The sequence below is a fragment of the Cryptomeria japonica genome, chromosome 6, assembly GCF_030272615.1.
Source record: "Cryptomeria japonica chromosome 6, Sugi_1.0, whole genome shotgun sequence".
Taxonomy (NCBI): Eukaryota; Viridiplantae; Streptophyta; class Pinopsida; order Cupressales; family Cupressaceae; genus Cryptomeria; species Cryptomeria japonica.
Window position 1 is genome coordinate 391,846,745 of NC_081410.1, and position 144,179 is coordinate 391,990,923.

Consider the following 144,179-nt stretch of genomic DNA (forward strand, 5'->3'; position numbering starts at 1 on the left):
CTTCCTGCTTACTGTGCATGCAATACCCAACTTGCCGTAGCGCTTGACTTTTTTGTTGTTAGATCTCCTTTGCACAAATTTAATGAATAGGTGTAAAAATGAAATAAGTTTTAGGAAAGGTAGCCTCCCCTATAAAGATAACAATTTTCTTATCCAAAGAGATCTAGTAGTGCCTATACGAGAAAAATTGGCAGTGGGTAGGACCCACGAGGAATAGGTTAATTTGCTTTAGTTTTGATTTGTTAAATTTCAAATAATACACAACTTTGGGTAAATAATACGTGAAGTTATGAGATTAGCAATTGAATAATTAAATGCTGTCCTATGGGTTTGACCAAATCTGAGGCACTATTAAATTGATTGATTGCAAAACATTAATAATTTTATTTTAATATTATTTCTGTTGTCTTGAATAAAATAAAATTATACAATTTAAATTAATTTGAAAAATAAAATAAAATAGAAAACTAAATCAACAAACTTTAACTCTTGATATTCATTGATCTATTCTTTCACATTTAAAAAACAAAAATTAGATGAATGCATTAGGTAGTATTATGCTCTAAAGGACCAAAACAGGGGCATGCCATAAAAAAACAAAATTAAATCTTAAAAAATACAACTAAAAAAATGAAAAATTAAGAAAGCTATGATTCTGCATGAATTCATATGTTAGGCTGGGGTCCCATGGGAGGGGCTTGGGCTCTATTTTATGAAAAATGAGATCTCATGGAATTTTTTTTTTTGGCTATAAGACTATTTGGAATCTTCTCCTTAAAAGGTAGAAGCTCCTACTTTTCAGATTTTTATTTTTTGAGCAGGTGCAAATAGGGTGGGGCTGAAATTAGCCTCCATTAGGGATAATTTATGCCACTTGTCAATTATAATTCAATAAAAAATTATTATTAAAATCACACAATACAAAAATAGACACAATTAGTCCAAAAAATTTAAGAGCTAGAATTTTTTAGGATGCCCCTCCATATCTTCAAATTGTGTAATTGCTAGTTAAAAATGAAATGAAATCGAATGCTTGGAAACTCAGAAACTCTGCGACCAGGGTATAAAGCCAGTGATTTCAAAATTTCTGGGGTCAAAGCAGAGCATGACATTCTATTATGTCGAAAAACTTTAGCCGGATCATGAAAAAAATACCCAGTTTCTCATATTCAACGCAGTTTTTGGTTTTTGCAAACGCACTAATTGCAGAGACATCCAAAATTACAGGAGAAGGCTTTCTGAGTTACAGCAACAGATCACATAGAGGCAGGTACCACCGATTTTTATATTTATTTGTTGTTTCCTCTGCATTTTGCGAACTATCCTTAATTTACTACTCTTAACTATAGGAAAGCCAGGCGAATTGTTCAGTTGTTAAGTGGAGTAAAACTATAGTTCAACAATTCCAGTTTTTTGGTTCTACTGTCGTCTAGGGATAAATTGGTGGACGTTTACTGCAACTGGCCCAGGTGAGGATTGTTTGGGATTCTTTGGACTGGGAATGCCCATAGTGACACCATCCACTTATTTGGCTTACTGAAACATAAAAAGGGGTTTCGCCCAACAAAACATAAATAAAGGAAAAATGCCATTTTTTTTGGGTGAATTGTGTACTGTAAGAACTAATGCCAACTTAAATGGGTGAATTATACTAATCAGAGCGTGAAGGTTTATTAGAAAGAGCTAATGCCACGATCCATTTTGGTGATGAGTAACTCCACTGACTATGCTTCCTGGCTTTCCTAGCTTATACCCAACTTCTACTCACTTCCACCTTCTACTGCTGCTGCCCTGTATGAGTTTCTCTCTAAAGCCTTTGGGAGGTAGTTTATGACTCCTTTCCCCATACGATCTGTCACTCAATTGGACCCATCTTCATGGTTTTTTCCCTATGAATTGCTATTTAGATGCATGCAAAATAATGCATCACAGAGACTGTTTTTCCTTTCCCACGACTCTCTTTCCATTTTCACCACCATAGACATGTAATGTCCTAGGTAGGATGGTTAGCTCAAATCCACCAAATTTTTAACAAACAACATGAACTCCACTTCTTTTAGTTAGTAAGTTCTTGATGGGCAAGATGAGAGCATATGTGGATTAAAATGAGGATATTAAATATAACGAACAACTTATTGGTGTCTAGCTGACCATATTACAACATCATCAAACTGATATAATCGATCAATGTTAAACTGACAGATAATGATACATAAATTTCGATCAATATCAAATTAGTAGATAACAAGCAAACATGTGTCGATGCCAAAATGACAAACTATATCATCTGATTCTAGATCAACACCAAATTAGTGCATATTACAATTTATCAACGCTCTTTCTAACTGGTGGTAAATTATCTAGTTTATTACAATTTTGAAAGGAAAACATTTATTCCTCTATAATAACCAAAACCAAGTATTTTGTCAAACAATTATCTAACATTCAAAAAGAAAACATTTTGTCAAACAGTTGGGTATCAAATTGTTGAAATTGAAAGATTACTCGGTTAATACTTAAACCAAGATGACTTAATGAAATTGCTGTTCTGATTTTCCTGAACACTTAAAATAGAATTTTATGGCCCTATTCAACTGTATGATACTTTTGGAAATATAAGTACGGATTGTTATTTCTATAGTAGCAGATTGTACAGTTGAAATGATTGCTGAGATTAGCCTAATTGCAGGCAGCGAATTCTTTCTCACTCAAAGATCCCTTCAAATTGGTGTTTGGACAGTTCTATGAAGGTATTAAACAAACGACCCTGAATGTTCAGCAAATACACTTGTATGTTATGATTAGGTTTTGTACAAAATCGATCCTGCCATAGAAGGTACAACCAGCATGTAAAATGAAATGGCCAAAATTTAAAATGAATGGTCAACTCAACTCCCTGAAGAATCAGCAAATTACTTCACAATGATTTAGTTGGCTCCCCTAGTCCCACAAATCTGCTTGTAAAATAAATGTTAAATTATTATGTACTTGTAAGGCTTGTCTGATTTGTATGGCCTACCTTAAACAGAAAATGTTACAACTTACGGCTGGTAAGAGGAATGGTATTGCTAGCCATAGAAACAAATAAACCCTAAAATATTGATATATTATGCTTGCAAACAAATAACTCCCCTCAATTGCATTAATCTGGAATTCCCATCATACTAATAATTGGAAAAACTGGAAACTTTCACACACAGAAATATGAAAACCACAACACCAAAATCTACTCATGAATTGAAAACCATCAAACTGTTATGTTAATATATTCTGAAAATTGCATCATATTAATAATTGGAAAAACTGGAAACTTTCTCACACAGATATGAAAACCACAACACCAAAATTTGGAACCTAAACAACAAATACCAAACACCAAGAAACTATATAGTATATACATTCAACACACTTTGGTGATCTTTGGATAAAATTACTCATATGGTTAGGAGGGTTTTTGTCTTTGAAACCATCTTGCCCAAAGGATTTTCATCTTAGACAATAGAAGAACTCATGTTCATCTCTAGAGAAGAAATTCATAAAATAAGCAAGAAGTCTCTTCTTTGTATCCAACCCACCTTTTATCTCTTTTTGAGGGAACATAATATTTTATTTTATTTTTCTCTCAAATTTATAAAATATAAAGGTGTCTTTTAATCACTCACTTTTAGGGCCTTGGGCCTAACAACACTTTCAAAACTCACTCACAATAACTTTTTTTTAAATAATTAAATATAATTCATCGATTTAAATAAAATATAACACGAAGTTACTTTTTGACAACTTAAAACTTAATTATCTAATTATTTCTCTTCTTACCACCCCATTAGTCTATGAATTTCTTTTTGGAAATAGATTAACGGTTTTCATTTAAATTTTCACTAGAGAAAGGGACATGGCATTGTTCCCGCCTTAAAATCGCTTGTCCTCAAGCATGTAGAGACAACCCATCTGATTAATCCTAGATGAAATTCACTGTGATTCTAGAATCTTAAATCAACCTTGGTGGTTTGTGTGCCTATTTGCCCGATGTACTAAGTTGAAAGACACCTTCAAATCGCCTCCTCAAATTTCCTTGTTAGCTGTTCCCTAATCTTCTGTAGAGTCCTTCAAAACTTGCTTAGCTCTATCTTGTTTTCGTTGTACCACTTTGATGTGAATTGAAATATCTTTGCTGGGAATCTTTGTTTTCACTTCTTGAATCTTGGAATGATGGCAATATCTGTGCAGAGTTCTTCTATCTTGTGTTAGTCCTAGAGACAAACAACTAGAAACCGCAGTATAAAATCATCTTTGGTACTTTTAACATGAGCAGTAGCTTGCTTATTTATGATTTGACTTCTAATGATGGAAATCACATTCTTTTTGCTGAAATTTGGTAGGGTGGCAAATTTGGAAGACCCTTTAGTATATCACTTCCTTCCCTTCAGACTGAAATTTAAGTTTCAAGGTTTAATAATTTTGGGTAAATTCCCCAAGGAAAAATAGTCACTGAACACCCAAAACTATGTTAGTCTCCCCTAAGTCTACAAGATAAAAATCATTACAAATCTTATGTTCCATCTATGAGTATGCTGAGTTGATTGATTTTCTTTTTGCAAGGGATGATAAATTTGTCAGCTGCTATGGTATCAAATCCTTCAAACTCTTGAGCTTGAAATCCTCTCTTGACCACTAAACTCTAATCAATGATTTTTTTTCTTGCGTTTCTTGCTGTATTGTTTTAACTTCAATTCTAGGGACCCCTTTTGACCTAGTTCTTGGCCATTGTAACTGTTGCATGTTCTATTCCCTTTCACCTATTCATGGTCATTTGTGGACATTAATAGTTTTTTTCCCTCTTTGTCTATGTTACACGAACTGCTTGAGTATCATATCTCTGGGTAATCTAACAGTGGTGGCCTTAATCAAGCTCAGTCATAACCATCAAGCAAACATGCAACAATGTCAAAAGAGAAATTAAAATAAAATCAAGTGATTAAAATTAAAGATCATCTTGCTTCGGCCTCAATATTCAATGTTTGTGAAATATTAGTCATGGAAGTTATTGGAAAGCAAACAAAGGAGCGGTTGACACAACTCTAAAAGGAAGCCAATGGGGACTATGGACTGATTACAAACCATCGGCTTTACTGCAAATCAACAATGAAATAGTGAATTTTTTTACAAAATATAGGACTTATAAAAAAACATCCTTCAAGTCTCTAATACTACGAATTGATTAGCCTCATTATTTGTAGAAAAAAGTATATTAAACCCTGAACTAGAGACATATTGTCCCCAATAATTTTAAATTAACCAAGGTCCTGTCATGGGTCATGCATTGCTTTGACTTCTTCCATCAATTGACCATGGTGGGATCTCAAAGAAAGGGAACTCAAGCAAAAATTATTTGTTGTAGGACCACTGCTTGGAGACACAAGGGAGTGAGGTAAGTGTTGATGTGTTTTTTATGCACCATGCAACATAGAATAAAATACTAAGTATTCTATCCTCTCTTGAACAAAATCTCCTCTTCTGCTAAACTTCGTGATCATAGGAGGTGACTCCAAGGTTTCGAATGTCAGGTCTTGACGTGCTCTTTGTTAATTTTTGTATCAGACTGTAGCAAAATAATCAGAAATAATAGAACCAAAGCAATGTGCACAATATTTACCAATATACCCTGGGAAAACTCTCTCTTGGAGGTGAAAAACCCAGCAACTAATCTCAGATCTTTATTAAGCAATAACCAAATTTATATTTACAATGAGTTTCAACACTTGAAGCAATCAGTAAACTATGCATTGTAATATCTTCAATCTAGGGCAAACTGCAATGATGAACTTTTATGCAATACAGATATTGCTGCCACAAAGATGAAGTTCGCTGATCTTAGGATAATGTTTGCAGCCTTCAAGGATAGTTCGCTGACCTGCAAATGATGACTACTGTCAGAAATAACAGTTGCTGCACCTAGGGTGAAGTTCGCTGCCCTCAATGGATGGTTCACTGTCCTTCAAATGGTGTTCGCTGTGCTTCCAATGATGTTCACTGTGCTTCCAATGATGTTTGCTGTCTTTTGTATATGATTCACTGATCACAGAGGTAATTCGCTGAAGGATACCAAATATGGATGTAATTGCTGAATGTGTGTCATTACAATGAGGTTGACATTACATATATATGAGACTCTAGCCTTCCAATTTACCTTAGGTCGGCTTTACAATTTAGGCAAATTAATTGCAATGCAAAACTTAAGGTTGGCACCAAACTGAAATAGCCCCACACGTTATACAACCAAGATAGGACATGACTAATCCAAACGTGCTAGGTGTGCTAGGTCGGCCCTAGAAGGGCTCCGACCTAGCTACATACATCAACACTCCCTCTTAGCTAGGGAGGAGACCTTCTCAAGATCCAAGATACATGGCTGCTCCCATGAGAAAATGCAAATGAATACAACCACCATGGCTACTCCCATGGATGATGTTCACCATAGCTACTTCCAGAGGGTGAACAAACACAAGTGCTAAATCATCCACCATGCCTACTCGCAGAGGGTGGGTCCACCATACCTACTCGCAGAGGGTGGAAAAACACAAGTACATCATGGAATTTCTTCCATGACATCCATCATGCCTACTCACAGAGGATGGATCCACCATGCCTACTCGTAGAGGGTGGAGGAGGGCTTTCACCTCAAACTTCTCCCAGAGAATTGTGCATTACCACCGTGCCTACTCGCAGAGGGTGAGGGTGGAAGATACATCTCAATGTATCACTGATGCTGAGACTCCTTCTCAGCAAGGGCTTCATTCTCCACGACTCCAAGCTTGTCCCGAAAGTGCACAAACTTCACTTTGGCAAGGGGCTTGGTGAGAATGTCGACCGTCTGCTCCTCAGTGCAGATGTATCTTAGCTGAACAACATTCCTCTGTACCATACCCTTGATGTAGTGGTACTGAATTTCAACATGTTTTGATCTGTCAGGGAACACTGGATTAACCGAAAACTTCACACAACTTTGGTTATCACAATGAATGATAGTAGGCTCTAATGATTGACCGAACAATCCTGCAAGGAGCTTCCGAAGCCACACTGCTTCGCGAGATGCCACAGAAGATGCAATGTATTCTGTTTCTGCAGTACTCAATGCCACTGAAGACTGTTTCCTTCTACACCAGGAAATCATGGTAGATCCCAAGTTGAAGCAAACTCCAGAAGTGCTCTTGCGATCAGTGACACTTCTTGCCCAATCAGAATCTGAGTAACCCTCCAAGTTCAGAGAAATGTTGGAGGAGTACTTCAGTCCATAGCCAACTGTGCCACACAAGTACCTTAAGATATGCTTGGCTGCAACTAGATGTATCTGTTTCGGTTCACTCATGAACTAGCTAAGTGCATTCACTGCATAGCAAATATCCGGTCTATTGTTAATTAGATACATCAAGGATCCAATCAACTGCCTGTACATGGTAGGATCCACAAGATCTGAACTAGCTGCAACTTCCCCCAATTTCTTCAAGTTAGCTTCCATTAGAGTAGGCATGGGCTTGCAGTCTATCAATCCAAACCTCTTCAAGATGTCAATGGTATATTTGCCTCGACTTAGGATGATCTCATTAGGCCTCTGCCATACTTCTAACCCTAGAAAGAAGTGCATGAGCCCTAAGTCCTTCATCTCAAATTTTGAAGTCAACTCCTTCTTGCACCTATGAATGAGACAATCTTCCCCTGTGACAAATAGGTCATCAACATATAATACTAGGATCAACATTTCACCATTAAATACCTTGAAGTAGAGGTTCAAATCAACATCATTCTTGCAGAAGCCCAAACCTGTTAAGTATCTATCAATCCTCTCATACCATGCACGAGGAGCCTGCTTAAGGCCATATAAAGCTTTCTTTAGCTTGCATACATGAGACTCCTTCCCATGAATCACGAAACCCTCAGGTTGCTCAATGTAGACCTCTTCCTCAATCACACCATTGAGAAAGGTTGTCTTGACATCCATTTGATGTAGCTTCCACCCCTTAGCTGCTGCAATCGCAATAATGGTCTTGATGGAAGTATATTGAGCAACTGGAGCAAAAGTTTCTTCTTAATCTATCCCTTCTTTTTGAGAGAAACCACGAGCCACGAATCTAGCCTTAAATTTCTCAATGCTACCATCAGCTGCATGCTTGATCTTGAATAGCCCCTTGGAAGATACAACTGACTTGCCCTTAGGTCTCGACACAATATCCCAAACAGTATTCTTAAGTATGGATTGATATTCTTCGTCCATGGCATTTTTCCATACTTGTTGATTTGTGGCTTCCTCAACATTGGTAGGCTCAGTCTCAATGAGATTACACATCGAAGCAACATAACAAGAGAATTTCCAAGGTCTCTTACTTTCTCGAAATGTACCTCTAGGAGCCGCGAACTGTTCTGCCTCCTGCATAGTGTTCCTTGCCCAAAGAGGTCTCTTCCGAGTTATAAGAATATCTCTAGGCCCATCAGTAGGATCCATAGGCTCAATTGGATCATTGTGCATCTCAGGTTCTGAAGGCTCCCTCTGGATCTCAGGATCTGAAGGCTCCCTCTGAATCTCAGGATCATGATCAATATACATGTCTTGAGGATGAGCTTCATCTTCCAAGCATGAACCCTTGGATTTCTTGAATGCAACATCTTCCTCAAAAGTAACATCTCTGCTGACCTCAATGTACCTCTGTCCTGGAATGTAGATTCTCTAGGCCTTGGAAGATTCGTTGTAGCCCACAAATATTCCTCTCTTGCCAGAAGGTTCCAACTTGGTTCTCTTGTCTTTAGGCACATGTACATATACTGGACATCCAAAGATCCTCAAGTGACTGATATCAGGCTTGATCCTTGAAAAGGCTTCTTCTGGAGTCATATTCTGCAATATCTGACGAGGGCATCTATTCTGAATGTATACAACTGTTCTAGAAGATTCTGCCCATAGAAAAATCTGAAGATCCTGATCAAGAATCATGACTTTTGTAGCTTCAACTATAGATCTGTTCTTTCTTTCTGCAACCTCGTTTTGCTAAGGGTTGTAGGGAACACAAAACTTCCTCTTGATCCTTGCTTCAATACAAAAATCACGAAAGCTACCCGAGGTGTATTCACCTCCATTGTCAGACCTTAACACTTTAATTCTTTTCCTAGATAAGTTTTCTACTAAGGCCTTGAACTCTTTGAATCTTCCTAGGACTTCATCAAACTCTTTAGACTTTAAGAAATAAATCCAAGTCTTCCTAGAGTAGTCATCTATGAAGGTTACATAATACAAGAATCCACTAGGAGATGCTACTGACATAGTGTTGATGTGTTTTTTATGCACATGTGAACATAGAATAAAATACCAAGGTATCCTATCCTCTCTTGAACAAAGTTTCCCCGAATGCTGAAGATTTCGCCTAAGGGGCAATCGAGGCAACTCCAAAGTTTTGGTATGTAGGGTCTCTACATGTGGATAAACTCTTGTGGTATGATGTGATTATGCTGGAATCACAAGGGGACTTACGTTTGATTGCCTGAGTGTTTAATCTGTTGGAACTTGAGTCCTATCTACTCATTGGAAAGAATAAAGAAATAGCAAAAGGTGAAGGGCTTAGAAAGTCTACTCTAAGACCTAGAATGCGAGAAGATAGATGAACAACTAGGTGGAGTCCTACTGGGTTGGGTCTCACCATCAGGTTGAACAATCTGACACCAACTTAGTGCGATCTTCTAAGGGATGCTTTGAATATATTCAAATCGTTACACCATCAGACACTGATCACCATTCAAGTTAATGCATGAACAATAGACACGTAACAACTCGAGATTAAGCTCAGTGGTTTGGACTAGGCGACTTCCATGCGCGTGCATTCAGTAACTTCTTTCATTCAATCTAATGGTTTACCATCTAAAACGAAGATTCAACAAGAAACCATGCATATTGCAAAGAAACAACACACTTCACCATAACTTCAATGAAAATGGAGTTCATTTACAATTTAGGCAACAATTTCTTGCCTTCTCTTCCTACTCTATTTTAATAGCTATCTATTCAGTATTAGCTATTAACTATTCTACTGACTATTCATCAACTATTAACCCACTATTAACCTTTACAAATGAAGAGCCAGAGCTTTATATAGAGAGCTCTTTAGATTTTTATGGCTCTGATTGATTTACAATCAATGGCTAGGATTACAAGATGAAAACCCTAATTACGGTTTGTTACAACAAACTCTCTTAGCCAATGAGAAAATTACATTTCATGAGTGTGGACCAATAGAAAATCGGGGTAGGTGCCTTGAAGTTTGTGCCATCACTGGTGAGTCAGGTACATTGAATCTGGACATGCTGATGTGGATCTATCTGACTGGAGGAACAGTGACTGGGATGCCACCTTGTCCCACACTTGCCTAGTCAAGGAACGTCGTATCTCTTTTGATATTCAATGTGGTGATGATGAGAAGCTAACTTTGATTAACTCTTCTGGGACTATCTGCTTCTTCAACGTACCCTTGCACTGACCTTGGTTGATCCTCTTTCGTCCTTATACTTGATGAATGGGGTATCTCTCCTTGACTCTCTTGTGTTTGATGAGGCTTCTTCAGGATCAATTGATTCCTTCTTCTCTGTCATCTTGTGATTTCTCCATGTGATAGAATGAGGTCCTTGAGGATGGTTAGCTCCATTGCTTGCAATTACTTGAACACTTGAAGTCTTTAACACTTTTAGTCTTCTTCCTTGCACTTAAGGTGTCCTTGATGATGATGAGGTTTGAAGAGGTCGTCCTTGTCCTTGCCTGATCTCCTTCCAACTTGGTCTTGTAGACCTGCAAAACAAACAAAAGATGGTGTCTAGCACATATGATATATTCATCCTAACATGGTATTTCTCACTTCAAACCATTAACAAGAAGGCATTAGGATCAATTTGCTCTGGACCCTCTGGAAGGATAGGCCCTATAATGAAATTCGCTTTGGATCCTCTCCAAGGACAGGCCCTATAATGAAATTTGCTCTAGATCCTCTGGAAAGGTCAGGAGCGAAATAACTATTTTGCTCAATTTTCTCATCAAAAACAAGTCTTTTGCCCTAAAAAATGTTTAGGAATAGGTTAGTTCAAAGGCTTAGCCAAGGTACAAGACTTCCTGAAGAAATTCGCTCTGGACCCTTTGGAAGGGTCAGGAGCGAAATTTGTCATTTAGCCTCAAATTCATCATCTCTTTCCCTTGAATCACTTCTCAAGGCAAGTATACATCAATCTTCTCTCAACCATGCCTTAGGAACCAAGATTTTGACCCCAATCAAGGAGCAAATAGAGGTTTTCGGAAATTTCGCTCTGGACCCTTTGGAAGGGTCAGGAGGGAAATTTGTCTTTTGACGCCATTCATCTTCCATTCATCATTTCTTTGCCTTGAACCTAACTTATGAAACCTCCTCTTACCATGATCAAGTGAATTTGCCACCAATTTAGTTTAAAACAAGGTTCTTTTAGTGCATTAGGCAAAATAGAGTCTTTCTAGGAATTTCGCTCTGGACCCTTTGGAAGGGTTAGGAGCGAAATTTGCTTCTCTAGACTCTATTCACACTCAACTTGCCTAGGACTTGCCTTTTCCACCCTTACTTTATCATACTCAAGCCAAATCGCTCTCAAAGTGATGTCCATTCAATGCTTTTGGTGAGGAATTATGTCTTTTGGAGGATTTCTCTCTGGACCCTTTGGAAGGGTCAGGAGCGAATTTTGCATTTTAGGCTTAATTCACATCCCTTTTCACTTGGCTTATCTTAAACTTGAATTTTGAATCCTTTCTTTGCCATGCATGACCACCATTCAATGCTTCTAGTGAGGAACTAGGTCATTTGGGGAATTTCGCTCTGGACCCTTTGGAAGGGTCAGAAGCGAAATTTGCAATTATACTCAAATCCCTCACATTTTCATCACTTCACTTTGTTATACACATCAATTCTCTCTCAATAACGCCATAGGGACAAGGTTTATGATGCAAATTAGGGCCAAGAAGGGAGATCTAAGGAAATTCGCTCTGGACCCTTTGGAAGGGTCAGGAGCGAATTTGAGGAATTAGTCTTATATATCATTCAAACATCCAAACTTCACCCTCATTCACATTGTCCTGGCCTTAGAACATGCTAATAAATCACCTTAAGGAGGCACCTAGTTCAAAATGTTGGATCAAAAGCACCTGACAATTTCGCTTAGGTACCTTTGGAAGGACAGGACCTATAATGAAATTCGCTGTGGACCCTCTGAGAGGGTCAGGAGCGAATTTGGCATTTTTGGACAAATTCTTCACATTTGTTCATCCCACTTGCTTGCAACTCACTTCCAAAGGCATGGATAGATCATTTTTCATTCACTCAAGGAGTGGAATCAAGGATTTTAACCCATGTTAGAAGTAGGAGAGGTTTTTAGAGAAATTCGCTCTGGACCCTTTGGAAGGGTCAGGAGCAAAATTCTTCTTTAAGCTCAAATTCCAAATTTTCCCATCAACTTTGCTCTTAGACTTGGCTTTTGGGTCCTCCTTCCATCTCAATCAAGTCTATTCACCCTCAAATCTACTTGAAATAGGACTCATTCAACTGTTTGAGTGAGATAAGAGGTCCCTTGAAGGATTTCGCTTTGGACCCTTTGGAAGGGTTAGGAGCGAAATTGATGTTTTAGGCTCAATTTCCTCATCCCATCTCGTTCCAATTTGCTCACAAGGCATAGATAGGTCATTCCTCACTCAGTCAAGGTGTAGGAGCAAGCTTTGAGGTCTAAACTGGGAGCAAGAAAAGAGTCTAAGGAAATTCGCTCTGGACCCTTTGGAAGGGTCAGGAAGGAATTTTGCAATAATGTTCAAATTCTTGACCTTTTTCTCCAAATTTTCAAGTCTAAGTTTGTCCAAGACGCTTCCAAGGGTGAATTCAAGCTAGTTTCCTCCCAATCCATGCCTTAAAGTGAAGTTTTTATCCAAAATAAGAGGGCAAAGAGAGCTAAGGAAGATTTCGCTCCCGTCCCTTTGGAAGGGTTTGGAGTGAATTTGACACTATCACTCAAATTCCTCATTCAACTCTCAAATTTTCATGCTCAATCTTCATATTCTTTGCTCCTCGAAGGGTAAATGAGTGGAATTGGTATCAAACAAGGCTCTAGACATAATGCAAAGACTCTCCCAAACTTAATCAAGGCATAACCCCAAGACTAGAGCAAGGCCTGACCTATAATAAGGCTTTCAAAGAGACCCTGACTTGTACCGCCTACTGACCCATTTCAATTCAAGCAGACCTTGCTATCCTAATGAGCCCTCTGGCAACTCTCCAATGCAAAGATTAATGGGCAAAACTCAAACGACAAAGCCAAGAAAACCAACCCTAGAAAGCAAAAAGCTGGGGTCCCCATTTGCAATGGGGCGATGTGTGAATATGTCACAACACATAGGTTTGCATAAATCAGAATGCACAAGAGCTAATATTTCTTTTGATCTACTCTCCCTACTATGAAATGGACTCTTAGTGTTTTTACCCATAGCACAACCTTTACAAGTATCATTATGAACATGGCTGAGTTTAGGCATACCTTTAACCATCTTCTCTAAAGTTAGAAGAGCCTGGAAATGAAGATGTCCAAGTCTTCTATGCCACAACTCGCTTGAACTGGAGGAGTCATGAAGGAGAGCCTGGACTGGACGAGTGGAAAGCTTGTACAAGCTCTCAATACTGGTTCCCAATCACACGAGCAGATTTGATGTTGGATTTCTTTGGCCATGCGAGGACTCTTCCTTCTGAGAATGTCACTTGATAACCTTTATCCTCCAAGGCTAAGATGGAGATAAGGTTCCTTCTAATTCTTGGCACGAAGAAGACATCACTAAGATGAAGAGAGATTTCCGAATCAAGGTTGAGGGAAGTAGCACCGAACCTCTCACAGAATAGCGCGCATCATCTCCAATGATGACTTGGAGATTAGACTCCCTCTCAACCAAATCTAAAAGATGCTCCCGATAGCCAGTAATGTGTCTAGAAACTCCACTGTCAATCAGCCAGGTATCACTATCCGTGGGAATGTTGCTTGACATGGCTGAAATGAAGAGGAATTCATTGGAGTTATCTTCCGCTTCCTTCTGATTTGAAACTTCATTGATGTTGACCCCTTGTTGCATTGGTCTTGACTGATAGTCTCTTGCATAGTGACCAAACTTGTCACATTTGAAACATTGAATGTGAGAGAGGTCTTTCTTCTTCTTCTTGGAATCAGGTGCAAATGATGACCCTTGATCTCTGTTCCTCTGGAAGTTGCCTTTCTTCCAATTCCCTCCTTTCTTCTTGACGGATTTGGTAGTAAGAACATGAGAGTCTTCACCATGAGAGCCTTCACCATGAGAGCTCTTGATGATACCTCTTGCAGCCACCCTGGATTCCTCTTGAATGCAATCAGCACGGAGGTGGTCAAACTTGGGAAATTTGGATCTCCCACTTATGCCTTGGATAAATGACTCCCATGAGTGAGGAAGACCATTCAATGCAAGCATGACTAGGTCCTTGTCCACAACTTCATCTCCAATGGCGCTGAGTTGATCTCTCAATTCTGAAATCTCCATGAAGTAGGTGATGACTGAATCTTCCTTTGCCATCTTGACTTGATGAAGTTGTTGATGCAATGCAAGTGCTCTACTTGTGTTGTTAATCTTATACATCCCCTCCAATGTCTTGAACATGTCTCTAGCTGAAGACATCTTGGAGATGATGGGAACAAGATGATCTTTCACGGAGTCAATGAGAATCTTCTTGGCTTTGATTGCATTCTTCTTGAACTAAAGCTTCTCATCTTGATCTTCAAGTTCAGATTGCTCCCTTCCTTGAACGAACTCCAAAAGATCATTTTCTTCTAGGGTAACAAGGATTCTGAATTTCCATGAGGTGAAATTTGATGCTCCTTCAAGTCTGTCCTCAACTTTCAGACCATACACCATCTTGAATGGTGGAAGTGGTGTGAACAATATGAAGAAGAAGCACTGCTACAAGGTTTGGTCACAACTGAGACAACCTTAGCTCTGATACCATGTTAATTTTGTATCAGACTGTAGCAAAATAATCAGAAATAATAGAACCAAAGCAATGTGCACAATGAACACCAATATACCCTGGGAAAACCTCCCTCCTGGAAGTGAAAAACCCAGCAACTAATCTCAGATCTTTATTAAGCAATAACCAAATGTATCTTTACAATGAGCTTCAACACTTGAAGCAATCAATAAACTATGCACAATAATATCTTCAAGCTAGGGCAAACTTCAATGATGAACTTATCTGCAATACAGATATTGCTGCCACAAAGGTGAAGTTCGCTGATCTTAGGATGATGTTTGCAGCCTTCAAGGATAGTTCGCTGACCTTCAAATGATGACTACTGTCAGAAAGAACAGTTGCTGCACCTAGGGTGAAGTTCGCTGCCCTCAATGGATGGTTTACTGTCCTTCAAATGGTGTTCGCTGTGCTTCCAATGATGTTCTCTGTGCTTGCAATGATGTTTGCTGTCTTTTGTATATGATTCACTGATCACAGAGGTAATTCGATGAAGGATACCGAATAGGGATGTAATTGCTGAATGTGTGTCATTACAATGAGGTTGACATTACATTTATATGAGACTCTAGCCTTCCAATTTACCTTAGGTCGGCTTTACAATTTAGGCAAATTAATTACAATGCAAAACTTAAGGTTGGCGCCAAACTGAAATAGCCCCACATGTTATACAACCAAGATAGGACATGACTAGTCCAAACGTGCTAGGTGTGCTAGGTCGGCCCTAGAAGGGCTCCGACCTAGCTACATACATCAACACTCCCTCTTAGCTAGGGAGGAGACCTTCTCAATAGAGGACTTATATTACTGCAAATCAACAATGAAATAGTGAATTTTTTAACAAAATATAGGACTTGTAAAAAAAAATCCTTCAAGTCTCTAATACTACAAATTGATTAGCCTCATTATTTGTAGAATTTTTTTTATAAAACCCTGAACTAGAGACATATTGCCCCTAATAATTGTAAATTAATCAAGGTCCCGTCATGGGTCATGTATTGCTTTGACTTCTTCCATTATGGGTCATGAGGACAACAATTGGCCCTGACTGGGGAACTTCCTTTGATTAGTGGAACGATTGAAGGGAGTAGAATCCAAAACTCTAAGTGCCTTAGTATCCATTGGGTTACAGAGTCAAGCAACAAAGACATAGACGACAAGAAGGATGATATGATTGACGCAAAACAAACTAACTAAGAACAAGACGCTAACTTGTGCAACTGCACTTATTGAAAATGGAAACCTACCTATCCTAAAATAGCCACAATAAAAACCTTTCAAATGAAACCATTCACTGTCTCAGTAAAATAGTTGCCTTTCTTCAACAACTTATGGTACTTTGCATGATCATTAGCAGCCACAACTAATTGAAGCACAAACAATTGTACCCTAGCTTGATGCAATGCTTCTTGAAAAAGATGAACAAATTTAGCTTCCTCTTGAAATGAATCATATGTATTGCTGCTCCAAAGTAGATTTTTGAAATCAAACTGCTCTTGCTTAGCTGAAAATGCATGTTTGGCCTCTTCCTCAAGTGTATCTTCAAATTCATGTACAAGTGGAACCTTTGGTTTCCATTAGCCTCCAACCAAGCAAGATGTCTGATTGGACATCCTCTTGATGGGACAAAAACAAAATTCTTCTTGCTGATTACATCTTTATCAGCTTCTTCTTCGACCATAACCTTATGCTGAACGGAAAGATCTTCATGTGATTCAAATGAAAACATGACTGCATTGCATTCCTCAGTATGCTCTTTACAAACTTCCGATTGGAGAGAATTATCAACAAGACTTGAACAAGACTTTTCTATAGAACTTTCTTGAGGACTTGAACAAATATCAAAACCTCCACCTTGGAAAATAGGCTCTTGATTTTCGTCTTTCTCAAGCTTCTCATGATCTTCTAACTTATGGGATACTGGTTTGGCATTAAAGCTTGAACAAAACAGTTCCATCTCATCCTAAAATGTATCCTCTTCAATATCTTCTTCGCTCTTTTGAATAGGAGAGCTGAAATTTGCTTCATGACAACTCTCATCAAACTTTCCAAACTTTAAAATAGAATTGTCTTTATGTTCTAAAACTGTCTTTTCACATCTCATGACGTGATTTTCCTCCTTCATCAGCACCTTGCAAAGGTGGCCTTCAACCTTTTGTCGTGTATTCTTCATGGTATTCGATATGGTCTTTTCTTTTCGTTCATCAACTTTTTGGAACTGCATAAACCAGATTTGAGAGTCGCCAGCTATGTCTGCTTCCTTCTCTTCTTGGAAGAGACCAGCAAGATCACTTTGTTCAAATTCAGAATCCTCCACTGCTGCATTTGTTGGTGGTGCCTCAAAAGCAAGCCCTTCTGTTGTTGAAGGAAGCTTGTCTTGATTTCTAGTTACATAACTAGGAGCATTATTTTGATATGGCCTCCTTGGAATGTCTTCATCATAAGGGGAAGAGAATACACCTGGAGTTATTCGCCTTTTAAGGGCAACCAGCTCATTAGCCAACCTCTGCACCGTGGGATCTGTTCTCTTAGTAGCCCATGATCCCAATGAAGAGATTTCTTTGGACCCATTTGATTCTATCTTTATCTTACTAGCAAGGATAAGATCATTTTTAATATCAATTGCCAAGGCTTGCGCTGCTGCAAGGTTTCTTGGAATAGCCCTTCTCAACAAGAAACACACCTCATGCTCTTGAGCATTGATGAAGAAGCACTTCAAATTTGCAGCGGTAGGCTGAGCAACAACTGGAATTCTATTACACAACTTATTGAATTTAGCCACAAACTCCCGCATGGGTTCATGTGACTCCTTTTTCATTTGAGCCAAATGAGTTGTCATGCCCAAACTTTTGGGCACGAATGGGATAAATTTTTTTTTTTAAATCACAACTAAATAACATTAAAGTGCTAATATGAAATGCACTAGCAAGTTTTGTCTGAACTATGTTTGGGTTAACTTAAACCACTAACTCAAGTAAATGAAAATAATTTAAAATTAAATGCGGAATACTAAATGAATAGTTTTATTATATCATCAAAACTTGTCAATAGATTGATTAAATCACAACTCTCTAAAATATTAATCTTCAATAAACATTAATTGCTGTAAGGATCTAGTCCTAGCACTTTGTTTATAAATATCTGTTATTAATTTAAATATGATTAATTTTAACCGACTAAAGGGTTAATTAAATTCATAATGATATTCGTCTTTTAAGGTTTAATCTCATAAACCTATATCAGATTAAACTATAAAATAATAATAAAATATTAAACACCATTTTAAAATATATCCTTATGTTTATCAAAACACATATATTTTCCCATATGTTTATTAAAAGCATATATGATTTATAACCACTTAATAAAATACTTATCTTACAATTATCCTTTCATTTATTTAAACTCTATTTATAAAATATATATATATTATATTTTCATATATATATATATATATATAAATGTGCTGTCACATTATGAAAACCCTAATTTTATTAATATAAAAAGAATCCTTTTATATTCTTTTTTTTTCATTCTTTATTACTTTGTTCATATTACCCTAGCCCTAACCGGCTAGGGTTTTATTTTCTTTTCTTTGGATTGTGCAGGGCGAATTTATCATGCGGCGGCCATGGCGAACTCGACAAAGGGGAGGGGAGGCGGAGGTACTGGGCGGCGCCACTGTGTGTCCACATAGTGGAAGCCGCGGGGCTGACCGCTGTGTGTCCACACAGTGGAGGCCGCGGGTCGTCCACTGTGTGTCCACACAGTGGCTTCGACCCTTCGGCCTCCCCCTCCATGTTAATAATTTTTTTTTTTTTTTTAATATATATTTTTCTTTTAAATTTATTTAATATATTAATATATATATTACATGCATAATATTACATGCAAAATATTGCATGAACTTTCTAACAGATCCATTAAAAAAAGAATTCCAGAATTAAAACAATGTATTTTTTTTATATACTGTTTAGCTAGGATTGAGATAAACTAATTAGCTTAGGTTTAATTTCTGCAAATAATTTACTGTCAGAGTTAAATAAATTATTCCAGCAACTATATAATAGGTTATTATTAAAAATAGGTAGACATTTAACTTTAGATTTTAAGTTTCTGCTACAAGTGTAAATAACAGAATTAAGTGAACTTAAAACAACAACTATATAAATCTAGAATTCATTAAAATAATTCTTTAGAGATGGCTATAATAACTTTTAGATTTTATTTTCTGCAAATAAATGAAAAGACAGATTGAAATAACTAACTTTTGCACTACCATGTATAGATCTAAATGTTTTATTTCCAGCCTACTGCATGCATGCAAATCTAATTCATTTCTTTTCTAATATTTTGTTTTAAATGCATAAAGGGAATAAATAAATTACTTTCTTTTCAAATATCCTAAACACAACAAAAGTTATTTTTTAGAAATATAGAAAACTAAAACCAGAGTTACTCATTTCTTTTCTGCAGTATAGCATAAATAAATATTACATATCTTTAAAACATATTTCCAAGACTTTATTGTCACTTTACAAATAGATCTCTGATTACAAATAGATTTCTGACTTTCAAAGAATAATAGTTACATTTACAAATATTTTTCTGCAACAAATAACTCCAGCCACATCTACATGTCCTATTCTTTTCTTCTAACAACCTGCAATAAATCAAAAGTTATGACCATGGAGTGCTCACCTTCCAGCCTAGGCTATCTAGTAGCCACCCCCGAGCTTGGAGAACCAAGCCCTAGATAGGTAACACACATGCAAACAAAATAAACAAGGGAAAACAATCACAAACATATTCCCATCCCAGGGCTACACTGCACCACAAAATGTGATGTCTATACACGGGTGGTAGTGGACCAAATACCCTGAGGAGACTGCAAGTATGGTAAAACTCAAGGCCACCTCATGGCAAACAATGTTGAATCATAAGTATAACAACCCCACAACCTTATGCCCCCCAAGGCATTCATGCCTTATTTCCCTCCTTATGACCCCCAAATGCATAAACAAGCCATGCAACAAGGGTTACATAGGAATCCCTTGAGATAACTTTCTTAACGAGAGCCTCTCACTCGAGGGCTATCAAACTTCTACCACCCACAAGACCATCCTCTCTTCCAAGAGTAGGAGGTCTTGGTTACTCCCAAAACACAGGATATACGTAGAGTAAAATGTAGAACACAAAATAAATTTTCATAAGGGAAAAATACAAGAAACAAGCCTTCTCACACATGCAATTCTTTTCAACATAACATGCAATATAAAAACATAACAAAGAGAATTTTAACCAACCTTCAACTGCCCAAAGGTATGCTAGATAAGTTGAGGATGAGCAGCCCAAATCCACAATCCCTTGCTTCTCTACACTTAGCCAAATTCCTAAAACCAAATCTATCTTTTCTTTCAAAAATTCTTGTTTCCAAAAATGGAGAGTGGGTGATTACTCGCAAAATCTCTCATTCTTGCCTAAAAAGGCCTCAGTGACAGTTCTCACAGGTTTCTAAAATTGAAAAAAGGAAAAGTTGGAAAAAGATCCAAAAGGATCTCTCATAAAAAAGGAAAGTTAACAACTTAGGTGATGCCTTCTAATTTTCAATTTTCGCTCAACTTAGGAAATCCACTTTTTAGGGTGTCTAAATGGTCACATGGGAGTTGAAACATGCCTAAAATTACTCCTAACCCTTAGGTATACCTTATGGGCTTTAGGAAACACTCTTAAACTACCCCTAGGTGTCCATTTAACCCCTTTTAAACCCCTCTGAAGTTAATTTTCGGGTCAAACTTAAGTTGACCACCCCAAAGATTCTCTTCCCAAGGCAATTATGGAATCACATTAAATTAATTGAAAAAGCTATGGTTAAACAACTCCCTCCAAGAGACAATTTAAAAAACCAAAACATAAATCAACACGTGTCAAGTGACACAATAAAAATACTTTTACAAAATTATACATGAAATCTTGTCTCTTGTTGGATTTACACAAATAAATAAATTCAATCTAACATACATGCACCATCCACTTTTACAAATAAAATACTATACAAACGGGGTGTTGTCTCTCCAAATAGACAAACCCTGGTTTTACGAACGTACATAGGTCTAGGTTTGGTTCTCCATAATATTTCCATGGTCACATGGATAATTTTCCTGCGCATCTCAATTACACATAGTAATTTCAAATAACCTCATATAATATAAAACACATGAATAAGAATACACATCAAACACTCTACATACAATATACACTTAAACAAATCAATACACCTTATATCCAAATAAATCCACATAAGCAATTATCATAATTCTCATAATTTTGATCCACACATAAAACATGCATCCTATTTCTATCATCATAGTAAAGTCCTGCAAATCCAATAATGACATATATCATCTCAAATTCATCCTATTCTAGAATCATGTAGAGTTCTATATCATAAAGCATATAAATGAAGCATCAACATATAGCAATGTTATCCAAATCATGGAATCATATAAGTTCTAAATCCATAATGCATAAAAATAAAGCATCCATAATAGTTTCAACATAAAAATCATTGAAATGCTAGACTGAGTCGGGGTAGGGCCTCACATGAGCTAACAATGCATGCACGTCTTCTACAGGCTTGAACCTCTCTTGAAACTTTTCTTTAAGCGTGTTCCAAGATATAATCTAACCAGCATAAAGGTTATAAAACCATTCAGCTGCAATACCTTGGAGAGTCTCCACAAATAGCCTTACAGATACATCTTCGTGTTCAACACCATGAACACCACATGCAATGTAGAAAGCAACAATGTGTTCGTCAGGGTGTTGTCCATCTCCAAAGAACTTGGGAAAATTATTCCTTGAACCATCAGGAAGAGCATGCAAAGGCAGAGTCAAATTCAACGGACCAAAAGCATTCCCCAAGGACCTTGAGCAGCCATCTTACATGCCCTTGGTGAAAGCTTGAGAAATTACAAGAACAAAAATTACAATGAATAGGATACCGGTATACTTCAAACAAAAGTGCGAGGCTTTTGGATGCGTATTGTTTCTTAGCAGAGTCACCAATGGTGACTCGGATGGGTCAATCTGCTATGTAATGATTCAACAAATTTATATCAGAGATTCTAAGATAGATTTAACAAAATATTTCAAATCTCTAGTTCAGCAAAAACCCAAGAAAAGTTTTTCTAAAAACAACCAGACACTAGACTTGAAATGAAAGCGTGAGGCTTTTGAATGCATTCGTGTCCCCAACAGAGTCGCCAAAAACTGTTGGTTGAAAATTTTGTACACTTGGGGGATGTGCAAAATTGTGGTTTCAGCCACAGTGTGTGAGTATGATACTCTCTTAATTTAGGAAAGGTTCCTTCTATCTACAAACTAAACTAATCTAATATGGGTGAGACAACAGTCTTTCTTCTTCTTTCAAGAAAAAACAATACTCTTTTCTCTTCACAGAAAAGCAATAGCAATTGGAAATAAATAACAGCAAATACAAAAATGAGACTTTTTGTAGAATTTTTGGAACATAAAGGGAAGCAAAGTTTCCATGAAGGCACAAAGAGCTCCGTCACTTCCCCGTGATGGGAAAACAGAAAGAAAGCTCAAAGTCTTCAACTATCTATTCTCCTATCAACCTTTTTAGACGATTTTCTGCTAACTAAGCACAATATGTAGCAGCTCAAAGTCTAACTACATGATGCACTACACCTTACATGCACAAGTCTCAAAAATAGAAGTAACACAAAGTCTACAAGCAATCTTCCCACCTGAGCTTTCCACACTAGTTTCAAATATGATAAGCAGCTCAAAGTCTGCAAGACCAAATCTGAAAACCAAACATATAACTCTAAATACAATTAGCAACTCAAAGTCTGCAAGATTGAATTTAAATCCCTCTTGAATAACTGAACAAAACTCACAATCAACTCCAGAAAATGTCGTCACATAACAACTTGAATTGGCAGAAAGTCTCAACACAACTTGCCTCTTTTATTGAAAGCAATTTGATTTACATCCAAGCTCAAAGTCTTAGAGTGCACATACAATCTGACAGAATTTTGTTGCATTGCCAAAAGATATCAATTACAATAGACCCCCTCAAGTATTTATAGAAGAGGAACCTTGAGAAAAAGGTGGGAGGATCCTAACTAACTTGAGAAATTCTCTCAACCACCATGACTTATTCCAACTACAGTCCTAATTGAACTCAACTTGTAGTTGCCTTACGTGTAATTACATTTTGCAAAATGCAACTAAAAGTGACACTTGTATTTACAATTTTTGATATTACATGTAACTTGTCAAAACAAAATTACAAATGCATAATTAATATTATTCTATGTGTTCGAAGACACAACTCTAACTACATCATCCTTTGTCTATGATGACCTTCATGCTGCTTCAGGATGCTAGAACTTGAAGTATTCTGGATCGGTGAAGACATCTTGAACTGGAAACGGGAATTTGCATCCTTAATGATCTTTGTGTCCTTGGCCAACGAACTTCAACCTTATCTTCTTGCTTGGGGTAGTGTTGACGTGTATTTTATACACCATCATACACAGAATAAAATACCAATAGGCATCTTATCCTCTCTTGAAAAAAAGCCTCTAACTGCTAAAGATTCGCATGAACGATCAGTTAGGATGACTCCAAGGTTCTGGTTAGTAGGGTCTCTACGTGTGGACAAGCTTCCAGCGGTATGATGTGATTTGCTGTTTCCTTCAAGGGGTCTTACACATTCAGAAAGCTAAAGGTTTGCTAAACTAAGAAACTATTCAAAAATAACAAAAGAGTAGGGTTTGAAAGAGGTCTAATCTAGCCTAACCCTAAGAATGACTTCGTATGGACAAGACTTGGCAAGATTCAACCAACTTCAATTTTGCCATAAGATAACAACTCAATTGAAATTAGTGCGATCTTCTAAGGTAACAAAATGATATTCAATACATCAAAGATCAAAGATACTACCACGAAGGTACATATCTAAGATACAATAATGATTGAAGATTAAGGGATTCAAGGTATTCTCTAGTCGACCAAGCAAGGCGTTCCTACAATCAGCAAGAAGCTAGTGGTTTGGATTACGAATCCTACCAAAGATCAAGTCTCACACTATGTCCTTCAAACTAACACACTACTTTGATTGAGCATGATTCAAGTAGATTAAACAACCATGAAGATAACCAAGAAAGTTGCAACAAAACACCATAACTTCAATATTTCATTGATTTCCAAGTCATCATATACAACAATTGCTTGAATTCCTTTCCTCAAAACTCAATCTTGCTACAAAATAAAATTGCTTCTAGCTCTAATCTCTTTAATACAACAAACTCTTTGATATCTAACTATTACAAATGAAATGAAAAATGAGGGTATAAATAGCATCCTCAATTACAATGAAAGGTCCAGATTGAAAGTAGATCAACGGTCAAGATCATGACACCTAAACCCTAATTAGGGTTTGTTACAAATGGCCTCCTTTTTACTGAACAATATTAAATACATAGCCAAATATTAAATTTGGCACAAAAACCTAGGAGACATAAACCAATGACAAATAAGATGCCATGTCATCTATAACAACCTTTCATCTAGAATCTTATTCCCTTTCCAATGTTCTTTTTTGGCATATGCAATGAATCTTGTCACGATTCCTTCGATTTCTGCAATTGGAATCTCGGGAAGATTCTTCATACTCTCTTCCAAGTGGATGACCTAATCGAATGCATCTAGAAGAGCTGCGTCCCATGAAGATTCAAGTTCCTTTGTTCTTTCAATCAGGAGCATGGTGGCAAACATCTGATCATATTGCTCATCTGTAACATTTGCGTCCTTGCAAAAGATGACCTTGACTCTATCCTCTAATTCCTGCATATCCACATCTGTCTCGACCTCGATCCTTCTGCCAAGAATGGTACGAAGTACCTCAAATACCCTGTCCTGGATCGGATTGATCACCTCCTCAACTTGGCTACATCTAGTACTGATGTCCTCAAAGAAAACACTCTTCATATGGAGTAAGGTTGACCACTGAAGCAAACTGTGAGGCCCTCCATCCATGATCTTCTCTTGTGTTGAGACCTTCCTTGATGTGTGTCTAATTACTTTCAAGACAGGAATGATAACATCTTTGGTATGGGCAAATGCGGCTACTGTTATCATCAAATTGTGGATTATCTCAAGAACCTGGATAGCTTGATGAATAATCTTCATCATCCTTGTTACAAACTCTATGGCCACTGTATGAGATCTATCCATCCAATTACTTGTACACTGGACCATATTCCTGAATCTTTCTGCCTCATTGATTGATTGAAGTGGAAGTGCCTGCACTGGTGATCTAGCTGGATCCTGACGTCCCAAAGGTTCATTGATGTGACTGAAATATGTCCTCCATGCACCGACCTCTCTCTCAAGCTTTCTATTCTTCTCCATTTCTTCTCTAAGCTTGTCCTTCAATGCTTCAAATGAATCGGTGGCATCATCCAACGTCTGCTCTGCTGTGGATGGTCCTAGCTCAAAAGTCTGTATATCATATTCCTCTGCTAGGATCTCACCTTCATATTTGTCTACTGCCGGTGTAGCTATCTGCAGTTTTCTAGATCCAGTCTCATCTCAAATCATCTTGGACATCTTGGTAGCCTTTCTCTTCTCTGTTACTTCGTGAGAACGTCCAACAAGGCTCTCTAAATCAATTGCATTGTCCTCGTCCTCTACTACGATCACCTTGGTTAATCTTTCCTTCAACCAATCTGGGATAGCCGATCTTGTCTCTTGAACTTGAATTTCCTTATGTACTATTTCCTCTTGTCTGGGAGGAGATGTCATTTCATTGTCTTCTTTATCTTCATCAAATTCATAATCTTGGAGAGATCCATCTGGTGACCCTTGCTGTGCCTGTCCTTCTTCCTGCCTGTCGTTCTGTACCATCGACTCCATGGATTCTTCCACTTGAAGTGTCCTCTTCTCTGGTCTAGAAGAAGTACCGGATGATTGATCTCTGTTGGCCTCTGGTTTCTTCTTGGAAGATTCTCTCTTTCCAGGTCTCTCTTTCCTCTTCGAACCTCTTGGATGGAGATTGCCCTCACTGGCACATCGAAGGTTACCTTCACCTGAATTTCTAGGATTAGGATTGCCTTCACTCACACTAGCTCCACCTTCGGTTGGTTTCTCTTCCAAAGTGAAAGTCATAGCTATACCTTGTTCTCTCAACTTCTGATGCTGTACGTCAACCCATCTGCGAGTACAAGACAAGACTGGTGCCATCAAAGTATCTAAATCCACGACCTCGGGCTCATTCCAATCTAACCTTATTGATTTGCTTTCTCGATCATAGGATGACTGGATATGCCTGCCACTGTCCTGAGCTTGGTCGGCCACTCTATAAATCCTGCATTTCCTGATGAAATCCAAAGGCAATCTAGAATGCATTTTCCGTTTCACTTCAAGATCATCTAAGAGATTCATCATAAAATCTTCTATTTGGTACTCATGCCTAAACTTTCTGCCGACCGTCTCCTCTAAATGTCCATGTGGATCAAAGCTTTCTCTCAAAGCAAAAGATGAAAAAGAATACAAGGCTAACTCCTTCTCTGCGTCATCCATGGCTAAAGCATTAGGACATACCTCAACTGAATTGCCCAAAATGATAGGTACTGGAACTCCATTCTGATGTCTGTGTCTGAATGCCTTCGCATATGCTGCCAACTGCCTTGTTACTTCAAGTAACACAATTCTGTCTGTCGGATATCTCGGCAACATGTATGGAGGTAAAGGACATCCATGCACTCTAATATAAGTAAACTTCGGAAATTGGATAAACCAAGTACCGTACCTCTTGATTAATTCCTGTGCATCTTGAGATAATCTGTTGTGAATCCCACCTTGCAACGTCCTTGTGATGTTCATCGTGAAGGTATCATTAACTAGCTTGTAGTTGCTTCCTGGCGGATGATGCAAGTAGGCATAGGAATCACAAGCTCTGACCTCGCCGGGTCCTCTTCCAATCACTCCTCTGTGAGGTAGTCCTGCGTACTCAACACTCCTAATCAAGGCATAGATGACGTATGAACTCATGTGGAAGGACTTAGTAGCCTTGAGTCTCTTCAACTGTACGTCTAAGCAATGGCTAATCATTTTAGCCCAATGTATCGTACCTTTCCCTTGAACGATCACCTGGATGAAGTAGAACATCCACTTCTCAAAATAGAAGGCGTGAGGGGCTCCTGTAACTCGGTTGAGCATTGTAATCAAATCTCTGTACTCCTCCTGGAAATCAATCCTGTGCGGTGTGTTCGAGATCTTGCTTAGACGGGGACGGCTCTTGAGTAACCAGTTCTTATTAATTATGCTTAGACAAGCATCTGGATCATCTTCGTACATCGACCTGGCTCCTTCTATGCTCTTGTATATCATGTCCCTGTGCTCTGGAAAATGGAAAGCTTCACTTATAGCTTCCTCTGAAAGGTACGCCAAAGTGTTTCCCTCATTGGACACGATCGTTCTGGACTGTGGATCATAGTGACGAGCACACTCGATCATCAACTCATGGCACTGAACAGCTGGAGGAAAGCCGGCCGCCTTAATGATGCCACTCTCGATTATTCTCCGGGCGGCAGGTGATGGCTTGCCAATGTAAGGGACCTCTCGAAACTTCTTCGTGCTAAAGTTGCCTAAGTTTGTATCTCCAATGTTGCTCCACTTCGACACGATCTTAGTCTCCACTTCTTCGGTCTTCTGATCTTCTTTCATGAGAGCTGAACGACTGGTGGATGCTCCCGCCTTCGGGGTTGCCATACCTACACAACATTTCATAATGAGAAACTAGATCTTGCAATAAATAACATAGATTAGAGAGATAAATTTTTTTAGGAAACATCATGATAAGTCTTAGAGTTATCATTTCCTAAAAAAAATCGAGCTAGGAATTCAAAATTCAAAATTTCAAAATTTAAGCTATGACGATCTAAAACTTAAAACAATAAAACCAAATCGCCATACCTCACGAGAGGGCTAACTCTAGAATGCAAATGAATAAAATCGCCTAGGCAAAATTGAAGTTAGATAGCTTTGATGTGATCTTCAAACAACGTTCCTCTTATCAACTTCGCCGCCCTTCAAGTCTTTGACGTACTCTCTAATGCCTTGGCAAATTCGCCACCTTTGGTATGTCCTTGACGTGATCTCCTTTAAATGATCGATCCTTTATCAATTCGCTCAAGTGAAAACCAAGTTCGCACCCCTCAAACACAATTCGCACTTTCTCCTTCAAGATCGCATGCAAGAGATGATAAATGATGATATGAAAATGACAATTTGCACCCCTCCTTTATAGCGCTCACACCTTTCACCTCCATATAGGCCGACTTTCATAATATTAGGTAATTAAAACGATTTTTTAATAAATAACAAGGCCGACTCTCACAAACCAAGCGCTCCTTTTGATTTTTTATTAAATTAATAATTAATTATTAAATGCCTTTATTATTTAAATTGTCAAATTCGATTTTTATAAAGGCAAAATAATTAATAAATATTAAGCGCAAATTTTAAATGCCATTTTTAATTAAATTTTCAATCCATCGATTTTAGCATTTAAAATAAATTTAAAGAAATGTGTTTGAGCGCCAAATTTTGAAGATGAAAATTACGTACCTCATCGCCCTGGTCCCTGACTGAGGGACAGGAGTGATCCATCAACCTTGTCTCGATACTTGCACTTTTAATGTTCAAAGTCTTGATCTCCACGTTGATTTTGTCATTTTCGCTAGGTCCTTCGAACTTGAATGTCTTGCTTGTGCGAATGAATGCATCTCATGACCATTATCGCCCTGGTCCCTTGGAGAGGGACAGGAGCGATCCCTATTCTTTACGTGAGATTCTTCATTCTTGGTTTTGATTCCTTGTTCATTACCTTTCAAAAGACGTTTCAAACCCTTTGCAACTTATTTTGTCATGATCTTCGAAGGATAACGAGTGCTTGAGCAAATATCGCCTTGGTCCCTTGGAGAGGGACAGGAGCGATCCTGGTATTTTCTCCTTGACCTTGCATCTTTGATCTCAAATCTTCATTGTAAGGCGAAAAACAACATTGTTTCTTTACCCCACGCTTGTTTTTCTTGAATTCTATAAGGCATTTAGGAGTTTGGAAGGATCATCGCCCTTGTCCCTTGGAGAAGGACAGGAGCGATCCATGTGTTCTAGCCAAAATGCGTCATCTTTCATCCTTGGCTCCTCGTTCATTGCCTCTTAAAGGACGTCCTTGATCTTGTATAAACTTGCCTTGACATGCATTTGAAGGAAAATGAAGGATCCTATGCAAATCGCTCTGGTCCCTGCCTGAGGGACAGGAGCGATATAGTCTCTTTGTTCAATTTGATGATCATTTAACGTTTAACCCTTTTGCATATCACCTTGTTATGATGCCTTAGACCTTGTGTGATCCGCAAAAACCTTGACCTCACGTGATTTTTGAGAGATTTAGCCAATATGATTAATATCGCTCTGGTCCCTTCCTGAGGGACAGGAGCGAACTTAGGTATTTTGAGCTTGTGTTTACTTTGTTCAACTTGCCATCGCCTTCATCGCATAAAATAAAGTCCTTTTGATTCCCTTGGACATTTGGAACGTGATCAATTTTCAAAATTTAGAGCCTTTATGCAAATTTCGCTCTGGTCCCTTCCTGAGGGACAGGAGCGAACTGGGATATTATAGTGCAAATCTTTCAATGTTGGCGACCTTTGATGTTTTGTGCTTGATGAAGATGCTTCGAAACGTCCTTGCCACCTTGTTCTTCGTCTTGGAGTATCTTGAACTTGGAGGAAAAGGCATCATAGTCATTATATCGCCCTGGTCCCTTGGAGAGGGACAGGAGCGATCTTGCTCTTGTGGGCTTCATCTCACTTTATCATCTTCGAAAATTATCTTCAACGGATCCGTTGTACCTCCTTTCATTCATCCATGCCTTGGGATTGATTGTAACTTAGCAAGAAATTTGTCTAAAACAAAAATCGCTCTGGTCCCTGCCTGAGGGACAGGAGCGAACTTAGGCATTTAAGTCCCTTGTTGACTTTTCATAATCTTCAATTTACCTTCAACGGGTTCAACTCACCTCCTTTCTTGCCTTCAAACTTATAACTTGCTTGATTTTTGCCCGAATTTTGCCTTATGAAGAATTTCGCTCTGGTCCCTGGGAGAGGGACGGGAGCTACAAAGAATTTCGCCCTGGTCCCTGACTGAGGGACAGGAGCGATTTTGGCATCTTGGGTCATTCTCCTTCACGACGGCATTTCAAATTATATTCATTTGGCAAAACACATCTCCTTGGATCTCTTCAAATCTTCAAGTCGTCAAAACCCTGCAAGGACGAAGCAATATTTGATTTGTAGCTCTGGTCCTTCACTGAGGGACAGGAGCGATTTTGCTCCTACAGGCATTTCCGTGTTCGTGAAATTCTTCAATTTATATTCAACGGAAAGATCACACCCTTCTTCATCACTTGCAATTCGAAATTCATCTTGATCCTGCAGAGACAGTAAGATATTTGAAAACGAGCTCCGGTCCTTCACTGAGGGACAGGAGCGATTTTGCTCCTACAGGCCAAAATGTTAAGATTTTATACATTTAATCACTTCACAAGGCAAAAAACAAATCATTCCAAATGCCTAGGATCAAAATCAAAAAAGTCAAAATTTGGTCAAAATTCCTCAATTAGACAAAAATTCACATTTCATCTTCAACACTTAGACAAATTTAAGCTCTGCACTCAAAATTTCCAATTGAAAATAGACCATTCTGGCGAATTCATTGCATTCAAAATTGCATCCTACGAGAGGAAGCTCAAAAAGCTCTCAAAACTGACTGGATTCTGGCCTGAAAAGACGGCAATTAAAACCCTAAGGCTTGACCCTAAGTCCAGACAATTGACTGACTAACAAAACCCTAAAAAAACGAAGCGAAAGGCGAGCAAAAAGAGGGGGTCCCCATTTGAAATGGGGCGATGTGTGAAATGGTCACAACAGGTAGTACTAGCTTTTTAGGAGGGAAGTCTTTTGCAAGGCTGAAGTAAGAAGCCTATCTCTTTCTTGAAAGCATTCTATAATTTGCATCCACAAATTGTTGTTGTATCTCTTCTTTGTATCATCCTCCAATCTTGAAATCTGCTTGCAAAATAAGGCCCATGCCTTAATTTACTGATTTGGTAGGTCATGTGTGCAAACAAGATTGACATGGGAAGGGATAAATCAATGTAAAAAAGGGCTCACAAGTGAATTTCGGGTTCTGGAAGCTGCATTACATGTGTGGAAAAACAAGAGCATTGACTTGTAATTGCGGAGAACAAACATGCAACTATAATATGTGTAATGGATAACTACAAGTTTGTACTTTTAATTGGACCTTTAAGACTCATTTTCAAGTGTTTTTGAGTGCATTTTGGATCAATTTCGGGTTCTGGAAGGTTAACTGCAAGTGAAGACACAATTGCAATCGAGTTTTGACATTAGGGGAAAATGGAAAGAATGATACCAACCGGTAATGGCAAACTTGGAAAATGGGAAAAACTCTTGTTTGCAATCAGATTTGTAAAACCCAAAATCAAATGAATGAATCTCATGGCAATTCTTCAACATTTGTAAATTTTGTAAAAAGAAGTTAACTCTTTTTACCAAGGGGGGGAAAATCTTGCACATTTACAACTTGCATTCAAATAACTTATCCATTTGGGAAGATCACTTAGAAACCCGAATTTTTGCTTGGGCAAATGCCCTAGACCAAAACAAATGAGCTTGGGAAGAACTGAAATGCTCCATAAATAGACATGCTGAAAACCCTTGGCTACCCAAACAAACTCGGCTTCAAACTTCTTGCACCAAAAACGACATGAAAGGAGGAAGAAAAACGCCTTCAATCATATTGCAAATCCACGTTGGGGATGAAGAAGGAAAAACGCCTTGCAATGGAGGATCAAAGTGCAGCAACACGTGATTGAAAAATGCCCATAATGGGGCAAAAACATGGCTCCAAATTAGTAAAAACGCCTCCCAAATAGCAAGGAAACATGGCCCATAAACCAGCAAATGAGGAACAAAATGTCCCACCTCCTTCATTCAATGCATTCCTCCATGAAAATCGGATTCAAACCATGAAAAATGGGTTTTTTGGGAGCAAAAATGCATTTCGGTTCTTGAGCTGCAAATACAAGTAGCGAAATGCACTTGGAAGTTGTAATCGGTTTTAGAAACCCCTCTACAAGTTTTAAATATTTCACTTTTTTCACTTCAAAGGCAAATTCGGGTTTTAGGGAAGAAATGACAAAAAGAAGGAGCAAAACAACTTGTAATAGGGAAATAAAATCCCCATTACAAGTTTAAAAAAAAACACAACTTTAAAGAAATAAAAACTTAAAAACTTGTAATAGGAAAATAAAATTCCCATTACAAGTAAAAATAAAACATAAAAGACTTAAAAACTCAAAAAGACTTGTAATAGGGAAATAAAATCTCTATTACAACTAAAAATCACTTAAGTAGGAATTTTTAAAAGAAATTACAAGTTCTTATTAAACTTATAATTTTAAAGTCACTTGTAATTTGTCCAAAAAGTTCCTACAATGACTTAAAAGACATAAAAAGCAAGGGGGAAATAAAAAGTAAGTTACAAGTGACAAGTTTTAAATAAAGTGCACTTGTAATTGTTTTAAAATTTCCCTACAACACTAAAACAAGAGAAAAATAAAACTTGCAATCAAAAGAAAATTTCCCACCTATAGTTAGCTAGAAAAAACCCGAAATTGAAGAAAAAACATAGCAAACGAACTCAAAACGCGATGAAATTTGAAGCGTGAATCGAGGATGGACCGAAGATCAGTCCAGTTCACCAAGGAGCAAACATTTTTCCTCGGGAAGCGTGCCTTAAAAGTAAAATCTTCAACCTGCAACGACTGATTTGAAACCCGAAATTGCACAAAAGGCTAGGAAAAAGAAGACCAAAACTCACCAAAATTTGGACAATGATGGAAAAGACACCCCCCAATGATTTGACACTAACAAATGTGAGTTTTGCACCTCGTAAAACGTACCCTGGAGACAAAAATGACACATTTTGTGCAAATTTTTTGTAAGGATTGTCACATTTTTGAAAATTCAAAAATGAGGACAACAAGTATGAACATAAGAATTCCACCATCAATCATTCACGAAGATCTTTCATCCATCTAATCAGCACAAAAATAAACGAGAATTAGAGACCATGTAAATTGCTGAATGAACATATGAAGTTCACCATATCTTCAATGAAATTTACATGCTTCTTGCACCAATGTCTTGACAACAATCTCCTTTTCTCCTACTCTACTCTAGCTGGTATCTAACTATTGACTATTCTCTATTGCTGAACTATTAACCTTTACAAATGAGAAAACTGAGCCTTATTTAAGTAGCTCTTTACAATGAGTGGCTCAAATTGATTCACAATCAATGGCCAAGATTGGAAGATAGAAACCCTAATTAGGGTTTGTTACACCCATTACAAAGCATTTAATGCTTGACTAGTGATATAATTACATTTTTTGGTACACATGTCCTTTGAATTTTTGACCAATAGATGGTGAGGGTAGGCACATCGGATTTTGTGTCTCTATGTGGTAGTTATTTGCCTTGTTAGACGAGTCAGGTGCATTGAACTTGGACGTCTTATCTGGAAGTGATGTGTGAAGGTGAATTGGTGATGACTGGGCGCCACCTCAACTAGCTGCCTCTTGTAACTCATCACAAGTTGTAGGTGATTGATGCATATCTCTTGATACTCAACATTTCCAAGCTCCTACAGTGATGATGGAGGAAATGAGATGAAGGTAGGAGATATTCCCAAATTGCATCATCCTTGGGGATTAGTCTTTCTAATTTTGATCAACTCTTCTGAAACTATCCCCTTGATGTACTGGCAATGATTCTTGGATTTCTCGAGGAAATTCAAGATTGTGAAAATTTTCTTCTTTTAGCGCGTGCACTCTCATGCTGAATCTTGTGCTTCCTTGAACTTGGAACACCTTCTTTCATTCAACGACACTCTTGAGGGTGTTAATCATTGCATATGCATGGGATGAGGTTATGATGCCTCCCTCTAGCAAGGTTACAATGTTCCTTGTCTTTGCTTTGAGCATGCTGATGTTGGTTCATGAGTACCACACCTTGGCAAATTTGATGTCGTGAAACAACTTATCTTGGATACTTAATCTTCCTTATGTTGCAAAGCTTCTTTGTCTTCTCATGTCCTTAGGTTTGAACACCATGAGCTGATCCCTTGCACGCCCCTATCTCTTGATGAAGTTCCTTCCTCTTTGCTTCCAAAACCTGAAAAACAAACACACCTTGATCAAGACATAGAAGAGAACAATTTTGATCTTTAAATCAGAAATGTATGCCCTTTGTTTAGTCTTTGATTTTCACATTTCAAGGTCCAATTCACTGATGTTCTAAAATCTGATTTGTCATATTTTCAGTCCGAGATTCCACTTTTATGTCTGATTTTGATTGACTTTAGGTCTGATACATGTCTTAATTTTCTTTGGTTCCAGGTCTGGGACTTGCTGCTACTCACTACCTTCCCAAGGCGTGGATTGGAAGTGACTCCTTAAGGAGTTCGGGCTTTCAGGGGGGCATTGACAGTGGCAGGTCAGGGTTTTCGTAGGGCATTGACAGTGATATCTTCCTCCCTTTCTCCTTTGCATCTCCTTCAACATTGGATCACTTGCATGATATGCTTGATTTTCGAAATCATTCATCTCCTTACAACATGGAAGAGATTTTAAGTGTTCACTGGAAGTCTCCAAAGAAGTTTGGGGTTTTCAGGGGTCAATGACAGTGATGCAAGCTCATCGGGGATTTCATGGGTCATTGACAGTAAGTGCAAGCTGATTGGGGATTTGCGAGGTCATTGACAATGCTTGGAGTATGAATATAACCTGTTCATTTAGCACTTCGAGGACTTTCCACTCATTCTCAACAACTTCACCAACCTCAAGACAACAATAACTTTCAGAACCTTGAGCACTTTCTTCAACCGGCATTCACCAAAATAAGGACATATCCTGCCTGATTGGACTTTTAGAGGGGCATTGACAATGCCTTCAAATTTCTTGATGATCTACCTTTTCTTCATCATACTTGACATATGGAATTGATCTTTCCTTCACCACTAACATGATCATTGACTTAAATATCTTCTTCTATCCTTGGGCGGAGATTTCACCAAGCAGGTCGTGGTTTTGAGAAGGCACTGACTGTGAGAGGTTGGGCTTTTGATAGGGCACTGGCTGAGAACAAAAGATGTTAGCTATGCTTGCTCAATTACCTCATTCACATCAAACATTAAGAATTCACCCTTAGAAATGTTTACTTGTTAGCAAAAGGGATTCCTCATCTAGATTGGACTTTCAAGGGGTCACTGACTATGCAAGAAGGAGATCGGACTTTTCCTACCTCACTGACTGAGAGAGGTCGGACTTTTGAGGGGGTACTGACTGTGAGCTAAGGTAAGGCGGGGTTTTGGGGGTGACTCAACTTTGTTTAATTTTATGAGTAGTAACACTTACCTCACCAACTCAAAGGGTCCCTTTTATCATTAATGTCCTCTCATGTGGTTTAAGTCTTCATCTTGCATATGTCATCTCGATTCCCATGATTGATCTATACACTTGCACTCTTTGGTTCCATTTCTAGTGATGATGATCAAATGAAATGATCATCAAATCGTTCATTGCCAAGCCCTGAGAGCTAGCTGACTCAGCTACACCCTAAAGAGAGAGAGAATCTGATCACTTCCTGGCCACCTAAGACATTGCACTCCCTCGAATGAAAAGGTTAATAGCTAAAGACCGTACAACTAACCTAGAAAGCATTAAAAAAAATTGGGGGTCCCCATTTGCAATGGGGCGATGTGTGAAATGGTCACAACAGTAAGTATATTGGATTTATGTTGGGAATATAATATATATTTATCGTTTGCTTATTTCTATCTAGATTCCCTAGAGATCAGTTCAATGAATTACTATTTCTATAGGGGTACAATACTCATAGAGGGTGATTTTGATTTCCTTTCAACAGATTTTTTTTATTCTCTTTTTTTCACGACAAGCTAGAGGTGCTTATACCTTTCCTTTATTTATTCTTGATCCTAGAATCTAATCACTCTTTTACTATGCACCCCTGAAATCTGACCTCACACAACCAGTAATATGCAAGGGCTCATCACTGAAGGCCAAGCCATGCAAGTAACTCCATCGTATGATCTAGGAGGAAAAGAACCACAAATTGGGAACAGTTACCAAGATTCAGAAACGTTTTCTAAAGCTTGGCAAGAGTTTCTGTATGTCTATTGGTTGTGGAAAATGTACACCTGGACAATGTTCTAGTCAATTTTCTCCTTGTAAATGGATGAACATCTTTTACTTTTTACAATTTACAATGAACTTCTATTAGTGAAGCTAAAGGCAGTTATACAAATTCTTAAATTAAGTCATGTAGAAACCCAAACAGTTAAGAAAACAAATGATATGAGAGCATATAATTACATCATTCAATTGCTAAACATGAACTATGTTGCAAAAAAGCAAAATTATAGCACTCAACGCAATTACCTTATTGTACCACAACTTATTTCTAGTCTCTGCAACCACAAAAGTTGTTATCATCTGTTGTGAGAGATATTTACTTAGCATGCATCTGTTTTCAGAATCTCAGATAAATCTTAAAAATTATGACACTTTTTGAAGAAAAGTAATTAGTCAAAAATAATAATAGATATGGTTTTTCTTTTCATATAGAAGCCTTTCGTCTCTTTTTCCCATAGTTGGTCACAGTCTTCTCTCAACTTACTTTTGAATACTTTGATTGCTTCTCTTCCACATTCTCTAAATCTTCTGACTCAAGTTTCCGTACTGACAACAAAGATTCAAGAGGATAGACAGGCGCTTTTCTTTGGCTTTCTTTTTTCTAGGTTTGGATTCTTACACCCTTTGGATTGGTGTTCCTTCTCTTGAGGAAGTAAGTTTTTAGGGTTTCATTCTAAATAATTTGTAAAGGATACAAAATTTGTAGAAGGTTGGCTACTAATCATAGCCCATATGAAGGATCTTGTGGATGTTGACCTAGGGACCGAAGGGTTTGGCACAAGTTACACTTTTGGATTTTTGCAAAATTTCATTGGCTTGGTATTGATTGAGATATCAAAGGAGGGTATTGTAAAAAAATCTCTTATGAAAAGGGTCATCCTTGATTACATTGTTTACAATAATTTGGTTCTCTATTTGTCATTCTTTGAATGACATTTGGGAAAGTTTAAGCAGTTAGGAAGTGGAAAACGTTTCAGTTTTTATATCACTTATAACTTGTAAGAGGTTGTAAATTTGTAATAATTTGCTCAACTTGTATAAGCTATCTATTGGAGAATTTGTTGGTTGCCTCATCAATAATATCAAACAAGGGGGAAGTTGTTATTTTCTCAATGACAGTTATTCCTTTATATTGTTGTTCACAATCTATCTGGAAACTTACTCATTTATATCACCACTTTCTTTGGCTTATGTTTTAACATGACAAAGTCAAATTTCTACAATACTTATACTCACTTAACCACATGTCTTGTGAGAATAGGCATATTTGACAAAGATTTGAAAGGGTTGGATTAACATCTATGACTCGTCTATGCAGCATTTAGTGTTTCACAAGATTATAGTTCAACTTTTACTTGACAAAAAATAAACTTATAAAGGCAACGGTCCGCTCTTGTTAATTATTACCTTCTTGAGTCAAAATCCTACCTAGTGATTTCTCTATTAGGGAGACTATATAAGATCAAGTATCGGTGATAATTTGGAGGTTCTAGGTATGGAGCGCAAGCTAGTGAATTCTTTAAATCCTCAAACACATTTTGGTGTCCATAAGACTCTACAAGAGGAACTTCATTTTAAGAAAGTCATTTAAATGTTTTGGTTTTAAATTTGAAGTTGGCTATAAAACATCTCAACAACAATTCTTAATAGAAGACTTTTATTTGCTTTTTTGGGCTTGGATGTGACATATTCAAGTTTACTCTGAGTCGTCGATTTTGGTACCGGTGCGGGTATGGTGGTATGACAATTTTTTTTCCTTGGGTATGGGTGTGAAAAACTTTAAAATCATAAATCATAAGAAGAGTGATACTCATAAATCCATAATTGCCAATAAATGTAATTTTAAATACCTCAATATCATACTCATAATTTGCAAAAATGATAATACTAAGTTTCAAAATGTCATTACACAATGAAGATTTAAATTATAATCAATATTTAATATTCATATTCTTTCTCATTAGAAGCATTGAGGTGAACATTTGGTTCAACTTTATTTGAAGCACAATCCATTAGATTGCCACTCCCACTAGCTGTGTCAGGTGCAAGAGCTGCCTCATCTATAGAGACTTGGGCAAGTTGTGCAACTGTAGCATCTAAATCAGCACACTTAGGGGCTATCCCAATTATTTGTCACACCCTCTTGTATTTAAGTTTCTTAGATGACAATAGATGAAGGTTGGTGTGTACGTAAACCAAACCTTCTGTTTTTTTTGCATCTAAACTGTTGCGCTCGACTAAGTGGATGAAGGAGTATGTGCTCCAATTCTGCTTAGATGAAGAACTTGCAACCAGTTGAGTTTGCATAAACATTTAGTATTTAATTCAGTAATTCAAGAATTAAAACTTAAATTATAAAATAAAAATATTTTAATATAATGTAAGGCATGATAGCATTGAATGAAAATTAATAAAAAAAAAAAATAAAAAATACATACTTGGGAGAGATTTAATTGCAAGAGTCTGCAAGAAAATGGAGCCTTGACCATGTAGATAGCACCGCCCATCAACACTTATTCTATATTTGTCATGAAGAGCGGAAACATTATGATTTTTTGAAGAAATGAATTGGTCAAACTCGCTCAAGACAATACTTCAAATTTCTTCATTTGTATATATCTTTCTAAATGCAGCCTTATAGATAGAAACAACCTCCCCATCTCTATATGGTGCCACCCTCCTTGGCAATGAAAGTATCGCTTTGCTATAATACTTTGGCAACAAAGCAAATGCTAAGAGATGTAAGGGGTGGTCATCATGTTCCAACAGTCACTAATAATTTGTTGCACAATTTTGAAAAATGTTTCTATTGGGTCATGTTCCTTGGCCTCTATTATTGTTCTTATTTTCTCCACCATGGAGTCCAGGCCATCAAAACATATTCAAAACATATTCCACATGAGCCCACCACTCATCATCTAGGATCAATGCTTTTACTTTTTGGGCTCTTTCTGTGCTTGACTGCCTCCATACACTCTACAAGTTGTTAATGACCATAGAACTCAAGGCCTCTTGCACCTTCACAAGTTGTTTTAAGACAATTGTGTGAGATGCAAATCGTGTTTCGACAACCTAACATGGTATAAAACATTACGCTACATATCAACTATAAAAAAGTAAAAATTAAAAAATGAAATCTAAATTACCTTCAACAACTCCAAGTTGGAGAAGGAGGTCCTAAATATGGCTTGTGACATATGATGATTAGTCACAGACATTTGAAACTCCTTGGCCTCCATGTAGACTTGTTTGACCCATTCAATTTGTGTGCCAACTTTTGCAATATTAAATTGAGTGAGTGGATTGCACATGGTGTTTAAAATATGACTATATGTAGCCTCCACTATAGACCTAGCTAGCCTACAATTTTTAGCGTTGTTTGTTATGATGGACAACAATTTCAGTTCCACCATGTCAATGGATTCTATGAGGATATTTGTAACGAGACTTCCATCTTTGCCTTGCCCCTTACAATCCATTTCCTTTAAAAACATCACCCCTTTAGTGACATTGCTATAACATTGATTAATGGTCTATTTTTGTAATCTTTCCATCCATCATAAATGGACACACCTGTTTCAGACAATGTATCCTTGGTCACTCTCAATGATATGTCACTATTGAAGCTTTCTCATTCACCAATAAGGTGGTTCACACCTTTTCGTACCTGAAACTAACATGATTAGGTATATTGCAAAGGGTATTCACCATTTCCCGCCATTAAGATGATCTAATTGTAACGTCCTAAATTGTACTCCCTTACAATTTTGACTGCGTTTGGGTCCTCACCTTAGCATTTGTGCCCCTAGGCTTGATGAGGACCTCATTTTGCTCATATCATGCAAATATGACTTCATAATGAGCCCATGCATCATCCAAGATCCTTGTCCTGGCCCCAAAACTGGGTAGGACCAGGGAATGGCACCTTGGTCCTCCCAATTGGGGCCTTGCTTTGGGTCCCTTGGCCATTTCAAAAATTGAGCAAGAAACTTAGCTTCATGTTGGCTCATGTCGGAAAATTAGTATGTTTTTCAACTGACAAGTATAAAAGGAGGCTTTGCCCTCTCATTTTGATAACACACATTCGATTTGGCAATCATATTTGTCAATTAATTCAAGCAATCAAGCATTCAAGTCAAGTGAGCAAGCAATCAGTCTTCCTTCAAGCATAGGAGCAGCAATAATGTCAAGATTCAAGCATTGGAGTTGACCTTTATGTTCCATGTTATTGAAGACTTCATGAAACCCTAATTCCGTGTGGAGACAAATAAAACTTCACAAGGAGGTATATCATTTGCATTTTCAGTCATTATTCATCATCTCCCTCAAAAGGAGAACATTTCCATTACTGTAATTCAATTATCTTTCATTTCTATTTCATGGTTAATTCCAAAACCGTGGTTTGACTTAGGCAAACCCCTATTCCCAACCTATTTCCCCTTTTTTCTGTGTGCAGGAAATAGGTATGGAGCTGTGATCTTCAGAATGAGCATTATTTACAGTGACGAATCGATCCCCCATTGGAGTGCGAAAAGTTTGGAGGACTAGGGCGACGAGCACCATGGTCTCGACATTTTAGGAGCTCTTTCTAGGAATAGGTCCGAATCTGCTTACATTGCTCAGATCCAGGTTCGTGGCTCAATCTCACGACTGTAGCTTACTGTTTATGCATTTTAAGCTTCATTTCCAACACTTTTACCCTAATTTCAACAATTCAACTCACAAAAGAGGGTTTATTAATTCATATCAACACCTCCCCTCACCCAATCCAATCAGAATTCTCAGTCCTATTCCTTGCTAGTTTGTGACTAGATATATTGGATTGGAATCCTCTTTTGAATGTAATGCTCACCCAATTTTTCACCATTACACTAACAATGTTGAAAGGAAGCCCATTGCCATAAATGTAACGAGCAATGCTTTGATCCGCAACCTCTATGATTTCATTGTTTAAAGGCTGGGCCTCTTTTTTGTGAAATCAAAACGTTCTCTTTGTAAATGTTATTGCAATTTCCAATTTAATGAACAAGTTATATGCTAGATGGTGTATTTCAGATTTTGGTATTATTACTATGACAATAATATTATCGTCTTTCTTATCTGCAGGTATGGAGGATGAACATGTATCGATTTCAATGTCATCCCTTTTCTTTTGAATGATGTATATATAGCAAGGCAGTCACGATCAAGTGGCACCTTGATCGGACATGTCTTTTGGACATGTCCGACCAAGATGTCACTTGGTCGTGACTGTCTACCGATTCACTTGGTGTTTATGCTAACTAATCGGTGCCAATGCAAATGATAACAGATCGATATAAACACACCCGATAATGAATCAGTGTCAAAGCAAACAAGCCCAATAACAAATAACATTAATATGCTATCGGGTTACTAGCCCGATAGCATTTAGATCGACGCTCAATTATGTTAAGCAGGTTGTCGATCTAATCCATCTTTATCCAATATCAATATCATAATCAAGATCAATGTTACAGTCTGATAAACATATTCAGTTCGGAAAGCATAAATCAGATAATCTAATAGCATAGATGAGTAAACCAAAACATAATAGAGGAGATTAATGAGTTAGGAAAGTCTTATCTTGTAGAAGCTACTAATGCATTAACACTCCCTCTTAGCTTTGGAAGATAGATAAAGTAACCTGCATCATATTTCTTTTTCCATAATGTCAGTCTCCAAGAATATATATCATCTATACATATGATATGAAGTATCACCAGGACATAATATACAAATATAAAACATCACTCATAGAGTATCACCTAACCATGTGATATAAAAGATTCATCATTTCATTATGACAAGATATCACCTAAACACATGATATCAGTATTGCCTAAACACGCAATACTAAGGATAAACATATGAGAATGGTTAGATTCTCATCTTATCCTGGTTGTGATATGTGCACAGACATTTTATACAAATCTTTTATCACAACACCATCATGGCACATCCATGACATACCAGAGATCCAACATGATAACTGGTTTAGAGAATCATAAGATCGTCACCTTATGATGTCTACATACAAGTGTTCATAATCTGAGAGATCATCACCTCTTAGATATGAACACAGGGGGTGAAACCCAGAATGTCTCAACATGACAAAAGAAGTTTACACATTAAACATCTTATTTACAAAGCAGATTACCTTTCTATCATACCTAAACCTTTTCTGAAGTGATCAACCTTCACTCTGGAAAGTGGTTTGGTCAGAATATCTGCAATCTGATCTCCTGTACTAACATATTCCAATTTGATCACATTTTTTGTCTACCATGTCTCTTACATAATGATATGGAATCCCAATATGCTTAGATCTGTCATGAAATACTGGATTTATAGAAAGCTTTATGCAGCTCTGGTTGTCACAGTGGATGACAGTGGGTTTCATGGGTTCACCAAATAGTCCCACAAGCAACTTCCTAAGCCACATTGCCTCTCGAGCAGCCATGGAAGCTGCAATGTACTCGGCCTCAGTGGAACTCTGTGCTACAGAAGATTGTTTTCTGCTGATCCAAGAAATCATAGCTGATCCTAAACTGAAGCAACACCCCGAAGTGCTTTTCCTGTCAGTCACACTCCCAGCCCAATCTGAGTCTGTAAATCCGTGTAGGTCTAGATCGACTTTCTCATATTTGAGATCAAGGTTTAGAGTACCTTGTAAGTATCTCATAATGTGTTTCACCGCAATCAAGTGGATTTCCTCAAGCTCACACTTAAACTGACGTAAGGCATTGACTGCATAACAGATATCTGGCCTTTTATTCACCAGATACATCAGAGACCCAATCATCTGTCTGTAGAGAGTAGGGTCAGTGGATTGTGACTCTGCTGATGCTTCCTTAAGTTTATGTAAATTTGTTTCCATGGGAGAGGTCATAGGTCTGCAGTTATGCATTCCGAATCTCTTCAAGATGTCCAAGGTATACTTTCGCTGGTTTAGTATAATATTTTCAAAATTTTGCCATATTTCGAAACCTAGGAAGTAATGAAGGAGTCCCAAGTCCTTCATAGCAAATTCTTTAGATAAATCTTTCTTACATTGATTTATGAGGTGATCTTCTCCTGTGATTAGTAAGTCATCAACATATAGAATCAATATTACATATCACCTTTATTTTGTTTGTAGTAGAGATTTGGATCTGCATCATTTTTAGAGAAGCCTAGTTTAGAGAGATAGGTGTCAATTCTTTCATACCAGGCCTTGGGAGCCTGTTTAAGCCTATAGAGAGCTTTCTTGAGTCTGCACACATGAGACTCTGCACCCTGAATTTCAAATCCTTCAGGTTGCTCTAGGTAGACTTCTTCTGAGATCTCACCATTAAGAAATGCTGTTTTAACATCCATCTGGTGCACCTTCCACCTTTGCTGCTGCAATGGCTAGTACTATTCTTACTGAGGTATATCTGGCCATAGGTGCAAAGGTTTCTTCATAGTCTATTCCTTCCCTTTGAGAGAACCCTCTAGCTACAAATCTGGCCTTGTGCTTTTCAATACTGCCATCTGCAGCATGTTTGATTTTAAAAAACCATTTTGATGAAACAACTGATTTCTTAGTAGGCCTAGGAACGATCTCCCAAACATCATTCTTCATAATGGACTGATACTCTTCAGACATGGCATCCTTCCATACTTGATGTTTAAGTGCATCCGATACATTGTTTGGTTCAGCTTTAGAGAGATCATTCATAAGAGTAACATAGCTAGTGAATTTATTAGGTCTTTTGCTTTCCCTGAAGGTTCCCAAAGGAGCAGCAAACTTCTGAGCTTCTGCTACAGTCTTGGTGGCCCATAGAGGTCTTTTCTTGAGGTTTTCTCTAGGTAGGATTGGAGTTTCACCTATAGTTTCCTCAAGATTCTCCCTCTGAAGCTAAGGAGTAGGATCTTCTTCTATGTTAGGAGTGGGGATATAGATTTCAGGCTCTATTGTACTTAGGGCTCTTTTGAAGGCTAAATCTTCTTCAAAGATTACATCCCTACTAAGTTTAATATTTCTCTGACCATGTATATATATTCTATAGGCCTTGGATTTTTCACTATATCCTAAAAGTATTCCTCTTTTTTCAGAAGGTTCTAGTTTTAGTCTTTTCTCTTTAGGTACATGTATATAGACAGGACACCCAAATATCCTAAGGTGGTTGATATCTGGCTTTAGTTTGGTAAATACTTCTTCAGGAGTTTTATCTTCAAGATGTGAGTGAGGACATATGTTTTGTATATACACATCAGTGTTAGTTGCTTCTGCCTAAAGATTGATGTTTAGATTCTGATCAAGAATCATGGCTTTGGCAGCTTCTACAATTGTCCTATTTTTCCTCTCAGCTACCCCATTTTGTTGAGGATTATAAGGTATTGTTAGCTCCCTCTTAATCCCTGAGTTTTTACAAAAATCTTTAAATAGTTCTGATGTGTATTCCCCCCCATTATCAGTCCTTAGGATTTTAATTTTATTTCCTGAGTAGTTCTTCGTCAGTGATTTAAACTCTTTAAACCTACTAAGGATCTCTTCTGATTCTTTACACTTCAGAAAGTAGATCCATGTTTTCCTAGAGTAGTCATGAACAAATACTACATAATACAAACATCCTCCTAGAGAGGGAACAAACATTGGTCCACATACATTAGAATGGACTAACTCTAAAACTTTGCTTGTCTTCCTAGTACTATTATGGAAGGCACCCTTGATATTCTTACCTAGGGCACATCCCTTGCATGCCTCTGAATGATATTGCTGCAACTTAGGTAAACCTGTGACAAGGTTTCCCATAGATGATAAAGCTCTATAATTCAAGTGGCCTAGTCTTCTATGCCAGACCTCATTTGCATTTGTTGCTTCATGAATTAGGGCTAGGTTGGGCTCTGTGCACAGCTTATACAAATAGCCTTGTCTTTGACCAATGACTTTAGCTTTCTTGATGGAAGAATTTCTTGGCCAAGCCAACACCTTGTTCTCCATGAAGGTTACTCTGTATCCGTTATCTTCTAGGGCTGATATGGAGACTAGATTTCTCTTGATGTCGGGGACATATAGTACTCCTTCGAGTTGCAATGATGTGCCTATCTTCAGTTTGATGGTGCAGGAACCAATTCCTCTAACTGGATGTGAGGAATCATCTCCGATGGTTACTTCCTCATCATTATCCTCTGTCATGGAGTCTAGCACTTCTCTAAACCCTGTAATGTGTCTGGATGAGCCACTGTCGATCACCCAAGAATTAGATTTATTTGATGCGTGGCTTGTAAGTGCTGAGTAGAGGACATAGTTCTGGGAGTCATCTTCTCTTTTGAATTTTCCTGCTCTGGCAAATGTGGCTTGTTTGGCTCTCTCTAGACATTTTGCAACAAAGTGTCCGAACTTATCGCACCTATAGCATTGAATATGTGATAGGTCTCTCTTTGAAGTGTTCTTGCCTTGATGACCCTTCCTCTTCCTAAATTGCTTCTTCTTGGTTGTCTTATTTGTATTAGTATTTAGAACTTGAAGGTCTTCGTCTATGTTCTTTTGTTTTATTCCCATCTTGTTCAATCTTGATTCTTCTTGGAGACAATCGTCCCTTAATCTTTCAAACTTAGGATACTTGGACTTTGCACTGATGCCTTGGACGAATGTACTCCATCCACTAGGCAACCCATCTAGAGCAATGAGTGTTAACTCTTTGCTTTGGATCTCGTAATCCAGAGTTGCTAGTTCGTCTCTTAGAATTGATATCCGCATAAAGTAGGCGTTGATTGTCTCCCCCTTGTTCATGGTGATATGATTTATTTCTCGTTTTAATGCCAGAGTTCGACTTGCATTTGATATCTCAAATGTGCTTTCAAGTGCTTTGAACATTTTATAGGCTGTCTGATGTTTTCTTATGATGGGCATTATGTTGTTTCTTACCCCATCAACTATTATTTTTATGGCCTTTTCATTTCCCTCAATCCATGCTGTTTTGTCAGGTTCATTTTCAGGTTGGTCATTTTTAGTTTGAACAAATGAATCCACTTTGTTCTCTTTTAAGATCATCTGGATTCTGAACTTCTAGGCTGAAAAATCATCGCCACCTCCGAGTTTGTCTTCGAATCTGATAGCGCTGGCCATTGGAGAAATGTGATGTAGTATATAACCTTGTTCTTAAATTATTCACAAAATTGAATAGCCTCAAGTTCGATCAACGTGGCTCTGATACCATGTAAATGTTATTGCAATTTCCAATTTAATGAACAAGTTATATGCTAGATGGTGTATTTCAGGTCTTGGTATTATTACTATGACAATAATATTATCGTCTTTCTTATCTGCAGGTATGGAGGATGAACATGTATTGATTTCAATGTCATCCTTTTTCTTTTGAATGATGTATATATAGCAAGGCAGTCACGATCAAGTGGCACCTTGATCGGACATGTCTTTTGGACATGTCCGACCAAGATGTCACTTGGTCGTGACTGTCTACCGATTCACTTGGTGTTTATGCTAACTAATCGGTGCCAATGCAAATGATAACAGATCGATATAAACACACCCGATAATGAATCGGTGTCAAAGCAAACAAGCCCGATAACAAATAACATTAATATGCTATCGGGTTACTAGCTCGATATCATTTAGATCGACGCTTAACTTGTGAAGTTATTTCAATTTCAATTAAAGAACAAGTTATGAACTATGTATGCTATAAATGGATATGAGGAATTATGTCAATGTCTAATAACTCTGATTTTTATCTGCAGGTCTAAAGGAGAGAGATCATTTAATATTTTCTATGTCTTCTCCAAATGAATTCAATTGGCATATATATCATTTAGGCAACCGGTCAATTGGTGTATTGACCGGTCATGCCTTTTAGGCATGACCGATCAATGCACCCATTGATCGGTGCCTTTGTAATTATACCATTAACACAATGCTGATTATCGGTTCAAAACCCCGATAGCATATTGTAATATCATAATATAATGGCTGATCAATATAATGAATCGGTTCATATAAACACCGATGATTCAAAGTGCACGATGTATGTAATCCAACCGGTGTAGTTGTTAACCAATGTTAATTCCAAATGAAGCGGTGTATTCATTAAACCCGATAACAAATATGCCCGATATAATTAAGCCTGATAACAGATGTGAATCGGTGCCAATGGTTATGCACCCGATAGCAAGTATGTATCGGTGAATTTAACCTGATAACTTATAGCATTTAATATGCTATCGGGTTGTTAGCCCGATAGCATAATGATAAGCAATGTTTGTACAATCCGATAATCATATGCAATATAAATCAGACATGAAGTATGTAGATAACAGAACAAGGAAGGTTAGGAAGATCTTATCTTGCATAAGCTACCATGCATCAACACTCCCTCTTAGCTTTGGAAGATAGATAAGGCAACTTGCATCACATTTCCTTTTCATAACTAAGATAATGTCAGTCAGCAAAAAATCATTTATACATGAGAAGTACCATCAAGACATATGATACAAAATAGAAGAACATCACCTGATCATGTGACATAAAGTATTATATTAACATGTGATAAAAGTAAGAGAATCATCACCTGATCATGTGAGAAATCACCAAAACATGTGATCTGTAAGATTCATCGAGATATCACCTACACGTGATATCAGTATTGCCTAACACGCAATACAAGGATAACCATATGAGAAGTGCTTAAGTTCTCATTATATCCAAGTTGTGATAATGCAATAACATTTGTACAAATGTTGTATCACAACATAGTCATGACACATCCATGACTTACCAGTGATCCAACATGATTACTGGTTTGACTATCATAAGATCGTCACCTTATGATGTCTACATACAAGTGTTCAGTATCTGAGAGATCGTCACCTCTTAGATATGAACACAGGTGGCAAGAAGCCAAGAGATAGTCCAGACATGACAAAGAAGTTTACACATTAAACATCTTAAATATATGTAAGTATAGATTACAAAGCAGATTACCTTTCTATCATACCTAAACCCTTTCTGAAGTGATCAACCTTCACTTTGGAAAGTGGTTTGGTCAGAATATCTGCAGTCTGATCTCCTGTACACACATATTCTAACTTTATCACATTCCTGTCAACCATATCTCGTACATAGTGATATGGAATCTCAATATGTTTGGACCTGTCATGAAATACTGGATTTACAGAAAGTTTTATACAGCTTTGATTATCACACTGAATGACTGTAGGTTTCATAGGTTCTCCAAATAATCCCACGAGCAATTTCCTTAGCCATACTGCTTCTCGGGCAGCCATTGAAGCTGCAATATATTCAGCCTCTGTGGAACTCTGAGCTACTGAAGATTGTTTTCTGCTGATCCAGGATATCATGGCTGACCCTAAACTGAAGCAGCACCCTGAAGTGCTCTTTCTGTCAGTCACACTGCCAGCCCAATCTGAATCTGTAAATCCATGTAGATCTATGTCAACCTTTTCATATTTAAGACCAAGCTTTAGGGTACCTTGTAGATATCTCATTATATGCTTTACTGCAACCAGGTGTATCTCCTTAGGTTCACACATGAACTGACTTAAGGCATTAACAGCATAGTAGATATCTGGCCTTGTATTTAATAGATACATCAGGGACCCAATCATCTGCCTGTATTGAGTGGGGTCAGTAGGTCTTGATTCTGCTGCTGCTTCTTTAAGTTTATGGAAGTTGGTTTAGCATTCCAAATCTTGTCAATATGTCCAAGGTGTACTTCCCTTGGTTCAGTACAATATTATCAGAATTCTGCCATACTTCCAATCCTAGGAAGTAATGAAGAAGCCCCAAGTCTTTCATATCAAATTCTGTGGATAGATCTTTCTTGCATTGATCTATTAGGTGATCATCTCCTGTAATTAATAAGTCATCAACATATAAAATTAATATTAACATATCACCTTTATTTCTTTTGAGGTAGAGATTAGGATCTGCATCATTCTTAGAGAAACCCAGCTTTGAGAGATAGGTGTCAATTCTTTCATACCAAACTCTGGGAGCCTGTTTGAGCCCATAAAGAGCTTTCTTGAGTCTACACACATGAGACTTTGCATCATGAATTTCAAACCCTTCAGGTTGCTCTAAGTAGACTTCTTACACGATCTCGCCATTTAGGAATGCTGTCTTAACATCCATCTGATGTACCTTCCACCCCTTTGCTGCTGCAATGGCTAGGACAGCTCTTACTGATGTGTACCTGGCAACAGGTGCAAATGTTTCTTCGTAATCTATTCCTTCCTTCTGTGAGAACCCTCTAGCTACAAATCTGGCCTTGTGTTTTTCAATACTGCCATCTGCAGCATGCTTGATTTTAAACAACCATTTAGAAGACACGACAGACTTCTTGGTTGGCCTAGGAACAATCTCCCAAACATCATTCTTCATAATGGACTGATATTCTTCAGTCATGGCATCTATCCATACTTGATGTTTGAGTGCATCTGAAACATTGTTAGGTTCAGCTTTAGAGAGATCATTCATAAGTGCAACATAGTTGATGAATTTATTAGGCCTCTTGCTTTCCCTGAAGGTTCCTGAAGGAGCAGCGAACTTCTGAGCTTCTGCTATAGTTTTGGTGGCCCATAGTGGTCTTTTCTTGCGATTATCTATAGGTGGGTCTTGTGTTTCACTTATAGTTTCCTCAAGATACTCCCTCTGAAGTTCAGGAGTAGGTTCTTCTTCTAGGTTAGGAGTAGGATTATGAATTTCAGGTTCTATTGTATTTTGGGCCCTTTTGAAGGCTAAATCTTCTTCGAAGATTACATCCCTACTGAGTTCAATATTTCTCGGCCCTTGTACATAGATTATGTAGGCTTTAGAAGTTTCACTGTATCCTACAAGTATTCCCCTTTTTCCAGAGGGTTCTAGTTTTAGTCTTTTCTCTTTAGGTACATGAATATAGACCGGACACCCAAATATCCTAAGATGGCTGATATCTGGTTTTGTCTTGGTAAAAAATTCCTCAGGAGTTTTATCTTCAAGGTGTGAATGAGGACATCTATTTTGTATGTACACAGCAGTGTTAGTTGCTTCTGCCCAAAGGTTCAAGTTTAGATTTTGATCTAGTATCATGGCTTTGGCAGCTTCTACTATGGTCCTATTTTTCCTTTCAGCTACTCCATTTTGTTGTGGATTATAAGGTATTGTCAACTCCCTCTTAATCCCAGAATTTCTACAAAAGTCTTTAAATAGTTCTGATGTGTATTCCCCCCCATTGTCAGTTCTTAAGGTTTTAATTTTGTTTTCAGAGAGATTTTTTGTTAATGTTTTAAACTCTTTGAACCTACTTAGGATCTCTTCTAATTCTTTACATTTCAGAAAGTAGATCCACGTCTTCCTAGAGTAGTCGTCAACAAAAATTACATAGTACAAAAATCCCCCTAGTGAGGGTACGGACATAGGTCCACATACATCAGAATGAATTAACTCCAAAACTTTGCTAGTTTTCTTAGTACTATTTTGAAATGCATTTTTGGTATTTTTACCTAAGGCACACCCTTTGCATGCCTCTGAATGATATTGCTTCAACTTAGGTAGACCTGTGACAAGGTTTCCCATGGTTGACAAAGCTCTATAATTCAGATGGCCTAATCTCCTGTGCCATACTTCATTTGCATTAGTTGCTTCATGGATCAATGCTAGATTGGGCTCTGTACATAGCTCATACAAATAGCCTTGTCTTCGACCAATGACCTTAGCGTCTTTGATGGAGGATCTCTTTGGCCAAGCCAACACCTTGTTTTCCATGAAGGTCACTCTGTATCCTTGATCTTCTAGTGCTGATATGGAGATTAGATTTCTTTTGATGCCTGGAACATATAGTACTTCTTCAAGTCGTAGTGACATGCCTGACTTCAGTTTGATGGTGCAGGTTCCAATTCCTCTAACTGGATGTGAAGAATCGTCTTCGATGGTTACTTCCTCATCATCTTTCTCTATCATGGAGTCTAGTATTTCTCTAAAGCCGGTGATGTGTCTGGATGAACCACTGTCGATCACCCATGAGTTAGATTTGTTTGAAGTATGGCTTGTAAGTGCTGAGTAGAGGACATAGTTCTCGGAGTCATTTTCTTTTCTAGATTTCTTCACTTTTGCAAATGTGGCTTGCTTCCCTTTCTCCGGACAGTTTGCAACATAGTGTCCGAATTTGTCACACCTATAACATTGAACATGTGATAGGTCTTTCTTAGAAGTGTTCTTGCCTTGTTTAGCTTTTCTTTTCCTGAATTGCTTCTTTTTGTACTTTTTATTGATGTTTGTATTTAGGACTTGCAAGTCTTCATCTATACTCTTCTGTTTTATTCCTACCTTATTCAATCGGGATTCTTCTTGTAGACAGTCATCTCTTAGTCTTTCAAACTTAGGATATTTGGACCTTGCACTGATGCCTTGGACGAATGTGCTCCATCCACTAGGCAACCCATCTAAAGCAATGAGTGTTAGTTCTTTGCCTCGGATCTCGTAGTCCAGAGTTGCGAGTTCATCTTTTAGAACTGATATCCGCATGAAGTAGGCGTTGATTGTCTCCCCTTTGTTCATGGTGATATGATTTATTTCTCGTTTTAGTGCTAGAGTACGACTTGCATTTGATATCTCAAATGTCTTTTCAAGTGCCTTGAACATTTTATAAGCCGTCTCCTGCTTTCTAATGATGGGCATTATATTATTTCTTACCCCATCCACTATTATTTTAATAGCCTTATCATTTCCCTCGATCCATGTGGATTTCTCGGTTTCATCTTCTGGTTGTGCACTTTCAGTTTGGACATATGAGTCAACTTTGTTTTCTCTTAAAATCATTTTGATTCTAAACTTCCAAGCTGAAAAATCTTCACTACCTCCGAGTCTATCTTCAAATCTGATAGCGTTGGCCATTATGGAAATGTGATGTAGTTTGTAACTTAGTCCTTGAATTTTATCAAAATTGAATAGCCTTAGGTTCGATTACCTTGGCTCTGATACCATGTGAAGTTATTTCAATTTCAATTAAAGAACAAGTTATGAACTATGTATGCTATAAATGGATATGAGGAATTATGTCAATGTCTAATAACTCTGATTTTTATCTGCAGGTCTGAAGGAGAGAGATCATTTAATATTTTCTATGTCTTCTCCAAATGAATTCAATTGGCATATATATCATTTAGGCAACCGGTCAATTGGTGTATTGACCGGTCATGCCTTTTAGGCATGACCGATCAATGCACCCATTGATCGGTGCCTTTGTAATTATACCATTAACACAATGCTGATTATCGGTTCAAAACCCCGATAGCATATTGTAATATCATAATATAATGGCTGATCAATATAATGAATCGGTTCATATAAACACCGATGATTCAAAGTGCACGATGTATGTAATCCAACCGGTGTAGTTGTTAACAAATATGCCCGATATAATTAAGCCCGATAACAGATGTGAATTGGTGCCAATGGTTATGCACCCGATAGCAAGTATGTATCGGTGAATTTAACCCGATAACTTATAGCATGTAATATGCTATCAGGTTGTTAGCCCGATAGCATAATGATAAGCAATGTTTGTACAATCTGATAATCATATGCAATATAAATCAGACATGAAGTATGTAGATAACAGAACAAGGAAGGTTAGGAAGATCTTATCTTGCATAAGCTACCATGCATCAACATAACTATGTTAAGCAGGTCGTCGATCTAATCCATCTTTATCCAATATCAATATCATAATCAAGATCAATGTTACAGTCTGATAAACATATTCAGTTCGGAAAGCATAAATCAGATAATCTAATAGCATAGATGAGTAAACCAAAACAAAATAGAGGAGATTAACGAGTTAGGAAAGTCTTATCTTGCAGAAGCTACTAATGCATTAACACTCTTGTTCAAAATATGGTGGTATTGGCATGAAAGGATGTAGGCCAGCTGGTTGTGTGAAGCCATTAGGAGGTTTCTTAGAGCTTTTTTTGGCAAGAGGATGTGCAATACTCTTTGATTTGTTTCTTCTCATGTCGACATCCTCTTGTTCTTCAATATAAGACATTATTAGATCATGTGGCAGCCTTTTTTTATTTGGCCCCTAACAAGCTTCTATTCCTTGTGAAGGGATGGCGCATAAGTGAGCTTTCGCTCAGAAAAAAGTGCTTGTATACCTATGTTGCAATCGTTACACTAACAAAGAAAATTCCCACCTCCAGACATTTGTTTAATCATTGTTGTATATCACCAAAGAGGCGATGTTGAATCAATTCTAAAAGGACTCTTTTCATTTCAGCCTCAGACAACTGAATTAGAATTTCCATTTCCATTTCTAGCCATTATGTATGAACCTAAATGTCTAACATTATTGAAAAAATTAAAAAAGCATCGGCATTATAACCCCTTCTTATGTATTTAAAAAAAAATCAAAACTTTGTAATTTTTTTTGAAGAACATGAAATTTTAAAAAAAACTTGAAAAATGTTGAAAAAAATGTAAGATTTAGTCAACTTTGTTAGCTAAATCTTCCTTGTCCGATGATTTTTAAGCTTTTGGTGTGCATCTTACTCCTCCATATCCTTCACCTTCGGAAAAAAATGAAGCAACCTTCAAAACCCAACAATGGCAGCTTGGAGGGAAGAAATGGTGTTCTTGGTGGAAGAAATGGTGTTCTTGGGAAGAAATGAGTTGCAAATACCAAATAGGGGTAAATTAGGGCGAAGTCATGCATTAGGGGGTGTTTAAGAAATATTAAATGTTTTTTCCAAAAAAAATCACCTTTTCTTGGTGTTTTGGGACGTGGGTACCCTTGGGTTCACTTTGGTATGTCAATGGTATATTTCCATCATTCAGTGACTTCGAAAATCAAATTCGCAAAGCACAGTAATGCTCTAGATTCATATGTTGGCTTGCATTCATCCAAAGCATGCTAATCCCTTTATATTCTAATTGGAAATATCCGTTGAAATACTTGACACCTAGCTCATGATATTTAAAGTAGATGACAATTTCAGCTGGGTTTCTGCAGTGCTTTAATATACTTTTTAATGAACTTGAGCTCTTATTATTCAAAGAGAGGAGATATTTAGCTATTCAATATAAATTCATATATATTAGATATTTATCTACGAAATGGGGTTTATCTTTTGAAAATTTTAGTTCCTAATCATGGTGAAAATAAGATGCCATTCTCTTCTGATGACTAAGTTTAGGATTCTTATTTTTTGTTTTTTGCTAGAATGTGGTTCGAAATGGATCAGATAAATATGTTGGACTTAATTCAATTGATGTAACTTAAGCATGCTTGCAATTTTATGATTAAGTTAAATGACTTAAAGGCACTCACGGTCACTAAAAGACACAATTCATCAAGAATAGAGTTGTCAGCATAGGGATATATTTGTAGATATGGGTAGGCTTAAGGGTGATCCTGGTACCCTATGGTCCATAGGCATATGAGAATCAGCTACTCTTGATTCGTTTGGCTGTAGTTGAATTTGCTAAGCCTGTCTGGACATAGTTGAGCATGTCTTGTACAAAATACATGCTATGTAGGTGAGTTAGGATCCATCTGAATCCATCTCATATGAGACAAAATAAAGATTCACATGGTTCCCTAATAATTCAAACATTTGTAATTCCATCTTTTCAAGATCCTTAGTTATTTGGGATCTCAGTTTGGTCTAGTTGTTGGTATGTCAAGCATAAACATACCTTGGGGGTCATGTAAATTAATCTAGTTCTGAATTTTGGAGTTGTAGCATGTATGTGCAACTAATAGAGTAGTAGAGTGAGAAGTAGAAGAAAGTTACAAAGCTAGGAAAGTATAGGAGAGCATTGTAGCAGTGTTGTGATGCTCCTACAATGCTCTTGGAGGTTGAACCAAATTGGCTTGTAAATAATGAGGGTTGATTTAGTAGAGCCGATGAGAAGAAAATGCTTTGCAGTTGGTTCATCCTAAATGAGTTTCGTGTAGATCAAATTGATCAACACAAGTCACTAGCACTATGCAATATGGTGTACAAAATGATCTCTGAGTTGATAGCTTCAAGACTAAAGTATTCTCCCAAAAACTATTTCAAAAGCTAAGTTTTCTTTTGTACTTCTTGGAAGGAAAATCTTGGATAACATGATTTTGAGAAATAGAGCATTTCCTTATATTGCATAAATGGCTAGGGTTTCTCATTTAACTTGATCCATAGCTTTTGACTGCTGTAGCTGGCAATTAATCACTCACACTTGTTGAGCTTTTGGATTTTGTGAGTGACCAGTCAAATAAATCAACAGTTGCATTTGTACTCCAATAGTTTTCTTCTATATCAACGAAGATCTAGGACAACCCTTCCTTTCTTTTTGTTAGGAAATTTGCAGCCATACATGACAATTTCCACACAACCTGAATAGAGAAATCAATGCAAACAAACTTGCAAAAGAAAAGACAACACACCATCAAAGATGTTACAAGATATACCTTAGGAAATTCTTCAAGAGGGAAAAACCCAGCCTCCAAAAGCATCCATGACTCATGTATTATTCAGCAATGAAATCATTGCAATACATCTTTAGAATTTGCATGAACACTTCTAAAACAACAAGCTCTCTAGATGCACTGCATGTGAACAAGCTTGTAACCGCACATCCTATGTCATGCTTCAAACCCTCAAAAATGCAACCAAGAGATGCTCTCACAAGTCCTTATTCAAAATAGCCCACCTTAGACAACTACCCATGTGTTTTCTTTTATAGAAATAAGTTTTCACAAAACCACCAAGTGGTATTACATAATGTCATGTCCCCACCATTACAGGCTAGATCACAGCCTTTGCCCCAACCTGAAACCATGATTTTTATAAAATCAGGTTGCAAATTTAATAGTAAGGGCAATTAAATGGTGGTTAATTTAAGAAGGCTGACTAGAATAGATAATGATTAAAATAATAAATGGCAACAAACATTTAATGCAGGGCCGACTTGGTCAACATTCCACACAGGTCGACCTCGTGAAAGGAATTAAAATTAAATTATACTTCCTAAGTGGTCGACCTCCCTTCCAAAAAGGCAGTGCTTGTATATAAGACAAATTGTCTTAGTTTTCACAAATGGAGCATGGTGCGATTTGTTATGATAACAAAGGGCAGCGATCAACATACGAAATAGTGCGATCTGTATGAATCAAGGGACAGTTTAATATGAAAAGGTGCGATTAGGAAAAGGGTGTACATAAGGAAAAGACATGACCCTTCATTACAATAGAAGGGGTATATATAAGCAGATCCACATTTGCATCAAGAATTAATTAACAAAGTACAACATCAGGAAGTTCATCAATCCTCAATCACTGGAAATTATAAATTAGTAGGAAACAAATCAGATTCTCCAAACATCAGCAGAACTCCTCCAAGTCACAGCAGACTGACTGTTATAATAATATTACTGTGTAGGCAGAATTGAATATAATATTTATCCATATTCATAGATAAGAACATGAGTATATGATGCATGATTGTACGAAGTGTATGCAAATCTAGTTATCTGATCTAAATATCTCTGCATTTAATATGTTTACAACAATCCATCATGTAGGGTAAGGAAGGAAGAAATTTGCAATTAGGGAGAGAATAGCTTAGGGCACCCTCTTACAGTGACCAGTAGGGAAAGACCGACTATTAGAGCACCATATGGCACTATGAAAGGGAGAGAACGACTAAGGGAACCCTATGGCCATTTCCCTTCCAAACCTTGCGTTGAGGTATTGTTAATGAATTGTAAGGATCTCTAGCTATGGATGTGTGGAGGAGGATTGCATGGAGGGAGAACAGCTGTCTTAGGGCACCCTACCATGCCTCCTTATTCCATGTTTTCCATGATTGAGATTTCCATACAAATCAGACTTGCTGTGTAATGATGAATATACAATTTTCATGCTTTAATCTTAGATTTATTCATGAATGGTGCCTGCAATATCATCTAACGATTCTAACCTTAAGGTTTATCATATATACATATATATAGTTCATGTGGTGATTGCAGGATTATATATTTATACCAATGTGCAATCCCACATTAAATATTTAACGCAATGTTACATACAACACAAAGTGTCCTCAATAAGGTCAACCCCATGTGTTGTGCACATCCCTAGACCCCCTAGGTGCACCAAAAATAATATCAAATTACATTATAACACTATGCAAAGTGTACAACACCTTTTCCTAACACTTTCTAGACATTCCGTCAAGGTGATCCACTCAACTCATACAAATAATGGTTTTGAGTTTGTATGGAAATTGCTATGATTGGCTGAGAGTGCTTTGGATAATAATTGTGTAGTTGTGTCTGGATCAACATTTTGGATCATACTCCATGATTCATCACTAGGATGAGGAAAACATAATAAGTTAGGATTGAAGACATTGTGTTGGTAGGATCATTGGAAGACATGCACAGTCACCATAGATCATACTGCACTTCACCATAAAGAGCTTGCAGAGCACCAAACTAAAGAGTCGTCATGTAAATTAGTAGTAGTATGAATGGGTCACATCCCATTTGTAAATTTGAATATCATTTACATGGTATCAGAGCCATGTTGATCGAACCTGAGGCATTCAAATTTGAGAAGTTCAAACCGAAGATATAAACATCATATTTCCCATGGCTAACGCTATCAGATTTGGGGACAGACTTGAAGGAGGCGACAATTTCTCAGCATGGAAGTTCAGAATTAAAATGATTCTAAAAGAAAACAAGGTTGAATCATTTATTAAAGTTGAATCTGAAGAACCAGAGGATGAACCTGACAAATCAACATGGGTCGAGGGAAATGAAAAAGCTATGAAGATCATAGTCAATGGAGTAAGAAATCACATCATGCCAATAATAACAAAACATGAAACTGCCTATCATATGTTCAAATCACTCGAAAGTGCATTTGAAATAAATAATGCAAGTAGAACCCTGGCTCTAAAAAGAGAAATAAATCATATAAGTATGAACAAAGGGGAGTCAATCAATGCATACTTTATGCGGATATCAGCCCTAAGGGATGAACTGGCAACGCTTGGATATGAGATCCAGAGCAAAGAGCTAACGCTCATTGCTCTAGATGGGTTGCCTAGTACATGGGAGACATTCATCCAAGGCATCAGTGCAAGAGATAAATATCCAAAATTTGATAGGCTAAGAGCAGATTGTCTTGAAGAAGAGTCAAGGCTAAATAAGAAGGGGATCAAACAAAAGAATATAGATGAAGATCTCCATGTTTTAAATACCATCTCCAACAAGAAAAACAAGAAGAAACACTTCAAGAAGAGAAAGAACCGACATGACAAAAGGTCATCTAAAAGAGACAACTCTCACATTCAGTGCTTTAGGTGTGATCAATATGGACACTATGCATCAAGATGTCCAGATAGAATCAAACAACAAGCTACATTTGCAAAAGTTAAAGGGGAAGAATATGACTCCGAGAAGCATGTATTCTACTTTGCTCTCTCTAGTCAAGTGTCCAATAAATCTAACACTTGGATCATTGACAGTGGGTCTTCAAGACACATCACTGGGTATAGAGAATTATTGGATTCCATGGCAGAAGAAACTGATGAGGAAGTAACCATTGGTGATGACTCTGCACATCCAGTGAAAAGCGTCGGTACCTGCACCATTAAGCTGAAGACAGGCATGTCTCTTCAACTCACTGGAGTCCTATATGTTCCTGGCATCAAGAGGAACTTAATCTCCATATCCGCACTTGAAGATGATGGGTACAAAATAACATTCATGAATGGTAAAGTTCTAGTATGGCCACAAAACACTTCCATCAAGAAGGCTACAACCCTAGGACATAGAAAAGGCTATTTATATGGGGTCTGTACTGAATCTAACCTAGCCCTACTTCATGAGATTACAGATTCAAATGAAATTTGGCATAGAAGATTAGGTCATTTAAACTTTCCTGCTTTATGTTGAATGGAAAAATTAGTAACTGGTTTGCCTAAGTTAAAACAATACCATTCTGGTACATGTAAGGGGTGTGCCCTAGGCAAAAATACTAAGAGTTCCTTTCAGAATAGTTCTAGGAAAACAAGCAATGTTTTAGAGCTAGTTCACTCTGACCTATGTGGGCCAATGTCTGTACCATCATTAGGGGGGTTCCTTTACTATGTAATATTCATTGATGACTTCTCCAGGAAGACCTGGATCTATTTTCTTAAACGTAAAGAATCGGAAGAGATTCTCAAGAGATTTAAGGAATTCAAATTCCTCTCTGAAAACTCTTCCGAAAGGAAAATAAAAAACCTTAAGGACTGATAATGGGAGAGAATACACCTCAGACATCTTTAGAGAATTTTGTAAAGATGCTGGGATTAAGAGGGAGCTCACTGTCCCCTACAACCCTCAACAAAATGGGGTTGCTGAGAGAAAAAATAGAACCATTGTAGAGGCAGCCAAAGCCATGCTTCTTGACCAAAACTTAGAAACTCATCTTTGGGCAGAAGCCTCCAACACTGTTGTATACATACAAAATAGATGCACTCACTTCCACATTGAAGATAAAACCCCTGAAGAAGTTTTCACAGGTATAAAATCTGATATCACTCACTTTAGGATATTTGGATGCCCTGTTTATATTCATATACCTAAAGAGAAAAGAGCAAAACTATAACCTTCTGGAAGAAAAGGAATCTTTGTTGGGTATAGTGAAACTTCTAAAGCCTATTGAATATTTGTACCTGGACATAGTAATATTGAACTCAGTAGAGATGTAATATTTGAAGAAGATATAGCCTTCAAAAGGGCTAGATACTCTATTGAGTCAGAGACTTATGTTCCATCTTCAGACCTAGAAAAGGATCCCGTTCTTGAGGTTCAGAGGGAGTATTCGAAGAGAATGAGAATGAAGTTCAGATTCCACACCAAGAAAACCCTAAGAAAAGACCACTATGGGTTCACAAAACAATGGAAGATGCAAGGAATTTTGTAGCTCCTTTAGGGACCTTTAGAGAAAGTAAGAGGCCCCAAAGATTCACTAGCTATGTAGCCCTAATGAATGATCTCTCCAAATTAGAACCTTCTAATGTATTAGAAGCACTCAAACACCAAGTATGGAAAGATGCCATGTCAGAGGAATATCAATCCATCTTAAACAATGATGTTTCGGAAATTGTTCCTAGACCAAAAAGAAAATCTGTTGTTTCATCCAAGTGGTTATTCAAAATCAAACATGCTGCAGATGGTAGCATAGAGAAACATAAAGCCAGATTTGTAGCCAGAGGGTTCTCACAAAATGATGGAATTGACTAAGATGAGACTTTTGCTCCAGTTGCTAGATACACGTCAGTTAGAGCAGTACTAGCCATTGCAGCAAGCAAAGGATGGAAAGTCCATCAGATGGATGTAAAAACTGCTTTCCTGAATGGGAAAATTGAGGAGGAAGTCTACTTAGAGCAGCCAGAAGGGTTTGAGATTCACAATGCAGAATCACATGTGTGCAGATTAAAGAAAGCCCTATATGGACTAAAACAAGCCCCCAGGGCCTAGTATGAAAGAATTGACAAGTACCTCATGGGATTAGGATTCTCAAAGAATGACGTAGATCCAAATCTATACTTCAAACAAATCAAAGGTGAGATGTTGATATTGATCTTGTATGTTGATGATCTTTTGATTACGGGAGAAAGTCACCTTATTGATCAATGTAAGAAAGACCTTGAGAAGGAGTTTGATATGAAGGATTTAGGCCTTCTACATTACTTCCTTGGATTGGAAGTTTGGCAAAACTCTGATCATATTGTGCTTAATCAAGGGAAGTACACCTTAGACATATTGAAGAGATTTGGCATGATGAATTGTAGACCAATGACTTCTCCCATGGAAACTAATCTTCACAAACTGAAGGAGGCAGCAACAGATTCCCCATTAGTAGATCCTACACTCTACAGACAGATGATTGGATCATTAATGTATCTAGTCAATACTAGACCTGATATCTGTTATCCAGTAAATGCCTTGAGTCAATTCATGTGTGAACCTAAGGAGATTCATCTTATGGTAGTAAAACATATAATGAGATACCTTCAAGGCACTCTCAACTATGGACTATAGTATGAGAATATTGATTTGAATCTACACGGGTTCACTGATTCAGATTGGGCTGGAAGTGTGACTGACAGGAAAAGCACCTCAGGGTGCTGCTTCAGCTTGGGTTCAACCACGATATCTTGGATTAGCAGAAAATAGTCTTCAGTAGCTCAGAGCTCTACAGAGGCTGAATATATCGCAGCTTCCATGGCTGCACGAGAAGCTGTATGGCTACGAAAGTTACTTGTGGGATTATTTGGAGGACCAATGAAGCCTACTATAATTCATTGTGACAATCAGAGTTGTATAAAACTCTCCGTAAACCCTGTATTTCATGATAGATCCAAACACATTGAGATCCCTTATCACTAGGCGAGAGATGTGGTGGATAGAAATGTGATTTAGTTACAATACATCAGTACAAGAGACCAGACAACAAACATATTGTCCAAACCTCTAGCTAGACTAAAAGCTGAACAGTTCAAAAAAGGTCTTGGTATGATTGAGTTATAATCAGTTTTTGTAATTTGTACTAATATATGAGATGTTTAATGTGTAAACTTCTTTTGTCGTGTTATGACCTTATGGGCTCCACCCCCTTTGTACAATTCTAAAAGGCGACGATCTTTTAGACTATGAACACTTGTATTAAACATTATGAGGTGACGATCTTGTAATGTTGATATCATGCTGACTTGATATCACTCTGACTCATGGATGTGCCATGATATGTTATGGTAGACATTATGCGACGTAATGTCAGTGCACATGCCATAACCTGGATATAAGGGAATTCAACATTCTTAAGTATTTTATATCCAAGGTATCACGTGTTATGTGATACTGATATCACGTGTTATGTGATATCTATATCACGAGATGATGTGATATATTCTTGTGTCACTCATTATGTGATGCTTCATGTTACGAGCATATGTGATATGATCCTTTGTATTATGTAGTCGTATAATACATTTTATTATGAGAAATATGATGCTTATTTCATGGGTCTATAATTATCGTCCCTAGCTAAGAGGGAGTGTTGAAACTTAGTAGCTTAGGTAAGATAAATGATTGAATGAGAGACTTTATTTATCTCTCATTCAATCATCTACCTTATCGATATAACTACAATTTAAGTATAGACCTCATGATTAAATAAATGAACTTGTTATAACCATCTTATATGCATAATCGATAATATTACTCATGCTGTGATCAGACCAGAATTATAACTACCATAGCTATCATATGATAACTATAATAGTTATCATTCTAGTCTGATCACAGCATGAGTAATATTATCGATTATGCATATAAGATGGTTATAACAAGTTCATTTATTTAATCATGAGGTCTATACTTAAATTGTAGTTATATCGATAAGGTAGATGATTGAATGAGAGATAAATGAAGTCTCTCATTCAATCATTTATCTTACCGAAGCTACTAAGTTTCAACACCATTAGACAAATATTTGTATATGTAAAGATGTAATAATATAGGATGGGAAGGGATAGAAAAGAAGGGAAAAGGGGATGTATGTAATACGATATGATATAATGATAATGGAAGAAGATATATGGATATAAAAAAGGTGGAAAGAACTACATAACTCTACATGAATGATCATTGATAATACAAATTTACCAGAGTTCCATAAGTATTGTGTTATAACGCATGAATGTTTTATGTCTCAATATTCTATTAACTAGTTAAGGTATAGTTCGGATTAACTCCTTGCTTCCTTTATACGACTAAGTTTGGGGTGTAAATACAACATACAAAAATTACTCGGAGCTCAGAACTTTGGTTTATGTTCCTCTTTTTTCTTGCTAGTATTGGTTCTGTTGTGGGGACCTTGGTTAGGTTGTATAGTGACAACGAGGATATACTCAATAAAAAAATTTAAATTGGACAAAAGAAGTAGAAAAAGGGATGGAATTTTTTGGATAAACAACGACACTATCTCTTTGATGTCTACCTTGTGAGAGGAGGTTAGGCATCGAGGGGATGGAGAATGGAAAGGGAGGGAGGGGATCTCTAAAAATAATCCGTGAAAGGATGTGATTGATAGAAAGGAGATAGCAAATAACTACCATGGGAAAAGATAAAGGAGTAATGCGATCCCAAATCAAACACACCCATGGCAAAAGGAGATAAGAATTCAAGAGAGATTAGAGAGCAAATTGAATCAACAAGGAAAGTGAACATGGTAAGTTCAACTGTTGAAGAAAGAAGACAAACAAAATGTGGAGAGGGAAGAAAGATACCGTAGACGATTGAAGAGTGTGGAAAAGGGAGATGTTGAGTGCACTAATGAGGGTGTTGTTGAGCATGCCAATGAGGGTGTTGTTGAGCACGCCAAGGTGGGTGCTACCAGAAAAGAGAAAATAGAGAAGAAGAATGGAAGACCCCAAAAAAATGAATTCGTAGTCGGAAAATAGCATGACAACCCATAACAAGTTTAGAGAAGAGCATTGATGATTATGGAAAGTCTAAAAAGTTGTTGTTAGAAGACTTGTTGATGAGTGTTTTATGACCATACCAACACATAATTAAATACCAAGGTACCTTATCCTCTCTTGAGCAAAATCCCATGTATGCTAAGATTGCGAAAGATCATACAGGGGACTCCAAGGTTCTTCTATGTTAGGTCCTGACATTTGGATAAGCTCAATGGTTGTTTTGATATGATGGTAACACAAAGGGACTTACGTTTGAATCATTCCTCACTTATTCTGCAATGCTGGCTGGAACTTCTTCATCGGATATTACAATCTCATGATGCTTCTTCGAATGGATACAACTGAAATGAACTGAAATTAAAGGGGAAAGGGTTAGACGGATCTAAATCTGCCTAAGAACAATGATATCAATGGATAGTGCTCTAATGGATGAATTCCAAATAAACCAAGTTCTTCTTCGCCAAGATCAACTACAACTCCACAAGAACTGGTGCAATCTTCCAAGGGTTATACAACGAATTTTCATATCATAATGAACACCATCATAACGAACAATGCACATTCAATGATTGAAGTTAAGCATCCATATAAAAGGCTCAAGCTAACTTTACATTGCGACTTATAATCAATAAGATGCAAAATGTATGAGCCATGGAAATTCATCAAACACCATTGCATTCTCCATTATAACCAAAGTACTTTGTCTAACAATTGAGAAATTGGAAGAACACCATGCAACAAGTTGAAATAAACATGAATCCACCATATCTTCAATGAAATCAAATTTTATTTCTCCAAGTCTTACAACAATGTCTTCAACTTCTCCTACTCTACTTCTACGCTAAGGAGCGAGAGCTCTTCACTTCTAATGAACTAACTATAAATTACAAATAAGAAAGCAGGGCCTTTTATAGATCTCCTCCCACAAATGAATGACGAAGATTGATTTGAAATCGAGGGCCAAGATTACAAGATGGAACTCTAATTAGGGTTTTACTAATAATAGCTTATGTGGCACAAAAAAGTGGGGCCAAGTCGACTAATGAGAAAATTACATTTAGGGACACTTGTCCTTCTTTTGAATATAAACCATTTATAAATTATTATTAGCGTCTTCTAGAACCTCTCTTGGATAAGTCGGGTTCATTGAATTTGGTCATGTTGACTTAGAAACACGTGATTGGCCGGTGAAGGTGAGTAGGCACCACGTTAGCATCCTAGGTGTCATGTAGACTCGGTAACTCATCACATGTAATATTCTCAAATTGCATCATTTTGTGATCAAGGTTCTAACTTTGATTAACTTTTCTAAAACTATTTCTCCTTGATCATCTTCTTCCTTCCATGTTTTTGCTTGGGAATTCACCTTCTTGAAATGGATTGGACTCCCTTGTCAACGATTTTGTCATTCTTGAAATCTTTAACACTTGAATTTTTTGACTTTTGATTTTGGATTTTCGAAGGAAATTCTTCCTTCCACATTTGTACTTGAACTTTGATCTTTGAGGCCTTGAACCTTGAATGCCTTGAACTGGATTGTCTTGAATTAGACTTCTTCACCCTAGGTATCCATGCTTCTGATGTCTTGATGTTGTCTTTGGATTGGATAGATGAATCCTTGATGTTTTATCATGTTCTGAGTTGTCAAGAATGCCATGTTTTATCAAAATATCTCCTTAGGAACTTCAATTTTATGTCTCCAGTCACCTCTCTTCCATGGGCGCATTCTAGACATGGGGAGGGATTCTTGTTCTTTAAGGTTTATCTTGGCAAAGGAGAGGATTTATGCCAGAGAATGCACTTGGGTATTGGAGGAGGATTTGTCCTTGTGACAAAATCCTTGCACATGGTGGAATTGCGCTCATGAGCGCACTTGAGCCTGGGAAAAGGAATTTCTCCACACTTAATCAAATTTTGATTATTTTATGCCATTTGAGAGGTGGGCACATTTTGGAGGGGGTCATTCTTTGCCTTAGTCAAATTTTGGTGTCTTGAGTCACTTTGTGAAGTTGAGCGCATTTTAGCAGTGGAGGAGGAATGCTCCTTGAGCATGAAATCCTTCTCTCCGAGTGATTTGCGCTCCAGGAGACTTCCTTGGCACACTTTAGGGGTGAAGGAGGATTTTTCCATTCCTTAAGAAATTTTTTGCTGTCTTGGACCCTTCATTCATTCCACCAGACTTGGATTTGGATATTCTTGTTTTACTTGCAATTGACGTTCCTTTGTAGCCTAAAAGAGAGACTAAAAATAGAAACTGCTAAAAATAGTAAGTTTGTCTAAACTCAAAATCAGGCCAAACGGAGACCCAACAAAATTTACTAGGAATAGACTTACTAAAAATGGCCTTTGCTAAATATAGTAAGTGTGTCCAAACTTCAAACTGGCCAAAACTGAGACGCTATGAAACTTGCTAAAAATAGTAAGTGTTAAAAACAGACACTGCCAAAAATAGAAACTTCTGCAAGAAGCACCGAAAAACACCACCACCAAGCCCCATGAAAGATTTTTCCTTGTTTTGGAAGAAATTCTTGCGTCTTGCCATGCATTGATTCTCAGAGTGCAAATAAGACCTCGAGGAGGATTTTGTCCTTGGGGACAAAGTCCTGTTGATGTACTGAACTGCTTCCTTGGGCACAATTTAGGGGTGGAGGAATTTCTATCATGAGCGCAAATCTACCTCTATGAAGGATTTTCCCAATACTCAGCGAAATTTTGGCTATTCAATTTCATTCCTTCATATCCACCTCTGTGAAGGATTTTTCCTAAGCCAAATTTTGGCTATTCAATTTCATTCCTTCATATCCACCTTTGTGAAGGATTTTTCCTATACGTAGCCAAATTCTGTCTATTCAATTTCATTCCTTCATGCAGACCTTTCAACACAATCAAAATTCCATTAGTTCATCCTTTTATGAGTGAATTCCTTGTTCCTATCATTGCAATCTCTTCCTTGGACGATGATATCATCTGTTGGTGTTGGAAATAAGCCACACCCGGACCGACGATGGACTGGTCCAAGAAGGGCCAGTAGCTCAATGGTAGAGCTCTCCAACAGCGTATGGAAGGTCCTAGGTTCGAGTCCTAGCTGGTCCATGTCTCAACATGGTATCAGAGCTAGGTCCAAGCTAGGAGCCCCAAGCACACGAGAGGTGTGGCTTAAGGGGGGGTGTTGGTGTTGGAAATAAGCCACACCGGGACCTACGATGGACTGGTCCAAGAAGGGCCAGTAGCTCAGTGGTAGAGCACTCCAACAACGTATGGAAGGTCCTAGGTTCGAGTCCTAGCTGGTCCATGTCTCAACATCATCCACTCAATAAAGTCCTCTTCTCAAGTTCTTGCATCAGTCTTGAAAAGATAAGAAAACGTTGTAATCTTACAAGTATCAATCAAGTCATAAGTTAACAATGTGCAAAGTTCAAAGGATAATCAATAAACACAATGCAGTTTGAAAATACTTTGAAAATCCTAATTCTCGACTTGACAACTTTCAAGGCTCTATACTCTTTAAAATCCATTCCATACTTAGGCATTTCATCACCTCCAAAGGCCAGAATCCAGACCAACAAGACCTTATAACTCCTTCCTTAGGGTCAGGAGATGACACTGACCACAAAAGACGGTTTATTCGGCGAAAAGAGGGGGTTCCATTTGCAATGGGGCGATGTGTGAAAACGTCACGACAAGACTATAGTAGCATGAAGGCTCCATTGCTATCGCAACTCTCCAAAAGTTTGACAATTAGACCAGGTGTATCAAACATAACAATCAAGTTAGATGATAGATTCCTTGAATTCTTTGATACTCCAAAGAAAGTTTCTATCCATTCAAGAGGAACACTTGGAATTAGTTAATAAGAGTATAAAGAAATTAAGAAGAGAAGAAATAGAGAAAGAAAATAAATCCACGTTTAACTTAGGAGAAGAGTTTTGTTCACTAACTAATGAAATGTTAGCAACAATTAAGAAAATGAAGAGGTGTTATGAGGACCCACAACCCTTGAACCAGGATCCATCCCCTATGTTGTTTAAGACTAGGAGGATATTAGTTGAGGAAGTATCTCATAAAGAAGAAGCAAGCAAACAAGAAGACAATGCAAAAAATTGGAAAGAAATGTTGGGAGAAGAGTACTTTGAGATAAAGCTGGCAAGAGACAAGGGTAGAGAACATAAGCCAATTATAGTCAAAAGCATAGAGGAGAAGACAAACACTCCGCCACTCTGCCAACCCAAAATAGAAAGGGAGAAGACCAAAATGGATTCATCAATCAAATTGCTAGTGTTTGGAAAGAATACCATAGAGGTTGTGGAGCATATTTTCCTTGTTGAATCACTTTGGGCAAGGATGTAACATGCCACTAATTCTATACTTAAAATAAAATAGATTACTATCTATGTTAAGATAAAATTTTCAGCATTTCAAAATAAAACACAACTCCTTCAGCTGAAATTGAAAACTAACTAACTTCTCTTCAGCATAATAAGAATCTAATGGACTCATTTGAAGGAAGTTAATATTTTATTGAACAATAACATGGAACATATATCATTATGTTATTCAATATGAAAAGATTTCAACAAGATAACTTTCATTTTCAAAGGAAGAGATAAAAGTTTAGAGGTTACAATTCATTTATCTTTCCAACTGAAACTTTCTGTATCAAGCCTTGGCATAGTTTGGAAGAGGGAGAGCATCATCAAAGGCTTTTCCACCCAACCATAGACGTGGTAGTCTCTCACACCCCTTCCAACTGGAACTGGGTGTAGACTAAGGACTGGATCTAGTTGCCATCTTGCCATCTGAACCTAGTGTTTAGAATCTACACGCATCTAGTCGGTCACGCACTATAGGTACCCCCTGATTAGTACGACCATCTGACTATTAGGTGTATTTGGTTCATGTGAACTGATGGTCGCTTGCATAAAGCAACACCACCTTGGCCAAGGTTTTAACATTGCAAGCACATTCAACATGTTGTGAGTATTCAACACCCTTGTTTGACTTGTACATTCAATTTTAGAGTCCAATTGATTGGTTGGTTGCCAACCTTCTAAACAAGCCATCTGCTTAATGTCTACTGACAATAATGGTCATGAACGACCATCATATGATAATAACATACACTCAAGCTCAACTGACTCACTGGATGCTTAACATTCTAGGTTCAACTGACCCTTTTGTTCTCTAACCATTTAGTTACATTTTATATTATTTGAATGCACACATACATATACGTATATGCATAGATATGTATATATGCTTTATACTCTCATATTTGGGCATATATTTATGTATATATACATATATGATTAATTTGTTATCCGATTACTGATAAATTATAACTCAATTTATATCTTTATTAAAATTATAAAGCTCAGGGAAAACTACACACACTCACATCTACCCAAGATGTTAAAAGACCCAACACCAACTAACCAAAAAGATGAGACAACCACCATAATTGCCAAGGTTATGACCAACTTCTAAATGACCTAACACCAGATTCATGGTTTGATGGAAAGTTCGATCAATCCCGTTGTCTAATACCTCTCCTTGATGGTACTCTCCCTCCCTTTGAGGGTGTTGCTAATCTTGCATCCACTTGGTAACATAAAAATGGTTAGATTATTCATATCTTCTCCATATTCACAAATATATGAAATTACATTGTCAAATTTAATCATTCAAAACCATAGTACAACTCAATTAATAATTATGCATACACATGCAAGGAATAAAATATAATTGATATAACAATCACAACTCATTTGTCATTCTTAATTGAAAAGAGGGATGTGTTGTGACGTTTTCACACATTGCCCTATTGCAAATGAGGATCCCCTCTTTTCGCTGAATAAACCAAGTCTTTTGCAGTTTGTGTCGTTTCCCAACCCTAAGGAATGAGTTATAAGGTCTTGTTGGTTTGGATTTTGTCCTTTGGAGGTGATGAAATGCCTAAGTATGGAATGGATTTTAAAGAGTATAGAGCCTAGATAGGATAGAGTATTAATATTGTTGTCAAGTCGAGAATTAGGGTTTTGATGTATTGAGAAATGCATTGTGCTTATTGCTTTATTCTTTGAACGTTGCATTTTGCTAACTATGAACTTGGTTGATACTTGTACTTCACAATGTTTCCTTGTCTTTTTCAGGTACATTGCGGGGAGCAAGACTTTGGATGTCGAGAAGAGGACTTCATTGAGTGGATGATATCATTGTCCAAGGAAGAGATTGCAATGATAGAAGGAATTCATTAGTAGAAGGAATGGAATGATGGATATTTGGCTAAGTGTCAAGATAACCCTGAGAATTGGTATGAAGAAATGAAAGAGAAACAACCAAAATTTGGCTTATTTTAGAAAAATTCCTCCCTAGGGGCGAAAATGCGCTCCAGATCAAGGAATTCAGTGTTTGATGATATAGTGACTTGGAATGATGAAAATTGATAAATGGGGAGCTTGGATAAGGTCTATGCAAAGGGAGTTAGCATTGAAGGATTCAGTGTTGCAACAAAAAATATTTCCAATTTAGAAATTGTTGGTGGTAGAGGATAAGATACCTTGGTATTTTATTTTGTGTTGGTGTGGTCATAAAACACCCATCAACAGAATTGGCGCTAGGAGAGAATGGACATCAAATCTTTCATTTTCACAAGTGAAGAAATTCATGCTGGCTGGAACCAATATGAGCTTTCAAGTGCCAAATCAGAGATATTTTACATCTCTCATATATCAAAAAGTCCCCCAAAAATGTGAAAAAATCGAAAATCCAAAAAAATAAATAAATCAAAAAACAGAAAATCAAAAAGATTTCTCAATGGATGGGCAACCGTTTCATATTTCTTTCTGTCAGGATAGTCTCCTTGTGGACATTGCTCAAATTTAGGAAGATTTGAATGCATAGCTGCACCCTAGGAATTTGTCTCAATTTGCCTTACTAGGGACGTGCCGGATTCATGAAACCACCAAACATGATGAGATGAATTGCTTGACATTCTTGTCAAGGATAGAATTGGTTTTACAAAGAAAAATCTTCTTTTGGGATGTTCCCAAGCCAAAATTGTGCATAAAGCCTGATGATGAGGTCAATGGAAATGATCCTTTCTCAAGATTCAAGTTGAGGATTTTGAGTCAGATTGAGATTGGTAATATATGACTTGAAGGCATGTTGCTTCTGGTGTCGGATTAACAATGCACCTCACTTGGAATTCACTTGTCCAATATGTGAAGAGGCCATCAACCAAGCTAGATGTTAGTTCGGATTATCAAAATTACCGAGGAAATGCATTTGGAACGAGCATCCTAGTCCTGCATCAAAAGAAAAAAACATTGCAGCATCATCAAGTTGTGAGGGAAGAAACTTAGAAGAAGATAGTACAATTGAATCAAGCATTCAAGTGGATGAAGATTGTTCCTACATCACACCTGAATGAGAGGTTGTTGGAGTAAAGATCAAAGAAGCACATCCAAGCAAGGAGAACCACCCAAGGTAATTGTCAACATATGGAAGCGAATGAATATACAGAATTACAAGTTATTGAAGATCATCAACAACCAGAAATGGAGGACTTAGCTCAAAGTGGAGATGATGTGAGTGTTTTCCAAAGTTCATCCATCCAAGGAAGAAAACATGAAGAGGAAAGTGGTTCTAGTACACTTCGAGAAGGAATATTCTTTAATGAGGAGATTGATGCATGTATGGCTAAGATGGAGGAAATGACAAGCAATTTGAGGCGAGAAGGAATATTTGACAATCAATGGGCCACCTAGATGGAAACAAAGTATGAAAGGAAATTCGAATCGACGCTTGACCCACTACTCAAAATCCAGGAGGAATTGTTGAAAGAAATTGAAATGTATGTAGTACCGATCAATGAGCAAATTTCCATGACAAAAGAGCAACTCGGGTTGGCACTAACGCCATTGATGACAATTCAAAAAGAGCCGATGGTTGAAACAAATCATGTTTTCAAATTTTCATTTGAATCTAGTTCTTATAATGTGCCCACTGAGGATTGGAATTCTGAGTTGCATATTGCGGATGCAAGTAGGATGACACATCACCAACTTCGACCTTTTGATAAAGCAGTAGGCGATATGCAAGAATTTCTGCCCGAGAACGAAGACCGCCAAGTTGCCTCTTTCCGTACTCTTGAGTTTGAAAGCTATGAATTTGATTACGAAAATTTAGGAAGAACAACTTGTATGCGGATTAATCATGGTCCGGATGAGTTGCCCCAGTTGCTAATATTTCTTGAAGTTTTGCTTGAGTTTGAGATTTGTATTATGAAAGAATACTTTTCCAAGTTTAAAGATGAATTTGCAAGGCTTCGAACCATGACTAATGCCATGTTGCTCCCGCACATCATGAGAAATCATGTTAGGAGTTGTATATATTTAGGTTTTGTGAGTATTGTTCGTTCAAAATTTTTGTTCTTGTTTAGGGTAGGTTTCCAATTGTCGTCGTTTAGTTTAGGTTCCCTTTGAGGGATCCCATTTGTGAGAAAGGCATTATTATCTTAAGCCTGCTCAAGTGTCTGTATTAGCTATGTTTAGTCCATTTTTTGGATAACTATTTATGAAATGCTTTAGAGTCAGAGGTTCTTTCTCGATTTTATCATTTTGTTAGGACTTGTACTTGACTCGGAGGGGAATCAAATTATTGTGTCTTGACACTAATATCTTGTGATTACTATATTTTAACACGCTTAATCAATTGCTCTAAGTCATTGAGGTTTCCTTAGGAGAAGTTGTGGCTAGTGAAAAATCCTAAATCTTGCTTCAGCGCCACTGTTATTCTCAAACCCATTGTGAGCTTCATTGCTTACGAGTCAATTGCGGAATTGACAGGAGAAAAAGAAAAGTAATATCAAAAGAAAAGAAAGAAAAAGAGTAATGAGAAATGAAAAAAAATATTAAAGTCATTGGCTTTGGGAATTTGTGAATATCTCCACCGAGGTTATGGACACTTGGTTGGTAGTGGAGCAATGTTTGTGGGAATTACAATGATAACCTCGTTGGGGCTATAGACGCCTGATTGGCAGTGAGGCAATGTTTAGGATGCTTTTGGAGTTAAGATATCTAAGTAGTTGGCCATGAGGGATTTTGAGGCTCTTAATGATCTTATGAGCTGAATTGAATTCAATTGCACACACTTGGGTAATTTGAGATTGAGTGACTTGATCCAATCTGAGATTCTGCTTCCTTTTGAGTGTGTTTTCTAATCACTTGATAGGTTGGAATGACTTTTCCAAAGATTTAGGGTGTGGATCGGGTTTTTATCTTTGAAATGTTCAGTAACATTTATTCGAACTGGTGCTAGATGTTGTGACATTTTCACACATCGCCCCATTCCAAATGGGGACCCCCTCTTTTTCGTTGAATAAACCAAGTGTTTTGCAGTCTGTGTCGTCTCCTGACCCTAAGGAATGAGTTATGAGGTCTTCTTGGTCTAGATTTTGGCCTTTGGAGGTAATGAAATGCCTAAGTATGAAATGGATTTTAAAGAGTATAGAGCCTAGATAGGATACAGTGTTAATATTGTCAAGTCGAGAATTAGGGTTTTGATGTATGTAGAAATGCATTGTGCTTATTGCTTTATCCTTCCAACTTTTCATTTTGCTAACTATGAACTTGATTGATACTTGTACTTCACAATGTTTCCTTGTCTTTTTGAGGTACATTGTGGCGAGCAAGACTTTGGATGCCGAGAAGAAGACTTTGTCGAGTGGATTATATCATTGTCCAAAGAAGAGATTGCAATGACAAAACAAGGAATTCACCTGCAGAAGGAATGGAATGATGGATATTTGGCTAAGTCTCAAGATAACCTTGAGAACTGATATGAAGAAATGAAAGAGATACAACCAAAATTTGGCCAAGTGTGGAAGAATTCTTCTCTAGGGGCGAAAATGCCCTCTAGATGAAGGAATTCAGTGTTTGATGATATAGTGACTTGGAATGATGAAAATTGATAAAAGGGGAGCTTGGACAAGGTTTATCCTAAGGGAGTCAACATGGAAGAATTCAGTGTTACGACGAAAAATATTTCCATGTTAGAAATTGCTGGTGGTAGAGGATAAGATACCTTGGTATTTTTTTTTTGTGTTAGTGTGGTCACAAAACACCCATCAACATAATGTAACAAAGGAAGAACACAAAAGAGGGCAAAATCAAACTACTAGACTTTGCGGCCTCCTTACATAAGGAAATAGATTGGTATAAAAAAAGACTTATCCAAAGCATGACAAAGATTGGGAGAAGGTGCAGAAAGACTTCCTAGCTAACTTTGACACTCTGGATATCCCAACTGAGAGTGTAAGCAAGGTGAGAGAATGAGTTCAAAAGGAAGATGAATCAGTAAAGGCATATGACAAGAAGGTTCAAAGAAGTGTGCTATAAATTGGAAGAACCACTAATTGAGAAGAAAAGATTGAATGGTTTATTTCCAGATTGCAGGAGTACATCAGAGTAGCATCAGGTGGAAGAATCTTTGACACATAAATGTGCATCGTCACTATGGTCTATTGCATCAAGCCCCAACCATGGAGGAAGGTAGACAAAGATGGACAAAAAGGAGCTTTTGAGAAACTCCAATTGAGGTAGAACAATTAATCTAGTGGCAAGACATCATGGCTCAAGAAGTGAAGAAGCCTAAATAGGAGATTTTGTGTTCATGTTGTTTAAGGAAAGGGCACCTATGGAATAAAGGCCCCAAGGCATAGGGAGAAAGAAAGGCAGTTGCTAGCCAAGTGGAATTAAAAACAACACTGACAAAATTGAATTCACTATACTATGGGGCATGTGGAGAATAGGACAGTCATCCCACAAAAGCTTGCCTAGCAAATCAGCTCCGCCTTCAAAAAGTTGAGGACCATTGGAACCCTAGACATTTGTTACATCATGACTGTGCTAGGGAGATAGATAGAAATATGGCCTATGTTAAAAGCCTTGTGAAGCAACCCTTGAACACTAATGATGGAGGGTACAAACAACTTCCATGGAGAAATGAGAGGAATGCTTGCGCATTGCAAATTAACCCTCCATAGAACTACCTAGAAGCCAATAGACAATTCAATTATAGACAAGGAAGAGGATGTGAAATGGGTAACTGCAAGAGCGATGACACAACCTATTATTAGTGCGGTAAAAATTAAAGTTTGTCATTTTGCAACAAAATACTTGTTTGAGAAGAAGAGATGTGCATTTTGTGGTGATGATACTCATGATCTGTTCATGTTTGAAAGGGCACAATAGTATTGTCAAGACTCAAAATAGCCCACCGCATTCCAAAAATGATTGCTCGCAAGGGAATAGAGGAGCAAGGGTGATAAGAAGAATTTCCTTGCAAGGTGTAAGAGGATGCCCAAAAATAGACAATTGGTCATCAAATACTTCAAATGGGGAATATTCCATAGAAGAACATCAGATGCAAACCTTGAAAAAAAAAGAAAACAAACCATAAAAAGGACAAAGTTGTATTAACCCGCCAAAGAATAGACATTAGGAGAAATAAGAAGGTTGTTGAAGAAATCAATGAAGAAATCGTCTGGAAGAGGAGGAATATGATTACTTCCAGCCTAAGAAACAACAACATGAGAGAATAGTGGAGAATACTAAACCATCATACAACATCAGATGAAGATGTGGCTTGCTTCTCTGAAGATGTACTTATGCTTAAAAGCTTGGCCTCCTTGGCCTAGCAAAAAGATTTGTTGGTCAAGTTGAAAAAATTAGGAAAATATTTGAATAAGCAAAAACAAATCAACAAAAATACAAAAGACTAGACTTGGAAAAATGGATCTCTACTGATCATTGCACATTTGAATAATGTTAAGGTGAAACATTGTTATGATGGATTTAGGTGCACATATCAATGTCATTTTGGAAACCACTTGGAATAGAGTAGGCTGACCCAAGTTGGTCAAAACTCCATTTAATATAAGCTTAGTAGATGGATTAGGAATGGAGACACTAGGTACATGGAAGAATGTAGAGGTAAACATACATGGCCTAAAACAATTGGCAGATTTTGAAGTAGTGGAGATGAAGGAACTATTTAACACATTCAGGGCTTTGCTAGGCCTAAAATGGCTTGTAAATGCCAATGGCATTGTGGATTCAAGGAAGGAGATCTTTGCAGATGAAAATAGAGTGGTTCACATCCCTAAGGAGATAGAGAAGATAGAACACATGTAGAGGAAGTTGCCTAGGATAGAGTTGTGCGTTGCACACACTCCCTGTCGTCGACAGGGTCCCCCTCTTTTGGTTTTCAGCCTTCGTCTTGCTGAGTTTCGAATTTTGATTTTTTCTGTCCACCGTCCCTTTTGTTGGGATCTAAGAAGTGGTGAAGCAGTAACCTTTGTAGTCTTGAAGAAAGGGCATGTTTGGATTTTGAGTCGCATGGCCTGGGAGTTCTGCACGGAGATTTTCGCGTTTTGAATACCCATAATCAATCCAAGGGAAATCTAGTTTTAAAGCCTGAGAGTCTACTAGGTAGTCAAACGCTAAACTTTTAAAACTTTTCAAAGTATCCATTTGGCCCGAAATTTGCCAAATACAAGTTAAAACGCAAAAGTTGAAACCTTGCAGAAGTCGCATTTAGGTCGAACTTCGGGGCGAAGAGGGTAAAACGTCAAAATGAAAAAGTTTGCAAAAAGGCCTTATGGGTCGAAAAGGCAAGTTAAATAAAAAAGTTTGCAAAAGTGCCATTTGGCCCGAAATTCGCCAAATGAATTAAAAACGTTAAAACTCAAGAAACTTTTCAAAATGCTTTTTTGGCCTGAAATTCGGCGAATAAGAAGAAAACGTCTAAGTTGAAAAACTTTTCAAAATGGCCTTTTGGGCCGATTTTCGCAAAAAAGCAAGTCAAATGAAAAATGTTAAAACTTTTAAAAGTGGCCTTTTAGGCCGAAATTCATTAAAATTTAAAATCGGCTAAGAAGCCCGAAATGAAAACTCACAACTTGAGAAATCTCCAAAAGAGCCGAAAATCATGAAGGAAAGGCGTTATAAAATTTGCAAAAAGTCTTTTTTAGCCCGAAAATGGGCAAACATGCAAACCACGCGACATAAAGTAAGGCGTATTTTAAAACATTTCCAAAAGGGACTTTCAACCTGAAATTGAAAAGTTAAATGGTGTTAAAACTTCGGAGCTTTTCGTAGGTCCATTTTGACCCAAAAATGGGAAAAGGTTAAAACGTAAAACTTTATAACACCTTGCAAAGTGACATAAATCGCCGAACTTTGCAAAATGGCTCTATGAGCCGAAAAATCAAAACCCTTCATTTGGCCGAAATCGCACAGTCTCACCAATCAAGCCGAATACGAGAATGAGATTAGAATATCGCGCCATTTCACCCATTTGCCCGAAAACTGTAGGTTCTCCAAAATCGCGCATAGAGCCCAAGTGAGCCGAAATCCACCAGAACTGCCAAAATCATCATGTATGCTGAAGGTTGGGAAGCTCTAAATCACGAAATAGGGTTAAAGGCCAAAATCGAAAATACCAAATGCGTTAAAGAAGAAAGGAGTGTTTGAAACCATTCGCGAGAAACTTGCGCATTTCCTCCTGAGGTCGTGAAATCCTGATAGGCCAAAAAGCAGAGGGCGAGAATAATAAAGGGAGGGGGAAGTCGCAAAATAAAGCCTAGGCGGTGTCTTAAGGTTTGCATTTGTCTCTTCAGCCCCGAGAATCGCCCAACATCCAAAATCGCGGGGCTTTTATGCTTTTTTTTTCAAAACCCCTCCGTAGTCAAGAACGGAAGGGGAAGGCATTTTCAAAGTTTCAGAAGGACCTTGCAGGCCGAATTTGCACAAAGCCTTTCTAACCCGAAGTTTGGAGAGATCGCAGAAAAGCGCCTTGTGACCCAGGTATGACTCGTTTTGTCTCCTTTAAAATCATTTAAATAAATGCAAGACTAGTCACTATGCTTAAATGGTTAATGGAATTAATCAGGTGAAACTTTGTGGATTACATTTTTTTCTTTTGAAGGGTACCAAGCAAGGCGTTAAATGTAGCGCAAAGGCAAATCCCATCGGGAAAGTTAACCTTGTAAGGCAAAACGAAAATTCAGATTTAGAGAAACTTTGATCATTTTGAAAAAACTAAACTTAGGCAAAACTTTTCTCCAAGTGCAAGATTGACAATCATCGAACACCCGAGCCCTGAACCGCAACCAAGTAGCAAATTTTAAGCAAAGAACTTAATGGCATTTCGCTTCCAAATTAATCGAGCTCTTGTGTTGAAGCATCGTACCTTCTTCAAATTTCAGTTTTCTATTGATCCTTATGTTCTAACATCATCCTCTATTTTGATTAACTTGTTTGTTTCCTTCATCTCGTCTCGTAATTCGCGTCCAATTGTGCAGGATAAATGCCTAAATCTGCGGTAGAATCCTCAAAGATGCCTAGTGCAACTGGAACATCTCGGGTCTCTAAATCTGACATTCCCCGTAAAGGCGAGAAGATGAAATACCAATACCAGAGAGGAGGACTGAGGGAGTCAAAAGTTCAGAGCATATGGGAAAACATAGGTGATACTGATTTGGGCCACATAGACATTCAGGACTTTCGAGACCGGGTATATTCTCCTAATGCCTATGGCAAGCCTAGGCGGATGGTGGAAAGTGGTATCGCTCAGGCAGCGGGATTTCCCCCATCCGTGCAAAATTATGAGCTAGTAGTTGAGGTTGCCTGACATTACCAGCCAGAGACCAGATTAGTGGTTCTAGAAAATATGGTGCTAGCTGATTTCACACATGAGGCCATTGGCGATGCATTTGACATCCCATTCCCGGATAATCCCATTGCTACAACCATAGATGAAGCACAAGTTTCTTATGACATGAACCCTGCTAAATGCAGGACATTGATAAACGAAGAATGGTATAAGGAGAGAAGGCCTCCGAGTATTAGAATCAGTGAAAAGACCCCCAGAAGCGACTTTCATAACGAGCATGGTGACATGGTCACCTTACTCAGCTGGATTATGGGACTCCCTCAGTCTAACCTTTTTGAAGAGTGGATGTTCTACTTTATGGAGCAGGTCTTTGCCGGAAAATCCAAGTTCGACTGGGCTCAGATCATCAGTGATAATATTCATACACAGCTTGTCGAACTTGAAGAAAAGAAGTACTTCACCATGACCTCCTACCTAGTTTATATGTTCGCCCGACACCAGCCGCTGACAGGATTAATCAAGAAGGGTGAAATCGGGAACGGGCCCAATCAGGTAAAGGTGTACAACTGCTACCCTCAACTACAATACTATGACATAGCTCAGAGGGAAAAGAACAACCCTGCTTATGCAATTGGTCAATATGAGCGTGTCAATGACGCCTTCACAATGTGCCTAGTCAAGTTGATGCAGGGGGGATTGCACATAAGGCTTTCAGAGCAGGCTACCATTTTGGTACAAAAGTACGGCGCCTGGTTTATTCAATTCCCTAGGTTCTCCTATATCTGGATAGCTGGTTTTGAGGGAGCTCCGTTCCGACTTCCATGCTATCCAACAGACAAAATAGTTCTTATGGAAGTTGCAAGGCAAGCACATCCAGCGGGCAGCTTACTAAGAGACAAGAAACAGTCCGGATTCACCTTCCCTATGATTTTGGGTAACCTCGATGTGTATTCCAAGAATTCAGTGCAAGCTGATGAGTCACTTGCTGAATTAGCATCTTATGGCCTACAGGAACATTTCCTTGGGAAATGTTTTGATCATGACAATTTGGCAAAAAGAGCCTATGGCAGGCGCTACAGAGCAAAGGAGTCAATTGAGGACTTGTTGTGACGTCTTCACACATCGCCCCATTGCAAATGGGGACCCCCACTTTTCGCTTTTTAGAGAAGAAGTTTTGCCTAGTTTCCTAGTGTTTGCCTAGTGTCGTCTAGGGTTTTTGAAGTTATAGGATCAAGTTGTTAATGTTGATATTTTAATGATCCTAAATTTTGCCTAAGTGTTGACCTTTTGAGCATTAACGTGTTTTTAAACACGCGCATCAGTGATTTTAAAGTGCCAAGGTATTCCCAGACCTTTTGGAGTTGTTTTCTCGCTCCTAAGGTATTATTTAAGTTGATTTCCCACTTTATCCCAATATTTTCCTAGTGTTTTGCTCAATATTTTGGAAAATTTGCCTATGTCCAGTCTAAATTTGAAGTTTCTAAGAGATTTTGAGTGGTTAAAATGCCAAATTCCTAAGGGAAATCCATATTCCAAGGGTTAGAAGGTCAAATTATATGCTAGAGGTGCTTTTCCCCTCATATTCCAGACTACCCACCCTTTTCCCCCACTCAAAATCCACACTACACATGGGTTTCCCCTGAAATCCATATTGGCTATGATTTTCCACCACTGTTTATCCATACCTGGGTCATTTTTTCCCTGGAAGCATTAAAATTTGGCTAAGTGTCAGGATTTTTCCAGATTGCCTTCGTTTTTCCACCGGGAGTGCGGACTATAGTGCGGATGAAGTTGAGGATGATTCCATGCCTGGATCAATTTTCCACCAGGCTGTTTTGTGACAAGTTAGTGCGCACTTTTGTGCAGACTCTCAATCCATGCCCATGCCCAAGTCAATTTTCCACTAAGAGCAATATGATGAATTTTGAGTCCGGATTTCATCCAGACTGAGGTCGAAATTCCACTAGGGAGTATTTTTTGCAAATGAAGTGAATTTTTGTGTGGATTCTTTATCCAACAAGTCCAAGTCGATTTCCCCCTGGCCTATTTTATGTGCAAGTTTGATGAAATTTTGTCGGGATTTTTATCCCAACATGGGGCGAATTTTCCCCAAGAGCATTTTAATAATTTTTAATGAGTTTTTATTGGGATTTTTATCCCAACATGGGGCGATTTTCCCCCAAGGGTTAATTTTGATCTAAATTTTGGAATATTTTAATTTTGATCTAAATTTTGGAATATTTTAAATAAATTGACCCCAAATTTAATTGTTTTTACAAGTGTTGACGATTATTTAAAAATTAAAAACAATTATTTAATGACTTGCAATGTTTTAAAAAATAAAAAAATATTATTTCCCAGGCAAGTTGATTTTTTCCAACACAAGTGTAAAAGTGCAAATGTTTTATCCCACATTGCTTGTGTGATGAAAACTCAAGGTGAAAACATGTTTAAAGAGATGTGACCAGCATTAAAATATCATTATATTTGCTGAGTGTGATTGCTAAGTTGCTGATTTGGGTGATTTTCTCTAGCTGGGCGATTTTGGTAAAGTGTCTACTTGACACATTTGGAGCTGAAAGTTAGTTTTGTTGTTCATTTCCAGCCTATTCCCAGTTGGGCGATATTTCTTGGTAGCCATTGGAGCAAGTTTTTGGGAGTAATTTTCAGATTTGGGAGGTGGCGCGATGGCTGAAGTTGGGTGATTTTATTTGGGAGGTTGATTCCTCCATATCTTGATGAATTTTGGTGATATTTTTGAGTGTTGAGGGGCTGCCATTATTTTCAGACCTTGCTGGGCGCCATTGCTAGGAGTGATTTGACCTCCATTGTTGGCTGGGAACACATTTTCAGAATTATTCTTCATTGCCCAGCTCATCCACACTAAGGCGATTTTGGTTAAGGGCTGTTTGGAGGAGTTTGCAGTGCATTTTCAAGGGCTGCCATTGTTGTTACAGTCTAAAACTCCATAGTTGCAGGTTGTCTTCAGACTGATTTTCATATCCAGCCACTTGCCAACTTGGAAAATTTTACTCAGGTGTCATTTCTTATGAGTTTTTTTTTGGGCATATGGTGGAGCTTCGATTGCTGATCTAAGTCTGAAACTTCACTTTCAGATTTGTCTTCAGACTCAAATATTTTTTACCAACCTTTTGTTTGTGTCCAGATTCAACAAACTTCACTTTGGGAAGGTGAAATTCATCAAATATAGGTGTTTCCTATGATTGCGACAAGTTTAAATGATTGATTTATTGAAGTTGCAGTTTGTCTTCAGACATTGGGCAGCCATTGTTGGACCTTGGAAGGGTGTCTTCAAACTTTAAGAACTAAAAATCAGACTTTTCCACACCCTTTTCCAAGCATTTTCAGAATTGTGCTATACTTTTGGGCACCATTTTTGACATTTTTCTGAGTATACCAGGTTGTCTTCAGACTGAAACTTCATTTCCAGCCACATAGTTGTGCCTAGATGTGACCATTTCTGAGTTTTGAAGGTCAAAATAATTCAAATGCAAGCATGTGACATGGCTGTGACCACTTCCAGCCATTGATATTCATCATTTTCAGTGTGTTTTCAGACTTTTTGGAGCCATTTTCAGACTTTCAAGGGTGTATTCAGGCTTAAGAATCAGAAAATCAGACTTCAATACACCATTTTTTGAGTATTTTCAGGCATTGAAGGGCGTATTCAGACTTTGTCCTCAGAAAATCAGACTTTTATTACAACTTTGATATAAAAAATCAGTCACTTTCTGAGTGTTTTCAGACCTCCAAGTGATATTTCCAGACCTGGACATTCATTTTTGGGCTCCAAATACTTGATTTTCTGAGTTTACATGGATGTCTACACACTTAGCAATTATGATCAGACTTATCCTAAGTCTGAAAATTGGTTTTCTTGAGGAGAATTTTCCAGATTTCAATCCCAACCTTCATATTTTCCAAAGTTGGTGTTACAATTTTCTAAGACTACCTATCACATGTTGGGACAAATGTCAGGAACAAAGTCTCGATGGTGTCCGGATTTCCACTTCATGGAATGGTGATCCAGTCAACACAATATTTTCAAGGACAGTGAGTCTGGATGAGGGTCGGATTTCCACTACAGGGCGGAATTACAAAGGAAGGAAGTTGTCCAGATAGGCATCAAATTTCCACCAAGTGAAGAATGGACAAGGATAATGCGGATGGTTTTGAGGAATGATCAGTCCATATGCGGATGGATTTCCCACCAAGGTTGAAATCAAGTTTATCACATGGGTGTTTCATTCAATGCTTGTTTGTTTTGTAGGATTGTTACGAGGAAAGGAAGTACGATGATTAGGGCTTGAGGTGAAGGAGGATGCACGCAATGAGGATAAGGAAGATCAACACTTCAAAGATTGGATGGGGATTTCCGGATAGAGATTCTAGAAGGCGAAGGTGAGGACTAGATCAATCATGAAGAAGACTTCACTTTGATGGTGAACAAATGAAGGAAAGCAAGTTCAAGAAATGAACACAAAGGATTTTACATCAAGAAATCCAGAACTACATCAAGGAATTTCAATATCAAAATGTGTCAAGGAAGGAAATATTTCAGGATTCCAAGATTGGGAAATTTTCCAAACATAAGGAGGGAACAGTTCATAGAATTCCTTAACATAAGGATGGAATGCAAAGTATCATAAAGGATTCCAAACATTGTGAAGATGAAGAATGTACAAGGCAAATTGATTAAGTGTGGAAGGCAAGCTGAGGTGGCATCCTAGTCACTATTCGTTCAATCAAAGGGTACCAAGTCAACATTCATTCAAGGAGGGAATAGGTGACACATGGCGCTACATCAAATATTATTTATCTTACCTACCCTCGTTTCTTATTGGCCAATGTAATGGTGGTTGTACAAACCCTAATTAGGGTTTTATCTTGTAATCTTGGCCGTTGATCTTGAATCAATCTGAGCCATTCATTTCTTTTGAGGCTCTATATATGCCTCATTGTCTCTCATTTGTAAGGGAGAGTTTTTGTAGAATTGTTGGTATATGCTGGAACTATTTGAATCATAATCATTGTTCAATTGTTGGTGATTTTGCTCTTCAAGTGTTGTATTTGCATTCATGGTTCTCAATTCCTCCAAGTTAGATTAGAATTTATTTTCATGTATGTTAAATTGAGTGAAAGATTTGTTGAATTTATTTGTGTGGAATCCTTAATCCATACCACTAGCCTCTTGCTGCTGGTAAGTGCGCCTTGTGTGGTCAACTGGAATTTAAGTGAGCTTAACTTCAACTATTACGCGTCCCTTGACAAGCATCAACTTGGATGGTGTCAACGTTTGTTTGCCCTCTCGGGTAAATGGTTAAATGCAGAAAGTAAATGCATAGAACATAATGGAAATATATTAAATAACCAGCCTCTGTATTAATTCCATAGTCCATGTGCAATAAGTGCTTATAACATTACATTTGACATGACTAACATGATCCCACTTCGAAGAAAAGGTACACAATATATAATACCCGAAAGGGTGCGACACAACCGTCGCAACTCCAACTACCTACCTGTCGGCTAACTAACTGACCGCCGTAACTCATTATTACCGACGACAACATAAATATAATATAACAACATAACATAATGATTATTCCCGTCAACATCATCCCCCCCAAGAAAAGAAGTCGACTCCGACGACTTAATACAAAATAGAGATGAACGACAGGAACTACTAACGCCAGTCGGGCCCGGATCTTATACACTTGCTGCGTCCTCGCCTGAAAACCCTTTTCTGCTACCATCCGATGCTCAAGTGCGGATTTCACCAATATTGCTTCCTTTGCCATCACAGTCCTCCTGTGCCTAAACCAAACTTGTTTGCAAAACACGTTTTTCAGTCTCAGCTTCCACCAACTGCTGCTCAAATGATACTGTCTCCCTAGCCAATTTGTCCTCGATAGCCACCCGTGCTGCTCTCCCGGCATCCAACTCTTGGGTATGCTGAACTAAGTCTCACGCGACTATTGCCTCCAACCTGGTGGTCAGCTCCTCCCAAGCCCTCTGTGCATCCACCACGGCAACCTCACGTCCAACCGAGACATACTCCGAGTTCCTCAAAGCGTACCAGTCATGCCTGGAGGTGGCCACAACCCGCTGGCACAAAGGCTAGGAGACACCTCAAATCCTCCATCACACTCCCTAAAGGCTAAAAACTGAACTGAATAACTCCCTGGTGTCGTACGACTACGCGGACCTGCAAAGCCTTCCCTCAAACTCTGTTTGTTCCCAACCTCCAAATCCGTCTCCCTCTACGGCTTATGGCTTCCCTGCCAATGCTTAGCTGCGGGCTTCTTTCTCACAATACGGACAACCACAACACTTCCCGTGGTCTTCTGTAGCTCAAAATAAACTGGGGGTCTGGGGGCAACGCCCCCAGCGGGGTTGAGGGGCAGCGCCCCTCGCGGGGTCTGGGGCAGCGCCCCCGCGGGGTTGAGGGGCAGCGCCCCTCACGGGGTCCTGGGGCAGCGCCCCAAGTGCTCTCCCTGTCGCAGTATAGGGTGGGGTCGAGGGGCAGCGTCCCCGCCGCCAACACCAATTTACAACCTTCAGAACCCCACAAAAGTCCATGGCGCGCATCATTTCTGTGATATTTTATGATGTCAAAACCCTTCTTCTACACTCCAATATTTTCAGCGTCCTGGCTTCAAACTCCAGCAAATCATTTTTCAATCCGTCGTCGTTGTTTTTTTTTTTTTTTTAGCACTGTAATTTCCCCGATGGCATCCCGGCCATACAACCTTCCTGTACGGTCAACAACAGCACTGGCACCTCCGATCGTGCGGTCAACACCCTCCACCGTACGACTGTGTTTGTTTGTGCGGGGGCTGCGTTTGTCTTCGTGCTCCGCGACAGCAGTGGTTTCCATCGCATGGTGGTGGACGTGCGACCGTACGATGGTTCCACCGCCGGTTTTGCCACCGTACGATGGTTCCACCGCCGGTGTTGCCACCGTATGATGGTTCCACCGCACGGTGGTCCCACCATACGATGGTTCCACCGCCGGTGTTGCCACCGCTCGGTGGTTCCACCGTCGGTGTTGCCATCGCACGGTGGTTCCACCGCCGGTGGTGCTACCGTGGCTTTCTTCTCCTTTTTTTTCCGTACGGTCAGCTAACCCGTACGGCCATACGATTTTTTTTTAATTTTTTTTTTTCTGCCAGAGAGTCTTCTGCTGGGGTCCCCTGTCTCTGAGATCGCCCTTCATCCTTCTCGGTTTTCCTCGCCCAAAAGTCTCCTGCTTTTGTCCCGTGCCTCTCGAGTCGCTTGCCCGGCCTCTTAGGTCCCCTTCCATCCTCTCGGGTCCCCCTTCGGGCTCTCGGGTGTCCGTCCGGCCTCTCGAGTCCCCTGCGCGCTTCGCGTGGTAGGGTTTCAATTTGGGCCCGTTGGTGGCAAGTCTATTTTCAATGGCCATCAGAAGACCTGGAGCCACAAATTCTACAGGGACCACGACCTCCTTCCCGTACATAAGAAGAAGAAGAATAATAAAGATTTTGAAGACTGCGGTCTTCCACACAGGGTTCCAATTGTTGCCAACACTCTTCAGATTATCTACGTTGCCAGGGTTTGGGGCATCTCCCTTCCAATATTCTTTGTATTCCGATAGGTACACCTCTGTTGGTTGCTCTGGTTCCTCTACTTCAAGCCTATAGCTTTGAAACATTTCGTAATCCTCCATTTGCCAGTGGAAGAGCCCGTTAAGTGAGCATACCTCATCTTCAGAACATCCCCCCAATTCGAGCACCCCTTCACTATTTGGCTCCATCGCGTTCTTGCCCTTGCTTTCATCAGGACCCCCTTCCCCTTTATTAGAGTCCTCTGAGTCCGAGTCATAAGAGGCGAGCTCTTCGCCGACATCTTGGGTGTGTAGGTCAATGGGATATTTCCGCCCTCCCTTCTCCATGGAAAGTGTATTTTTCTTCCAGTTGTGGTTTACCCTCGCGTTGATCAACCACGCTCTCCCCAGGATGGCGTCATAGCCTTTCTTCTTCGAGGGAATAACCACGAAATCTAACAAGAATGGTTGCGTACCAATTGTCACTTGCTGGGCCATCAACAGGCCGAGTGGCTTAATGCCGTGTTGGTCCGCTCCCACCAGGTTGAATGTGGGTGGCCATAGGGTGGGCTTCCCCAGCCGCTTCCATGTTTCTTCTGGTAGTACATTCACCCCAGATCCACCGTCCACAATGGTGTCCTTCAGAATGGTCCCACGGATACCCATTTCTACCACAGCTGGGTGTCTACCACTGCTCAAGGCTAGTAACATCGGGTCAGTCAAAGGGCTGACAGAAACCTCCACCTGTGGTGTACTCTTCGAAGCGGTGGCGGGAACCCGTACCTGTGGTGCACTCGACGATGCGGTGGCGGGAACCCGTACCTGTGGTGCACTCAACGCTGCGGTGCTTTGCACATTGGTGAGGATGGCAGTCCTCAATTGTGGCATAGAGTCTAGAAGGTCTTTTACCTTTATCGGCACCTCCATCTGCAAGATTTGCCCAATGATGTTATTTTCCGCTTCCGTACGGGATGATGTACTCGCCACCTCGTTGTCCCGTCGTTCGGTCGTCATCTCACATTCAATATTGGCCTTTGCCTCCCATAATCTCTCCTTCTCCGTACGGGGGTCGGGATAAGTGGCTTTTTTCATCTGGGTGCGGGTGATCGCCAGTACTTCTTTCTCACCAGTCTTCTTAGCCTTCTCAATGTTGAGGAGATTAACCCCTGCCTGCGGGCAATTTGCGTCCTCATGGTCGCCTGGCCCACACCAACGGCAGAGGTGCTGAGGGGTGGCTTCCTTCGTGCAATCACGGGCGAAGTGCCCCCACTGATTATAGGCCCTACATTGGATAATTGGCCGGCCCTTGGCGTCATACTGGATACGGCTTCCGTTATTGTTATTGTTGCTATTCCTTCCGCCGCCGCGTCTGTTGTCCCAGTATCCTCCAGATGATGCCGTTGTGTTAGTATGTTGGCCGGTACTCGCTGGTGCGGATGTTGTGGCCTGCTCCGTGAACAGCACCTGGTTCATTTGCGTACCTCGGGTTTTCATGTTGTATGGGCACTCCTTGGTAGAGTGTCCCATCACTTGGCAAATCTCGCAAAATGCCTTCTTTTGGCAAGTACCCTTTGCGTGCCCTTCCTCTTTGCACTCAATGCACCATATGTCCCCTTCGTTCCGACCCGTGCTTCTCATTATTTTGAATTCTTTTCTCATTCGCTCCATGTCTTTCTGGAGCGCTTGCACCCGTTTGCCAGCCTCGTCGGCGCTGCTGCTTTCCCTGTGAAGAGTCATCATCCTCGGATGAGGATTTATTACTTTTCTTCTTCTTTGATGTTTTGTGTTCGCTCTCCAGGTCCATCGCCCTATTATAAGCGTCGTCATATGACGTCGGGGGTACAATTTTCATCTTCCTCCGTAGGGAGGATTTCAACCCTTCAGTGAACCATCGTTTCTTCAATCCATCTGCGGGTTGGCTTTCCATTTTACCCAAGAGTTCTTTCAGCCTCCGACTGTATGCCCGTACTGTCTCCCTGGTACCTTGTTTGGTACTGTATATCTCCGTTACAATTTCATTGTCATCGCGGAGCAACCGAAACTCCCCCGTGAATTCCTTCTGTAGATTGGCCCACGTGGCCACTTTTTGCTTGTCCACATCGGAGTACCAATCTATGGCAACTCCTCGTAACGTGGCTGGGAACTGTTGTACCCAGTCATTCTGGTCTGTTACTTCGTTGGCGGACCAAATGGTTTCACATGTACGACAGTGCCGTAAGGGGTCTTCCTTGCCCTCCCCTGTGAACTTTGGCAATTTTTGTTTACTCGCCATCCCACCGTTGGGTCTCGCTCCTCTAATTCCTTGTGTGCTTGTACTTGGCGATCCTCTGCCTCCTGCAACTGAACCTCCACTCGTGGGTCCTCCGGAAAAAGTTGCTGACACCGAACCAAACAAATTGCCTCTCGTACGGTATCCTTGTGCTCCCTCGGCACCTTCGGTCGTACTGTCACCTTCCGGTGTCTCCCTCTGGTTGGTTGTCTCCCTCCGGTTGTCCTCTGAAATGGACAAATTCTTTAGCAAGTCTCTGGTAGCGTCGATCAAGTTTAGACTTCGCCTTGTTTGTTCCACCAACTCTTCACGGCTTCTTACCCTACGGTGGTATTCTGGCGAACTGTAGAGTTCTCCTTCGGCACCCTCCGTGACTCCTTCTGGCAGCCCTACAACAGTGTAGACAGTGTAGTTCTCTCCGTCTATCTCTGCCTCCGCAACCTCCGTGACACCTCCTGGGTTCCCTTCGGGCAACCCCTCGGTCGGTCGTCCCTCGGCAAGCTGCCTTAGCCTATGCCTTCTTTCTATCTGTTGTCTGAGATTCAACGCTGTTTGTGCCACTTCCCATTCGTCACTCTGTATCTTTTTATTTTTGTCCTTATTTAGTCTAGTGGGCATAAGTCACTTCCATACACAGCAAACACATGCCATGTACACAAAAAATCTTTTATTATTTTTATTTTTATTTTGCCTTTCGTCCACAATTTATATCAGCAGTGTGTCGGGATTATTACAAGATTCAATTTCCTCCTGGCCTGGCGCCATCTCGTTCCGTTACCTGTCGGCTGTTCTCTTCGTAGCGTTGCAGGATTTGTTGTCGTCGCTCTTCCTGGGCAATCTCCTCTAGGTGGGCTTGTTGTGCCAGCGATGCCTGTGCAAGCAACCGGGGGAGGTGGTTCATCAACCGGTTTACTGCTGGGCTAACCTCCAGCGCTGTCCACACGGCACTTGGTGGGATTTCTGCCTCCGCCGCTTCTCGTCGAATGTATGTCTGAATGGCTACCTGGAGCAAAATTGAAAATTCTCGCGTTGCTGTGTCTTCTCTTGTGTAAAGTTCTGTCCGCGCGTCGTCGGCCTCCGGGTTTGCTTCACCAACGGGTAGGCCCATTGTGTCTGTGCGCCATCCGTGTCTTCTGTTCCCGAGTTCGTCTAGGCAACGGCACCAAATGTTTGCCCTCTCGGGTAAACAGTTAAATGCAGAAAGTAAATGCACAGAACATAATGGAAATATATTAAATAACCAGCCTCTGTATTAATTCCACAGTCCATGTACAATAAGTGCTTATAACATTACATCTGACACGACTAACATGATCCCACTTCGAAGAAAAGGTACACAATATATAATACCCGAAAGGGTGCGACACAACCGTCGCAACTCCAACTACCTACCCGTCGGCTAACTAACTGACTGCCGTAACTCATTATTACTGACGACAACATAAATATAATATAACAACATAACATAATGATTATTCCCGTCAACAACGTTTGATGGTGATAGCTTGAAAATCCTTAAGTATACCTTAGACGATTGCACTAAGCTTGTGTCAATACCTGATTGTGAGACTTTGCCTGGTTTGATTCCACTAAATCCATTCATCATTTCCTACATTCCTAGGTTTAGAATAGATTTCCTGAACCCTATTCCTTTTGCCCATTTTTTAGTAAGAATTAAGTCCGAAGCTTCATTGCTAAATCCTAAGTTATCGACATACTTATCTGGATCCATTATAAGATTGTGCATTCATGTACAACTTAAGTCCCCTTGTGATTCCAGCATTATCACATCAAACCACTAAACTTATCCACACATCAAGACCTGACATTTCGTAACCTTGGAGTTGTCTCATTTGATCGCGAAGCATAGCATATGAGAGACTTTGTTCAAGAGAGGATAAGATACCTTGGTATTTTATTTTGTGTTCGCATGTGCATAAAAAACACATCAACAGGACTATTGGAGAAATTGTTCCGATGACTATGAGGTCCGACGGCTTGAATATTCAAGGTTAAGTGTGCAGCAGATGCAACTTTATGAATATTGTCGGGTCCCAGATCAAGTGACAGATTTCGGCAATTGCTTGCAGGTTCAGGAGTTTGAGGCAGTAAAGTACCTCTTGCAGGGCATTGATTGGTCTCAAGATCCGATTACTGATTTTGAGGTAGTTATGGCAGCTCCAGGGAGGTACACCGATTATTGGTTACACTAGCAGATTGAGAGACTAACCCATGAAGGAATTCAATTCATATACCATATGATGGGTAGTCTCGATTCCCAGTCTTCGGAAGATGAGGGAACCTCAAGTGCATTGAAGGAAGAGGTTGAGAAATCCGAAAAGAGGAAGAAAGCCAGAGCTAATAGAGGGACTCAGGCATAAAAAAAAACTAGGAGGGAAAAGATCCCTATTAGAAGGCCAGAGGTCAGTTCATCCTCCAAAGACCCCAGTTCGGAGGATGACGTAGTTGAGCTTGACTATATACCTGCTCCGCCCTCCCAGAGCGATGTTGATGCATTCGAGGCTAATAATCCTCCGGCACAAGATGAGCTAGATGTAGAGGTAAGGATCATTGGTTCTAGTGAACCTGGAAATCAAGCTGAGGAAGGAGAAATTCCGCCTAATCAAGAGGCTGATATGCATGAACTCACCCAGGGGAGTCAGCATGAATTACAACTGAATAGTGCCGACAAAGATGACACCACCATCGAAGGAGAACGAAAGGCGGATGAGACCCACGAGCCCGACAGGACTGAAGAGCAACCATCACAAGGGAATACCCGACAATTGTTCAGTGAGGTTGGGGAGAACTCAACTATAAGTAAAGGGTTGGATACTGCATCCGTTCCTTCTATGACAGATCAGTTGCAGATAGGCAGTGAGCCAGCTGAGACCTCAAAGGAACAAAGTAGGAATTTGGCCATAACATCCGGGCAGACCATACCTCAAGACTGGTTAGTTGCTCGTGCACAGCAGAAGGAGTCACCAAGCCACCTATTGACTTGGAGGATATTTTCTCTTGCATAGGGGAAACAAAGTCCAAAGGGAAGAAAAAGCCTAAGACCCACTCCCGGATCACCAAGGATGAGCAGAGGAACCGCACCATCCATATCGCTACCCCGCTTGTCGATAAGCCAGTGGATCAAATTGTGTTGGCCGATTATAGCATTACAACCGTCCCGATAGGGCGAGCCACCAAAGAACAAGAAAGGGAGGAGTTCAAGGACTCTGTGCAAAATATGCTCAGGCAACTCGACGAAATAATTGCTGAGAGAAACATGTACCGAGTTCGTGCTGAGCAGGCTGAAGGGTATATTGATCACCTGCTAAAACCATTGCAACACGCCCCTGAATCCCACATCCCCCCATTGGCATTGGCACGAAGGACTACAACAGAGTTTGAAGGAGTACGTGATACCGCCAAAGCTGTCAAGGAATGGATTCGAGACATTAAGGAAAAGGGAGAACGAATCATTGAAGATGTAAAGGAAATGGCCCGCCACCGAGAGACCATTCTGGTCAAATTGTTCAAGGTAAAGAGGGAATGTCTCAGGGTTCATGAGGTGGTTGGTACAACTCTTCCCCTCATGAGGGCTCTTTTCTGAACCCACGCGCAGATTCCCACATTGTCCGCTATCCTGAATCTGTATGACATCGGCATCTTTAAAGAATGGTATTGGACTGCCACCATGAACAGTGAAACAAAAGATACCATTAATAAAGAGCAGGCGGAATGTGAGGAAATCTTGAAAGACATGAGGGACCTTGGTGGAAGGATCCTCCGATCAATGGTTCTGGGCTGGAAAAATAGTTTGTTTGATGACCTGGTGCAACCGGACTGGGAGGATAGATTGAGAATGGATAAGGTTGCATACTCCACAGAGGACCTGGAGTTTGCCAGTGGATTGCATTCAGACATTTTATGTTTTGAGGCTCATCGGTCCGACTGGAAGGAAGGGTTCAAGCATGTAGATCGTAATTTGGAGGGTATGCAATATAAAATACGCCATCCTCCTATGCCTCAATTCATGGTGCTGTTCCAACTATGCATCAAATTTCAAGACTATTTTCGGGCAGAGTGTGCAGCAGGTCGGGACCTCTGGAAAGAGTATTTGCAAGGTGAGGATGAATTTCTAGAGAAAGAGTCTACAACAGAAAAGGACAAAGTGCTTTCATAAAGTGCAAAATTCTTTTAAAATCTTAAAAACCACTTTTTGGCCATAAAGTTCATTTCTAACTGCCAAAACAGTTGTAAATCTTGAGCTCCGTGCATGTGCACTTTTTGAGTTGCTTTTTGGTAGTTATTAATTAGCTTTTTGGGTAGTTATTATTTCTTCTTTGGTGGTTGTTGATATTTTGCCTCCCATTTATGGGCATGGGTACTATGTTGTATTGATGAATCTAGGCCACTTGTTTTGTTTTAATCTTGGCCATTCATCTAAGTTTTGAAACTCTATTTAAAGGGGTTGGTTTTCCCTTATTTTGAAAAGAAGTCTAAGATTGTTGCTGAAACTCTGGCAAAATTCATGCAAAATTAATGGAAATTAAAGCTGTCTTATTTCTTTGTGAGTGCATGGTCTCCTTCTTCACCATTTAATATTCTTGTTATGCATTTTGCTTTCAGATAGTATTTTTGGGATAATATTTGATAGAAACCTTGGTGTTGATACCATTAAGGATTGGCTGATTGCCATTTCCCCCTGCATGGTTAGTCTGAACCCATTTATGTGTTTAGTTCAGTTGTTAAACATCAAATGAATGGATGTCAAGTTCTGCATTTATGTTTAGTAGCATGAAAATTCAACTCCCTTTGAAGATTGCACTAGATTTTACAACATTGTGCTTTATTAGCTAATAATGTTAAATCTGGTTTTTTTGAGGTTTCCGTCTATTTTCCTGAATATGTTATCTTAGATAGATTAATTAGATATTTTCTATCTCTTTTCCCTACCCTTTTTCCTTTTCTTTTTATCGAAAAAAAGAAACCATACAGTCAAACTGAGATAGTATCAATCCAAGCAAAATCAGATGATATAGGACTGTTGAACTTTAGGGAACTCGTTCGAAACCGATTCTGTCTAACCTTAAGTCCCCTTTGTGTTTCTAGCAAAACACATCAAACCACTAAGCTATCCTGCAGTCAAGACCTGACAACCAAAACATTGAGGTAATCCCCATTGATCAAATTCACACAGCATTAGGGTTTTCCTTATCTCAAGAGAGGATAGGATTCTTAGCATTTCTATTCTGCATTGGCCGGATGAAGTAGTAAGTTCAGCGACTTTAAACACATCAACAGATAGCAATGAAGAAGATAACTCAAGAATCATTTATTCAATCTCAAAATTACCCACTGCAAATGAAGAAGAAGATCCGAATAGTGTAGGAGGAATCAAGTTGGATAGTGACAATGCTAGCATAGATAGTGGTGTAGTTCTTGATGCATGTATGCAAGATGAACAAGAGTTAACTTGACAAAAAGTATATGGGTTCCAGAGAGCATTCATGATACTGTTATCACTTGAACCTTGCACCCCTATTTGCTAAGCTATCAACTTAGCAGGCTTGTGACACATGGGAACACTCCTAAGCTTGTGGGTTGCCTAAAACTTGGAGTGAACCTCCAGAGAAAGCTGGTTCTTAGCTGGTTATCACCTAATTTTAGCTATTCTAATGACTTTGCTGAGTAAAGGGTAAGAAAGATTGCATGAATTGAAACTATAATCTAATGGGTGATGCACCAAAGTGTTCTACCCAAATATGTAAAATCAGAAATAACAATTACACAATTTTAACTAAGCAATAAGATAACTTGCACAAACTCCAATTGTATACCTTTCATAGACACTCTACAAGAAGGTTATTTTTGCACCTGATTTGAGAAGGAAGAAATAAGCTTCACAACCCTAACAACTACAACACAACACAACTTGTAAAAATCTGAACAAGGCATGATTTTTCTGCAAAAGATACTTAAATAATAACAAAAACTACAAGTGATAAACTTCACAAAATAGTAGTGTTAAATCACCTAAGTGCATACAATATGTCAGAAACAAGAGAAGGCAAACACCTATATATTAATCTTAAAAGGTAGTCTGATATACAAATCTGGAAAAATGAGTTACAAATCTCTCTAAGGAGTAAAAAACTCTGCAAAATGAGTTACAATAATCCAGTGAATGAAAATAACTCCTTTACAAATGAAGACTGAAGGTATATATGCTTTTTCCAACAGCTGTACCCCATCAAGTAAACCCTAATCATCTTGGTCCCTATTTTTTAGGGTCCAAAACAAGTCTAAAACTGAAAGCACTTGAGCTAAAAGTCAAGCCACCCCATGCCCTGCCATTAAAGCTCTTAAATGCCCAATAAATGACCCCTAAATATCTCTCAACAGGCCTGGAACTCCTCATAAATGCAAAAAAAATATCATTGACTTCCTAATAAATGCAAATAAATATCTAATAAAGTGATCTTTTTATTTTATTAACACTTTATCAAATATTCATTTTATTCCATTTGTACATTTAAGTCAAGATATTAATAAATGCAAATAATAAAGATATCTAATAAAGTGTTAATTGATTAATCACTTTAATAGACAATTTTATTATTTCATTTATTTAAACCCCTATACTTTCAATTTCCCGCATAAAAATAATATTTATTAAGTGATTTATAAATTTATCATTTAATAAATATTAATTACATGGATATTATTTATTAAGTGATAAATTTATAAATCACTTAATAAAGTGATTACACTTTCCAAAGGAGATACAAAAATAAATTAGACCACCCCTAATGCTTTCACGGGAGATAAGTTGAGAGGCAAAAAATAATAAAAAGAAACAAAGGCAAAACAAAAGCCTAAGTTCAAATGATGTATTTAGGGGAAAATGAAACCTAAAATATTTCATTTCATTCCATTTGGCATTTTCTATTTTGTGCACTCTGCTGGAAGCGACGCCCATGAGGGTTTGGAGTTTTCTGGAAGAAAACACAGAATGGAAGGGCATATTTTGACAATTTTTTATGTGCTGGGTGCCGCCATGGCTGGACTTCTCCATATTTTGTCGATTCTGTGATCTGGACGTGATTTTTTTTTTTGTGAACTGGGCGCTACCATGAGAGCTTCCCCTTTCTAGGTTTCGAATGAATAAATTCTGGAAATAATTTGCAGATTTTTCTGGAAAAATGACTGGCCGCTTCAGGTGTGTATTTCCTCAAAAATAATAAGTCGAGTTTTGAACATTTTTCTAATGAAAATTACTGTAATTCTTCTGCTTGCTGTGTGTTGCTGTTCTTTCAACATGCTATGCATCAAATGTTCCACTTTTGAACTCCATTATTGGCTGCAAAAATTACCAGCAACCATGTGTTCATTGCCTTTGTTTGTATTGAAGGTGTTGTGCTTTTCGACTGGTGAAATCACGTATTTTCCCTTACTGAGCATACATTGTGCAGGTCGTGGCTTGATCCAAGATTCATTATGGCTGCACTTTGCATTATTCCTTTTGTGCTTTATGTTCCAGATCTTATGATGACTGCCTTTTTATTTACCTTGTGGTAAAGACTGTCTTATTGCATTCTAAATTTGATTTTGCTTGTGGATATTGCTCTTGCATAGCTTAAACTCCATTCTTCATGTTACGTAGCTTCCTTTTTCATGAGCCTTTTAGGATTGCCAATGGCTATGCGACCACTTTGCTTCTTAACCTATTCATCACCAATGTAGTACTAGAACTGCTATTACCAGCCTTTGATGATGATTTAATTCTTACTGGATAGTGCAAACATGATCTTTCTTCTATATAATCCCTGCTCAAAGTGATTCTCATAACTATTATTACAGTCTTCTGCCACTGCTCTTGGGGCTGTCACACCCTTGGCATGGACAGTAATACTTTTAACCTCCATGGCTCTTGACTGTCAATTTAACCAGTGAGCTCATGTTATACTAATATGGACTGTTCTAGATGTTTGGATTGCATTGTCTCTATCGTGAACTCTTTATTGTATTTGCTGCTTTTATTGTATTTGCTGCTTGATCTTTATTGCTCCAGTGTGGTGGCTGTCCTAACCATTTCATTTGCTGCTTGAATTTTCTTTATGTTCCCTGCACTGTGCATTGTTGTTTCTTGCTAGAATATGCTTGATTCAAGACACTGTCCTCTGTAACTCCTTGGCTGTAGTTGCTCTATATGTATTATGACTGCATCCTTTGGTTTTGAATCTACTGTTATTTCTGATTTCCATCTCAGATTTAAGGTTCTATATGATATTCATTTTTGTATTGGCCATGAGACCTCTTAAATGGCTCTTATGTTTGATCTTGATGTTCTGTACATGCTTTTAGTAGTCACGAATAATGTACAATGTCTTTCGTCATATTATGATTGTCCTCAAATAGACTGTCATCTCTTGGTTAGCATTTCTCCTTGTTGTCATACTTCAATTGCAACATTTGATCTTGCTTGCAGCCCCTCTGTGCATGTATGACTGCCATCATTTGACCACTATCTTTCTCTGCTTTGGTGTTGTCCATGATTGCATATTGTTACTCTTCTCTTTGTTGTATACTGTTATATGACTATCAAATGTGAAAGGATGCTCTTTACTGTTATTTGCATTACTTGCTCACTATCCTGGGAATTCTTTTGAGAGATCAGCACCTTCCACATAGTCAGCTGTAGCTGCATATGATTGTCATCATTTCTAATACCACTTTATTTGAAGGTTGAAGGAGATATTTGGCTTCAAATCCTTATCACTGTTCTAAAGATCTATGATTACACTTAATTCTGTAGCATGTGTTGAATGATCAAAACATTCTTATTTTTGATAAACTATTACTCCTGTAACAGTTGAATTTCTGAGGTTATCTTTGAAGTTTTGTGGTAAACCATTGACAACCCCCCATAGTTGCTCAACTACAACTTCCACATGGATATATACAAAAATGTACTTCTCTGTGATTCATTGAATAACCTAACCTCTTGACCTCTCATCTATATCTTTGATCACTGTTCTAAGGTGTTGACTGTAAGCATGTGTTTTGATCCTTAGATAGGACTATGGCTGACTATATTGGTTACTAACCATGCTCATCCTTCTAACTACAATTATTATGACAAACATGCAATCTTCCTTACTCCTTTTGTATGTTGGTCTCCGTGAATGAGTGCCCCTCGTTTATGACAGTATGCTGGTATTGACATTTAGGATCCTTATGTTCCTATCAGCTGATTGCCATGAGCGATAGGTACTCCTTTATTGTGACTACCGTAGGGGACGGGTAAAGATTGTTGCATCTTTGTTCTAATAATCTGCCCTTAATATCACAACATGTTGAGCTCAACCCTTGTGGGAGCCCATTTTACCCCACATGCTGTAATAATTACATTGAATGAAGTAAACAGTAATGAAACTTCACCTGTATCTGCAAATTGAATGAACTATTAGACAAAACTATTAGTTTTTCAGATTTGTTCTTTGTATTCTTCTGGTACATATAATGATTGGACTGGTACAATGTAGTATAGGAGTAAATTGTGCATGTAATGATGATGTATATGCAAGGATATGGTATCCCGAGCTCTAACACAATTTTCTCCTATCTTTTTTAGACACTTGGAGTAGCGGGGTGACTTCTGCAAAGGAGCTGGAGATGCAGCTGCTCGACTACGGGGGTTTGTCATTACGAGGCAATGATGGATCCTTTGTCTTTGGTTATATTTCATTTTTATATGCATCATTTCCTTGTATAATGCATTATGGTAGTCATTCCCACGGCTTGGGTGGGAGCATTTCATTTGACATTCATGAATAAAGAAAATGCCCTTTTAAAATATGCAATGTTGTATGGTTCTTCTTGGTTGTGAACACTTGCATGGTATTCATTTGGTAGCATCTCTCTTGCATGAAAACTTGAACATAATCAGATGCACATTTTTAAAACTTTTAGTGCAACTGCTATCCCAGCTCTACCTAATTGAGCCGGAAGTGAAATTTAGGTAACAGATACAAGGCCAATATATAGCCTAAAATCAATGGAAAATTATTAGTCAATCACTCCCCCACAAATTCTAAGCCAAAAGAGCACATATACCCACAATACCTTAAGAATTAGGCATCAAGAATGCAAGGGGTATAGAGAAGAAAAATATCAAATAACAAAGTGCTGGGAGTTTTGTTGGACGTTTTTCTCAAAAGATGCACCTGTTTAGGAAACCATTTCCATTCCAGTTAAGTATCTCACAGGAGGCTATTAAACCATGTCAGGAATCCCAAGAGGGGATATGGACACCTTCCAACAATCTCCCCCTCAACATTACCTGAGGGGATTCGAACATGTGATCCCACTTTGATACCACTTGTAGGGGGCTGAGCTGGCAGTGTAACCCAAAAGATGCACTTGTTTAAGAAACCGCTACTATTCTAGTTAAGGATCTCACATGAGGCTGTTAAACCATGTCACGAAACTTGAGGGGAGACACTCAACACAAAGCATTAAAAGAGGGAAAGGGAAACCTACATAACAAGGTTTTGCAAACCTCACATACACATTACTTCCCGTAGAAGTTGATAGCAACAATTAGATATGAGTTTGAACTTCTATTTCCTCAACCTAACTCAAACCCTAATAACATCAAACAAGGGATTGGTAAAATAAAATTCAATAAAACCATAAGTTGACCACCTATACTATAATAATATACTTGTATCATAGTGTATAATAACTATATAATAGTATATTCAAGATTCACTTGTCGGAATAGAGCCGTAGAAAAGCTAACAGACCGAAAACCATGGGAAGATGGAAAAACAGCTACAACATATAATACACTTCCCTAACTCCATGTATATAAATATAGAGAGTTGTTGTTACAATAGTCCATTCTGCTCTTACATTAGTTCTCTATTCTCGCAGTATGCTATACTTACACTTCAAAATGCTCGTATTTCCTAGCTCCTGCACAATAATGGCAGCTACGGTCCTTGTTGATATTTCTTAGAAGCCATGACCTAAATATAAAAAGTTAGTTACCATGAGCAATTACTTAATTTATAATCTATTTCTATTCTTAAACTTATCTTACAATATTTTTTTGCTGATGATAATATTTATTTCTACCCCCATATCTTAATTTTCCTTTTTGTTTTTCAGATTTCACTTGATGCCTTCTCCCATGGAAATGTCACACAATTTATATCTTTGTTTTGGGGAGACAGAGAGACACATGCTTTGCTAATCATCATCCCTTTTGCAAGGGACATAACTCTTTCCACCAAGCACTGCCTACATTAGACAAAATGTCCCTAGATAGAATCGCTGCCAATACCCATAAGGGTTTGTTGCCAAGTCATGCCCATTAATAGTTTTTGTTAGGGAATTAATTTCCTACACCCATTTTAAAGGCAGTGGCTGCGACTAAATGCTGCAATTGATCCATTGAAGCCTCCATGGCGGGGGCATGATAGAGAGTGATCAATCGGATTCTCCCTTTCTTGATTGGCTTTTTTCAAAAGAGCAGGAGTAATTTGTTGTATGCCAGTAGTAAGGGTGCAGTGTATTTGCTGTTCTGAGTCTATCTCATTCGCCTTTGTGTCAAGTGTTGATGTGTTTTTTATGACACCATGCAACACAAAATAAAATACTGAGTATTCTATCCTCTCTTGAACAAAGACCTCTCGGATGCTAAACTATGTGATCAAACGAGATGATTCCAGGGTTCCAATAATCAGGTCTTGACTTTGTTCATTGATAGACTCAGTGTGTGATGTGATTTTGCTGAAATCACAAGGGGAGTTACATTTTACTTGAACTTTGCTGGAACATGGAATCTCAAATTTACTTGAAAAAAAAGGCAAAGGGATAAGGGGTGAGAAGGACTACGCTACTCCTAAGATCAATGATGAGGATGAATTGATGATTGTTAAGAAGATAGACAAACTCCCTAAAATCAAGTCTTGCTTCATCATGATGACAACTACATAAGACTGATGCAATCTTCTAAGGAAATGGAAGATTTTCACATCGCAAAGACATCATTCAAATATCCAATGTTGGCACAATTTGAACAAATATCCACAATCGAACTTAGCACAATTAATGAGGCTTAGGCTAACTTTACAGTGTAGCTTACAATCAACAAACTCCAAAAAGTATGAATCAAGGAATTCATCACAATATCTTCATAGGCATCCACCATGATCAAGGAACTTTATTTAAATTTGAGAAGTAACAAAGAACCACGCAAAATGTGGAAACACAACACATACATCCACCATAACTTCAATGAAAGTATTGAATTGATTTCAACATAACTTGGCAACAATTACAAGCTTCCTCCTCCTACTCTACTTCTACTTCTAACTATTGATCCACTATTATCTATTGTCTATTAACCTTTACAATGAGAAGAATGAGCCTTTTATAGAGAGTTCATTACATTTCAATGTCTCATATAGATTCTCAAATCAATGGCCAAGATTATACAATAAAACCCTAATTCGGATTTGGTACAACAAACTTCATTCGACCAATGAAATAATTACATTATTTGGGACATATGTCCATCTTTGAGCTCTAACCAATAGGAATTGACGTTAGGTACATAAATCAATATTTGATGTACTGCCGTGTGTCACATGTGTAGTTGCCCTCTTCACAGGATGAACCAAGTACATTGAATCTGGATGCGTTGACTTTGAATGATGTGATTGGTTGTTGATGACTAGGCACCACCTCAACTTGCCATGTAGATCATCACAAAGTGTTTGTGATGGGGCAATATCTCTTGATACTCAACATTGCAACTACCTAGTGTGATGTGGTGATGATCATATTCCCAAATTGCATCGTCTAGATGATCAAGCCTGTTAATGTTTTGTAGCTTTGGTCAAATAATTCTAATCGATGAAATCAAATGCTTAATTGGCCTATCAGTCTTAAGCATTTGATATCTATCCTCTACAAGTATTAATCCATTATTTGCATTATGTATTTAATAAGATTCTTGTTTAAATATTAATCTTGAAATATGATTATGAATTAATCATATGTATATATCTAATAATGTATAACTATACATTATTAAATATACACATATAATTAATTTGATTATATTAAATGACATTTAATCATATGCTTATCAATATTTACTATCAATAAGATTATGTGTGTTTAGCAAATCATATTAACAATGTAACAAATGCAAATTGGTTATCAATAATTATGGACTGCATTACATTACGTATCGGCGTGTTCTTACACGGCCAAGAGACATGTCTCTACGTGGACATGATCCACGTAGAGGCATGCCTCTCCGAAGGCATGTCTCTCTCCTTATATAAGGAGGGAGACAATCGTATTGTGGACGTACAAAATAATTACAGTGCAAAAACAATATCGACTGCCTCCCAGGATATTGCAGGCCATTTGCTGTTGGAAATTTAATATATTAATTGATTCTATTTCATGTAAAATTGCAATAAGATTAATATCAGTTTTAATTGATCATTGTACAACAGTTCATGTTAAATTAATTGATGTACAAAGGAATCCTTATATTGATATAAGAAGTGGAAATTGCATTAATAAGATTTAAAAGATCCTATATTCAAATCTGATATAAACATTCACATGGTATTGGAGCTAGTCTAAGGAAGATCCAATCAGATTTAAGTCTAAAGGTAGTCAAAATTTATCATTTGAATTTATTCAAAACGCATACTCTTCTCCTAATGACCAAGAGTGTTAGATTCGAGGATCGTCTCGAAGGCGCCTCTAACTTTGTTTCATGGAAATTCAGAATTATGATCACATTAAGAGAGCAAGAGTTAGAAGCCTTTGTAGAAAAGGAAACAACTATATTGGATGAAGAAGATGAGAAGAGACAATGGATAAAGAACAACAATAAGACCATGAAGCTGTTAGTAGCAGTCAAGGATCACATAGTAGCTATAATCTCCAAGTTAGATACATCATTCAAAATGTTCTCAACATTAGAATGCATGTGTGAAATAAACAATACTAGCAGGGCTCTATCACTAAAACAAAAACTTCACCATATGAAGATGAACAAAGGAGAATCCATTACATCGTATTTCATGAGGATCATAGAATTAAAGGACCAACTCTCCACCATTGGTCACCTTATAGATAGCAAGGAGCTAACTATGTTAGCATTAAATGGATTACTTGCTTCATGGGAAGGATTCATACAAGGAATTAGTGCTCGCTCAAAACTTCCAAAATTTGATCGATTAAAAACAGATTGCATTCAAGAAGAATCTAGGCTAATTGCAAGGGGGTATGTTCAAAGCCCTATCAATGAAGACATTCATGTGCTAAACTTCTCTTCACACAAAAAGGGAAAGAAAAAGAACGTCAAAAGGAAGGACAAAGATTCAAAAGGAAAATACTCATCCAAGAGGAAGAGGGATAGAGGAAGAGGGATATGACCAAAGTACAATGCTTCAGATGTGACCAATATGGGCACTATGCCATAAAGTGTTCGGACAGACCAAGACCTCAAGCCACTGTTGCAGAAGCTAGAAAGTCAAGGATAGAGAATGATTCAGAGAAACTTGTGTTCTACTCAACTCTTTCAAGTCAAGTATCAACTAACCCTAATACCCGGGTAATTGAGAGTGGAGCATCACGCCACATTACTGGATTCAAAGAACACCTTGATAGCCTAATAAAAAATTCTGATGCGGAAGTAACTATTGGGGATGATTCAAGTTATCCTGTAAAAGGAATTAGGACCTGTACTATAAACCTAAATTCAGGCATCTCCCTTCAACTCACAGATGTATTATATGTCCCAGGGATAAAGAGAAATTTTGTCTCCATTTTAGCACTTGAAGACAAAGGATATAGAATCACCTTTATGGAAGGAAAGGTCTTGGCATGGCCTAAGAACTCAACCATCAAGAAGGCCTATACTATTGGAGTAAGACATGGGTGCCTCTACAAACTTTGTATTTCCTCCTCTCAAGCTTTAATGCACGAGTCAACAAGCACAAGTGAAATTTGGCACAGGTGGTTAGGACATCTTCATTTCCGAGCTCTCCCTTCAATTGAAAAAATGGCGATAGGTCTACCTAAACTAAAGCAAAATCATGAAGGAACATAAAAAGGATGTGCTCGAGGGAAAAACACAAAAGGTACGTTTCACACCAGTGATAGCAAATCTGAAAATGGATTAGAAATTAGTCATTCTAATTTATGTGGACCCATGTCTGTAACCTCTTTAGGAGGATTTTTGTATTATGCTATCTTTGTAGATGATTTCTCTAGGAAGACATGGATATATGTTTTTTAAAATGTAAAGAGTCAGAAGAAATCCTTATGAGATTTAAGGAATTCAAGGCTCTAGTAGAAAATATATCTGGTAAGTGAATTAAAATACTAAGAACAGATAATGGGGGGGAATATACTTCAGATAACTTTAAAAACTTTTGTATAAATGCTGGGATTAAGAGGGAGTATACAGTTCCTTATAATCCTCAACAAAATGGAGTGGCAGAGAGGAAGAATAGAACTATTGTAGAAGCTGCTAGAGGTTTGATGTATGATCAAAACTTAGAAACTTCTATTTGGGAGGAAGCCTCTAGTACTGCCGTATATGTACAAAATAGAAGTCCTCACTCTCTCCTAGATGACAAAACCCCTGAAGAAACCTTCACTGGAGTTAAACCTGACATAAGTAACCTAAGAATCTTTGGATGTCCAGTCTATATTCATATACCTAAAGAGAAAAGATCCAAATTAGAACCCTCAGGCAAAAAGGGCATATTTGTAGGTTATAGTGAAATATCTAAAGCCTACAGAATCTATATACCTGGACAAAGATAGATTGAATTAAGTAGAGATGTTATATTTGAAGAAGATATTGCTTTCAAAAAATCTAAAAGTACTCAAGAGTTAGAAGACCTAGAATCTGCTCTAAACATGGAAGAGGATCTTGCTCCTGAGATTCAGAGGGAGACTCAAGAAGTAATATAAAATGAAGGACAAAATGAGCTCATGCATCCTACAAATGAAACAAGAGGTACTCATATGAATCGAAAAAGGCCACTTTGGGCAAGAATAATGATTCAAGAAGCTAAAGACTATGCAACACCACAGGGGACCTTCAGGGAAAGCAAAAGACCTCACAGGTTTTCCAACTATGTTGCCTTGATGAGTGAGATCATCAAATCAGAGCCTTCCAGTGTCAAGGAGGCCATTGAAAATCAAGTATGGAAGGATGCTATGACAGAAGAGTATTAGTCCATCATTGAGAATGATGTTTGGGACATTGTGCCTCGACCTAAAGACAAATTAGTGGTATCCTCAAAATGGCTTTTCAAAATCAAACATGCCGTAGATGGCAGCATTGAGAAATACAAAGCATGATTTGTAGCCAGAGGTTCTCCGAAGGAAGGGATTGACTATGAAGAGACTTTTGCCCCAGTTGCCAGATATACTTCTGTTAGAGCTGTCATTGCCATTGCTGCATCTAAAGGATGGAAGATTCATCAGATGGATGTGAAGACAACTTTTCTGAATGGGATATTTGAAGAAGAAGTATACTTAGAGCAGCCTGAAGGGTTTGTCATACATGGAAATGATGTATATGTATCTCGAGCTTGGTATGAAAGAATAGATAAATATCTTCTGGGCTTAAACTTCTTCAAGAATGATGCAGATCCGAATTTGTACTTCAAGGTAATAAATGGTGAAATGTTGATTCTCATTTATATGTTGATGACTTATTAATTACAGGAGAAGATCACCTAATTGCCAAATGTAAGCAAGACCTTGCTTTAGAGTTTGACATGAAGGACTTGGGTCTTTTGCATTATTTCCTTGGTTTAGAAGTTTGGCAACAAGTAGATAGCATCATCCTAAATCAAGGAAAATACACTATTGACATTCTGAAAAGATTTGGAATGATGGAATGCAAACCTATGTCTACTCCTATGGAAACAAACTTGCACAAATTAAAGGAAGCAACAACAGAATCAGAATTTGTAGATCCTACCTTATACATGCAAATTATTGGATCCCTAATGTATCTGGTTAACACTAGGACTGACATTTGTTATTCAGTTAATGCACTTAGTCAATTTATGTGTGAACCAAAGGAGATACATATGGTTGCAGCGAAGCATATTCTGAGATACCTACGTGGTACTATTGGGTATGCTCTTAAATATACTAATGTTGATCTAGATCTTCATGGTTACATCGATTCAGATTGGGCTAGAAGTGTGGTAGATAGGAAGAGCACATCAGGGTGTTGTTTTAGCCTAGGATCAGCTATGATTTCCTGGATCAGTAGGAAACAATCCTTAGTAGCATAGAGTTCTACAGAAGCCGAGTACATTGTAGCTTCCATGGGAGCAAGGGAAGCAACATGGCTAAGGAAATTCCTTGTAGGGTTGTTTGGACAACCTTTGAATCCTACTATCATCCATTGCCACAACCAGAGTTGTATAAAGCTTTCAGTAAATCCAGTGTTTCATGACAGGTCTAAACACATTGAGATTCCTTATCACCATGTTAGAGACATGGTTGAAAGGAATGTGATTCACTTGAAGTATGTTAGTACAGGCGAACAGACTGCAAACATTCTCACCAAACCTCTATCCAAGACAAAGGTTGAGCACTTTCGGGATAAACTTGGTATGGTTGGAAATATAAGTTAATTTGAGAATAAAATCTAAATTATTTAAATTTTGTTGTACTAAAAGGCGTTTAATGTGTAAACCCTTTGTCATGTGTGAGACTCCATGACTGCTTGGGCCCTGTGAACATTTTTGAAAGATGACGATTTTTCAAAATGAACACTTGTATATGGTTGATATTGTAAAGTGACAACTTTGCAATATTTAACATCACTATCATGCTGGATATCATGAGACTTGATATCTATGAACATGTCATGTTAGTTAGCATCTCTGTAGATATTATGGTGGGTATCATGAGACTTGATATCAATGGATAACCATAATAGTTGAGATAATCATGGTTGATATTATGTGACGTAATATTCATGGATATGCCATGATTTATATCCCTATGATAGGTATCATGTGACGTGATGCCAGTGCACATATCATAGTCTATATATATATATATTTATGAGAGTCATGGCAAATATCATGTGACTTGATATTTGTGTACATGCCATATCTCTCAGATATCATGGTGAGGTGATATTATTGGATCTACTACGTTCTGGATAGAATTAATCCTCCCTAGCTAAGAGGGAGTGTTAATGTTTTATAGCTTTGGTTAGATAATTCTAATCAATGAAATCAAATGCTTAATTGGCCTATCGGGCTTAAGCATTTGATATCTATCCTCTACAAGTATTAATCCATTATTTGCATTATGTATTTAATAAGATTCTTGCTTAAATATTAATCTTGAAATATGATTATGAATTAATCATATGTATATATTTAATAATGTATAACTATACATTATTTAATATACACATATAATTAATTTGATTATATCAAATAACATTTAATCATATGCTTATCGATATTTACTATTGATCAGATTATGTGCGTTTAGCAAATCATATTAACAATGTAACAAATGCAAATTGGTTACCAATAATGGACTGCATTACATTACGTATCGGCGTGTTCTTACACGGCCGAGAGACATGTCTCTACATGGACATGATCCACATAGAGGCATGCCTCTACGAGGGCATGTCTCTCTCCTTATATAAAGAGGGAGACAATTGTATTGTGGACGTACAAAATAATTACAGTGCAGAAACAATATCGACTGCCTCCCAGAATATTGCAGGCCATTTGCTGTTGGAAATTTAATATATTAATTGATTCTATTTTCATGTAAAATTGCAATAAGATTAATATCAGTTTTAATTGATCATTGTACAACAATTCATGTTAAATTAATTGATGTACAAAGGAATCCTTATATTGATATAAGAAGTGGAAATTGCATTAATAAGATTTAAAAGATCCTATATTCAAATCTGATATAAACATTAACAAAGCCTTCTAGCTTTGATTAATTCTTCTGAAACCATCTGCTTCCTTGTCTACATTTCATCCTTCCATCTACAATCCTCCAAGTTATGATGAAACTACACCTTGATGATATTCGATGTAATCCTTGTGATCTTGCATTATTTTCCATCCTGAATTTCTCATATTAGATTGCCTCCTTGTCTTGACATCCTCTTGAAATGTGGAACACGTCTCGAAAAGTAGACTTTGACTCTGATCCTGTTGTAGGGTCTTTTGATCTTCATTTGAATACCTTAATGTTGTTATGCATTGTGTACCTTGTTGAGTTCCATCACTTAACCTTGTTGTGTAATCTTGAAATATTTCCTTCTTTGATGCCCTTTGATCTTGGAATTCCCTTCCCTTGGATTTGGATTCCATTATTGTAATTCCTGACTTCATGGTGTGGAATCCCCTTGTGATACTTGCTTTGTTCCTGAATATCCTAACAACCACTCCATACTAGCTTTAAATCTTGGATTTCCGAAGGAAATTCAAGATTTTTGCAAACTTTCATCACTTCATTGCTAAGCCTTGAAATCTTGATGCAATTGTATCCTTGCATTTAGGTTATGATGTTCCTCCTTGCTATGACTTAACTTCTTCATGTTGTTGCAATATCCTTCATGTTATGGCATCTTGATCTCTTCCTGTTGTTGGATTATCCTTCATGTTATGGCATCTTGATCTCTTCCCGTTGTTGTAGAGCCCTTTACCTTGTATTTGTTGTTTTGCTAAATTGTGATGTTGTCTTTTAGTCTTGTACATCGTCTTGTCTTCATGCCTTAAGTCCAAGTTTTTATGTTTCTCTTCTTGCCCTAGACCTGCAAAACGAACATATATTTTTAAAACATTATGAAATGAAAAAGAACACAGCAAATCGTACTCCTCAAACCCTCAAGTATGAAATCAGAACTCAGATCTAAAAATCTGATCTTTAGTTTCGAATTGGTATTCCTTTTCAGTTCTGATTTAAATTTTTGCCCCCTGATTCGCCTTATGTTTGCTTGTAATTTTGGAAAAATGTTGTAAATATCAACCTTAAAAGGTCTGCTGGAATTTGCCCAAGATCTGATTTTCTGGCTTTCCTTGTCAAAATAAAAACGATTAGGCTTTGATCAATGATCAGCCTTCTTAAGTTCCTTCTTCCAGCGATTTTCCTTCCACTTCGCCCATCAAAGCTTGAAAACTCGATTGAATTTTGATTTCCTTAATTTGCTAGCTGAATGTGAATTGGGGGAATATTTCTTCCTTAATGCGAATCCGACTCTTAATGCGAATTATGATCTTAATGTCCTGGTGCGAATTCACTTAGCAGATTTGGAATTGCTTTGAATGAATACTGATCTCTTCCTTACGTTTATAGACATTACCTCCAAAGGATCGCACCCTTCCATGCTTGCTTCCAGCTGACTTTGTTCAATAAAAATGTTTTTGCTTGTCAAAAAAAAATTTAGAGTTCGCACTTCTTTCTTTGTCAGGTCGGCACCCTTCATCAAGTGATTTGTAATTGCAAATGTGGTGAAATAAACTGGGAACTCCATGTTTCATAGCCTTTGTTTTAAGTTTTAACTTGATCTTGACTTCCTTGTTTTGGGAGGTTGATGTGAACTTAGGCTTGAAATCTTCTGTGTTTTTGAATGTAAATTTGCACCCTTCCATATTTGTGGAGGTAAATTCGCTTCCTTCCATGTTTGTGGAGGTAAACTCGCTTCCTTGTTTGTGGAGGTAAATTTGCACCCTTCCATGTTTGTGGAGGTATATTTGCACCCTTCCATGTTTTGGGGGGTAGTTTTGCAAGGTAAATAATCTTCCTTGATTTTTGAGGAAGTTTTTCTAATTTCCTTGTTTTTTCAGGAAGCCTCAATTTCCTTCAAAATTGCTGCTTAAAATTGTCAAGATTAGGAGCACACAAAATAGGGAAGGTTGAAATTTCCTTGTTTTTCAAGGAAGAACATCATGTTCGTTCAAGGCATGCTTAAATTTTCACTGTTTTACAAGGTAGATCACTCCATTCCATTGCCTTAAAATTTCACTTTCTCCTTTATTTTCTAAATGAGACTAAGGGTGAAAATAAAATGCACAAGGGAGACTTTATTTCCTTAATTTACAAGTACGATTTTTAATTTCCTCCAAAATTGACCCCTTGAAATTTTGCTCAATAGTGGAAAGTCAATCTCCAAAAGGAAATTTCAAATTTGCTCTCACTTATCATTATTCTCCAAGGGTGAAAAATCAAACCCTAGAAGGAAATTTCCAAATTTTTGCTCACTATGATCTCTTCCTGACAACCTTGCGACATGACAAAATTTGACGAGTTGTGACACTTCTTACAATTTCGCAAGACGACAGCTTTACCTCAACCTAAACACCTCTTCGTCACTAGCAAAGGTTAACGACTAAAGAACTACTGCCAAGCGAAAACCAAACTAAAACACCTAATCTAAGCAAAAAGTGGGGGTCCCCATTTACAATGGGGCGATGTGTGGAAATGTCAAAACAACAAGTTGATTTGGAATATCATAGTATCTTCCTAGGAACTTGCTGATATGTCTAATAAGTTAGGAAAATTTAGAATGAAATTAGTGGATGCCAGTTACTTTCAACATCTTTAAAACCTAATTCAATAGCAAGCTTCAACAATTACTTTGACATAGAAGTTTCAAAACAGCAATTTAAAGTTTATCTATTTATCTCTGTAAAAGATTGATTGAATGAAAAGGCTTCTATTTATTCATTGCTTGTTTTGCTTTTGTTGAAAAGGCAAAAATGAAGAAATTAGTTCCCCATTTTGCTGCTTCTGCACAAACTGCTAAAAGAACAAATTTCTTATTAGGGATTAAGATGTTTACATTCACTTAATTGATAATATTTAATTGATTAATTGTATTAAACCAGTCAAAACAATTTTATTAATTGTGTGTATTTATCACTTAAGTATTATTTGTTAATTAAATAGTCATTTTATCTACTTGTCATAAAAATGCAAAATCAAAACAAACTACATTCAGTAAATTTATATTCGTTTAGTTTAATTGAAGCAATTACATTAGATAAATTCATTTTATTTACTTAACTAAATTAATTTACTTTTCTTATTTAAAACACAAAAGGGACATTCCAAAAACAATATAAAAAACATAGAAAACCAAAATCAAAATGTTTATCACTTCACAAAATATTCAAACTATCCAAAAAAAGGCATTTAAACCACTCAAATCAGATCACCATCTAAACAAATCAACCAAACACATCTAAATATTCAAGTAAACACATATTCAATCACCAAACAAACAAATGACAAAAAATGGGATTTGCATTTAATGTGTTCTAGGTTGCGACTACATCTCATGAGGGAGCTATGGGAAGAGGTTTGTAATGTCCCCATCCTAGTCAGGGATAGTGGTTTGAGGAGTTGGCCTCTTTTTGGACCCTTGTAGGCTAATAGGGTATGGATAAGGGGGTCAGTGATGTAGTATCTTGAGGAGTGGTCTGTCTATTTGTTCTAGTTCAGTGTTGAGTTCAGTTCTGGTCTTCGTTTCATTAGTTTCTGACATTATATGAGGATTTCCTAATTTTTAGGGAAAAATTGCTAAAAATAGACATGGTCCTATTTTCATTGGCATGGTGAACTGTGGCCCCAGCTTCTGACAGATTCAATTTCTGATCAATAATGAGGGAGATGTGAATTTTTAAATGATTCCCATAGGCAATTAATGTTTTAATGAAATATTAAAATAAAACCACAAAGTGCATCACTTAATTTTATTTAAGTGAAAATTTAATATCTCCTAAGTTGGGCATTGCTTTTAGGGTTAAGTTGGGAACCCTCAAAGCAAGTTATTATTTTTAAAAACCTAATTGCCAAAAATCATACTTTTTGGGTATTTAGGCAGCTAAGATGAAATTAAACCTCATTCATTGATATTGAGCATTTGACATTTCTTCTGAGCACTTGGCTACGGCGGCTTGGGTTTGGACCTATTTTGGAGAGCATGCATTCTTCAGAATTCAGTAGCTTTGAGATTGTGAAAGATCAATTGAATTGTTGCAGCTTGGTTGGCTTCATTCAGAAGTCAAATTGAATTAAGTTGGGGCAGATTTGGCTTCTTACAAGGCAGATTTGTTGTAGGTTTCCTATTTACTGTTTTGCTGTTAATTTTTCTGTGGTTTGGAGGTTTCTTTTCCCAAATACACAACTTGCTCATTTATTGGCGCCATCTTCCATTGTTTGTGTGCCTTAGTATTAAATAAGAGCAGATCTGAATTGTTTCAAAATAAAAAATCAGAACTTTGTAAGTTGCTGATTGAATTCTTTTAGCTCAATAAATTGGCTAAGGACCTATGGGTATGCTTCTAAATTCTCCAGTTTATTGCTTCAGTTGATTAATTTCATGTATTCTTTCAATATGTGTTGAGAATTAAATAAACTCTTCTGCAACTTCTGTCTATTTCTGAAAGACCATCTCTAATATTTAAAACACAAAAAAAAGAATAATAAATTACAGTAGGTTGAAGGATTGAACTAGCAAGGGTTCACCACAGTGGTATCAGAGCTCTGATCCTGCAATCCTGGAGGGTTAGGGGATTTTATATGCATCACCAACAGTTTGGGCATCACTGGTTTTATACCCGCAGGAGATTCGGTTGTCAAAGAAACCAATTCATTTTGGTCAGAACCAAATTGAAAATATGGGTGATAGGAATGAAGAAGACACTAGAAACACTACACAGAATGATGACAACGAGGCAAGGGAGGTCATGAGATGCTGACCACCGCCACACAACAACTTTCAATACTTGAGGGTAATGATCAGAATCAAGAAGAGAATGGTAGTATTGCTGGTCATTCCAGAGCTCGGGTGACTAGCACACATACATATGACAGACCCACACGCCCCACCTTTGTTAGAGTTGAACCTGAAGATGAGGTTGATTCTGAAGCTGGAGATGACAGGGGTTTTGGTGACAATATCATGGTAATGCATGATGAGTGGGATAGATTACCACAAAGAGTTCAGGATCACCTTAGCTTTGACATGTATATTAGTCAGAAGAGAGATCATAATAGGAATTGGAATAATCAGAAAACCTTGGAACAATACTAATGATCTCAAATATGCAAATCACACTTTCTACTTTTGATGGCAATGGTAGAGTTACAACTAGAGCTTGGATTAGCAAGTTGGATACTTTCTTGAACCTACATCCTATGTCAGAAGAAGATGCTATTAAGTTTGCAGCTTTGCATTTAGATGGGGTAGCCCATGATTGGTGGCACCATGGGATGGTGACTTTGCATCATGACTTTATTACTACATACCAAGAATTCACTGACAGATTGGTTGAGCGTTTTGATAAAAGAGATCCAGAGTTGTATTTCAGGGATTTAGCTCAGCTGAAACAAATGGGCAGCTTGGAATCTTATATTAGTGAATTTTAGAAGCTTTCAGTTATGGTAACTAACATCTCAGAGAGAAGGCTGGTTATTCTTTTTGTTGAAGGTCTTTATGAGCCTATGAAAGGTTGGATTAAGGCTTTTGATCCTCCTACCTTGCAAGAAGCCATGAGGAAGGCACGTAACATGGAACTTACCTCTCCTCGTAATAAGTTCACTCCAAACAACTCAAAACCATCCACATCATTTAATGACAGCAAGTCTGATCAAAAGAAATCAGAAAATGTGGATCAAGGGAGGAAGTTTGCAGCACCTTTGGATAGGGAAACACTTAATGATTTGCGTAGAAGGAAGTTGTGTTTTCATTGTAAGGGCCCTTATGATCAAAACCATGATTGTCCCCTCAAGCCTAAGGGTCAAAATAGGAATATGGAGTGGTTTTATGAGGGAGAAAACATGACTGATAACACAGACCAGCAAGCTGATCAAGATGATTTCGAGACTGAAAATTCAGAAAAAGGAGTTGAAAATGAAGAATTCGATCTACGGGAAGCTCATATGTCTAGCATGCAAGGAGAAGGTTATTTTAGGTTGCGTGGACTCCTGGCTGGTCAAAGAGTCATTTCTCTACTTGATACAGGTGCAACTCATAATTTCATAGATGCACGGTTGGTGGAAAAGCGTGGGATTCAAACTCAAGAGTTTGAAGGCATAAGGGTGAAAGTTGCTGATGGTAATGTGCTGACTTGTAATAGAATGATTTTAGACTTACCCATGAAACTCAATAATTATGAATTCAAAGCTGTTTTTTATGTGGTTAACATGGGAAACATGGATGTGGTCCTTGGCATGACGTGGCTTCATGCAATAGGTGAATTTACACTCAACCTTAGAGATATGGAGATGAAATTCAAGGTTAATGGGACTAATCATGTTCTTAAAGCTATCAAGGCCAGCAAGTTAAAATTAATCACTCTTAAAAGAATGGAGAGACTTATTAGACATGACATGGTGGATTGGGCAGCAGAGTGTAAACTAATGCCTACTTATGAGGAGCAGCATAAAACACCTTACCATTCAGATATTCAGGAGCTTAGAGTTAAGCATACAAAGATGTTTAGTGACATACCTCCTGGTAGGCCTCCTGATAGAGGCATAGAGCACATCATTGAGCTTGAAGAGGGCACCAAGCCCATCATGATTACACCTTACTGGGACCCCAAGCGGTTGAAAGATGAAATTGAGAAAACCATCAAAGAACTTCTAGCAATGGGACACATAAGGCCGAGTAAGTCTCCTTTCGCTTCATCAGTTGTTTTGGTGAAGAAGAAAGATGGCACACTCAGAATGTGCATTGATTACCGTATGTTGAATAGAAGAACTATAAAGAACAGGTATCCCATTCCTCGCATCGATGAGTTGTTAGATGAGCTTTACGGAGCTTGTTATTTCTCCAAGATTGACTTGAGGACAACTTATCATTAGATCAGTGTTAGGGAGCAAGATATTGAGAAGACTGCATTCGGATGTCATTGTGGACTCTATGAGTTTTTGGTTATGCCTTTTGGGTTGACCAATGCACCAGCCACCTTTCAGTCCACTATGAACAGGGTCTTCCAGTCTCAGTTGAGGAGATTTGTTCTGGTTTTCTTCAATGACATTTTGGTTTACAATAGAACTTGGGAGGAGCACCTGGTTCACTTGGATATTGTTTTAGGCATACTTGACAGCGAGTCCTTTTACGCCAAAGAGTCCAAGTGTGCATTAGGAATGGCAAAACTTTTGTATTTGGGTCACATAATCAGCAGAGAGGGAGTTCGCATGGATCCCGATAAGGTTCGTGCCATTGTTGATTGGCCTACGCCTGAGACCTTGACTCAACTTAGGGGATTTGTTGGTTTGTGTGCCTTCTACCATTGGTTTGTTAGTGGTTTTTCACGGCATGCCGCACCACTTACTGATTTGACCAAGAAGGGTGCATTTCTTTGGACACCACTTGCACAGGAGTGTTTTGAGAAGTTCAAGCAATTGATGACTACATGTCTAGTTCTTTCTTTACCCGATTTCACCAAACCTTTTGAGCTTCATTGTGATGCATGTGGAGAGGGTATTGGTGCAGTAATTATGCAGGATCGTCATCCTATAGCTTATGAGAGCAAGAAGCTTCGGGGTCCGGAGAGGAGCTATAGTATTTATGATAAGGAAATGTTGGCATCATGCATGCAATGGCCAAGTTCAGGCAATATTTAGTTGGCAACAAGTTTTGTGTCAAAAGTTCTAAACTGATCATAACAGCTTGAAACATTTCCTTGGATAGCGAGATCTAAATGAGTGTCAACAGAAGTGGGTCAACAAGTTATAGTCTTATGATTTTGACATCTCATATGTCAAAGGGACTCAGAAAATTGTTGCTGATGCTTTATCTCGCCGTCCCCATTTGAGCTCCATGGCAACTGTTTTCGAAGATTGGAAACACTTGATTATAGCAGAGTATGCTAAGAATCCATGGGCCTCTAGTATTATTGATGGGACAGTACAGGACAGCAAGTACTCTCTTGTGAACAACCTCATCATTTACAAAGAGAGGATATTTCTAGTCCCAGGTTCTGAGGTGAAGTGCATAGTATTGAGGACTTTCCATGATTCACCTATGGTTGGACATCTCGGTTACTTAAGACCTATTCTGATGTTCTTTAGTATGTCAGAGAGTGTTCTGTCTGCCAGCAGAACAAGCAGGAGCACAACTTTCCTGTAGGGTTACTTCAGCCACTTACTATTCCTAACAGGAAGTGGGAATGCGTGTCTATGAACTTTATTGCGGGCTTGCCGAAAGCTCAAGGGAGAGACATCATTTATGTGGTAGTTGATTGGTTGACTAAGTATGCACATTTCTTCTCGATCACGACTACTGATTCAGCTGGACAAGTGGCTGATCTTTTCTTTTGTGAGGTATTCAAATTGCATGGTTTACCTCGGAGTATTGTCAGTGATAGGGACAACAGGTTCATGGGTCACTTCTGGCAAGAGTTATTCAGACTTTGCGGGACAGAGCTCACTCCGAGTACCAGTTACCACCCCCAGACTGATGGACAGATACCTGCGGATCTACATTTTAGGGTAGCATAAGGCTTGGGTGAAGTGGTTACATTTGTGTGAGTATTATTATATTTCCACTCACCACATGACTATTCAGATGACACCTTTCAGAGCTTTGTATGAATATGATGCGCCTAGTTTTTTGGATTTATTGATGAGCGATTGCAGAGTACCGAGTGCTGGGAATCTGTTACAGGAGAACCAAGATATAATGAGAGCACTTCGTGATAATATTCAGAAGGCTCATAATCAACAAAAGCAATATGCCGATCAAAGGAGGGTTGAGCGATCTTTTGAGATTGGGGATATGGTGTATCTGATGCTACAACCCTATAGACAGTCCTCTCTTAGGAAGAAGGGCTCAGAGAAACTCAAGCCACGTTATTATGGTCCTTTCAGGATTACCAGGCGAGTTGGCCAGGTGGCTTATGAGTTAGATTTACCAACTGATAGTAAGGTTCATAATGTGTTCCATGTGTCACGCCTTAAGAAGGCATTGGGACAACAAATAGTTCCTTTTGTAGTTTTACCACCCCTAGATGATGAGGGGAAGTTAGTTCTAGTACCCGAGGCCATTCTGGAGTTCAGAGAGTGTCATTTGCGGAGAAGTGTCATCAGGGAATTTTCGATTAAATGGAAGGATCTGCCGATAGAGGATGCTACTTGGAAGTGTGATAGCATTTTACAGCATCCAGCGTTGAGTTTGCTTGAGGACAAGCAAATTTTGGGAGGGCGGACTGTAATGTCCCCATCCTAGTCAGGGACAGTGGTTTGAGGAGTTAGCCTATTTTTGCACCCTTGTAGGCTAATATGGTATGGATAAGGGGGTCAGTGATGCAATATCTTGTGGAGTGGTTTGTCTATTTGTTCTAGTTCAGTTTTGGTCTTCGTTTCATTAGTTTTTGACATTATATGAGGATTTCCTAATTTTTTAGGGAAAAAATGCTAAAAATAGATATGGACCTATTTTCATTGGCATTGTAAACCATGGCCCTAGCTTCTGACAGATTCAGTTTCTGAGCAATAATGAGGGAGATGTGAATTTTTAAGTGATTCCCACAAGCAATTAATGTTTTAATGAAATATTATTTAATTGAAAATTTAATATCTCCTAAGATGGGCATTTCTTTTAAGGTTAAGTTGGGAACCCTAAAAGCAAGTTATGATTTTTAAAAACCTAATTGCCAAAAATCGTACTTTTTGGGTATTTAGGCAGCCAAGATGAAATTAAACCTCATTCATTGATATTGAACATTTGACATTTCTTCTGAGCACTTAGCTATGGCAGCTAGGGTTTGGACCTGTTTTGGAGAGCGTGTATTCTTCAGAATTCAGTAGCTTTGAGATTGTGAAAGATCAATCGAATTGTTGCAGCTTGGTTGGCTTCATTCAGAAGTCAAATTGAATTAAATTGGGGCAGATTTGGCTTCTTACAAGGCATAGATTTGTTGTAGGTTTCCTATTTATTGTTTTGCTGTTAATTTTTCTGTGGTTTGGAGGTTTCTTTTCCCAAACACACAACTTGCTCATTTATTGGCACCATCTTCCACTATTTGGGTGCCTTAGTATTAAATAAGAGCAGATCTGAATTGTTTCAGAATAAAAAATCAGAACTTTGTAAGTTGCTGATTGAATTCTTTTAATTCAATAAATTGGCTAAGGACCTATGGGTATGCTTCTAAATTCTCCAGTTTATTGCTTCAGTTGATTAATTTCATGTATTCTTTCAATATGTGTTGAGAATTAAAGAAACCCTTTTGCAACTTCTGTCTATTTCTGAATGACCATCTCTATTTCTGTTTATTCTTGGAGGTTGCTTTTTTTCTTCAGCTCAGGGATTTTACAAAACCAATTTTAGATTTGACGCAATGAATCATGATGAACAATGAGTCCAAATATGGTATACCATTGTGTCATTCATGGGATTTTCTCAGTTGGCTGTTAGCCTACCAACCAGCCCTTTTTATTATTAATATGGGGTAATAGTTTCTCTGCCATTATTTTCTGCAGCACTGCTTGGGAGACCTGCCATGAATGAGGCTGCTGAGATATATAACTCAATGAGGAGTAGTTTCTGTGGTTTATGCACCATCTTTTTACGTACTACCTAAGCCTTAAGTAATGACCTACGAGGACCATATTAATTTATTTTGCATTTATTTAATTGTCATATTAATTGAATGGATTTTATTGTTGTTTACTGGTTTCTTTTGTGGATGTGTTGTATCGTTGTAGCACATGCCATATTCGATCTATGAAGTCATGGTGAGCCTAGAGAGAGCCATAGGAGCTAGCAAGAACATCCCTTTTCATTTATGTAGGGTTCTAAATGTGATGTTATTATGGTCCAAGTATGATGAGGATAGAGATGCTATAAACACCCCATAAAGAATTCATTTCTCTTTCTCATTAGGGGGTTCCCATCAAGAAGAGGTGCATGGTATTTCATGTAGTGTAATTTTGGCATGAAAACATTTTCACAAAGAACTGTTTTTCCTGTATATGCATTCTTAGCAATTAATAGTAACTTATGATGTTATTGAGTGAATTCAACACCGTTTACACTGCAGGTCTGTATTTGCATCTTTGGGACCAACATTCTATTTTCCATTGTTCACTTGTCTGGAGAAGGCAACTTTCTTCATTATCAAACGAAGCTTTTCAAGCAGCTGGTAGATATAAGCTTCTTGACTGTGGACAGCAATCTGAAATTTGTATTCTTAGAGGAAGCATACAAATGTGCATAGCTCAGGTGTGTGACATCATAAGTAAATTCAAATGGGGTTCTGATATGGAACAGGCACTTGAAAATGTCGGCTGTTGTATTCATCCAGTATCTATTACAGAGGTATTGAAGAGACAGAAGGATATAGAAACAGCACTGAATTACTTCAGATGGGCACGAAGTCAAACAAATTTCAAACTTAGTTCAAAGGTGTATGATCCTCTCCTCTTAATGCTGGCAAATAACATGCAAACCAACAAACTGCAAAGTCTACTCAAGGATATGAGTACGGATGGAATTGAACCATCAATTACTTCCTTTGTAGAAGTTGTAAAGATCTATACCAGTGTTAGAATGCTGAGACAAGCTGTTGATATAGTACATACCATGAGAGAGATGAAATTTCAGAACGCATTTTCTTCTTATGAAATTGTCATTAGTGCTCTTGCTGAGGCTTGTGAAACAAGCATGGTTCTTTCCATGTTGAGAGAAATAAAGGAGATGGGATACACGGTGAGCTCTCATCTCTTTTCAACTTTAGTTCGTGCATTTGCCATGGAAGGAAATTATGATGCCGCACTATCCTTTTTAGAAGAAATGAAAAGTAATTCTTATAATGAGGATGTTGTATTATACAATGCCTGCATAGATTGTTTTGTGAAGGTGGGCAAATTGGATATTGCTTGGCGATTTTTTCATAAAATGAAGGAACAAAGCATTGCACCAGACGATGCAACATATACAATCATGATTAGTGCTCTTTGCAAGGCAAATAAATTAAATGAAGCTGTAGAGTTGTTTGAGAACATGGAACTCATGAGGAAGACTCCATGTGTTTTTGCATACAACACATTGATAATGGGATATGGAGCTTCTGGTAAGTTCCTTGAAGCCTATGCTTTACTAGAAAGAATGAGAGATAAAGGGTGCATACCAAATGTGATATCCTATAATTCTCTTCTTACATGCCTGAGAAAGAGAGACAAAGTGGATGAGGCCTGTATGCTTTTCAATGAAATGAAAAAGGATGCAGAACCTAATTTATCTACTTACAATATTCTTATTGACATCCTATGTAAGAAAGGCAAATTAGATGAAGTTTATAAAATGCAGGACGAAATGGCACGGGCAAATCTGTTCCCCAATTCAATCACATCGAATATAATTATTAATAGACTTTGCAAGTCTTTGAAACTGTTTGAAGCCTGCAACGTTTTTGAGGGCATGAGAGCCAAAGGTTGTACTCCAGATGAAGTAACATATTGTTCTTTGATTGATGCATTTGGCAGGCAAGGGAAGGTTGATGAGTCTTACAGATTATTTGAAAGAATGCTAAAAGAGGGTCTTACCCCCAATGCTATGGTGTACACATCCCTGATAAAAAACTTCATTAGGTGGGGTAGAACATACAGTGGGCATGAAATTTACAAGGACATGGTCCAGAGAGGTTGCAAACCAGATATTATTTTGTATAATGTATACATGGACTGCAGCCTTAGAGCAGGGGAAATTGACAAGGTCCATGACATATTTATGGAAATAAAAGAACATGGATGTGTCCCAGATGTTCGATCCTACTCTATTTACATGCGGAGTCTCTCAAAGTCTGGTAATATATCTGCCGCATCTGACCTTTTTTATACTATGAGGAATCGAGGTTATGAGCCCAATGCTTTGTCATTTAATATTGCAATTGACTGTTTATGCAAGTCAGGAAAACCATGTGAGGGATATCAAGTCTTTGAGGAGATGAGAGCCAAATGTCATTTTCCTTGTATGGTTACTTATATGGTGCTCATAAATGGACTTCTTAAGGAAGATAAACTGGATAAAGCATTTAATGTTTTCAAACAAGCAAAAACCCACGGTGTGCTCTTGAATATGGTGGTCTATGGTAACCTTATAAATGGCCTTGGAAAGGCTGGCAGAATAAATGAGCTATTTTTTGTTATGGAAGAAGCTCTGCAGAAAGTTTTTATCCCGGATCCACATACTTGGAGTTGCCTGCTTGATGCTCTTGTTAAGTCACAGGAGATAACAATACATTAGTATGTTTTTCTAATCATGTAAGATTCAAAATGCACAGCAAATGCAGTAGCAGACGGTATTCTCCTTGGTGGCCTCTGGAGGCAAAAAAAGCTTACAAAAAGTTGTGCTGTGGAAAAAAAGATCAAGTTAGGTCTCGTTGCTATATTGATGCATATACATACAATGGTTTTTCAAAGAGGGCAGCAAAGGTAAATGGAACATTTGATTTCTTTGAAGAATCTGAAGGAAAAGGAGGTGAGCATGATTCAGCTTGGTATAATGCCATGAAAATAGAGAATGGAAGCTTATGAAATATTTGAAGAGGCAAACATTAAGAGGATAAATGAAAGGACTCGTCTAATATTCCTTTATGCACTTCACAGGGCCGAAAAGATTGAGCATGCTGCTAGAGTTGGTTCTATGATAAGGGGAAGCCAGAAAATTGCAGCACATTGTAAAATGTTTATAAATTTAATACCATGAATTGTATAACTAGTTATTTGATTTTGACAGTGAAGAGTTCATTGTTGTTTGTCTGGGGAATCCAACTAATTAGTTCACAAGTATACAATTAATTCTATAAAAAATAGATACACAACAAGAGTAAATGTGAAAAATAACATAAGTAAATGCTGAACATGAAAATTGTGTTCCCACAGCTCTGCTGAGTTCAATAATTTTCTTCAATTCTGATAAGTTTTTCTGAATTGAGCAATTACATTTATAGCCATTGTGTTGGCTCTCATATTAGAGATTATGCTAGACTGCAAAATGGCATTGCTAAGAACTAGTTTTACTGACTTTAACTAAGTGCTAACTACTAGCTACACTTTTATTGCTAACACATCATATATGGTATCGGCAATTAACACGAACTAATTAATTGATTTACAACTGTTAATAAACCTCATTTATATAACTAAAACAAAGTGAACTCCTAACCAATCTTACTAGACTTGGGACTTGCCCAGACTTGTAAACTGATTTTTGACCCAAACTAGACTTTATGATCAAACTCATCCAAGACATGGCAAACTGAAAAAACCATGAAATATAAGATTTTTAAGGATTTAAAATTTTATTATGCACCCTTCAATAAATAAACTTGAAAGACACACGTAACTAATCAAATAGAAGCTACTTTGGTCACATATGCAATTATACATTGATCACATGAGTACTAAAATGGATTTTTGTTGGAGGAAACAACATATTTAAACATTTAAATATTTTCAAGTGTTTTAGAAAATTAGGTGTACAAAACTCGAGTTAAGATGTTCATGGCATCAAAAAGAAAAATTACAATATGGAGTCATGGTCTATGGTAGAAAGAAGCTGCTTGTGTTCAATCCAACATTGCTAGCTCTATGTGGAGTCATGTGCTTGTATTTGAGACAAGTCTACAAATGTTGCTACAGTCGTAGGAACATTACTTAGGATAGGAATTTGACTCAACAAACCAAAAGTATAAATGTAATTCAATTGTTTGGGATTTAATTGGAAAGAAGTTGAAAGAGAACAAGATAATGTTACTTTTTCATCCTACATAGTTTGAAATGGTATTTATCTTTTACTAGAGCAAGGATTTGAGGCTGGTGCTCCTACTGTGCTCAGTACGCTCCCTATTGCAATATAGGTTAGGGTTCAGAGTTGGAACCCATATTGAGCCGAGCCCAAATTAAAGCCTTTGAAACCACAGACTTTCATGTTGTATACCATTTTTTATAATTTTATCGTTTTTAACCAACCTTAAAAGAGTTCTCCAAACCCTTTAAAAAATGTTCGACTTTCTCACTTTCACACTTTCATGTCAAAATGTTTTCAATTTTTCATCTTTTTATTTGAAAAAAATGATTTTCATTAACTTGGCCGTGTATTCCCAATGGGAATTGTTCAGTCTAGCGAGTCTGACCAGATTCACTTGGTACTCGGGTCTCGAGTCCTTGGGACTTGTTTAGGTTTGTCCACCTTGGGACTTGCTGAGTGTGGGAAAGTCGTGTAAAACTATTCCCAACTCATCAACTTCTCCGTTATTAACACAATTGTTTGATAGTTGAAGTATTCATACTTGTCCACAATTATTGGAAGGACTCCTAATCACAAACGAGCATTGTTTATGTAATTCGTGTCTTCATTCTCCCCTTTGGTACTCATTGTGGTAACTCCAATCAATTCTCTCCATCTTTAAAATTTTTCAGTGGTCTGGTGAAAACGTCTGCCACTTGATTCTTGCTGTTGCAAAAACTCTACTCAGAGTCACCATTATCAACTAAATATCTAATAAAATGATGAAGAATATCGATATGTTTGGTCCTACGATAAATACCAGTTTTTTGGTCATTGCAATGGTAGACTTTATACCATAATAGATCATTGCAGTTGAACTTTATGTCAAAACCCAGATCAAACAATACTCTCCTCAACCTTATTTCTCGGCATGCTGCTGAAGTAATTACTATGTATTCAACCATTGTTGAAGAGAAAGAATTTGTTGCTTGCTTTTGTGAAATTTCACGGGTAAAAGATTCTACCATCAACACTAGAAATTGCAAATTTTAATGGGTTGCTTACATGGTTGGCAACTATTTATAGTCTAAATCATTACAAGGCATATAATCCTTCCTTAGATTCAAAAATGATGCTGCTCAAAAACTCTCGCCCAGTGGCTTGTGTTCTGGGGATGACACTTGGAGGAAGCCCTTCGGCCTACGTTGTCCTTGGTCCTGGTGGTAGCCCTTCGGCCCGCGCTGTCCTTGGTCCTGGGGGTTGCCCTTCGGCCTGCGTTGTCCTTGGTCCTGGTGGTAGCCCTTCGGCCTGCGCTGCCCCTGGTCTTGCCAGGTGATGTGTCGTCTTGCCCTACGACTGATGGTGGTGGTGTTGTTGCAGATTCTGGGATATTGGATGCAAACCATGCGATTAGTGGGACTGCTAAGAGTTCGTATGCGGATTGATTGGGTAAGGAGACTCAGCCGTTCCCTGTTTGTCTCTTCATTGCTGTTAACTTGGATGATGAAATAATTAATGAAATAGATCAAGTGGCCTCTGATCTATCTTCTCATGCAGTTATATGTCGATTTAAACGCTTTTGGCCTAGTCTTCCTGGGCTTCATGATGGGGTCTCTAAGCATTGGGAGCCCCTTATTTTAGACTCGGTACAGATTTTCCCTTTGGCAAAGGGTTTCTTTGTTGCCAAGTTTGAAAATGCAGCTGACAGAAAGATTATTCTTTGTGATCATTTTTTTATTTGGGAGAATCGTTACCCTTTGATGATTAAACCATGGCATAAGGACTTTGTTCCTTTGTCTGAATCCTTCTGTAAGATGCCAATCTGGGTTAGACTCCCTAACCTCCCTCTTCACTTTTGGGTGGATCCACTTCTTGAGGTTGTGGGGGATGCTTTGGGAGATTTTCTGATGGTAGATGCTGAGTCTTCTGATATCCTTCATTCTACCTACACTCATATCTTGGTGGACATTGATACTTCTAAGGGGTTGCCTGAGGAGATTAAACTATCGACTCCCAAGGGTTTCTGGATCCAACCTCTGGATTATGAAGGCATTCCCTTAAGATGCAGAAGGTGCTTCAAGACAGGTCATGTAGCAGCTAAATATGATTTACACAAAGTTAAAGCAAAGAAGCCTCCGTCTTGGTGGATTGGGGCTTCCTCCCACCATTACACGACGTTAAAGGGCTCTTCTCAGATGGGTACGGGGCCTGATATTTCTCCTGAAAATGTTGTTGAAGATGCTCCTCCTGCCACTAATGCGAATGGTGAGATGGTTCGTTCAGAACCAATCGGCGGTTCAGAGTTGTCAAATGCTGTTGGATTTGCTCTTGTTGCTGGTTTTGGTAGGTCTGAGAGTGTTGTTCTTGTGTCTAGGTAGGTTGTTGGAGCGGTCCCTGTGCCTACTGTTGTTTCCAGGGGTGTTTCTGCCCAAGTCCTGCTATGCTTGCTGGAGCTTCGTTGATTGCTGGATATCCCTCAACTGCTGATTTTCCTGCGTTAAATTCGTTGGAGTGGCAAGATGAGGCTCGTAAAGTTGAAGATGGCTGGATAACGGTTAAAGGTAAACGGTCTAAGAGGTCCTCGCCTTCTTTTGACATGACCCTTCGATCCCACCTGAAGGGTCCCAAAGGGAAATCCTAGGCCTGCTGGTTTTCTTTGTCTATTCTTTTTCACAGCTTCGTTTTGTGGAAACTGTAGAGTTAGCTGTGCTGGTTTTTTGGCTGTGGTTTTCATTGTTAATATCTTTGCGCAGCCTGTTTTGTTGGGTTCTAGATCTTGGTAAAATCTATTGGGTTTTGGGTCCCTTCAAAACCTGTTGTATGGGGTTTTTGGTCCCCTTAAAACCCGTTTTCCCTTATTCAAAAACTATTACAGTCTAAATATGGGAAATTGCATTTAAATTTCCCATGACCCACATGTTCAACGATATATGGATAATTTTCATTGTTATTAGTAATGCAATTGCATTTGTTGTAAGAGTTGGAATGCTTTCACTTGCTTAGCAAGACCACTTTGAAAACACACGAAATGAAGATTTGTGTTGCTTTCACCAATATACAGTTTTCCATTTATTTGTGTTAGTTTTCTGTAATTGTTGGCGTTAGGCTTTCATATTTCTTGATAGTAGTGAAATTGCAGGGCATGGCAGATTTCACTGTTGGAATGAGTAATGATAACAATATTTGATAGAAGTAGAGTAATAGCGTTTTGTTTGAGAATGCTCAACTGCAAATCCTTGTTATTTTCATAATTACAACTTTTAGCAGCTTATTTCTTGCTGAATTAATATATTAGTGATTTAGTATTTGTAGATGGGGAAATGTCATCATGACCAAAGATTTGAGAAGTTCATCTTAGGAATTAATATTATTTTCAACTTGAGTAATAATACATTTTGTTTTGCAAACTTTTTATTTGAAGCTTGTTATAAAAGAATTTAGATATAACCTGTTCTTGGCTAGCAAGTGTCCCAAATTGACATTGTCTCTTATTAATGATGGGCCATGTGATTTGGATTAAAAAACATAGTGTCAATGAAGCTTGTTTATGCTTCTTGGGAGGGAAAAAATTACAAAGAATTTGGAAGTAATCATTACTAAGAAGGAAGATAACGTTGATTCCTGAGGAGACATAGCTCTATTTGGGGATACTATGAGAGTGATTCATAGAGTGGGTAGGGCCTCTTGAAATGCATATAGCTTGATTGAGATTTTCGAGCTTAGTTGCTAGATAAAGGGTAGATACAAATGAAAGAGTCATTGCTTCTTTTGTTAGATATATGTTATCCATTCTCATTAACCAAAGGGCCTAAATAAGGAGACATACACCAAATTAAGTAATAGTAGTTGCCTTAGCACACCAATTCACTCAAATGATATGCCCTTATCAAACAAAAGGCGACCATATAGAGAGATGAGTTCGAAGGGCGTGTAACCTTTAGGTTCATTCTAGTCCCCTATCCTTTATGGATACATAATAGGGGTGGTAGGTGTTATTTTACTTCCTAAGATTGGTGTTAAAGGGTTGAGGTGAAATGGTGCAAGCCCTATCTAGAGTCTAGGGTGCAAAATTAAGGATATAAATCCTTAGATAAAGAAGATAAGTGTAAGGCCTACTTGTGTTAACTCTTGCCTCATCTTGTTAGATGAATGACTAAATTGTATTTGATTGTGTATTCTTATGTATTGTTTTTCTTAGTTTGACGATGCTAACATAAATTGTAACTATTGAAGTGTGAGTCATTTGATATTGGCTGATTTTTCCATTTGTTTTGGCTATTATTGCATATTGGGCAAACATGTGAAATGTTTGAAGTGTGTAGGTACTAGCAAAATACCAATGGTGGTTAATTTAGAGGTGTTCATATGGTTTGTTTAATTGTGTTTACCATCTTACTCATTTACAAGTAAATGACATGATGTATATGTCAAACCAAATAGTCTTATCCCAATCGGTTATGATTCTAGATCTCCAATGTGATAGCCCGATAACATGTTTGCATTCATGCACATTTAAGATTATTTCTTTAGGTGTATTTTGGTTGTTATAAGTAAAACTGATTATATAAATTAGTGAAATGTTAACATGGATGTGAAATTTTGTAAAGGGCATTTGGACTTTATATGTGGCAATTCAAGGTGTTGGAAAATGACATTTTTACTTTAATTGTGCAAAAATGAAGTGGATTTCCTATCTATATGCTTGAGGAAAGTTTCTAACTTATCTAAAGGTTGAATTAATATTATAAGTTAGATATTTTGAATGAAAAAGTATTTTTGTTGAAAATATATATTGTTTTGTATTTGAAAAAAGAATTAAAAAATCCATTCGAGAGTTTTAGTTATATGCAAGAATGTGTTATTCATTCCTTGGTTATGTACTTTTTATGAGCCATGGCTTACAATATCTTCAACTCTTTAAGCCTTGGATTTTTATGACTTTGTTATATATTTGTCGAAAGCTTGGATGACTTGTAGATTGCTTCTTGGTGTGGACAGATCTATAACTCTTCAAGTAGTGGATTCATTATGATTTTGTTATATATCAGGAAACAATTTGTATGTTTTTATTAATGCACATGAGAAGAATTTAGAATTGTTTGATTGGGATATTGTATGGTCATGTTTTCATTTTGTTTGGTGATGCGTATGACTTTATTTGTCTATATTTATTTTAGCTATAATAGATAATAATTATACTTCACAATTACTAAATTTCTAGATTTCCTTTTTATGTTATAGGAATTGAGTTTGGAAAATACAAATTTTTGTCTAAACTTTTGCAAAATTTTATTAGAAACGATTGAATTGCATGATAGATTTAGGTAACAAAGGGGTAAAGTTAAACTACTATTTGGACATTTTTTAGTGTTTTGGGAAATGCAAAATTATTTTTTTAAAAGCCTAAAAAAAATTATTGTAAATTTATGTAACTTGAAAAGTGTATTCCATAGCCTTGTAAGAGCATGAGAGTATTTTTAGATTTTGAAATTATAACTTTTTAATTCACATAAATTTTGATGACCTTTCATGGTAGAACTTTATCATTGAATGACAAAAAAATTATTTATTTTGAAATTTACAACTGTTGGGAGGCTATTATTTTGTGGAATATTGATTTTCTTCATTGAAATGGACTAGTAATTTGTAATGCCCCTCCAGTTTTCAGCCTTGAGATGTGTGATCAGTGGCTCACGTCACTATTTTCTTAATAATTTTTGGTTATGGATTGTGTTCTTGCTTTGTTGACATGATTGGATCACTCACATGCTTTGAGATGAGGTTCCTCAACATGTTGGTTGCTGGTATTATTTGCATTGACATACATGTATGTCATTGTGCCAAGTCCTTTTGAGTTCTTGATGTATTTTGATGTGGTATTTCTTGAGATGCATGGGAGATGCTTCTATGCTTGATTTATCATTTTGTTTCAGTTCATGGACATATGCCCATTAATACTTATGTTGTAGTTAAATGTTATTATGATTTATTCATATAGATGCATTGATTTATGTTTATATGATGTTGTAACCCATTGGGTCATTATGCTATGCTTTACAAGTACACTTGATATGCACCTTGAGTGGTTACGTTTATAGGATTATTCATCCACCTAGCTATACAAGTCTGAGTTATTCTTCTATGGTGGATATTTTAAAGATGCCACATTGGGCCTCCATTTTTTATTCCCTAAATGTACTTGAATTGATTAAAGGTTGTGTCATGTTTGACCTCATGTTAACACAAACCCAAATTGGATATAATTTTGAAACCCAAATATGTTGTGAGTTACCATTAAATGTTAGTTTGATAAATAGTTAAATTTCCTCCTTTTATATAATTGAAAATCTGGGAATGAAAATAATTTCATATGTTATTTATTGGAACATCTTCGTGTTTTGGGGAAAGGGGAAATAACAATGTGTTTAATATTTTAAGAAAATTCCTTCGGTTGGGAAATGCATGTTTATGCTTGATTTAATTGTCTTGATTAAATGATTGTGAATGAATGAATGAAGTATTTCAATTTTGTTAAATGGACTTTTGAAATTATGGAGGAAAAAATACTAGGAATTAAGAAAAATAGAAAATGGAAAATGGAAAATGGAAAAAGGGTTCAAAAAGGAAATATAATTCTTTTGGGATTCATTAATCATTTTGTGAAAAAATTGCTTTCAAAATCCTCTCTTTGAAAATCTGAAATTTGGTGAAATTGCGTGGATTTGTATGGGAATGCCTTGGGAGTTGGATGGATTGGGATAGGAAAGGGATCTTGCTTGTGTGTGATTGTGCCTTCTCCAAATTGGTAAATTGCAAGTTCTAGTGTTTTATGCGCATTCAAATTCGAGGTAATCTTATCTTCTCCATCTCGTGAGCTCTTTCTTGTTTTGGATGCCATGGTCACCCTTAAGGAAGCATAGGACTTTACATGTAGGGCTCAATTTAAAGAATAATAGTAGGTTTAATTTAATTTTTTTTGAAAAATATTATTTTGTGCCTTCATTCTAACAATTTTTTTTTTTCCAAAATCATTAAAATATGAATTTAACCTTAAAAGTGTGTTTTGGGCGTATTTAGAATCAAAGGATAATTTAAAAATTAAAATTTAAAGCTTTTTTTCAACAATGGATTCGGGTTTTTTTTATGGTTTTTCTTTTGTAAATATATATATATATATATTTTTGAATTCTCAAGTTGTTTTTATATGTTTTCGAAAGGGAAAAAATATGACCCCAATGGGTTTTTGTAGGGATCTCATTGAGATCATGTTTTCAAGTTTTTGAGAAAAAAACTGTCATGTTTTTATGCATTATTTTCTATGTCATGCTTTTTTGTCATGAGTTGTGATGAGCGTAGGATGAAGGTACTAGAGAGTTGTATAGGAGTAGCTCCCAAGGTTCCCTCGACCCAAAATCGTTTGTTGGCAATCTTGTTGGTGACTCTCTTAATTAAGTGATAACTAATGAAATATGAGAGTTAAAATGAACCAATATAATAGATGCCCTCTTCATGCTCAGAGCGCTTATATAGGCTCAAGATGATGTGGAAGATGTGCTTGCTCATGGAGCGCTAGTTCTTTTATGATCACGTATCCTGGTCTCTTGTGTGAGGACTACTCAATTTCGATTAGCCATATTGGTGAGATTTGTGATGAAACTCCATGCATCCTCTCTAACATCTTATCCTAGTGCCTTTGAGCGTGTACCTTGAGTTGCACTGTTTACACCATTATGAAATTTTCCAACTGAGGTTTTATTGTTGCTCCATTGGTGAATGTGTCCAATGTGAGTGCTTTTGTTTATGTAATTGGTGATTGTGCCCAATGAGGATATCTAGTTTGCTCCATTGGTGATTGTGCCCAATGTGAGTTCTTTATTTTGTCATTGGTGTTTGTGGCCAATGAGGTTCTATTCTTGATTCATCTTGTGACTATGATTGACTATTTTGTATGAGGTTCATGCTGAGTGTATACTACATGATTGGTGTGTGTAAGCCTTCTTCCATTGTGTTTCACATGAATGTCCTTGTGGCCCATGTGACTATCTCCTAGCAATATGGGAGTGGAACTAAGGTACCATGAGGTTGGGTGGCATTTACACCATCGTTGGGGACCAAGGAACTTGGAAAGATCTGTAGGATCATGATCTAGTTGGTAAAAGGTTCTTTCTTTTATTTCTTTCATTATTGTATTGTTGTAAAAATGTTATTTTGGGACATTTGTGTCCCCAAATGTAAATGCAATATTTGAATATGGAACCTTCTATTGGATCAAATGCTAACCTCCCAAATAAGTGGTGAGGGATGCATCTTCTTATGCATGTTTTCTCGACTTTGGCATCAAATGGTATTCCTATTTCATATACAATTTCTTTTAGAATCATGGTAAAATGAACTTAGCGAACATTTGAACTTAGCGAACATTTGAACTTGGGTTTAAAATAAATATCACGGTTAGGAAAAAATAATTTTGTTTAGGTATGTCCCCAAGTTTGGGATGGTGTGTTATAAATAAGCTCATCGTGGGACCATTTTGTTGGATATTATTGGCATATGATGAACCGTCATGTTGATATGATGATAATGTATGTTGTCATTGATGTTAATAAGTGTAAGTGAACTGGTATGAAGAGGTATGAAGAGATGTAGTGAACCGGTGTCAGGGTTTCACTAAGTGTGACTACCGGTTGACAGTCTCAGCTCTAGGGTTATTGGTTTGGCAATCTCTCTTGTGTGATGCAACCGATGATACTCTGTGATGAGTTAGCTAAGAGATGTGAATGAGATCAAGGTGCCTTGTCAACCTTTTGCGCGTGAAGGATTTCCTTGAGGATCTTGCATGAGAAGATCGACTGCGTTTGAAGTCTACCTTGGGAATGATCATTCTTCTTGGCGGTATGAGAAGAGAGCGTGATGTGTTACTGATTCCCATGTGCGGTGAAGAATGAACGATGCAGTTTGTCTTATGATCTGTTTGAAATTGTAATACTCTATGCAATGTGTTTGGACGGTCAGGATTGGACCACCTGTGTTGTAAACCTAAGATGCTTAGAGTTTAGGGTTTATGCTACCGACCTAACTGATGTCTATAAGGTCGATGATGTTTGTTATTGTAAAGTTGTTGGCAAATGTTGTGTGTGTATCCGAGTGATGAGATACTTGCCAGACCAGTAAGAGGAAAACCGCAGAGTGTAATTGCAAAGTAGAGGAAATGAAAAGGATCTGCCTTGGCATGTAGTGTTGTTATCAGATCAGAAGTTTTACCTGTTGTCTTCTAATCATTTCAACAGTTGGAAAATCCCTTTACCAGGTTTATTGTAAAACCTTTAACAAGGTGACTCAAGATCATTGAGTTCTTCAAATCCTCTAGCGAGGTAACCTCTAACAGGGTTTCAACCTTTAACAGGGTATATAGCAATCCCTTAACCAAGTGATCTCTAATAGGATCGGTTCCTAACAGAACCTTATTGTATAGTCTTTAACCGGACTAGGCTCTTAACAGGGCGAGCTTCAAAAGAGTTCAAAAACAAGCTTGTGGGTATTCATCCCCACCGTGGTTTTTCCCATTTGGGTTTCCACGTGAAAAATTTGTGTTATGTGTTATGCATTTTTCATGTGATGATTATGTATTATTTGGTTGAATGATTATGCATGTAGAGTTATTAGATTATGGTATTACTAGTATACCACATGCATATGTTTATGGGTGAAGTTGATAACAAGTATTGATCGTATTTGAAGTGTTCAGACTTATCAGTTTATGGTGTCAGATGTCTTCCTGTGTTTAACTGGTATTGCTGTGGTTAAGTTCAGTGATGATGACAACTAGTTGGTATTGCTTTAACCAGATAAGTTGTTGAGAAAGTTTTTGACCTATACTGATTCACCCCCGCCCTCTTAGTACCGGTTGGGGTATCTGTTGTTCATCATTATTCATCAATTGGTATCAAAGCGCCTCTAGGTCCTCAGTGATATAAGCTTAACCGCTTGAGGTAAAAGATCCTGCTGTAATGATGAAGAGGGGAGGTCCTAAGTTCAATAGAGATAGCTCTAAGATATGGAAGGACAGAATGAAGATTTACATCAAGAGTATGGGTGCTCAACACTGGAGCTATGTTGAGAATGCCTATGTGGCTCCCACTGGCACTCTGATTGATGATGAGAAGAGAGAGATCCAAGAAAATGGGCAAGTCATGGAAGCCCTTATCAACAACTTGCCAGATATTGAGTTTATTGATGTACAAGACAAGGACACACCTAAGGATGTATGGGATGCACTGGAAAACATCTATGGTGGAGATGAGCATGTAAAGCAAGCTAAGGAAGAGAGCTGTAGAGGTAAATTTGAGGATATGAGGATGGTTGAAGGTGAGACCATTCAACAATATGACATTAGGATTAAGACTGTGGTAGGAGATATCAAAAGCGCTGGTGGAACGATCGAGGATGCCACCATTGTTAGTAAAGTCCTTAGATCATTGTTACCAATCTATGCAATCAGAGTTGCTGCTATGCAGGAACTAAGGTCTATTGATAAAACCAAGGTATCCTTAGATTCTATCATTGCAAAGTTAACTGCATATGAGTTGAATAGCTATGATGGCAGTGTTCAGAAGACTGAGTCAACCTTTAAAGCATCTACTGTACCATCCAGAAAAAGAAAAGAAACTAGTACCAGTTATGAATCCAGAGAACGTAGAGATATGGATGATGAAGAGATTCTAGTGGAGTTTGAAGCTCTTTTTGCTAAAAGACTTCCGAAGGGAACTGAAAAATATAGAGGTAAACTTCCTTTGAAATGTTTTTCCTGCAACAAGATAGGACACATAGCTGTTAATTGTCCTAACAATGTCAATAAGGATACACCAGAGAGGTTTAGAAAGTATAAAGAGGAAACAAAAGAAATTGTGTAGTTGCTGTGGATGAAGGTGTTACTGATGAAGAATCAGAAGATGAAGAAAATGAAGACATAGTGTTTGTAGCAGTAAAGGAAGAAGTGTCTGACAAGAAAGCACTTGTCTCTCGCATTGACAACTCCAATGAGTGGATAATTGATAGTGGTTGTTCTCACCACATGACTGGTGACCGGAGAAAGTTTCTGTCTCTGGAGGAATATGATGGAGGTGTTGTCAGATTTGGCAACGTTGCACCATGTTTGGTAAAAGGTAAAGGATCCATCTCACTGAATGGAAAGAGCAGTGCAGATGATGTTTATTGGGTAGAAGGTCTTAAGCATAACCTGTTGAGTGTTGCTCAGCTGAATGACAAAGGACTAGTTCTAGAATTCAAAGGTGGAGTCTGCAGTATAATTGGGAAGAATGGTGAACTTATTGCCACCGGTAAGAAGACTAGAGGTAACCTATTTCAGTTGAATGCCAAGATAAGTCGGTGTCTAATGACCAAGTTTGATGATAGTTGGATATGGCATAGGAGAGACAGTCATATGAACTTTGACAACATTGTTAAAGCCGGTAAGATCAAGGCGGTAAGAGGATTACCTTTGCTGAACAAACCCGAGAATTCTTTGTGCAGAGAATGTCAACTTGGGAAGATGTCTTCCTCAACTTTTAAAGGTAAGTCTTTCTCAGCAGAAAATTTACTTGATCTTGTGCATACTGATTTGTGTGGTCCTATGAAAACTAGAAGTATTCAAGGAGATGGGTATTTTATGATTTTTACTGATGACTTCTCAAGAATGATGTGGGTCACATTCTTGAAAGACAAGTCTAAAGCATTTGGAAAGTTCAAAGTCTTCAGAGCATTAGTAGAGAAAGAAAGTGGTAAAAAGATAAAATGCCTGAGAACTGATCAAGGAGGAGAATTCACTTCTGATGAATTCAATAAGTACTGTGAAGATAATGGTATCAAGAGGCAGTTGTCTGCCCCAAGGACACCACAATAGAATGGCATAGCAGAAAGAAATAACAGGGCTGTAGTTGAAGCGGCTAGAACAATGCTGATCCAAGGAAAGGTTGCTCACACTTTTTGGAGAGAAGCGATGAGCACTGCAGTCTATACTATGAACCGGGTACTTAGCAAGAAAAGCAAAGATAAAACTCCTTATGAGTATTGGACTGGGAAAACTCCCACTGTGAGTTACTTTAAAGTGTTTGGTAGTAAGTGCTATATCAAGAGAGGTGAACATTTGAGCAAATTTGATGCAAAATGTGATGAAGGAATATTTCTGGGATATTGCACTAAGAGCAAAGCTCTCAAGTGCTACAACAATAGAACTTAGAAAATTGTTGAAAGTATCAATGTCAGGGTTGATGAATCCCCTGAGGAACCTGAGGAAACATGCAACGAAGAAGTGGAAGATGAACTGGGTATAGCCTTCTGGGAACCGGTTAAGAAAGAAACATGTAAAGATCTCAGTGTTCCTGTACCGGTAGAAGCTGCAGTAAGAGAAGAAGAAGAAGTAAGTGAAGAAGAAGAAGAAAAGCTAGCAGATCAGGCTAGAGTCATTCCTAGATATGTAAAGCTACATCATGATCCGAAGCAAATCATAGGAGATAAAGATGCAGGGATACTCACAAGAAGAAAAGTGAAGGAGAACTCTTGCATGATTTCTGAATTTGAACCCAAGATTTCTAGAGAAGCTCTCACAGATGAAGACTGGATTAAAGCAATGAAAGAGGAGCTAGACCAGATAGAAAAGAATGCAACATGGTCTTTGGTGCCCAGACCAGAACATAAAAATGTCAGAGGTACCAAATGGGTCATCTGGAATAAGCTGAATGAAGAAGGCACAGTTGTAAGGAACAAGGCTAGGCTTGTATGCAAGGGATACGCTCAGGAGGAGGGAGAAGACTATGGAGAAACCTTTTCTCCTGTGGCTAGACTAGAAGGTGTTCAAATGCTACTTGCATTTGCAGCATTTAAGGGATTTAAGGTTTATTAGATGGATGTGAAGTCTGCTTTTCTGAATGGAATCCTGGAAGAGGAAGTGTATATAGAGCAACCAGAAGGGTTTGCCTTATCAGAAGATAGTAACATGGTGTGCAGATTAGACAAAGCCCTGTATGGATTGAAACAAACACCTAGGGCATGGTATGAAAGACTACACTCTCATCTTGTGAAGATTGGATTTCAGAGAACAAGTGAAGATAGCAACATCTACTTGAAATCAGAAGGTGATCAGATTTTGATCTGTGAAGTGTTTGTGGATGACATAATTTTTGGAGGAGATGATAAAATGAGTCATGCGTTTGCAGATGAAATGAAGAAAGAGTTTGAGATGTCTTTGATAGGAGAAATAAAGTTCTTTATTGGTTTACAAATTCAACAAATGAAAGAGGGTATCTTTATTACCCAGTCCAAGTATGTCAAAGAGGTATTGAAGACTTTTGGCATGGAGGAAAGCAAACCGGTTGGTACACCGATGGTGACTGGCTGTAAACTGACTAAGGAAGATGATTCAGCGTTTGTAAATGAGGAGTATTAGTCAATGATCGGTAAGCTGCACTATGGTGCACAACAGACCAGACATTGCTCATACAGTAAGTATAGTAGCTCGTTTCAAAAATTTCCAAGAGAATCCCACTTGGTAGCTGTCAAAAGGATTCTTAGATATCTGAAAGGAACAGTTGATTATGGATTGTGGTATCCATATAATGGTGACTATAATCTCAAGGTATACCGATGCCGATTGGGGAGGTAATGTGGACAACCGGAAAAGCACAACCGGTGGAACGTTCTTTCTCGGAGGAAGATTAGTATCATGGACAAGTAAGAAGCAAAGCTGTATTTTCCAATCTATAGCTGAAGCATAATATGTGGCAACATTTATGAACTGCACTCAAGCAATTTAGTTGAAGCATGTATTGGAAGGTTTCAAAGTACCTGTATCTGAACCGGTGAATATATTTTGTGATAACACAAGTGCAATAAATATTTCCAAGAATCCGGTATTGCATGCTAGAACTAAGCATATTGAGCTTAAATATCACTTCTTGAGAGAGAAAGTTCAGAATAAGGAGGTTGTACTACAACATGTTTCTAGTAAGGAGTAGCAAGTAGATATATTCACTAAGCCCTTACCGAAGACTACATTTACCTATTTGAGAGGTGAACTAGGGGTTCTGCCCCCTCATGAAGTCAACTAAAGTTGTGTGCTCCGCATCAGTCAAGTACTTCAGTGACAAATCCTTCAGGATTGATGTGTTGAAGGATGCTACTCCTTAGGGGGAGCAACATAGTAGATTTTGGAAGCTTGTGCCTCCACTTTGGCATTGTTGTCAAAGGGGGAGAAGATCTATGATGTATGGAGGAGAAGATATCTGATGTTGAAGATACACTAGTCTATGATGTTTTCAGTCGAAATGCTACACTGAGTATTGTCATCAATGCCAAAGGGGGAGATTGTTGGATATTATTGGCATATGATGAACCAACATGTTGATATGATGATAATGTATGTTGTCATTGATGTCAATAAGTGTAAGTGAACTGGTATGAAGAGATGTAGTGAACCAGTGTCAGGGTTTCACTAAGTGTGACTACCGGTTGGCAGTCTTAGCTATAGGGTTATCAGTTTGGCAATCTCGCTTGTGCGATGCAACTGATGATACTCTGTGATGAGTTAGCTAAGAGATGTGAATGAGATCGAGGTGCCACGTCAGCCTTGTGCGCACAAAAGATTTCCTTGAGGATCTTGCATGAGAAGATCAACTACGTTTGAAGTCTTCCTCGGGAATGATCATTCTTCTTGGCGGTATGAGAAGAGAGCGTGATGGGTTACTGATTCCCATGTGTGGTGAAGAATGAACGATGCAAATTGTCTTGTGATTTGTTTGAAATTGTAATACTCTATGCAATGTGTTTGGACGGTCAGGATTGGACTGCCTATGTTGTAAACCTAAGAGGCTTAGGGTTTAGAGTTTATGCTACCAACCTAATTGATGTCTATATGGTCGATGATGTTTGTTATTGTAAAGTTGTTGGCAAATGTTGTGTGTGTATCCGAGTGATGAGATACTTGCCAGACCAGTAAGAGGAAAACTACAGAGTGTGATTGCAGAGTAGAGGAAATGAAAAGGATCTGCCTTGGCATGTAGCGTTGTTATCAGATCAAAAGTTTTACCTGTTGTCTTCTAATCATTTCAATAGTTGGAAAATCCCTTTGCTGGGTAGCTTTAATAGGCTTATTGTAAAACCTTGAACAAGGTTACTCAAGATCGAGTTCTTCAAATCCTCTAGCGAGGTAACCTCTAAAAGGGTTTCAACCTTTAACAGGCTATATAGCCATCCCTTAACTGGGTGATCTCTAATAGGATCGGTTCCTAACAGAACCTTATTGTATAGTGTTTAACCAGACTAGGCTCTTAATAGAGCGAGCTTAAAAAGAGTTCAAAAACAAGCTTGTGGGTATTCATCCCCACCGTGGTTTTTCCCATTTGGGTTTCCACGTGAAAAATCTGTGTGTTATGTGTTATGCATTTTTTATGTGATAATTATTTATTATTTGGTTGAATGATTATGCATGCAGAGTTATTAGATTATGGTATTACTGGTATACCACATGCATATGTTTATGGGTGAAGTTGATATCAAGTATTGATCGTATTTGAAGTTTTCAGACTTATCGGTTTATGGTGTCTGATGTCTTACTGTGTTTAACCGGTATTGCCATGGTTAAGTTTAGTGATGGTGACAACCAGTTGGTATTGCTTTAACCGGATAAGTTGTTGAGAAAGTTTTTGACCTAAACTGATTCACCCCCCCTCTTAGTACCGGTTGGGGTATCTGCTATTCATCATTATTCATCACATTTAGGGTCCCTCGTGTAATATTGTGGCTAGTGAGAAGTGTGCAATCCACCTTTCCATTGTCTATCTTACTTAGGGAAATGTGTAGGAGCATTGAGGAAGTCACAATACTCCTACATGCCTTATCCTACATGTATTTTGTGTTGTGTGCTTGAGAGATAGAATCTCCATTTTAGACCCAAGTCATTTTCAACATTTATTGGTTCAAATTTTGTTATGTGAAGTGTTAGGTAGTATTGAGTTGTTTGGGATGTCTTGAGGACCATACCCTAGCTTGGATGTGCTCACTAGTTAAGACACCAATGCTTATTATGGACTATAATGCCTAATAGGGACTCCAATTCCAGGAGTGGACTCTAGTGCTTGATTGGGATTCTATTGCCAGATTGAGACTCTAATGCCAAGTTGGGCCGCCCGTGCGTTGGGCGCTAGTGTTCTCAGGTGCTTTGTTTCTTCGTTCATTATTTGAGAGGTTTCCATTCGTTTCTTGGGGAAACCTTACACACAAATTTTGTCCCCCTTGATCACTAGGGTCTTCCCATGTCATCATTTCATCAAATAGTGTCATTTATTAGGTTTCATGGAATCTACTAGCCTTGGGAAGCACATTGTTTCTTGGAAGTTACCTTTTGTCATTCCAATTGGAGTTGTTATATATCCTTTTGGTAAAGCTCTTGTGAAGGTTAGTTGTTATGTTTAAATGTTGTCTTAGTGTTGTTAAACATGTTTGATGTGTATTGGAGGTTTATAATTCCCTCATTTTCCCCTTGTACTACATTGAGAGAGAATGTGATCATGGTTTAATACCTGATTGTGATTTAGGTGTTGTCTCCCTTTTCATGAGTTCATTGTAGTTGACTCACCCCTTGATCGGTTTGTCTTCTACTAGTGCTACCTTGTTTATGTAATAGTGAGGTTATTCTTGTTGTCATTATCCTTGTGTTGTGTATTACTTAACACTTGTGTGCACATTATAGTGCAGGTGCAATATGTTGTCACTTCTTCAATGTTATTATTGTTGTTTCAAAAAAAAAATTGTTATGTTAGATTTTTATCTTGGTGTTTCAGTTGGTGCATTACAAAATTATTTGGGATGTATATATGCATAGAAACTAAAAAATTAACCATCTTCAATAATTGCTTGTAAATGTTAGTCTCTTATATTGTCATAGTAATGAGGATGATATTGGATGTTTAAAGTGAAAAAATTGTGATGTTTTGGAAAGGTAAAAATAATCTTAATAGATAAATTCATAAACATTAAATTGACTTATCGAGGGATTAGGAATAATGCGTAATGAAAATAATACATTCGAGTCTAAGCTAACAAATAAAACAACATTACCAACCCATTGTATGGATAGTGATCAGTGTCAAAGAAGAGTTAAAATGAATCCATTATTGCATTGATCTGTTTTGGGTAATGACTATTAAAATGTATTCCTTGAGGTTAGTACTTACTTATAGGTGTATTAATCTCATGTTTCTCACTTGTTCTTTGGAATGCCAAGAAGGATGTTACCCTCCTCTACATACTCCCTTATTCCGTGTGTTAAGTGAAATGTTTAATTGGGTGTTGACAAACCATGTTGTATGTTATGTGGTTTTGTGCAACTTTGTGTTTTTTGTTTATGCTAGCAATGACAACGTTCATCTCCAAGCATACAGGGTTTCACATGGTTGGGTGTTGTTGATTACCTTTGGTATGTTTGATGGGATTTTAGAAACACTTAATGGAGATCAAGGAAGGATCCAATTCCATCTTGTTGATAGTAGCATTAGTACAACTAACAAAAAATGAATCGAGGATGAATCACCTCTCTTAAAAATTAACTAATTCATTCTAAGGTTCCTTTGTAGTCAAGTCTTGACCATATGAAATGAATCAATTGGTTTATGTGATTATTAAATGGGGGGCATTGTTAGTAAATACAAGGATTAAGTTATGAACAAAGTTGTGCAACATCCCACAAGATTTAAGTATGCAAGATTTATGATATCAAATAATAATCACAAGTACATCTATAAGAAGATCTGAAAATGAAATTGGTTCTTTGAATCAAATCCTATCTTAACATGAATCCAAAAATTGTTAAAAGAATGTAGGGTAACAAGAAGTGAAATGAAATTCTACCTGTAGCATTGTAAATTGTACACCCTTAATTAGGTTGTCCAATTCCACGCTTAGGTTAGCACCCACCTTAGTGTGTCCCATTGCATTATGCATTATAGGACTTCCTTAGGCATTTAATTATTAATTTAATTAAACCTAAGTTCTCTCTCATCAATTTACATATCATAAAATCGGTCCCTTGATCCTAAGTGCACCCCTTTTTATTGAAATCCCGATTTAATCCTAATCTTACCCTAACTTCAATCTTCAAGGCATATTTCACATATCTACACATATTGGTTTGAGCCATCGAGTTGGATTTGGCATTAGAACCCCGTTATCTCACATCCCTAGAAAATCGAAAAAATATTACTGGGACCGAGTAGTATACTTCTTGGTCCCGTGCTTTTTTCCCGACTTGAATAGGAAGATAATAAGGCAGTCCTAACTTATTCAAATCCCACTTGGTGTCAAATTTCATCAATTCTAAGCTGACTTTTTATCAAATTCAAGCTTATGGTTTCATATATATAGCAATTCTTTTCCTCATTTGAGGATCCCTAATCTAACAATTTGGAAGGATATTCTTGTGAAGTGAAAGTAATACTTTGTGTGAAGTTTTAGACTTGCAAATTCATCCATTAATCATGTCTTCATCAACTCTTCATCAATCATGGAAGCTTTAGGAGATATTGAAGAATAATAAGGAAATCACCCATGATTGATTGGCTTGTACCTCTTTCTTAGGATTTGGTATACTTTCACGTTGTTCTTATGTCTCTATATTGAGCTTCAGATTTACATCACATTAGTTTTCATATTTACATTATTGCTTTAGATTTGCATTACAATTGTGATTTAAAACATTCTCATTACAAGCATTTAGGGTTTTCTACAATACATTTGGGTAGAACTTTAGTTTTCATTTAGCTCACATTAATCTTACAAACACATAAGATTCAAGAGTACACACACATTTTCAATTACAATATCGACCATTTATGAGGGTGGAAATCACCAAAATGAGGGGGTTAACTAAGGCAAACCCCTTTATAGCCACAACCATACCATTTTCAAATTACAGGTGTAGTCACATGTATTCGTCGGAGTAGGAAGTTTCCAGAAGACCTCCACAAATAGGTACAAATTCATTATAAAAAATTGAACCTGATTTCAGGAATCAGGGCACCCCCACGCCCTAGTCCTCTATGTTTTGCTCCAAAATTTCTAGTCGCTGATCAGGCTGTCTCAAAAATTAGATCCCCAGATTGCAGCCTAGCAGACCAAGGCACCCAACACCTTGGTATTGTCAACTCAAGGTTAGATTTTAGTCACAAGTGCACTATCAAACCTTTATGTTATTTTTGTACATATTGTCTCAGTTCTATTATAGATCAATTTGCTGCACTTGCTATTATATTCATTTTCATTTGTTCTTTCATAATAGTTTTACATTCTCCTATACTTTACATATCCCCTTTCACAGCAGTGAAGGAATATATAAACCCTAGAAGTATCCCTTGATTCTTTTTCACAAGAGTTAGTCAAGGAGAATCACCCCTCTAGGCATTTTTGTATTCCAATGTTTGAATAAAAGTGGAGTTAGGTCCTAATATCACCATATTCTGTTTTTATCCAAAACATTTTGGTGAACCTGACTCTCTTTCATTGCATTTTCTGTTTAGATCTTATCACTGCATGTTTCTTTCATGTCAAGACCATTAAAAATAAAAAAAATCTTGTTTTATGAATTGTGCGTGTTTAGTTTTATATGCACTTTTGATTTCAAGAGTTATTTTTCAATAACATCGAATCTTTATTTGCAAGGTTTGTATACATATGATATTTCTTATGATGATTACACTTTTAGTAAGGAAGAACTTGATGAAACTCTTGGTGAGTTCCTTTATCCTAAGCCTTCTAAACAAACATTTTGCCAAAAACTCATGAACATAGTTACTATGCCATTTCATAGTGATGATGTAGATAAGTTTGATGACTTTGTTAGGAAAATTAATGTTTACATTATATTTCAGATGTAAGTAATTACATAAATGTAGAAAGGAAATTACTATTGTAATAGTGATGTTGTTAATAAACAACTCAATATAGGTTTGGATGGTTAGTCGTATATATTGTTGAAATAACAATATATCATAATAGTTAATGGTTAATGTGTTATACCAGTGAATGATATTCCAGGATATTTGTTATAACACCCCCCTATTTAATAGGAAGTTGTTTGTCTATGTAAGTGGCTATATATTAGCCATGTATTGAGCGTTGAAAAAAGAGCACTGTATTGTTGGATTTAATTATTTTAGCTTCTTCTCATTTCTTACCATATATTCTATTATGGTATCTGAGTGGGAGGATTTCATGGGATTTTTTCTGTTGTATCGATTGCATTCAAGACTTTGAGCTATGCGTGGTGATTGAGGTTGAGCAATGATATGAACTAGAATACCATTGTCAAAGTCGAAGCTGGAGTAGCAGCCTCAGGCGTAGTGTCAGTCCTCACAACTTGAGGCATAATATTTGTGCTTATTATTTAGTACTATTTATCACACTCATATGGGATCTACTTGCTTTTGTCAAATTAAATTTTGCCGTTAAAAAGTAGGCTGGAATTCCAACTATTGTGTTTACTGCAGCAGTGACAAGAAATAATAGAGTTTGTATGCAGAACGTGAGCCATTCGTCGTTGTTGCTGGTCTTGAAGGTGATCAATATTGGTAGCGTGGATCAAAAATCCTCATCTTGCGTTCATATTTATCTTATTATTTCAAGACAACCTCAGGGAAGACAAGGCATATTTTTTCCAGTTGTTCCAGCATGGAGCACCAACGATATTAATTTTGGTAGAGGTTTATTGATTGGGAGCATTGTTATCAGATTTTGTCATTCCTAGATTTGCACCATCGATTCCTCTCTATATCTGAGTGATAGCACACTTTGAGTGGAGTTCTGATTGTGTAGAGACTAAATCGAGGTCTGTGAGTGCTTGGTTTTCCTTGCTGGCATATGAGGTGGGCATAGTTAGGAATTTGTTGATTGTCCTCTTAGGTAATTTCATAGTGATTAAAATTATTCTTTTTATAGAGTCAATATTTAAAGTTGTGTTTTAATACAATGTGATTTCTAAATTATATTAGAAATTAAAATAAAGTATTAACAATCTTTTAGTGGCATTGTTGTTGGGAAATCAATTGTCCTTGTGTCAAAGTGTTATAGCCAAGGTGCATTATTGGTTGAGCTCGACACCTCTGATTAAAAGAGTAATCATGAACAAATTAACTTTTATTGAGAATTTGGAAGGAAGAGACTTTCATACTTGGCAAATATAGATGTAGTTACATTTGATTGAAAAAGATCTGTGGGATGTCGTCAAACCAAACTCAATAACACCAACTAAAGCAGGTGAACTTGCTAAGTGGAATGTAAAAAATTAGAAAGCTTTGGGAACTATTGGTCTTAGCTTATCAAAAACATATTTACACCATGTAGATATTGCGAAGTCAGCAAAAGAGATTTGGTAATCGTTAAACAAGATTTTTGGATTTGAAGTAGAAAGTTCCAAGACAACATTGAAGCAAAGATTGTATGGACTGAAGATGGAGAAAGGTACAAAAATGGTAGATCATATCAGTAAGTTTCACTCTCTTGTAAATCAGCTAGCTGGGATTAATGAGAAATTAAAAGATGATGATGCTAAAGAAATACTTCTGAATAGTTTGCCTAAATATATGTTTGGAATGGTGTTTGTTGTTCTCAAAATCTGATTCCCCTTCAATGCCCTTAATAATACAATCTAAAATGGGTGCCGAGAAGGCATCAAGGATAAAGGGATTTTGGAGACAACATATGACAAGGTTTGGTTAGACCTTCTACACTTCGGGTTCTTCCTTGAACCCAGGTGGGTATACCCTTTGTGAATTAACTTCACACTCTTAAGC

At 37.9% G+C, this 144,179-nt stretch overlaps 1 protein-coding gene across 9 annotated transcripts; it reads left to right on the forward strand.

The window, feature by feature from the left end:
- Positions 1 to 941: 941 nt before the first annotated feature.
- Positions 942 to 121,503, forward strand: LOC131038316 (pentatricopeptide repeat-containing protein At3g06920). 9 transcript variants are annotated; one of them, XM_057970690.2, is made up of 5 exons: positions 1,181 to 1,270; positions 1,350 to 1,469; positions 2,690 to 2,750; positions 98,170 to 98,247; positions 118,658 to 121,503. In XM_057970690.2, exons 4-5 carry the CDS (start codon positions 98,211 to 98,213, stop codon positions 120,859 to 120,861), a joined length of 2,241 nt encoding a protein of 746 aa, XP_057826673.1. In that variant the 5' UTR covers positions 1,181 to 1,270; positions 1,350 to 1,469; positions 2,690 to 2,750; positions 98,170 to 98,210; the 3' UTR covers positions 120,862 to 121,503. The 9 variants fall into 9 exon arrangements, with proteins under 9 accessions (XP_057826669.1, XP_057826668.1, XP_057826671.1 ...); XM_057970686.2 differs by lacking the exons at positions 1,350 to 1,469; positions 2,690 to 2,750 and having other exon boundaries at positions 942 to 1,266; positions 118,658 to 120,421; positions 120,527 to 121,503; XM_057970688.2 differs by lacking the exon at positions 1,350 to 1,469 and having other exon boundaries at positions 1,131 to 1,270; positions 2,694 to 2,750.
- Positions 121,504 to 144,179: the final 22,676 nt, after the last annotated feature.

Coding starts and splice junctions, on each gene's coding strand:
- LOC131038316 (XM_057970685.2), top strand. CDS start 1,119: ATGTCGAAAAACTTTAGCCGGATCATGAAAAAAATACCCAGTTTCTCA. Junction 1,267..98,169: donor CAGCAACAGATCACATAGAG/GCAGGTACCACC, acceptor TATCTTTTTTAG/ACACTTGGAGTAGCGGGGTG. Junction 98,248..118,657: donor CGGGGGTTTGTCATTACGAG/GCAATGATGGAT, acceptor TTTACACTGCAG/GTCTGTATTTGCATCTTTGG.